General features: G+C 36.5%; 1 protein-coding gene across 1 annotated transcript; it reads left to right on the forward strand.

The window, feature by feature from the left end:
• Positions 1-3693: 3693 nt before the first annotated feature.
• PTEN (phosphatase and tensin homolog) lies at positions 3694-97313 on the forward strand (the record flags this gene model as incomplete). Its single annotated transcript, XM_082672952.1, has 10 exons — positions 3694-3988; positions 4091-4864; positions 30601-30685; positions 55404-55448; positions 61888-61931; positions 63760-63998; positions 79783-79924; positions 84817-84983; positions 87706-87930; positions 90524-97313. 10 exons carry the CDS (start codon positions 3694-3696, stop codon positions 90707-90709), a joined length of 2202 nt encoding a protein of 733 aa, XP_082529078.1. The 3' UTR covers positions 90710-97313.
• Between the last annotated feature and the right edge of the window lie 46866 nt (positions 97314-144179).

A 144179-nucleotide genomic window follows, 5' to 3' on the forward strand; every position in this document is an offset into this window, starting at 1 on the left:
TATGGTTAGTCTCCCTGAAGCTTTATATAATTCTCCCTTTGTTACCAGCTTCTGTTTCTCCCCAGGGCAGTCTGAATCCAGACAGGTAAATAACTGAAGTGTTTAGAAACCAATGTATTGTAATATCTGTACAGCCAAGCAGATATTTGCAACTGAACTTGAAAAAAACATTTTAAAAAACTTTATGTACATTAGATAGTGTCAGCTATTTAAAGGTTTCAGCTCTACCACCTGCATATGGAGACTTCTTGGGTAGGAGGACAAAGTGAAGAAAAACAGAAATTAAAAAAGGATTTCCTTCAGGAACCCACTTAACACTGGGAAGGGGAGGAAATTTTTTACTCAGCAACTTCTAATAACCACCTGGTATTGCTGTCAGGCTGGTCAAATATCTGCCAACATTGGTGGTCCTTTCACTCACCATGGAGATAAGTAGAGGGACCTGATGTTTAGAGTAGCAGCAAAACTCATTTTCCAGTTTCTTCTTTCAGCAGATGGAAGTGCTTGTGGGCCAGTCTCATATTCCAGCATGTTAGTACTGGTGATGCACACCCTCTCTGCTCCAGAATAACTCTGCCACAGGAATTGAAAAGGATTCTCTCTCCTCAGGCCTAACACCAAAACACCAACAGGGCAGGAATGAATCCACTTTCCTCCTAGGAAGTGGATTTCAGAACGTCTCAGATACTGTGAGACTAATCTTCACATGGAATGGGGCAGTGCTAATAACAGGAACTCTGGGGACAAGATCAGCAACTGGAAAAACAAACGTGGGACATTTTACCCCTCCCTAATCACTTGCCTTCATTTAACTTTATCTTCATTTTCCCTTTCCTCACCAAGCAGTAGTTGATAATCAATTGAGCGTAGCTCTCAGGTTCTTGCCATGCAATCTAGTGGAACACCTAGAAATCAGGGACTTATCCTTGGTTATTTATAAAATAAAGAAATCTCTAGGGCTTCCCTGGTGGCGCAGTGGCTGAGAATCCGCCTGCCAGTGCAGGGGACATGGGTTCAAGCCCTGGTCTGGGAAGATCTCACATGCCACGGAGCAACTAAGCCCGTGTGCCACAACTCCTGAGCCTGCGCTCTGGAGCCTGCGAGCCACAACTACTGAAGCCCGTGCCACAATGAGAAGCCCGTGCACTGCAACGAAGAGTAGCCCCTGCTCGCAGCAACTAGAGAAAGCCCATGACCCAACACAGCCAAAAATAAATAAATAAATACATTTATTTAAAAAAAAAAATCTCTAGCTTATCTAGGCTGTGTGGTCAGGACTTTCATCTTTGGAAACCAAAGGGAGGCCTTTCTCCTACTCTTTCTAGGTTGCTCTCCATTTCTTTTTCCACTTGTGGCCCCTCCTTCCCCCAAGCTGACCAGGACCATGCACAAAACCAGGCTCCAATAAATATCAAGACTGAAGATTCAGCAGGTGGCTAACTCCTGCAGGGCTATCTTAAAAGGATGTTGCATACAAATTCAAAGTTTTATGAAGCCTCAGAGATCTCTAAGAACAGTGTAAATATCCCTGGTTTAATTAGTAAGTAGTCCTGGAGTTAGGTAATGGTCTGTGGCTTCTACGGTACCTCTCTTGAGGTTTCTAGTCTTCAGGGGCTGCCTACAACTATGATGTGTTCTTTCTCATACACTGAATAAATCCTCTTTTAGACCTTCCTAGGCATCAATTCACAATAACTGCAACACACATGCAAATTGATCCCATTCTCTCAGATCTAAGAAACGACCAGCGCCTCAGTCTAGGTATCAACTTAAATACTTTTGGACTCAAATTCTCCTTGAGTTCTACTTCCCAGGGGAAAGAAAGAATTCCTACAATGGTACTGATGCCCACTCTCTACAAGCAGACGGTGGACCACTCACTTTGCAGCCGATCGATGCCAGGGTAAATGTGCTCTAATTTTCAGCATTTCCGAACCAGATCTTTCGCGGTTTAGGTCAAACAATCCGAGCTCTAAGCAGACTTCACAAGTTTGTTCTGGGCTGAAGGCCATGGACTAGGTTCTCCGACCAGATAAGTCACTAGGCTGAGTCTACAGTAGGTGGGGCGCGCTCACCAGCTCAGTAGTGACTGAAAGTTTGTCGCAACATCGTTGAATTCAATCACCGGGCTGCTGCAGTAGATACCCTTTGCCCCGCGAGTACAGCACCAGAAAGGTTCGCCCTAGGGGGCAGGGCACTAGCAAGGAAGATGCGCCAGACCCCCGGGGCCCAGCCCCTTCTCCCACGGTTTGGAAGGCGCAGTGGTAGCGGATCCAGAGCTCGGAGTTTCAGGTCTCCGTCCTCTAGCTTGCTCTGTGGGTAGCAGGAAAAGGGTGCGACCAGCTTGGGAACTCTTGCTCCGAGATCCGCAAGAATCAGCGGCGGCAGCCAAGGTGAGAGGAGGCGGGGGCACGTGCTTGGATGTGGGTGCTTGTGTAACCAGCTCCTCAGGCGCCAGCACCGACAGCGCTCCGGCGGGAGGATCGTCTGAGCCTATTCTTCCGCCGAAACCGGGTAGGCTCTGGGGTCCAGCTACCCGTACATGGCGGGAGCACCCTGGGCAAAGGAAGCGAAGCACTTGCCTCTAGAGCTATCAAATGGGAGTGGGAATTTGGAAAGTTCCCCAACTAGGAACACACGTGACCTCCTCCTGAAAGTAGTTCCGACTGTGGCCCGTGTATCCCTCCACCTCCTTTTGAACCCTCCTAGGTCTCCTCGGCTCCGCCCACTCGCTGGGGCTGCAGTTTCCTACCGTCCCGTAATTCATACTCCCGCCCTGCAACCCCGGTCTCTAGCGTGCACTGACCCGCTAGGGGAGCGCGGAACCTGGCCCCGGGGCGATCCACCCAGCCGGGTTTTCACTGCGGCCCAAAAGGGGCGGGGCGAGGAGCCGCTAAGGGTCGAGCTTGAGTTCGGAGCGGTGAACCCAACTGGAACCCCGAGGGGAGAGATGCTCGGCTCTCCGGGGGAAATGCAGGGGCCTGCAGCGTGCATCCCATCCTCGGGGATCCGCTTTCAGTTCACCTGGACAGTTGCCCTTTGGGATCTAGAAATTCAGGGGCGATGTGCTCACACTCAGCGCGCTCCGCTGGGAGCTTTCATTTTTAGGGCAAATGAACCGAGTGCCGGGGAAGCGGGAGGTGGGGCGGTGAAAGGGAGCCGGATGAGGTGATACACACTGGAGACACAATAGGGGGTTATTCTTTGTACTAAGACTGACACCTTGAGGACACGGGTGGGGATGGGGGGAGAGGTGGGATTTCTCAGCAAGGGCTGCTGCAGTCACATCCCTGCGAACGATCGTGATCCGACATCCGTGCATAAGGAGAAGGAGGCTGCAGGCCGTGCCGGGGAAATCTGGAGGTGGAGGCAGGGGGAGGGGTGTCCTCGCTGCAGGGATCGTCCCTGCGTTTTCCTGTACCCTGACCATAGCAGTCACCTGGTCTTTTCCACCTGTGCACAGGTAACCTCAGACTCAAGTCAGTGACACTGCTCAACGAACCGGCCACAGCCTTCACCTTCGCTCCCCCTCTCCCCCTCGCAACAGCCTACTCTGCCTGTGGCTGGGTTTTTCGGCCGTGGCTCAGCTCGTTCCCCCCACCCTGGGCTGCTGCAGAAGCACCCGCAGCAAGTGCAGCTACAGGCGGGCGCCTCGAAACAAGCCCGAGCGAGCTCTAGGCAGTCATACTGGGCATGCTCAGTGCGCCTGCCCGTTGGGGACTCGGCGCTCGCACCCGGAGCTGCTGCTTCTGCCCCCTCCCTACAGCCCCGGCTCTGCCCTTCCCTCCCCCGGCGCGGTCCGTCCGCCTCCCGCCTCCCCTCGGGCTCCGAGGCGCCTGGGCTCCCGGCGCGGCGGCGCAGGGGGCGGGCAGGCCGGCGGGCGGTGATGTGGCGGGACTCTTTGTGCACTGCGGCAGGATACACGTTCGGGCGCTGGGACGCGGCTGCGCTCAGTTCTCTCCTCTCGGAAGCTGCAGCCATGATGGAAGTTTGAGAGTTGAGCCGCTGTGAGGCGAGGCCGGGCTCAGGCGAAGGAGATGAGAGACGGCGGCGGCCGCGGCCCAGAGCCCCTCTCAGCGCCTGTGAGCAGCCGCGGGGGCAGCGCCCTCGGGGAGCCGGCCGGCCGGCGGCGGCGGCAGCGGCGGCGTTTCTCGCCTCCTCTTCGTCTTCTTTTCTAACCGTGCAGCCTCTTCCTCGGCTTCTCCTGAAAGGGAAGGTGGAAGCTGTGGACTCGGGCGGGAGCCGGCTGAGGCGCGGCGGCTGCACCTCCCGCTCCTGGAGCGGGGGGGAGAAGCGGCGGCGGCGGCGGCGGCTGCAGCTCCGGGGAGGGTGTCGGAGTCGCCTGTCACCATTTCCAGGGCTGGGAACGCCGGAGAGTTGGTCTCTCCCCTTCTACTGCCTCCAACACGGCGGCGGCGGCGGCGGCACATCCAGGGACCCGGGCCGGTTTTAAACCTCCCCTCCGCCGCCGCCGCACCCCTCCTGGCCCGGGCTCCGGAGGCCGCCGGAGGAGGCAGCCGTTGCGAGGATTATTCTTCTCCCCATTCCGCTGCCGCCGCTGCCAGACCTCTGGCTGCTGAGGAGAAGCAGGCCCAGTCGCTGCAACCATCCAGCAGCCGCCGCAGCAGCCATTACCCGGCTGCTGTCCAGAACCAAGCGGCAGCAGAGCGAGGGGCATCAGCCACCGCCAAGTCCAGAGCCATTTCCATCCTGCAGAAGAAGCCCCGCCACCAGCAGCTTCTGCCATCTCTCTCCTCCTTTTTCTTCAGCCACAGGCTCCCAGACATGACAGCCATCATCAAAGAGATCGTTAGCAGAAACAAAAGGAGATATCAAGAGGATGGATTCGACTTAGACTTGACCTGTATCCATTTCTGTGGCTGCCGCTCCTCTTTGCCTTTCTGTCACTCTCTCTTATAACGTGGGAGTAGACGGATGCGAAAAATGTCCATAGTTTGGGTGACTATGACATTTAACCCTGGTCGGATTTCTAGATCATGTATATTATGTGCCTCTTTTGAATGCATTCAACCTAGGGTGTGTTCGGCTATTCGGAACTCTTGCCTGGTTGCAAGTGTCAAGGCACTGATGGGTTTCTTAGTCTGTCTGTGGGGACTCTCCCTAAGGGCTATTGTCCGTTAATAAAGAATACAGTACACTGCTAGTGGATTAGTGAGCTCGGTAATCCGGTCTGCTAAATGAACAGAAAAGTAAATGCTTTGAGGTTGAGCATATTTCGATTAAATCTTGGCTTTAGGCCCTAGATCAAGGGTATAGATCAGATTAAAATGAAAATTAGTGTTGCGCGTACGCATATTGCATCAGAATCTTGCAGTGATTGCTTTTAGTTTCCTGAGTTGCATTGATAGATTCTTTTAAAATGTGAGTTGTGAACCGAACTGATTTGCATAACTTTAGAGAGAGAATCATTTTAGCATATATGGTGCTCATTTGAAGGCAAAAGTAGGTTTGTATGTTGAAACTAAGTTAATTACAACTTTGAATCGCATTTAGAAGTTTTGTAGCTTGAAATCAATAGTACCGTGATACATCTCAAAGGCGCTCTTACTAGATCTTTGTTAAATTTGCTTTTTTTGTCTCGTGTTGGGCTGATGTGGGATAGGGCATGAAATTTGCAGTTCAGTAGCACTGTATATTCAGTGCTCTTGTGACACATAATAGAATGGAGATTGAGTGGTTTTTGATCCCAGATGATAATGTTGTGTAGGTTCAAGGGTATTGTGTGTAGCAAATGGTGATTGCAGAGATTAAACTTCAGTTTCACTTGAAATTTAAGTATTATTGTGATATCAGAATTGACACTCACCTTATTTAGGTTTCAGGTCCTGTGACACCTTTGGGTATCCATTAACTTTACTCTGGCTTGTGTAGAATATCAGTATAAGTATAATTTACCAGCTAATAACCAGAAATGCTGGCAAGAGTGGATCACTCCAGCTTCGGATTGTAGGTGTGTTCGCTTTTTTCATATGGTGTATTAAATTTACTGAGTCAGCTTGTTGGATAAGACAGAAACCCAAGAGTTTCAGTGGTATATAATTGGTTGTCTAAAAGTTAGGCCTTTATATTTCAAAAGATAGTGGTTATCGAAAGGCATGAGTCTTTGCAGTTTCAGGTATAATAAACCGGTTTTAATCAAGGATGGCGATAGAGCCCTCCTTTTTTGCAGAATGGAAAGTATCGTAGGAATTGAGACTCACTGGTAGGCCAGTGTAAGGCATGAAGAACAGGATTAAGTTATTGGTCTGAGGAGACTGAAGCATTTTATTAAGGCCTCTATTAAGATAAAAAATTTGGTGCTGTGAATTGTAGCAGTGGACAATACTTACTTAAAACTACATAATTGCATAAGTGTTAATAGCCTTAATAAAAATGGTTTCTTAGCAAGTATCAGTAAACATTTTACCTAAAGGTAGAGTGACACTAAAGTGTCTATACGTCCAGGTAAAAACCGTGGGGAAGATTTTTTTGAAGAAAATGTTACATATCTGAAGAGGTTTTATTCCTTTGGATTATGTATCCACACATAAATGTGCACAGCTAATTTTGCCCCAGTTTTTGATATGAAATGAAGATAAAAGTTACTGAAGAAGTAGCTTTACAACACACACAACGTAAGTTTTCTGTTAGGTTAAAAAATGATACTTTAAAAGAATATTTGGAAAGTTTGGAGTTGCATTAATTGAAAAACTTTACTAAAGCTGAACTTGACCCGCTTGCCCAGAAGATAATTAATTATGAAAAAACTCTTCTGATTTGTAACCTATTTCAAAAATAGTCTACTATTGGTGTGACTTGACAGTCATCTAGATGTATAGAAATAAATTAATTAAATGTTTAAATTTTTAAAATAAACCCCCATTCAAAAAATTTTCTAGAATGCTGTTTGTTGGGCAGATTGCTTTTAGTATTCAGAATATGTTTATGCTATTTTTGCTTTACACATTTGATTTAAAATTATCAGAGTTATAAGACTAACATTCTACCGGGTTCTTATATATGAGCAGTGAGGTGATTAGCCATTTCTCCTTTGATTTCAGAGTGTGTGTGCCTCTATGTATGAAATTTATGTGACTTACAACTTTCTCTAAAACTGTCCTTTTAGTTATGGTATGCATAGAAAGCATTATCGTATATTGCATCAAATGACTAATAACACTTAATTTCTAGAGTTGTGGTTTTATTGAGCCAAATGTTGATGTGAAAAAAAAATCACTTAGGGAAGTCAGTAAAGGGTTTACTTTTTTGGTAGTTGCACTTCCAATAATTTTGAAATACCAAAGCACTTTAGTTTGCTTGGTTTCACTTTAGTGTTTTGTATTTACTGTGGTGGGGGGAAAATTAAAATGGTCATTGAAGGCTTTGTCTCTAGCAGGTTGTAGTATCTCTCTAGCAGGTTGTATGTAGTATCTATTTCAACAGCTAACCTGTTCAAAGTTAAATTCTTTTATGAAAGTAGTGATTGGAGTATTTTTATAAAGATCAATAATGAAGTGATTTCCTCAGAGGAAAATTGAGGACCATACTTAATTTTTTTTGCAGAATTGAATTATTCTAAAAATAGTTTGTTGGTGGGGTTTTATCCTTAATGTTAGTCTGGAAAGTAGTATTAAACATGAGACTATAAAAAATTCATTGTCTTTAGATTTCATGGAAACTTTAGGCTTCTGTTGTATTTTAATGGATAAGTTTGATAAGTTTGCATCTTCATAGGGAATACTTTTTAATTCGTAGAGAGTACAGGGGCTATTGAAGTTAGCTGTATTATCTTTTAAGATTAGTGATTACTGAAATGACTGTATTGTGAGGTTTTTTTTGAAAAAAGATTCTACTCACAATTTTAATTTACATTGTTTTGTATCTGTTAAGTTGTATTTCTTTCCTGTGCAGCATAATTGGGCCACCTAATTGCTATACAGTAATTTATAAACTTCATTTTCATAAAGCGTATTAAAGAATAAAGCGCATCTGAGAGGAATTTACAGTTTATGTAACTCTTAATATAAGTAAAAAGGAATTTTATTGCTGTTCATTGTAAAAGTTTGCACAGTAGTACAGTCATCAGTGCAGATTTAACATTGCTTATGATACACTAAATAAATACTAAGTAAATATAAAATATGGTGAGGTATAATCACCTTAACTTTAAATAGTTTTAGAAAGATAGTAAAGAAAGGTGCATATGTGTGTATTACCTTTCAGAATTTTATTTTAACAACATTCAAGGTAGCTGGTGATACTTTAATGCTTGTGTGGAACCGTATAGTATCTGCTTTTTCCCATTAACCACACACAAAAAAATATAAACCTCTTAATGTTATAAAATTTCTTACTTTTGGAAGTCTTTAGTACTGATTTTCAAATGTCCTCATTTTGAGATTTGCCCCATTTGCTATTCGTTCATTTGATGATAGCTTAATACTTTTTAATAATTTCTAAGCAACTTAAGAAGTAGTCACTTCAGTGACTTTTTAATGTAGGAGTATTTATTATGGGAAGATCACTTCACAAAGTTTCTACATTAAATCACTCTCAGTAAACATTCTATTTTTAAATTTTTGCCTTTGCATTTTTAGTAAGACAGCAGTGTAGGGAATGTTTTTATGTTAGTATTGTATGTGAAATTTGAGTTTGTGAAAAGAAATTTAGAAGTTTGTGTGCATATGACAGTTTTTCACTTACTTGAAATGTTAGGCCTTGGCTGTACTATAAGAATTTAGCTTCCAGAAAAATACGTTATTAATGATGGTGTAAGAAATTTATTTGGTGTGTTTTTTTTTCCTGTAGCCACCATTATTTCTGAAGTTTTATTTCTATTTCATAGAACCGTCACTCTTTATTTTCTCCTGTCTCTTTTTTTGTTAGATAAACTTAAGTAAAATCAGTATTCTTTTGTGGTATGAATTCATTAAGAAAAGGTGTTAGGATTTGTTCTAAGGATAGTGACTTAAGACATTTGTATCAGCTTGTGAGATTGGGGTCACAAATGGTTTCAGTAAATATTCAGTTTTATGATACTAAATATTCTGTTTTACAGTTGCTTTCTATGTGGTAGCTTTGAGGTTAACACAGTTGCTATCAGAAACACCAGTAATGTTAGACCGAACAACCCTAAGTTGTCAAGGATTTGCTGAGCAAACTGATGTCCTTAATTCCTTTATTTAGGCCATATTAGTGCCACATATATTCTTTGCTAGGTGGTCAAAAGTGTTTTGGTCTGTGATTCTCTAAGTATTGAATATGTATATGCATTTACTAATGTAAAGTACTTTCATTTGTCAGGAAAGGTGAAATTAGTATATTGGATTTGACTATTCACATATCCCCAAATTTTTGGAATTTTTTCATGGGTTACAGAAAAGCTATTGGCAGTTTGGTTCTTTTAAAATAATTTGCACTGGAATTAAAAAAGGCTGTTAGAAAAATATTAGTATAAGAAGAATAAACATAATTTAGGGGTAAATTAATTTTATATGGAAAGTCTTAATTTAGTTCAGTATAGTTAAGGCAAATTCACTTCATTTGCAACAGTTTGCATTAAGAGATGAGTGGACATCTTCAGGGTATTAGGTATACACTTGTTGGTAGTGTTGAGAATATTGAGAGATTTGGATACTGTGGTGCACCTTCCAGCAAAAGAATATTCTTAACCTGTATATAGTGTGGAAAAAAAGACTGTTTATGTATTATATTTTAAGTGATTATACACTTAATTCTTACCAGTAGTCATCACTTCAGGTATGGACAGTGAATCTAACTTATAAGTGTTTGAATACTCTGTGTATATATGTAAATAAAGACAGAGTGAGGAAACTATAGTAATATTTCTAAAAACTGAACTTTTTTCTCTTTAGAGATCATTTGTGGATGTGGTTTTATAATTTTTAAATAAGGTTAAATCTATTTTAAATTACATTAAAATATTGAGTATTAGTTTTATCTACACACTGTTTGTACATTGTTTCATTTTAGATTTTAGGGTGGCAGTGTAGGCTCTGGAACCAACACTGCCTGTGTTGGAATCCTGACTGCCGCTTAGTAGCTGGATGACTGTGTAGGTTACTTTTCTCAATCTGTTATATCTGTAAAATGAGGATGATGGTACCAACCCACATAAAGTTTATTTTGAAGAATAAATGAGATAATGTAAATAATTCACTTAGCATAGCACCTACCACATTGTAAATACTTAAATGGTAACAGCTTGTCTTAAAAATCATAATTTCAGATTACCCGTGTATGAGAAATTATTTGTCTTTTCATTTATGGGAGGAGCAGTGATTTTAACTGAATTTTTCCTCAGTTTTGGATATGTTAGCATGTTAATTGGTTCAGGCTATGACTATTTTTTAAAATAGGGGTATTCTTTTAGGAGTTGTGAGTGTAACATGTCTGTGATTTTGCTGTTTCATTGCAAATAATTTGAAGCTCTGCTCCCTCATACTATGGAGCAAAGAAGAGATAATCATTGCTAATCGAAGATTATTTGCTTTAAAATACTAAGGTATGATGTAAACTTCCTCTGTTATGGCTTAATGAAGTAGAAGTTTTAAAATAAAAATTTGCTATAATATTAAATTTTCTTTAGTGTTAAAGATAGGTCAGCTAAAATATCATATAGTTTTATTCACAGAGTAATCTCCATCTCAAAACTTTTAATATATGATACAACAGTTATATAAACTGTCTTATCAATAAAGGTATCTTAGCATTTCTTTCTAAGTTCAGATTTTTGGAGGAGTCATGCAACTTTGAATGCCAAGTTAACATTTATTACAGTAACATTTACACTTAATATAATTTGGCAGTGCATTAATATAGGAATTTTATTTAGGTTAAACCTTTGTATTATTGTTTCCCATTTTTGCTTTTGATCAAGATTCTCATTGTAGGCCCTAGAAATGGGAAGAAGAGCTAAAGGATTTCTTTCTTCATTTATTCTTACCAGGTATGGGGAAGGATGGGATAAGCTTGAGACCTGCCTATTAAAGGCCATTACTTGTACATAGGGATCAATCTGTTTTTTCCTTTCCCTGTGCTGGTCTCCAAGCTGTGTGTCGCAGTACCCTCAGTAGTGAAGCACTTGATTTCCAGTGAGTTTTTTTTTACCTATTTGTTTTGCATTGCAGAATGAATTGTGCTGTCTAACTTTATATGCAGTTATCTGATTATATGACTTTTACGTGTTTTGTTATGTGTTGGATAAACTAGCTGTATTTTTGGTCCAAGTCTAGGTTGTAGAATTGAACTGTTCATTTTGACAACTTTTAGGAACATTTAGTTATCTAAAATTCCCTCTCTTTCTCTCTAATGCTTCATGCTCCTGTATTTTGTTTTATATTACTACCTAAAACTTAGTTGATTTAGTGTTATTAAAGCACTTCTGAATAGTTTTCAATTTTATTTATTTTGATCTTTGTAGGTTCTCAGGCTAAATATAATAAGGTTCTATTTTCTTTAGTAGTAATTGCAGGGATTGCACTCTGCTAATTTTATATGTTTAATATTTTTGATCTTTTAAGGAGGCTGTAATTATTTAAGGTATTATGAAATGGGTTGTGATCTGATTCTTTAAATCATATGTATTCCTAAAGTGATTTATAAATATAATAGCATACTTATTCAGAGTTGCAAACAACTCCTTGTTTTAAAATGTGTGCAATTGTTTTTTCCATTTAAAATTCTTTTGCTCTCATGAATTTAGTGAGACTCTTCTTTTTGAGTGTTCTAGTTACTCGGAACTTACTGGAGATTAAATAAATAGAATTTAAATCTTTTCTCTACCTTTAAAATGAAGTTTGGGTACCTGTTTGGATATGAAACAGTGTTATTACTTTTTTGGGGGGTGGGGGATGGACAGTGCTGGATATTCTGTTTGCCCATCAAGATCCATTTTCCGCCTTTCTCCACCCTTCTTTGAGGCCTGGTAGACTGACATCCTTAGATGGCTCATTCAGGCTCCCTTATCCTCTGGCTTCCATTTGGATTCAGTCCCCAGGAAGCTCTAGCAGAATATTGGAGGGAAGAGGGCGAGTTGGCAGGGGTTGCTGTTGGGCACTAAGACTATAGCTCCTTTATGATGGCTCCTCTTCTATGGCTCTTTATTCCGATAATGGCTGCCTTCCATTGTCCCTTTAGGCCTAGGGGTGAAAATGGTTTACAAGGCTTACCACCATTGCTAAATTCTGTGATGCTTCAGTATTCCTTATTGGTTACCTTGCCTTTAAGCGGTCCTTGCATTAAACTCTCTTCAAATCAAAAAAAAAAAAAGAAAAATGAACTTTGGGGAATGTTACCAAGCTTGATATTTAGGTGTAATGTATTTATCAATTACTTTACTCTGAGTCCATCAGAGTGAAAGTGGAATGCCTGGACTTTTTTTTCTTTCATAATGTGAAAAAAGTACTTTGCCAGGCTTAACTTAGCCTTGTAAAATTTATTTAACATTTTAACTTACTCGTTTATGAAGTATGAAAGATGAAAAAGGGAGGACTTAAGTCAGAAGTGTTTTTTTCAATTAATAGAATTAGCTAGTATATACCCTAACAGTGTCTTATATTTGTTCAGTATTTTTTCATTAACAAAGCCTTTTCTTAATCATTAGCTCATTTGATTTTGCAAAGAAAAAAGGAGCAACCTAAGAGATGGTACAGGGCTTCCCTGGTGGTGCAGTGGTTGAGAGTCCGCCTGCTGATGCAGGGCACAAAGGTTCGTGGCCTGGTCCGGGAAGATCCCACATGCCGCGGAGCGGCTAGGCCCGTGAGCCATGGCCGCTGAGCCTGCGCGTCAGGAGCCTGTGCTCCGCAACGGGAGAGGCCACAACAGTGAGAGGCCCGCATACCGCAAAAAAAAAAAAAAAGATGGTACAAGCATTACTTTCCTCATTTTTTGTAGTATAGGAATCGTAGCTCCAAAAAAAAAAAAAAAAAAAAAAGAAATCAGTAACTTGTTAAAGGCTACCTGAAGATTGGGTCCAAAGAAGGATGCAGGGTTTTTAGGTACCTCGTGCAGTATTTTTCCCATCATGTTACATCGGTGGTTCTCAGACTTTAGATGGCATTCGAATAACTTGTAGGGCTTAAGTCATAGATTACTAGCCCCACCTCCAGAGTTTCTGACTCATTAGGTCTGGGTTGGGGCCTGAGAATTTGTTGGTTTTTTTAAATTAATTAATTAATTTCTGGCTGCGTTGGGTCTTCGTTGCTGTGCGTGGGTTTTCTCTAGTTGCGGCGAGCGGAGGCTACTCTTTCGTTGCGGGGCGCAGGCTTCTCATTGCGGTGGCTTCTCTTTGCGGAGCACGGGCTCTAGGTGCACGGGCTTCCGTAGTTGTGGCACGCAGCCTCAGTAGTTGTGGCTCGTGGGCTCTAGAGTGCAGCTCAGTAGTTGTGGCGCACAGGCTTAGTTGCTCTGCGGCATGTGGGATCTTCCTGGACCAGGGCTCGAACCCGTGTCCCCTGCATTGGCAGGCAGGCTCTTAACCACTGTGCCACCAGGGAAGCCCCAGAATTTGTATTTCTAACAAGTTCCCAGGTGGCGCTGATGATGGTAGTCTGGGAATCACAGTTTGTGAATCACTGTGTTATATTATCTCCTGTCAAGCAAATCCTTAATGTGTTATCTCTTTTAGTTTAATAGAGTTTACACATACATTATATCATTTGATTTGTAAACCCTAAGTAGCTCAGCATGGCAAATGTTACCCTGATTTTTGTGGACGAGGCAGTGAGTTTAGAAAAGCAGCATAGTGGAATGGAAGGAGCATAGATTTGGGAGTCAGCTAGACCTAAAGTGTAGCTTAAATCCTTGCTCCGCTACTTATCAGTTATGTAATAAAAGATAAACTCCTTAACCTTAGTGAACCTTAGTTTTCACATCTCTAACATGGTAAAAACCCTTAACTTGTAGGGTGCTTTTTAGGTGTGTTAGAAGAATATATTTTCAGAATATTGTTTGCCAACTGGGAGTGATCTCCTTCCACCTTGTCTGGGTATTTGGCAAAGTCTGGAGACATTTTTGGTGGTCACAGCCCCGGGGGTGGGGGGGTGGTCAAAGCACGGAAGCTGTTGGCATTTGTCTCAGAGTAGAGGCCGGGAATGCTGCTAAACATCCTACAGTGCACAGAACAGCCTCATCCACAACAAATAATTGCCTAGCCCAAACTGCCAACGCTGCCGAGGTTGAGAAACTCTGGTTTAGAGGTGTAAGTGTCTGGTATATAATAAGTATAATATTTGATAAGTCAGTACCTTTGTCCTTAGGTTGTGGTATTTAAGGTGAAATTGCTAATAAATGATAGAGCTAGGCTTTTAATATCTATTTTTTCTGACTGCTGCTAGGCCAGTATTCTTTATAATAACTTTTTCCACAAAACATATCCCTGGTAACAAAAAAGGGTTTATTTGGAGAAGGCTCATGTGTGACTGACTGATTGTGAAGGTGTTGCTTTGAACTTCTGTCAGAAAAGGCTGAAGATGTTTTCAATAAACGTGTGAGTATATTGCAGTACATGAGGTATTCAGAAGGGTGTTACATAGAACTCTAACGGGATGGATATGCTTTATTAAAGCATTTTTCTTTTCATTTTTATATTGCCATTAGTTTTAAAAGTAATTCTTAGCTTGCTTCTTTTAGTTATGTAATTAAGAGGTACTTTGCTCACAGGATACTTGTTTTGTGCTGTTTAATTCATTCTTTAATCTTCTGCTTTTTTTTTTTCTAAAGCTGTTTTTGTTACAGTCAGATGTGGTGAAGTTAAATCTGCTTATGTAAAATGGCAAATTTCTGACAAGTTATAAGAATTTCTCATATCTTTCCAGATGAAGTAGGGCCAACTCTAAGGTTCTCTGATGCATGTGTTACATTCTTTTCTAGACCCTAAATTTGCTATGTCAGCCTGTTGAATTAAAGTGCTGTATTTATCTACATTAAAAACTTGCGTTAGTGTGTGAAAGTTTTAGAAAAAAATTGGGATGGAGTTTTAGACTAGTCCAGAGATGAGAAGATGCCAAGGGGGTAGCTTAGTGGATTCTGAATTTTGTGTTGTTTTTAGGGCAGACAAACATAATTACGAAAGTGTTCTAGGAATTGATTGTTTGCTATGATTTTTTTCTGTTCACTTGATATTACAATTTACTTTGCCTCTCAGCTTTGCACAGGCAGATTAAAATGTCAAGGCCTATTTTAAAAATCCTTATGAAATTTAAGTTTTGACTGTTATGATTCTTTGTGAAATTACAGGAGATAGAGATACTAATATTTTAAAACCAGGACTGCTAATCATGTGATAGCTTCACATTTATTAAGAAAAACAAGTAGCATTTATTATTGTAATTTAATTGAATAAATATGGTATTTATTTCAGTATATGAATAAAACATTCCATTTGCTTTACTGTACTTAAGAATATTTTTTTTATAAAAACTAAAAATTTTAAAAAATTACTCATTGTCCTACTTCTCTGAAACTTCATATTTCCATGTTAGCTTCTAGTTTTTGTTCATATGCATTTATTTTAAAATATAATTCATCATAGTGAACTTAGAGGTGTGTGTGTGTTTTAACAATTTCCAAAGCACCTCATAATTACCTTAATTATTTTAAATGGCAAAGTCATCAGAAATATTTGTTTCTCTGTAGTTATACATTAAACATCTATCCAATATTTGGCCAATTTTTTTTCCTGCCCTTTTCAGATTTTCTTTAGTGTGGATTTAAGCTGACCTAAATATTAGAAAAGGTTTTCCTGATTTTGATTCACAAAATCATAGTCTCTTACACAAAAAAATAGCTGAAGTTTGAAGTCTAGAAGCTTTTTTTTTTTCCTTATTTACTTACAGGATAGTTATCGCATATTTAAAATTAAAAGCATATTTTAATTATGTAAAAGTGAGGCAAAATAAAATGTATGTAAACACTTTTGATCTGTCAAATTTTCTTTTGCTATTTTCTATTCCTATTACTAATAGCAATAGTAATCCTATTGTGTTGAAATTAAAGTAGATATAGAAGTAATTTGAATAAACTGTCACATCACTTTATACTAAAGTTGTTATAACCCTGTTGCTGTCCTCTCTTTAATCAGAAAGGGTATGACTTATGATGTTACTGTTCCGTAGAGCATATTTTGAATGATACAGTTTATATTTGCTTAGTTGCCTTGGTGATAGTAATTGGTAATAGTGATTGATGCAGGTTTGATGTGCATTTGCATTTATAATCAATATTAATTTTTGTGGTAAAAAATTGCATTTGTTTGTATCAAATTTTAATTTTAAGTATCAGTTACTAAAACATGGAAATAATTTTAACCTTATTAGCCAAATAATTCTCAATGAATTTATTCATGTAGTTAGAAAAAAAAATATTGTGGAAGAAACAAACTTTTCTCTTTTTTAAACACAGTTACTTGTTAGAGTAACATTTTTCCAAATGAGATAAAATTGTTTCAATTCTTTTTTTTTTTTTTTTTGCGGTACGCGGGCGGAGCACAGGCTCCGGACGCGCAGGCTCAGCGGCCATGGCTCCCGGGCCCAGCCGCTCCGCGGCATGTGGGATCTTCCCGGACCGGGGCACGAACCCTGTCCCCTGCATCGGCAGGCGGACTCTCAACCACTACGCCACCAGGGAAGCCCTGTTTCAATTCTTAAACATAAGGAAATTTTAATCTAGGTGTGGGGTACCTTCTTGGGTGTTGATGAAAACATAATGAAGGCAAAAATGTTTTGTTTGTAAGTAAATATATGTATTTTTTTAAAACTCAAGAAGCAATCTAATATATGAATAGTTTTCATGGACTAGTGGTAGGAAATCTAAATAAATAACTTAGTATACGGAAAGTATACAATTTTTCATATCTAGGTTCTGTCTAGTGTGAGCAAGTTTATATCTAATACTGTAAAATACACTGAGGTACTGGTTATTAAGGCTAGTTGGATTCTTCTTGATAATGAAAAGGTCACACAGATTGTGATTTTTGTATAGTGTCCAAAAAGTAAGGTTTGCCATCTGTTACACAAATATAGGAAAAAGTTAAGACAATCTAGTGATATAAGTGGTTTTGACACTTCTCTTTTTGGAATCATCTATTAATTACAATTTTTAAAAACTAATAGCAAATTTTAAGCTTTTGCAAAAATAAAACTTAATGGTTATGCCAGTGTTGATACTTTTCTACTAAAATACAAAGATAGCAATTGGGAACTAAAGATTATGTAATGAAAGCCTGGCTTTTAGTCATTTACTTTTAGAAGATTGTTTGGATATTTAAGTGGAAACATCGTGTTTTAACTTGAGGTATTAAGTTATACAATATTTTGATACTGTAGTTATACAAGATTTTTAAACTGTAGTTTCCCTAAGAGTTGATATATAGGAATTCATTATTACAGAACTTAATCAAGGATCTGATTGAATAAGTATTCCTTAAAGATTTGCTTAAATATTTTTCAAGTTCTCTTCTTTCTTCTACCATAACTCACTTCTTGTCTGTATGCTAGTAAATGAGTTTCCCCTAAAATTTTGCTATTGCATTTTGAACCACTGCAGTAGTTGTTTCTATAACTTAATTTCTTTTCACCCCCAAGAATTTAATCTTGCCGAGTTGCATAGAAGTCTTTAAAATTGCATATTGGGCTTAATAAGATCTGATTAATTTTAATCTACTTTGTTTTATTTATTATGTTGATATTGTTTTTTATTGAGAAGTTTGTTACCATGCCAAGTGATTAATATGATCAGGTATAATATTTCAGTTTAGATACCATTTTGAATTTATGTTCTCAAATTCAACTTTGTGTCCAGGGTTTCTATTTTCCGTGTAAGAAACATCTTGCCAATTTCAAATTAATGTCTGATGAAAGTAGATTGTTTTACTAACATCAGTTTATAGATTTTGTTCATTCCTGAATTGTAGGCCATGAACAGAATGTTGCCTTTGTGTACCTTTTTGGATAGATAGTGTGTACATAAATTATATCTCTTACATGAAGTGTGGTGCATGTGTAGGTGAGATTTTTTTATCCAAATACTAAAAGTGTAAAAGTCTTCACCTGTTCTGTTTACTTAATAGTATTTAAATGGTGTGAGGTGTTAAGAGCTCCTTTCCCCTCTTTTCATTTCTGTCCCTCCTGTCTAACTTGGTATTTTTGTTTTTCTGTATGTTAAACGTTATGGTTTTTGTTTTCTTTTTGCGGTATGCGGGCCTCTCACTGTTGTGGCCTCTCCCGTTGCGGAGCACAGGCTCCGGACGCGCAGGCTCAGCGGCTATGGCTCACGGGCCTAGCCGCTCCGCGGCATGTGGGATCTTCCCGGACCAGGGCACGAACCCGTGTGCCCTGCATCGACAGGCGGACTCTCAACCACTGCGCCACGAGGGAAGCCCCAAACGTTATGTTTTTAAAAGTTTATTTACTGGTTGAAAAAGTTAGTAGCCCTTAAGTTAGTTTTTTCTTTAATGTTTCAGTCTAATTAGTTTCCAAGATTTTTACTGTGTTCTCCTTTGAATATGAAGATTCCACAACTAACCGTGATCAGTAATTGTGTTTTCTCCCCCATTTGCAATATTGGATTCATACTAATAATGGTATCCCTTGAGGAACATGCTGTCTAAAATTAAGTGTTATCAGTTCAAAGCAAGCAATGTACCTTATTCTCATAGCTGTTAGTATATTCTAAAATTGCATATTATTAAATCTTAAGATGAATTTTGACTAGTATTTTAGTATATGTAATTTCAGATCTTTTGGATAATATACTTATTCAAGCAGTTATAAATTGATACAATAATTAAAATACCATCAGTGGGAATATGAATCATTATACAGTAGTATTAGAACAAGGCACTTATCATAAAATCAGTAATATGATTCTTACCAATAGAGTAATGAATGCCAGTATGTGTGCCTTCATATTTTAAAATCTATATGAATTTCTAGTTTATATTGTTTTTATCCAGATTAAAATACTGCACTTAGGCAAAACTTTTTGCTAATTGAGGAAAAAAGTCATTTCCAGATGATTTTCTGACTTAAGATATGGAATAAAGAGATTTGATTTTATAATATTAAAAGTCAAATATAAAATGAAACAGCACACACTTGTTTGGAGCTTTTCTCCTTTAAAATGTTTCAAATTAACAGGACTTTCTTTGAAAAGTAAATTTGATTGTTAGAAGTAAATTTAAAAATCTTGCAGTTTTGGCTAAATTAATAGGAAAAAGAAAATCCACTTGTTGGAGACACATTTGTATTAGAACTGTGTTTTCTTAGTACCTTGTGTGTGTGTGGTAGTTTTTGAATGTTAGGAAATTTGTTCATGATTGTATCTAAAAGATCAATTCAGTTACAAATCTTGGAATCTTTTTGTTCCTTCCAGAATGCAGTTTGCTAATATTGAGTGAATTGGCACTAAACGTTACTGGCCTTTGTTGTCAAACTACTGACAAATCCCTTGGCATCTTGTACCTTAACTCTTTGAGTGTCTTTTTTCTGTAAAAGTTAATGGCCTTTTATCTTTTTGCATAGCTATAGAGTAGCCAAAACTAATGTTTTAGGTAGTCACTTCTATTAAAATAAATGATAAAAGAATGGCTTTTATAATAGAATGATATTACAGAAGTAATTTATAAATCTAACATTGAATATGAATATTAGAGCATAAAAGACACCCTCTTATGTACTTCAGAGTAATGATGGATTGATATAATTTTAACTTTTACAGTCTTTAATATGCTTTATTAAGATTTTATGGTAGAAAACTAGTTAGAATTTACATTTGGCTTGGTTCAGGTATATAATGTGGATAAGTATGTCTAATGCATGTTGTTGAACTGATAATCTTTTTGAAAGTTGTTATGTGTTACAGCCATAATTTGTTTGATTTGTCATTGGTAGTCAATCTTAGATGTTTTTTAGTGGGAGCAACACTTTAGGGAGGGGTGTGTGTGTGTGTATTTTAACAGCAGCAGAGTTCTGAAACAGGAAATCAGTCTTATCGTATTCATCCAGAGACCTAGGAAGAAGGTAATTGTTTGGTATACTCGTTAAAACCAGTTAGTTGGGCAACTTAAATTTTTAGAGGTTCACAGATGTAGGCTTGAACAGTTGTGGATATATTATTTCATAATTAACAAACTACTCTGGAGAAGAATTGATTCAGTTAGTTGAGGGGACTAATAATCCCTCAGCTAATACACTAGAAAATTGTACTTTGGATTTTAGACTATTGCTTGCATTATCAGTGACTTGATATTTTTCCATGGCTCTAATTTGATTAAATTTAAATAAATTTCAGTGCCTTGATTATTCCTTTAAAAAGATTTTTTTTAACCTCAGTGTAATCAATATATCTAGCTTGAAATGTTTTCAAAATGATTCTTAAATTTGAACAATTTAATAGAAAAAAGTTACTTCTATTTCAGATATTTGTCACTGGAAATTATCTTTCCCTGTTTGTTAATGTACATATGAACATAATTAGATCCTTGTAATCAGTGTTTTCATACTGTTCTGTGTTCTCTTTTATCACAGATTTTTATCTGTCGATGGATACTTATTTTAATAGCTATATAGGTAATATTTCATCAGGCTAAATATCGTGGTTTGCTAAACAGCACTATTGTAAATAATCTTTGTATAGTTTTTTTTCCTTGGTTTGTTTTTTTAGATTATATTGTTAGAGTGGGATTGTTGGAATAAAAGATACAGCAGTTTCATGGCTCTATAGGTTGCAGATTTCTTGTTTTTTTTTTTTAAGATGCTCATTCCTTTATTTATTTAGTTTATTTATGTTTTTGGCTGCATTGGGTCTTCATTGCTGCGCGCGGGCTTTCTCTAGTTGCAGCGAGTGGGGGCTACTCTTCGTTGTGGTGCGCGGGCTTCTCATTGAGGTGGCTTCTTGTTGCTGAACATGGGCTCTAGGCATGCGGGCTTCAGTAGTTGTGGCACGCGGGCTCTAGATCGCAGGCTCAGTAGTTGTGGCGCATGGGTTTAGTTGCTCTGCAGCATGTGGGATCTTCCCGGATCAGGGCTGGAACCCTTGTCCCCAGCATTGGCAGGTGGATTCTTAACCACTGCGCCACCAGGGAAGTCACATGATTGCAGATTTCTTGCCAAACGAACCAGTTTATAGTATTGTTTCTAAGTGGAAGAATTACTAGCAATTCTTGATATTACCTTAGAAGAATGTAATTTTTCATTCAGAAAGTGAGATATAAACTTGTGTAAACTTTTCAGTCAAGAAGAGTTGGTATAATATAAAAACATCAAAGAAAGTTGTGAGGTTCAAATTGCTTGGAGAAGTAGAAAACTTCAGTGGAGTTCCTAAGTGATTTGGCAGTCAGTTTTCCTTTCTGGTTTGGCACTGCTAGCAGATAATTAAAAAGTGTTAAAAGGAACCTAAAATTTATGCTAATGTGAATTTAAGTTAATATAATTTGTTTATGAAAACTGTCTTGAGTTGCCTTGTAATGAGACATTTAAACTAAAAAATAACAGGACATTTCTAACTTATGCAACCTCAAATAATAACAACCCCTTATTTACAATTGTAGACCCCTTTGCAGTTTTACAGATTTAAAGATATTTCCAATATCGCATTTGATCTTTGAAACAACCGGTGAAGAAGTTACAGCAAGTGTTATTATCATTGTTTTACAGAAAAACAAAAATATTTGAGGCTCAGAGATTAACTTAATCTGAACTCTAGGCTTTTAAGTTGCAAAGCTAAGAATGGAATTCTGGTTTTCTATATTAAATGACAGTATGCATTAAGTACTTAGTACAGGGCCTGTCATCTAGTAAATATTTTAGAGTTCCTGTGTCCTGTGTTGTTCCTGGACATTTCTTCTTTATTCTTAAAATTCCCATCTTTTTGAGCATTCTTTCTCTTCATATTTCTGTAGTTCATGCTTTTGTATCTACATACCCTTTTCATTTTAGAAAATAAAATTTTAGGCTGCATTAATTTGGTCTGTACAGGGATGATTATATGATGTATATTAGGGCAGATGATCTTAAATACTGAACAATTAACACTTTATCAACTGGGAAATTCAAGAAACTCCTATTTCTGCTTTCCTCCCAATAGAATCATCAGAAACCAGATCCAAACATTTAACACACTTATTAGGGAAAAATAAAATCTAGTTAAGAAATATAAAATCTTTTATTAAATGAGAAAGTCATAGAAGTCTATGAGCATGGGTGGTATTTAAAACATAATGTGATTATAAAAGTTGATAATGTGGATTAACTGTGACATACTTGGAAAGTATTTGTTAAATTTAAACCTGTTAAAATTTGTTGAAAGAAATGTAAAGCTGATGTAGTTAATGAATGAGTGGCTGAATTTCTTTTCCTCTCACCTGAGCCTTAAGTGTCTGTGAGTTGAAAGCACTGACAGAAATCAGGAGAAAAGCTCCAGAAATTCCTCGAAAATGAAATTAAATGGTGATGTCCTGGTATTTGCTAACATGCTTTGATTCTTGTTGTCTTTTGTTAGTCTGACTTTATTCCTTTACTCCCGCTGCCAGTTTAGCTCAGTGTTCCTCTTGTGAGCCAGGCAACTTGAGATTTGCTTTTGAAACTTTTTGATCACTACCTCTCTAAAATCTGTATGTCACTTTTTATTTGACCTGTCGTGTTCCACGTATGCTATAGCTTCACATTGTACAACTTTCAGTTAACTAGAATTCTAAAAATAGCTTTTATGTGGTCTGTGGAAATAATTTTCCTTAAAATAATTATGGCAGGAAAAATAAGTATTTATTGGTTTGTATACGAGCACTGCACTTCAGTTTATAAGTTAAGGGATAAGTATATCTATATACTATACAGAGTACTACAGAGAAACTTTTCAGAACTGCTTTACTGTTAGTAATTATATTTATTTATTTTTAATTAATTAATTTTTGGCTGTGTTGGGTCTTCGCTGCTGTGTGTGGGCTTTCTCTAGTTGTGGTGAGCGGGCTTCTCATTGCAGTGGTTTCTCTTGTTGCAGAGCACGGGCTCTAGGTGTGCGGGCTTCAGTAGTTGTGGCGCATGGGCTTCAGTAGTTGTGGCTCGCGGGCTCTAGAGCGCAGGCTCAGTAGTTGTGGCGCACGGGCTTAGTTGCTGTGCAGCATGTGGAATCTTCCCGGACCAGGGCTCGAACCCGTGCCCCTTGCATTGGCAGGCAGATTCTTAACCACTGCACCATCAGGGAAGCCCCCGGTAATTATCATATTTAAAATAAGATTCAATCTGTGTCAGGAACACATTGTTATAAAATAAAGCTTAGGGAGCTATTTTTTCCCTCCCTTGTCATTTTAATAAAATGTGCAATGGAATGGTAAGTAGTAAAACAAAGTATCTTAGGGAGCTATTTTTGGTTGTTATCCTCTATTTGAAAATTCAAGGTAAATTTATAGTTTAAACCCCATTAATTTAGGCTCAAATAAATTTCTGAGATAAGGTAGACTCATGAGATCTCAAGTCACATGTTTTTTGAAAGATGTTTTGTTAATTAGAGGTAACTTCGAACATATTTTTAGTGTTTTAAGTTATGCTTGGATGCTTAGAACAGCCAATAAAAAATTATTTAACTCATAGTAGCCACATTATTTTATAATAGGTCATTTATATTATGGGTTGAATCAACTTCTGTGCACAGATTTTAGAACTTAACTATTATTTATTCATTATTTTCTTTGGGACAGTGTTCTGTGGTGTGAAGGGATTGTTGTAGCACTTGAATCAAACATGGTATACTGTATATAATTATCAGAACTCATAAACCAGTCACTTAAGATCTGTGTATTTATGTAAATTATACCTCAATTAAAGGAAAACAAAACACATTTTAACATGTTTACTTGAAGGAGGAGGAGTGGGGAAAGACTGTCCAGTGCATATCAGATCTCCTGTAGCTATGGTGGCATCCGACCTAGGCAAGATAGTACCATGTATGCATTTCTTACTCTCTCCTTGTTGCATGTGCAGGAGCCACTGGGAAAGAAGGCTTTTTTTTCCTTTTGGAGTTATATTTTGCGTATGTTCTTAAGTTAAGTAAAAAGGCAAATTGATATAGTAAAGATTTTAAAGAGTTAAAGATTCTGTTGGGTTTTGATGTTCTTTAGAAGGGTTAGGTTATTCAACAAGTCATTGTCATTGAAAACCAACCAAATAGCGGTGGGCTCTTAAGATCTATGGTTATACCATTTGTTCAGTTCATAGACATCACTGTGTTCTAGGCATTGTTCATATATTAAATCATTTAATCTTTATAACAACCCTATATGATAGGTACTTTTATTAGCCCACTTTTATTATTCAAAATAATATCCAGTAAGTGCAAGTTAAGTCTGTTCTGTATTAGAAGTCATATATATATATATATTTTTCCCCCCACCTCAGTTATTCCTATTTGGTTTAAATTGTCTAAAAAAGTATGTCATAAAAATTTTAATGGGAAGCAAAAAAGTCATATGTTAGAAAGGTTTTATTTATTGACATAATTCTTGGCATGAGAAATGTTTGCCTCAAAATTGAGCATTCGTAAGTTGCTGACATCAGTTTTGGAAATACCAGTAGATTTTTGTATTGTCTTTTAGAAGTTTTTTAGTTTTAACGTGTGATTAGTAAATTACTTTCATTTGAATATGCTCCCTTTGAAAATTTTATATTTTTACTATTGATTTGGAAGTATAGAAAATCTTAATCTTTTGAGGCAGAATGGTACAAAAAGTTTGGGCTTTAGAGTTACGTACATAATGGGTTTGAATTGTAACTAACTACTTGCTGGCTTTGGGACCAATCTTTTTGACCCTCAATTTCATCATCTGTGAAGTGGTAATGTTACTTCATAGGATTGTTAGGATTAAATGAGAATGTATTTGGCGTACTGTCTGGGACATGTTCTCTGTTTTTCTAATTTATGATGGATGCCAAAGTGTTGGGTAAAATCTCAAACTGTATGAATAGGGAAGTTGGGAGTCTGAGGAAAAATGAAACCTTAAGAAGGCTAAATTCCTAGATTCTATTTAAAGGAAGGATTGGATTATTGCTCTGCAAGAAACTCCCATGTTGATCCTGGCCTTTGACTCCTTATCTGTCTGATTGAATTGAACTTCCTGTCACAGCATCCTTAAAACCAGACCTAATCTTCTGTCAGTCCTGCCACCTTCTCCATAAAGCTTTGTGTGTGAGCTATACTGGACTGCTCACTTTTTCTGAATATTTTATGTATTTCCATGTATCTGCTCTACCCTCTGTTTGAAATGTTGTAATTGTTCTTGTTTCTTCCTTTGTTTACTGCTGTATGACCTATTTCTTAAGGATTATCTAACATACTACTACCTACTTTGTGAAGCTGTATCTCTGCCTCTACAGAATTAATCCCTCTTTCTCTGGCTCTTAAAATATCTTGATCTTATGTATATATAATGGGGCCTTTGGCATAGTTGTATGTCTGTGCGTCTTTCTTCCCTGATAGAATAGGAACTCCTAGAGTGCTGTAATCTTTGCTTACTTAGTCTTATGTTCTCAGTGCCCCTTGCACAATGTTCAGTGTGTTTTTGAATGTTCAAAATGTGTTTGGACATTAGTATTAGTTGCTGACATCAGTTTTGGAAATCTGTAAATTCAGTCGGCCCCCTCCTAATTAAGTAAATAAAGGAGGGGGCTGACTGAATTTACTTTAACGAGTATATAACATCCCCAGTTATGTGTAGTTACTGATAAGTATTTTTCTTAAGTAAGTTAACCAAGCCCTTTCCAGCCTTATTTACTTTATTAGTTAGTATTCATAGTACACGGATAAATTTGAGTTTAGTCCTTGTTAAAATGACTGCATTTCAAGGGGCTTTATATTTCTATGCTTTGCTTTCTTTCTTTCTTTTTAAATTTATTGAATGAAGTACAGTGTTTCAGGAGTACAGCAAAGTGATTCGGTTTTATATATATATGATTATAAGAATATATATATTCCTTTCCATTATAGGTTATTCAAGATATTGAATATGATTCCCTGTGCTGTGCAGTAGGTCCTTGTTGTTTATCTATTTTATATATAGTAGTGTGTATCTGTTAATCCCAAATTCCTAATTTATCCCTCCCCCCACTTCTATGCTTTTCTATAAGGCTAGAATCTTACTAGCATTCTCACAGAGATTAATGGTTAGGTAAGTTTGTTAGTAGTAATAAAAATTTTTTTACATAAAAAATTTTCTGTTGCATTGCTCAGAAAAACTTGGCATTATTTCAATTTATATTTTTTACTAAAATGTATTTATAATTTTTTAGGTAGGAATTCCAGATTTGTGGCAGCTGCCACTGCTTTGGGTTCCCTGCTGCTGCCTCATTTTCTTCTGACTGTTATTTCCCATTTTCTTATGTTTCTACTCTATAAGACAGAGTTAAAAAGTAAAGATGATTCATTTTCAGGAATTGTACTGCTGTAGGCTTAATTTGAGCCTCTGTTCTGGTTTTTTTTTTTGCGGTACGTGGGCCTCTCACTGTTGTGGCCTCTCCTGTTGCGGAGAACAGGCTCCGGACACGCAGGCTCAGCGGCCGTGGCTCACGGGCCCAGCCGCTCCGCGGCATGTGGGATCTTCCCAGACCGGGGCACGAACCCGTGTCCCCTGCATTGGCAGGCGGACTCTCAACCACTGCGCCACCAGGGGAGCCCTGTTTTGGTTTTTTTGTGTGTGTGTGTGAGTGGATACAATATGCTAAAACATTTTGTTAATTGAATAAGGCTACATTTTTAAGTGGGGCTACTTTCTTATGTGAGAATAATAGATGACAGCTAATATTCGTGATGTTAAAAATGTTAATCCTAACGGTTTTCTCTTGGAGTCTTTATAGTAGAAGAACCCTTTGAGGTTGAGGGTGAATTTATGTATTCTTAAAGTGACAAAAATTGTTCCTGGCCCATAGTAAAAGCTATTTAAGTCTTAGATACTTTTATTATTATACTTTTTTTTTAAAAGAAATTCAGCATTTTAAAAAACTACATACAAAGCTGATTGTAAGTCATATAGGGAAAGACAATATTTTGTCAAGACACTTAGTAAATAGATTTGGAGATAATTATAAAACAAACATAATTTTTAAAACCCGTTATAGAGGGCTTCCCTGGTGGCGCAGTGGTTGAGAGTCCACCTGCCGATGCAGGGGACACGGGTTCATGCCCCGGTCCAGGAAGATCCCACATGCCGCGGAGCGGCTGGGCCCGTGAGCCATGGCCGCTGAGCCTGCGCGTCTGGAGCCTGTGCTCCGCAATGGGAGAAGCCACAACAGTGAGAGGCCCGCATACCGCAAAAAGCAAAAAACAAAAAACCCGTTATAGAAATAGTACAGGTGCATCATACCAAAAATACAGAACAAGCAAAAATGAGAAAAAATATATATTCCTATCATCTAGAGATTATTACTTTTAGTACTTTAATTTGTAATCTTTTTGTCTACATAATTTAATTAAGTATACAGGTATACTGTATATGTTTTCTTTTATCAAAATGGTGTCACACTGTACCTTCGCTCTTGAAACCTTTTTTTCAGTCAATAACGTCTACTCTTCCATTTCTGTAAATTTTCATCTCAACCAATCCTCGGATCATATTAAAATTTCTTAAAATGTCCTTAATGGCTGGTTTGTCTAAAACAGTAACCAGAACAGGATTGTACCAGTGAACTTGACTGTTAGAACACTTATGTCTTTCTAAATCAAGGATAACTACCCATCCCTCCCCTCCTCACCTTTTAAAATGATATTTGACTTTTTAAAAAGATAATTTGAAAGAGACTGCATCATGTCTGGCAGACCTTTTGAATTTGTCCAGTTTATGATCATAATGTCATTTAGCTTGTTCTATCTCATATAGTGTCTGTAAGTTAGAATTTATATCTCTAAGTGCTTGGTGGATTTGCAGCTTGAAGACGATTTGGCTATCATAGATGATGCTGTGTTCTTCATATTGCAGCACATCAAAAGTTATGTGATCTCTACTTAACTTTCTTGGTAATGCTGAGATTGACCACTGAAATTGGGTGATGACAGTCTTTTCTGCCCATTATTCAATTATATTTGTCTTCTTACATTAGAAGATATTTTGTGCAGTGTTACTTCGGCTCTGTACGAAAGTTCAGGTCCTCATTATCTAATACCTGTTGGTTTAGCACCATTTGTTGATCCTTGCCTAAATCAATAATTTTATTAGGGCTTGCAAAGTTTGATTTTCCTAATTCTGTCTTTTTATGTTTATTAACTAGTATTTTCTGTTGCGTTTGCTTTATGAAATGGAGTTATTTGCTTTCCCTGAAATAGAGTTCCTACAGGAAAAGTAGGATAAATCCTTAATCTCCCCCTTCACCAATTTCAAAGTAAAGAACTATTCCAATAGCCACTTTTATCAAAAGTTATAAATGAAAATAATTTTTTATTTAGTTGCTCTAACTTTTTCTGTTTTGAGTATCTTTATAGACTCACAGATTTTCATTTTATTCAGGATTCTTTAATTTACTACCATTTAAAATTTTTCTTTGATACTCAGTTTGTCACACATTGAGCCATTGTGATATCCTTCATGCTAGCTCCTATGTCTGTTTGATATAGACCACTAATCTCTGTATGCCTTCCTGCTTTTTGGCACAGAAAGATATCCCAGGCTCACCTTGTACCTTCCCTGCCCCAGATCTGACATCTACCAGTTTTCCAAGGAGTTGGTACCCTTTAGTGTATTATGATATTAGGGATGAAATCGGGTTCTAGAAGTGTTTACTACTGCTAAGGTGACATACTTCTAAGTCATTTCTTTGAAAAGACCTAAACAATATAGAGTTCTACAAACATGAGTTCACATTAATATATTCAGTTATTACTTGAGTTCTTGATTTTATAATGGTATCTCTTTTCTCTTACAGTAATAATCATGAATCTTCAAGTCGTTAACATAACTTCATTGTTTTTTCCTATAATATAAGGAAAAAAATTGAAGGTATCAATACTGATATTATTAGAAATAAACTATCGGAAGAAGTTTAAAATTTCTTTTTAGTTCTCTTCCTACTTAGAATACTTCCTGCCCAGAAGTACAGTAAAATTAGTGTCCAAATAACCCTTGAAATAAATCCTTTCTCCTGGTTACCAATTTGATATTTAACAGATTTGTTTCAATGTGTGCTTCCCTCTTTCCCCTCCCCTTCTCTATGAAGCAACCATTTTTGTTAGTTTCTCAGTTATCAGTGTGTGTGTGTGTGTGTGTGTGTGTGTGTGTGTGTGGGAGGGTTCAAATTCAAACAAAAATATGTATAAATATTTCTTTTATAAAATATCTCTTTTATACAAAAGGTAACATACTATATACTCTGTTTTGCACATTTTTTCTTAAAATATTCTGTAGATCTGTCCAAGCAGTACTAGTAATCATAAAGGTAGAACATATAGTAATATAATCTTTTCTTAAATTATAATGATATATCAAAGTGAAAGCTTTTAGTAATTTAATAGTTATTTTTAGATTGAAAATAATACTGAAATAAGCTCAATAGTGTGAATGCAGCAGAAATAAAGAAAAAAAATCTCTAAAAGGGCACTGGATATGGTGAATTTTAAATTGTATTTGGAAGATGAATGGGTCCAAGTAGGTGGGCATAGAGCTTTAGAGATGGTCTTGAGTGGCTTAAGGCAGATTAGCTTGGCTGGTTTCTGTGTCAGAAAATCATGAGATTAGAGAGGGTTGATAGAGCTCAAGAATGAGAGCTAGTATGATGGACAAAATGCATAGAAATGTAAATTATTGGTGCTTTTTTATGGTTAATCTGATACAAATCTTTGAGGGTAGAAGTTTGTTTTATGCAACTGTAATATATAACATAAGTTAATAGAATGGGCATGCTAAATATTGGTTACCTTGTTTGGAAATGAGAATAAGTTTCTACCTCAGTTCAGCATTATCAAGTCATAAATACCAAGGGCTAGAAGAGATCATAATGGTCTTCTCAACCTAACTATTGTGTAGAATAGGAAAGGTTGAGTTGTCCAATTTATACAACTGTTTAGAGGCATAGCCAGTTCTTAAATCTGACTTTGTAACTCTTAATTGTATCTACTTTTCTCTATACTGTAGTACCTTTTACAACCATGAGAAATGAGAAGTTGTACGCTGTTTTTTGTTTTGTTTTTATTTTGAGTTTTGTCCTGATACTTTAGGACTGTAAATATGGAAGTTACCTTTTACCTTAGGTGCATTCTCAATATACTGAGTAGAAGGATTTAAAAATTGTTTTGTCGTATAATTGCTTTGAGGATCTTTTGGGGGATCAATGTATTTACCTGTATTTCTTAATTACACATGATGGCTTATAAGTAAATACATTTGACAATCTTTTATAAGCGTAGCTTGTAGTGGGGAAAGCTGCTTTTTATAATCAGCTAATGTTTTAAAACATGTATATGTAGTTTGCATTGTTGTGTATTTCAATCAGCTAATGTTTTAAAATGTGTACATGTAGTTTGCATTGTTGTGTATTTCAGTCAGCTAATGTTTTAAAATGTGTACATGTAATTTGCATTGTTGCATATTTCCTTAACTTAAGTACTCAGATATTTATCCAAACATTATTGCCATGGGGTTTCCTGCAGAAAGACTTGAAGGCGTATACAGGAACAATATTGATGATGTAGTAAGGTAAGAACTCTTTAATTTTCTGTTTCAAATATTGATGTATATTCGTGTTGTATTTTCATTTAGAAAAGATTTCTAAACCACAGAAAAAGATGTACATTGTGATGTAAACTTTATTTTTATTATGTTGGTGACCTATAACTGCTTTTTTCTTGCTTCACGTACCTACTCAGCCTCAATGGGATAAAACTCATTTGATAAGAACTGACCTTTTACATAATCAGGTGTATGTGATATGATTTCATGGACTCCATAAAATGCCCCTCACCAGTTTAATGTCTGGATTCCATTACACTATGATTTTTGTCTTTTATTTCACAATTGGGTATTATCCTTAAAATCCTGAGTGGATTTATTCACTTAAATTTATTTATGCTAAGGTGTAGGTACCTGGTACCATGTAATTTTACATAGAGCAGTTTATAATGGGGCATAAGTGTGCCAAGGACCTGAAGAAGTATTTGGTACAGGGGATCTAGAAAGGAGTTGCTGGGCATACCAAAGCCTAAGTGTTTGCTTTACAATTTTGCATAATTTTCTAAGTGTAATTATCATTCAGTTCTGAACAGTAGTTCTCAAGGCTCATTTAAGTAATTTTAAATACACTTATGACCTAAGAGTACGTAATATATTTTATGAGAGAAGGAATTTTTGTCTGCTGTGTAAATAGTCAATATGTTTTCTAATTTCAGAGCAAAAAATATGTGTATAAATAAATTAACTGTAAAATGTCAGTAGGAACTTTAATTGGCTTTTAAAAGTTAAAATTTTGGATCATTCCCTGTACTCTCAGAAGTATCTTTTTTGGAGACTTTCAATTTAAATATTTGGTGGTTATGAGAATTAAATGTTATAATGCGCAGGAAAACACTTTGTAAAGCTTTTTGCAGATGTAGAATCCTTTTTAAATAGTTGTCTTAGTATATAAGACTATCTGTACTCTTACATGAGCTAGGCATTGTTGTTTTACTAAGTGGTTAATTTTTAGCAATTTGCTTTGAGCCAGAGTATATTTACATTTTTGCAGTATGAGTTGTATCCAATTGGATTTTTGTAATGTTGTGTTCAGAATTAAATTTCAGTATCTACAAAAAACTCCCAGAGTTCTTTGTAGTTTCTGTTACGGTTATAGATGGTACATGAGGCTGTCAGAGGAACTATTTAAGAACTTGAAAATAGGAAATGAATTTGCCTTCTCATAGTTGGGCAGGACACGATGGAAGAATGTGTAATATCGCAGATCCATGGGAGCAACAGCTTGATATGGCTTAGTCAGTGATAATACCCATCTACAGAAAATAAAGTGAATGATAGAAAAAAGAATAAGAGAGGTAAAGTTTGACTCAAGAGATGGAGAATCTGGGAAATGAGCAGTGCAGTCATGAAACATGTGTTTGCTGCTGTGGTGCAGGAGTGTTTATCAGGCCTCTTTATGGCCTAGACGAAACATCTCTGAAGTCTGTCTACTTCACATTACTATAATTCTGTATTCAACCAAGTCAGGTTAATACTTATACGGAAAAGGAGTATGAGTACTCTGAGCAGAGGATGCGTTTTCTGATCACTGTAAGGATATCCTTGTGATAAATTATCGTAATTTTTACATTGTCCTCTTCTGAATGTGAATTAGTCTCTTTTGACTGAATTTACTGAGGCTGACTGATCATGTTTCAGATTACTGATAAAGTCCAGTTTCTGGTTCTATACGTATGACTATCAGATCTTAGGTTGTAATAACGTCATCAAGCAACTACTGTGCTGGGAAGTATTTTGATCTGTCATCTTCTGACTTCATAACCTCTGCTTTTATGCCTCTGAATTAAGATTCAAACCTTTAGCTTGTAATCAGGAACAAAGGTTGAAATTTGTTCTATCTTCTTTAAAGTTTATTTTATCTAGCTTTTGACTTTTTCAAATGTCACTCTTGAAAAGAGTTTTATGTGTATGGATTGTTATTTAGCCAGTGGTTACTTTAGCCAACTGATCTTGTCACCCCAGTGATAATGGTAATAGCACATAAAAATGAAAAATTATCAACTGAACATAATAGCTATGCTGTGCTTGTTTTTTTTAAAATTTATTTTATTATTGTATTTTATTTATTTATTGTTTCTGGCTGCGTTCGGTCTCCGTTGCTGTGCGTGGGACTTTCTCTAGTTGCGGCGAGCGGGGGCTTCTCATTGCGGCGGCTTCTCTTGTTGTGGAGCACGGGCTCTAGGTGTGCATGCTTCAGTAGTTGTGGCATGCAGGCTCAGTAGTTGTGGCGCACGGGCTTAGTTGCTCTGCGGCATGTGGGATCTTCCTGGACCAGGGCTTGAACCCGTGTCCCCTGCATTGGCAGGTGGATTCTTAACCACTGAGCCACCAGGGAAGCCCATTGTGCTTGTTTTGTTTTTGTTTTGGATTGGTGGATAAATGGCCAGTAAGGCTTTGTTGGCCTCAGTTACCCACCCTCCCTTAGTTTATGAGAAAGGATGAACAGTGACCAGGAAGGAAGATGTAGTTTTTCCTATGAAGTAAAATGAAAATAAATAATTCCTAAGTAGATTGCATGTTAGGATTAACCTCTCCATGGAAATGACTGTCTCTAGTACCTAAATAATTGATTTCCTTGAATGGCTTACACTATATTGGAGACACTAGTACTAATCAGTAATGATTCCTTTTTGGTTCAAAGATGATAACATCTCAGTGAAAAATGTATTTTCTTATATCTTTTCTGTTAACAAAAAGAAAACATGGGGATTTAGACATTGGGATGTCTAAAGAATACTTAAAATTACCTTTTCTTCTCTAATTCCATATTTTCCCTATGATTTTCCCCCCAAGCAGGAAATATTGTACAGAATTCAGACTTGGTTGTTGCTGTACGTCATTGCTTTGAGTAAAATAAAATCAAATTACAAATATCTTCATGCTTAAATTATTTAACCGTTTAGGGATATGGTTTATTATAGCAACGTGAGATTTTATACTTGAGGTACTCAGAGTAATACTTCTGTGACAGATATTTAACTTCTCCTTTCGAAGTTACCTTCTGGGATCAGGAATTTAATGTAAAAAATAAAAAGAGGTGAAAAAGAGAACCAAGTTGAAATTTTTTACTATCTTAACTGCAAATGTTTTCTTTAATAAGCGATCAGAATTGACAGGACAGGACAGGGTCATTTCATAGAAGGGAAGTTGAAGAACTAGCTCTTCCCAGATTTTTTTTTCTTCTTAATACTGCCTTCTCTCCCCGTTTTTTCTTGCCACTAAACTCTTGCTGTGACCAGCTGGTAATATGAAACAATGTTTTATTCAGGTGATTGATTATTCTTTGATATGTATATTAATCTTGTGTGTGTGTGTGTGTGTGTGTGTGTATTAATCTTATCCCTCAGGCTAATATTGAAGTTATCTAATTTACATGTTATCTGGTATAAATCTAGGCAATTTTTTTTTTTTTTTTTTTTTGGTATGCGGGCCTCTCACTGTTGCGGCCTCTCCTGTTGCGGAGCACAGACTCCGGACGCACAGGCTCAGCGGCCATGGCTCATGGGCCCAGCCGCTCTGCGCATGTGGGATCTTCCCGGACTGGGGCACGAACCCGTGTCCCCTGCATCAGCAGGCAGACTCTCAACCACTGCGCCACCAGGGAAGCCCAATCTAGGCAATTTTTAACAAATTGATGCTTCATATGTTTAACAGACGTAGCTTGAGAACTGTTCTGTACCTAATAAATCAGGAAAGTTTAGGTTTAATAGAGGTGAACTGGCTTTCCTACTGCAGAAGCTTTAATGTGCTATTACTCATTGTAAATCTCCAAAGAATGAAATTTTAATATGTTGCTTTCCTTTTTTTTTTCTTTTCTTTCCATTTCTCTTCCTCTCCCTCCTTTCCCCCTTCTCTCTCTCTTTTCTTTTGTAGTATAGTAAATAGCATCTCTCTAGTGCTAATAGTGTTCCATGGAGCACAATTTGGGAAATGTTGAAAATGAAAAAAGATGTATATAACAATATTTTCCTCTAGTTTGTCAGTAGGAAATAATTTACTTCCTCCTCTTTTATTGGAAAGATTTTAGATGTGGGAAGATTTCTGTATTTATTATGAGGAAATGCTTAGAGCTCAGTCTCCTGATATTTAGTGATTTTTGAAAAAAGCCTTTATTCATTGTCTTGTATACTATCAGCTTTTTTACCCATATATAAGCAGCTGTATTATAGATTCAAAAGTCCATCTTCCCCTTTCCTGTTTTATACATTTTCTTCCCGAAGAAAAATTTCAGATATTCTTTCTTGGGCTTCTCTGGTGGCGCAGTGGTTGAGAGTCCGCTTGCTGATGCAGGGGACACGGGTTTGTGCCCCGGTCCGGGAAGATCCCACATGCCGCGGAGCGGCTGGGCGCGTGAGCCATGGCCGCTGAGCCTGCGCGTCCGGAGCCTGTGCTCCACAACGGGAGAGGCCACAACAGTGAGAGGCCCGCGTACCACCAAACAAACAAACAAAAAAACTTTTCTTAATCACATGCTGATCTCTCAATCAACCTTAATTTTATGTTGATTTTCAATAAAAAAGGTGTTTGTCATCTCAACATTACCATTATTGGTTATTCAGTGAAAAAGAGTTGAAAAGAGATTATTTAGAGGAAAGCTTCAAAATAATTTAGAGGAAAGGATATCAGTTCCCTCTCCCTTTCCAACAGCTTTCGACTAATTCCCTCATATTGCCTCTCTGTTTCCTGCTTCCTTTTTTTTATTGAGATGTAAATCCCATAACATAAAATTAACCACTTTAAAGTACACAATTCACTTACATTTAGTACCCTCACAATGTTTTGTAACCACCACCTCTGTCAAGTTCCAAAACATTTTTTATCACCCCAGAAGAAAACCCTGTCCCCATTTGCTGCCTCCCATTTCTTTTGTTATTTTTTTATTTTTTTATTTTTTTTGCCGTTCGCGGGGCTCTCACTGTTGTGGCTCCTCCCGCTGCGGAGCACAGGCTCCTGACGCGCAGGCTCAGTGGCCATGACTCACGGCTCACGGCTCACGGCTCACGGGCCCAGCCACTCCGCAGCATGTGGGATCTTCCCGGACCAGGGCACGAACCTGTGTCCCCTGCATCGGCAGGCGGACTCAACCACTGCGCCACCAGGGAAGCCCTGTTAGTCTTATTCTTTACAAATAGTGAAGCCATGAAGGATTTGACAATGATTAAATTATCTGCACCAATTCAATTTTTGATATTTTAATAATAGGTAACATTTACATTTATTATATACATGTGTTACTGTTGTATAAGCAGTTTACATGCGTCATCTTATTAAATTGCTACAGTAAACCGATCACCATTTCATAGATGGTTTAAAAGAAGCTAACTTCCCCAAGTGCCACAGCTGGTAAGAACTGAGGCTGAGGATTGAGTCCAGGTCTGTCAGATTCCAAAGCTGATTTCCTTAATAACCATAAAATCCTGTATATCAGAGGACAAAAACTGGAAACTCTTGGGCTCATCTAGCTTGTTGATGTCCTTTGTTTGGCCTAACACAGTGTTGGTCCCCACACAGTGTGGGAACTCATCAAAGAAAATCGTTTCTGGTATTATACCAGATATTTCTTTAGGATTTGAGTCTCCAGATTGAAAAGACCTATATAGTGCCAAGCACAATAAATGAGAACAGGCCAATACCAGGCAAATTATTTTGAAATTAAAAATACCAAGAATAATGAGAATTTCTCAAAAGCTTTCAGGATCATTTAGAAAGGATTAGGAATATCAGTGGCATCTAACTTCTCAGCAGTAGAATTAAAGATAGAAGATGGAGGAACAGCACTTCAGATGTTCTGCAGTCAGCCTAGAATTCTGTGTCTAGCCAAACCATCAATCAAGTGCAAGAGTAGGAAAAAAAAGACACTCAAGGACTAAAAACAATTTGTCCTTGTAACATATCTTAGGAGATTACTAGAAGATGTGCCCTAGCAAAACAGGGAAATAATCCATGGAAGAAAAGAAAAGGGCTTCGATAAACAGAGAATACAACTCAGAAACAACAAAGGAAAGTCCCAGGGTGACAACGGTGCCACAAAGCTGAAGAGTAACCAGTAGTGATTAGAGCAGTAGGACAGAGGGCTGCAGGGAAAGAAATTATAGGTGGATATTGAAATATTTAGGAGAAAATATAATAGATTCTTAGGAAATTAGGTGAGTTAGAAACAGGAAGCAATTTAAATTTAATATCTGTTGATTTATTTAACCCAAAATTGTGATGGTGCCATTTGGAGGGGATTAAGAGAAATGAAATATTTGTGTTGGGGGTACTACTGGTTTTGTAAGCCTCCTCTAACATGGCAGAAAATATGTAGGTAATTGATAAATCTACAAAAAGCATTATTATGTATATTATGTAGAAATGCTGAATTAAATACCAGGAAAAGGAATTCCAGTACTTGAGGGTAGTTGCTTTGGGGGGAAAAAATATGGGTTTGAGGATGAAAAGAGATGGAAATGAGTAATTTTTTTTTTATTGTGGTATAATATATATAAGGTAATTTCATTTTAACCATTTTTAAGTGTACAGTTTCAGTAACATTAAGTATATTCACTTTCTTGTGCAACTATCACCGCTATCCATCTCTAAAACTATTTTATCATTCCATACTGAAATGTACTCTTTAAACAGTAACTCCCCATTCCCCCTACTCCCAGCCCCTGGAAACCACTGTTCGATTTTCTGTTTCTATATGTTTGACCATTCTAGGTACCTTAGATAAGTGGAGTCATTTAATATTTATCTTTTTGTGACTTACTTCACTTAGTGTAATTTCTTTAAGGTTCACCCATATTGTGGTATGTGTCATTGTATGTATATACCACAGTCTGTTTATCCATTCATCTGTTGATGGACACTTGGGTTGCTTCCACCTTTTGACTATTGTAGATAATGTTGGTATGAGCATGGGTCTACCAGTATGTGTTCAAGTCTCTGCTTTGAATTTGTTTAGGTATACACCCAGAAGTGGGATTGCTGGGTCAAATGGTCATTCCACGCTTAATTTTTTGAGGAACTATCGTATTGTTTTCTACTGTGGCTGTATCATTTTACATTCCTACCAGCAATGTACAGATGTTCCAATTTCTCCACATCCTCGTTGCCAACACTGCTATTTTCTGGGCTTTCTGGGTTTTTTTTGTTTGGTTGGTTGTTTCTTTTGGATGATAGCCATCCGAATGGGTGTAAAGTGGTATCTCATTGTGGTTTTGATTTGCATTTCCTTAATGATAAATGATGTTGAGCATCTTTTCATGTGCTTATTGACCATTTTTATATCTTATTTGGAGATATATCTATTTAAGTCCTTTGCCTGTTTATGAGTTGGATGGTTTGTTTTTTTGTTGTTGAGTTTTATATATCTGGATATTAATCCTTTATTAGATATGTGATTTGCAAATATTTTCTTCCATCCTATGGGTTGCCTTTTTACTGTGTTGCTTTTGTCCTTTGATACATAAAAGTTTCAAATTTTGATGCAGTTCAGTGTATCTATTTTTTGTTGCCTGTGTCTTTAGTGTTGCATCCAAGAAATCATTGCTAAATCCAATGTCATGAGCTTTTCCCCTGTCTTTCCTTTTAAGAGTTTTATAGTTTTAGGTCTTTGATCAATTTTGAGTTAATTTTTGTATATGATGTAAGATAAAAGTCCAGCTTAATGCTTTGGCAAGTGGATATCCACGTTTCCCAGCACCATTTATTGAAAAGACTCTCCTTTCTCTATTGAATAATTTTGGCACACTAGTCAAAAATCATGTGACAGTATATACAAGGTTTTATTTTTGAGCTCTGTATTCTATTCCATTGGTGTATGTCTGTCTTTATGCCAGTACCATACATTGTAGCTTTGTACAAAGTAAATTTTGAAATCAGGAATTGTGAGTCCTACAACGTTGTTCTTCTATTTCAAGGTTGTTTTGGCGATTTAGGGTCCTGTGAGAATCCATATGAATTTTAGGATGGAATTTTCTATTCATGCAAAAGAAAATAGTTGCTGAGATTTTGATAGGAATTGCATTAATCTATAGATTGCATAGTATGGTATGAAATCTTAACGATACCAAGTCTTCTAATCCAGGAACATGAGATATCTTTCTGTTTATTTAGGTCTTCTTTAATTTTTTTTAACAGTGTTTTGTAGCTTTTTGTGTACAAGTATTTCAACTCCTTGCTTAAGATAATTCCTAGATATTTTATCCTTTTTGATGCTATCGTAAATAGAATTGTTTTCTTAATTTTCCTTTTTGGATTGTTCATTGTTATTGTATAAAAATGCAACTGATTTTTGCATGTTAATTTTGTATGCTGCTACTTTGCTGAATTTGTTTATTCTAACAATTTTTTTGTGGCATCTTAAAAGTTTTCTATATATAAGATCATGTCATCTGCAAACATAATTTTACTTCTTTCTTTCTAATTTGGATGCCTTTTTTTCTTCTTCTTGCCTAATTACTCTGGCTTGAACATTCAGTACTATGTTTGAATGGAAGTGGCGAAAACAGGCCTCCTGCCTTGTTATTTACTTTAGAGGAAAAACTTTGTCTTTTACCATAGCATATCACATTAGCTGTGGAGTGTTGTTGTTTTTTTTTTAATAGACTTTATTTTTTAGAGCCATATTACATTTGCAGCTATATTGAGCAGAAGGTACAGAGATTTCCCATATACCCCCTGCTATTCATGCATAGCTTCCTCATTATCGATGTCCCCAACCAGAGTGGTACATTTGTTAAAATTGATGAACCTACATTGACACATCTTTATCATGTGAAGTCCATAGTTTACATTAGGGCTTGGTATTGTACAGTCCGTGGGTATGGACAAATTTATCATTATAAATATATATCCACTATTATAGTATCATACAGAGTAGCTTTACTGCCCTAAAAGTGGTCTGTGCTTCGGCTATTCATCCCTCTTTCTCCCCAGCCTCTGGCAACCACTGATGTTTTTACAGTCTCCACTGTAAAGCTTCTGTTTGACTTTTCCAGAATGTATTATAGGTAGAATTATCCAGTATGTAGCATACAGAAACTCTCTTCCTATTCAATATGGCAGTATATGAAAACTCCACAGCACGCTGTGTACAACTACTTTGGGAAGACAGTTGGTGGTTTCTTACAAAACCACACCTACTCCATACAGTCAAGCAATGCACCCCTTTGGCTGTTTACCCGAAGAAGTTGAAGACTAGTGTTCACACAGAAAGACTTAGTGTTCATCCTTTTCATGGATGTCATACTTCTTAAATGTCTGGCTCCCAAAAGAAGAAAAGGGAAAAAAAATAGGCTCTGGATCTCTAAATCCCCTGGAAGCCATTTCAATTGTTGGGAATTGCAACAATGGCAGCCTGCTTCTGTGTCTGCACATCCATAATCGTAATCAGAAGCAGCAGTCAAGGATCAAGACACAGATCTCTGATATTTGGAGGACAAGTCCCACAAGCTCCATCAGGAATACATCCATGGCTGCCTGCTGGGAGGGGATGAGGGGTGGATAGCTGCTACCACACCAAGAGTTGAAATTGAAATTAACTGTGATTTACTGTCCAGGCCTTCTCCTGGAAGCTGCAAGCTTTTGAATAGACTCCAGAGTTCCAAAATAGTTACATCAGACAGATTATGCCAGTACAATTTTTGTCTAGGTGGGGAGATGCATTCCTAGTGCTTCCTATTCTGCCATCTTCACTCAAGTAATTTTTTATTACAAACTTTTTATATCTCTTGGAATATATATGTTTATATATTATTTTGACAAAAATAATTTTAAAAATTTTGCACATTGGAAGCTTATTTAGAACTATCTCATAGGAATTCTTTGAGGAAAGGAAAGACTTAAAAAATAAGACAGTGTTTATTCTCACAACTGTCTTTAATGAATTCAGATTTTATATATATATGAAATTATTTGAAATAAGGTATAGAAATGAGAGAGATTTGAATTCAAGATTTTTTAAGTTTTGAGGGTATTACCTCTCTGCTCTTGTCTAAGTTCTTATTCTCAACTTTCCAAGTATCCACAGTTAAATTTTCCCATTTCCCTTTGGAAAGTGGTGTTTTCTTGCTTTTTTCCGCCTTTCCATTGTATCAGACTTATAAGGCAATGAGCCAATTGTGGGCATGAAATCCTTGGGAGGAGAGAGGAGGAAGTGGGAGGGACAGTCATGCTGAATGTTTCCCTAAGTAATATTCAAGTTCTTTGAGAGAACTTACCCTCCCTCCTTTAAAAAAAAAATGCTGTGATGTTTTCTTTTAAATAGATTGTTTATTCTCCTGCCTGTCTCACTGTTGCCCACAGTGCTAGATAAGAAATTACAGTAAAGTTCAAATATTAAAGGGAGCACACAAAAAAGTATGTGTATGATTTCACCAACCCTCATTAAAAAAAAAAGAAAAGAAAACTATAGGAAAATAAAAGAAAGCAGTCAGTGTTCTTGGTTGCACATGACAAAAGGTAACTCTAATTAGCTTAATTAGAAGACAATTTTTTGAAAAATATTAGATAGCTCATAGCTAGAGAACCAGACTTTGAAGATTTTCAGAAGCTAAGAGAAGCAGGGCATAGTCAAGAGGTTATAATAAGAGTATCCTATGCTGAGGACATTGCTGCTTGGATATTTGCTGTCCCCGATACTGCCACCATGACTGGATATTGGTGGCTGTGCTCATAAACTTTAAGTTCCTCTGGGGATCTCTCTGAATAATCTCTGACTGCTCCGCACCTTGCTCTCACTACCGGGATTCAGTGTTCAGAACACAAGGACATAACTGATCTTAGACGTTGTACATGTGATGCGAGCAAGATGGGGAAGGGTGTATTTGCTTCTCATCTCTTGAATTCTCCAAAATGGAATGGTTTTGGATGCTCAGCAGCCTAGAGATGGCAAATATCCCCTACAGATTTCTCCTATTTTACACGTCCCACCCTCAGACCCTCTTCCCAAAGATATCTACAATTAAAAGTTTCACATATTCTTTAAAAAATTGTTTTCATCTTATACTCACTTTTTAAAGAATTACAAATGAGAACATACTGCATATTCTTTTTTCATTTAACATACTTAGGAATTTTCCATATTGGTGTGGAGATATAATTGATTATTTTATTGGTTGTCTTTTATTCCATTTTATGATCATACCATAATAAACAGCCTGCCCAGATACATTTTTTAGGGTATTTCCAGTTATTGCTATTGAAAACAGTGCTCTAATGAAAAGCTTCACACATTTATCTTGGTGTCCTTTTGCAAGTACTTATAATCCTTAAGGTAAATTCTTTGCAGTGGGTCCAGTGGGTCCATGGTTTAAACTAAAAAATGGTATCATTTTATATTCTCACCAACATGTATGAGTCTTGCCCCTCTCACAGTCTTGGTGAACTGAATATTATGAAACTTAAAACTTTTTACTATTTGTTATAATTTGATTTTTGATTGCATTTCTTTTTGAGATTAAACAACTTGGTGATCTTTATTGGTCTTAACAGATTTTTCCTTGGTTTGTTTGTGTATACCACCCTATTATTATTTTTTTTCTTAATGATTTTTATGAACTTTTTGAAAATTAGCAAATTAGTGGTACCGTTTCTTCAGACCATTTTTATAATGCTATGCCACTCTTGCCATTTGAATTTTACAACTACAAGATTCAGATGAAGCAGTGATAAAGAGCTTAGTGGATTATTTCTGTTTGAATTATTTATTGTTAACTGTCTTCTCTACTAATATGTATAATCATGGAATAGCAGAGATTTTTGTTGATAGCTGTTTGTTAAGAAATGTTCTTTAAGAGATAGCCTTGCTTAAATTGCAAATAAAAAATGCTTTTAATCCAGAGAAATATCATGTACCAATCGCTCTTGAGTTATTGAATCAGAGCAATATTCTCTTGGACAGAGAAGATAGAAGTGAAAAGGAGATTTAGGAGTTCCTGCTTTTTTTCTACCTCTAGCATTATACAGCTGTCTAACTCATGGAATTCTACCTTATTTATTGTTCTTTTTTTAGTCTAAACATTGCCCCGCACTCCAAGCCTTTTCTTTTGTCTTTTCCATTTTTATGTTCCTTTATATATGTTACTCTTTTATGTTCATCTATAACTATTTCCCTCCTTTTTTCTGGCGGTATGTATTTATTTGTTTGTTTATTTTTAAAATAACGTTGTGGGTAAATTCTCTGCAGCTATGTTTATTGGTCTTAGATAATTTCTGTTTTTCCTCTTTTGTCTTTTTTAAACTAGAGTCATTTGTAATTGTTTATACAGAATTTTAGTTTTTAAAGCCTCTCTATGGTCTTTCCTTTTAGATATTGAGTTATGAATTCATAGCCTGTTATTTAAATGAAGCTTTTGAAATCCGTTTTACTGATCTGTATCATATCTAACTATGCCAGTATTTCCTTCCTTGTCTGACGTAAATTCTAAAATTATATGAACACTTTCTCCCTGTTTCCTGGCATTTCCACTCAAACTTGTTCCTCATTCTTGGTTAGAAATGTGTCCAAATTGTAGTTCCCTTCTTTACTAGTCTACTGATAAAAGAAAATTAATAAAAAAATATCAAGAATTTGTTAGAAAATTGCATATAGTTGAAAATACCTTTTTCAGTGGATATTTTGACAGTTGTGAAGTCCCCAGTTATTACTGTATCTTTCTTCTGTTTCAATTTTATTCTCTATCCCAAGAATATACCCATTTCTGTTTCCTTTCTAAGAAGCATGTGCATTGTATTCCAGTGGATTTTTTCATAGATACATCTTTTAGACTTATGCTATCCAATATGGTAGCCACTAGCCACATGTAGCTGATTATGATTAAATTTACATTCATTAAAAATAAATTTACTCATTCATTTTCCTTTGCACCAGTCACATTTCAAGTGCTCAGTAGCTACATGTGGCTAGTGTCTACTGTGTTGGACAGCACAGATATAGAACATTTCCATCATTGTGGAAAGTTCTATTGGACTACTATTCTAGACAGTGCCATTTTGCTTTTCATTCAAAAAAGTTCTAATTCCTGAAGATGATGTGCTCCTTCTATTGCTATGTCTGCTATTAATCAAAATAAATTTGAGATTTTTTGAGGTGGGTTGCATTTTATAAATTGATGCTTATAATCATATTACTCTTAAAAACCAATTTTTAAGGTATAATTTATATGCAACATGTACCTTTTTTAAGTGTACACTTCACTGAGTTTTGACATATATATGCCCATGTAAACATCACCACAATCAAGATTTAGAACATTTCTATTACCATAAAAAGTTTCTTAATGCCCCTTTGCAATCAGTCCCCAGCCCTGGTTCCAGGCAATCTCTAAATTTGTCTTCTCTCACTGTAGATAAGTTTTGCCTGTTCTAGAATTTTATATAAATGTAGTCATATAGTATGTACTGTTTTGTGTCTGGCTTCTTTCTTTTAGCATAATAGTTTTGAAATTCATCCCTGTTGTTGCTTTTATTAGTAATTTGGTTCTTTTTATTGCTGAGTGGTATTCCATTTTATGGATATGATATAATTTATTTATCCATTCCCCTGTGATGGATATTCAGGTTGTTTTCAGTTTGGGTCTATTATGAACAAAGCCGCTATGAGTATTCATGGGCAAGACTTTTGTGGACATATATTTTCATTTCTGTTGGCTACCTATGAGTAGAATTGCTGGGTCATATAGTGTAGATCAATGGAGCAAAATAGAGATTCCAGAAAAACTCACATATACATTAATTGACAAAGGCTTATTAACAAATGAAGCTGGAACAACTGTAAGTCAGTATGAAAAGTAAAATGAACCTTTCTCATCATACAGGCACACCTCATTTTGTTATGCTTCACTTTATTGCACTTCACAAATACTGCATTTTTTTTTTTTTTTACAAATTGAAGGTTTATGGCAGCCCTGAGTTGTCAAGTGATGTTTAGCATTTTTTAGCAATAAGGTATTTTTAAGTTAAGGTAGGTACATTGTTTTTTTTAGACATAATGCTGTTATTGCACACTTAATAGACTATAGTATAGTGCAAACATAACTTTTATATATGCACTGGGATACCAGAAATTTCATGTGATTTGCTTTGTTGCTATATCTGCTTTATTGTAGTCGTCTGGAACCAAACTCAAAATATCTCTGAGGTATGCCTGTACACATAAATTAACTTAAAATGGATTATAGATGGAAACATAAAAGAAAATGTAAAACTATAAAACTTCTAGATAAAAACACCAAAGAAGAAAATCTTTGTGACTTTTTGTTTAGTCAAAGATTTCTTAGTACATACAAAATTAACCGTATAAGAAAAAATTGACAAAGTGAACTTCATCAACATTAAATACTTCTGTTTTTTGAAAGACACCATTAGTGAATAAAAAAGCAGCCACAGTCTGGGAGGAATATTTGCAGTGCATATATCTGACAAAGGACTTGAATTCAACACAGTATAAAGATGCTGTTACAAATTCATAAGAGGACAACCCCATAAAGGGCAAAAGATCTGAACAGAAACTTTTTAAAAGAAGATTTATAAATGATCAATAAGCATATGAAAAATTCAAACTCAATCATCAGGAAAATGAAAATTAAAACGCAGTGAGATCCTATTTCATATTTAATGGGGTGGCTAAAACTTAAAGGGCTAATGGGTTGGCAAGGATGTAGATCAACTGGAACTCTTATCCATGTAAAAGCACAAGATGATACAACTTCTTCAGAGAAATGTTTGGTGGTTTCTTATTCATAATATTTTTAATAACCTTCTGAATTTTTTTCAGTGGGTTATAGATTACTTACTACACTGTTTATTTCTTTTCCTTCTAATTTTATACCTCTTTAGATAGAATAGATTTTCTTTAGTTCTGGGGATTACTACCTTTCACCTGAATATAATATAAAGCTCTTATTTTTGCTCTTCTATTTAACTTGAGATAATGTAGGAGAAAGTACTACTGTGCAGGCAAGAGTGAAAAGTACATTTTCCACAAGATACTTTCCTTGTGTCCGATACATGACTGATTTTAATTCTGACAACCTGAAGATGACTAGAAGGAAATAGTCAAGGGCTAGAATAGTTGCAGTTTGCCTGTGTTAATGGGATTAAGGCAGATATAATTTATGTGTTAAAAAGAAAAACAACAATCCAATTTCATGTTTTAGTAGTAGCAGTAGTAATTGTAGGTATATTAGGGTTCTAAGGGCAAATGTTGATTCAACATGGATACAGCAGATGAATTAAAAATGGTTACCAAATAGTGACTCACCTACAGAAAAATGTAGCAAATAAGTAATTATTTTTCTTTTTAGCCTATTTCTGAATTAGTAAGAGCTATCTAGTGTTCTTAGGCTATTTTCTGAATGGGATACCTTGAAAGGGGGTTTGCTGATGGATTTTTCTCAAGCTGCTAGGAGCAATTGTTATTATGATTGTGGTTGTTCCTACTTGGAGTTTTGTTACCAATGTATCCACAGTAGTGCTTGTCACATTGCAGGTGTTCAATAAATATTTGTTGGATGAATTTTTATCAGTTCCCAGCTCTAATAATATAGACCTTAATATCAGTAAGTACTGGCACCAAGCAGAAATATACCAGTTCACCTTTAAAAAACAGAATGACTCTCAGGCCTTACAGTAAGACTTCAGTTTAATGCAGTGGAGTATATTTAGTTTGTCAACATAAAGCCTTTCAGTGAAAAGAAGGATTGGTTAGCTATTGAAACATGGAAAAAGCACTGCCAAGAGAAAGGAAGCCTTAGCCAATGAACTTTAGATATTTTTGGCAAAACCATTCCTTTTGTGGAGATGGAAACATCAGAATATCTTAGTCTATTAAAAATTGCTTCATTTAACTAACTTCTCTTGTTTGATTCCACATTTATTCAGCAACATTCTGATTTCAATTCTCAGGTCTGCTTATGGTGAGATATGGTCATAAAGATATGAATAATTTAGTTCTTATGGCAGTTGGATTTTTCAATAAATTAGTATATTGCCATTATGATCATTGTGATATTTATACATCAGTCATATGATATGGGTTTTAATTTGTCCCTGGGGAGGGGGGGAATAACCCACTCAATATACTAACAGGATCAAGTCTAACCCTGAAAGGTAGAGGGTTAGACTCTGGACCACCAGTAACTTCAAAGTAATAACTGAGTTTCTTATGCCTTCTAAGAGTCAGTATAAAGCTTATCTTGCAATCTAGATTTTTTCTCCTCTACTACAATGAGTTCAGTAGCATGGTGTTAATGTATAGAGCATCTAGATTGAGTTTTGCATTTGATTTATGTAATCTTGTCTTCTTCAGAGTTGAACATTGCATAGTATATTAATTTGTAGAGAGTGACAACTTGTGTAGCAAGTATATGTAAACATTTATATGTACTATATTTCATGAAGAAATATGAAGGTCAGTTTTGAACTTGCTTTGTAATCACTGACTTTTTTTTTTTTTTTTTTGGCTGCGTTGGGTCTTTGTTGCTGCGTGCAGGCTTTCTCTAGTTGCAGCGAGTGGGAGCTGCTCTTCATTGTGGTGTGCGAGCTTCTCATTGCGGTGGCTTATCTTGTTGTGGATCATGGGCTCTAGGTGTGCAGGCTTCAGTAGCTGTGGCTCGCAGGCTCAGTAGTTGTGGCTCGTGGGCTCTAGAGCGCAGGCTCAGTAGTTGTGGTGCACGGTCTTAGTTTCTCCACGGCATGTGGGTTCTTCCTGGACCAGGGATTGAACCCGTGTCCCCTGCACTGGCAGGCGGATTCTTAACAATGAGCCACCAAGGAAATCCCCAATCACCAACTTGCTTAATTGGAGTGTTTAGTCCATTTATATTTAATATAATGATTAATATGTTTTATTTAAGACCAACATCTTTCTATTTGTGTTTAGTTGTTCATTCATTCCTGTTTCACTCTCATTCTCTCCATTCCTCTTTTTCTGTCCTCTTTGGGGTTAATAGAATATTTTCAGGTATTCAATTTAAATTCTTCTATTGACTTTTTATTTGTATGTATAAATATATATATATATTTAGAGTTTGTTCTAGGTATTATAGAACACATTCTTAGCTTATTACAGTTCCCATTAAAATATAAGAGCCCTACAACAGTAAAATTCTGCTTGCCTCAATTTTTTGGTATGATTTTATATCTATGTATGTAATAAACCCCAGAATACAGTGTTATTTTATTTGCTTTAAACAGTCAGTTGTCTTTCAGTGGAATCAAGAGAAGAAAAAGATGTCCTTTTATATTTATTCCTATATTTACTATTTCTGATGCTTTTTGTTTCTTTCTGTAGACTCACTTTTCATCTGGAATTAGTTCCCTTCAGCCTGTGGGCAAGTCTGCTGGCGACAGATCCTCTCAGCTTATGTTGATTGTTTTTGAAGGGCATTTTGCTGGATATAGACTTCTGGGATGGCTTTTTTTTTTTTTGCTTTTCAGCACTTCATTAGATCTGATGAGAAGTCAGCCATTATTCAGACTGGTATTCTCCTATACATAATGTGTCTTTTTCTTTGACTCCTTTTGTTTTTTTCCGTTTGTCTTTGGTTTTCAGTGGTTTTGATCATGATATGCATAGTGTGGTTCTTTTTATATTTGTCTTACTTGAAGTTTATTGAGCTTCTAGTATCTCTAAGTTAATGTTTTACACCATGGGTGGGGAATTTCCGGCTGTAATGTCTTTAAAATTTTTTTCAATTTCTTCTGTTCTTCATGTTAGATAATTACTACTAATCTTTGGTCAAATTCATATCTTTATTTTCCAGCTAATATTTATGCATAACAAACCACCTCTAAACATAAATAGCATAGACCATTTATTTATTTTATACTCACAGATTAAGTGAGTCAGGAATTCAGACAAGGCATGGTGGAGGTGGCTTATTTCTGCTCCACGGTGTCTGGGGCCTTAGTTGGGAAGACTCAGTGACTGGAGATGAGTTGGCACGTTGGGGGCTGAATCATCTGAAGGTGTTTTCACTCACATGTCTGGGAAATGCAGTCCTTATCTGGGTCTTTAGTTGGGCTGTTGGCCAGAACCCCTATACTTGGCCTTTCCATGTAGGCTAGTTTGGGCTTCCTCATAGCATGGCAGCTTGTTAAGAATGAAGTGCATGGGTAAAAGAGCATGGCATTTTTATGACCTAGCCTTAGAAATAGCTTTATGTCACTTCTGCCCATACTGTGTTGGTTGAGGCAGTCACAAAGGTGTGCCCAAGTTCAAGGGGGAGGGACCATAGACCCCATCACTTGATAGGAACAGTGTTAAGGTTATGTTGTATGAAGAGCATGTGGGATGGGAGATGTAGTCATTCTTAGAAAATACAATCTGCCACATCTTTCTTCTGCAGTTCCCAGTCTTCCATTAAGACCATGCAAGTAGATTTTTTTCTTTTCAGATACTGTACTTTTGAGACCCAGAATTTCTGTCTTTTATAGTCTCTGTGTCTTTGCTGAGATTTGTCTTTTCATTTGCTATAATCATTTTCCTTTACATTCCCATATATATTTATAATAGCTGCTTCAAAGTCCGTGTCTGCTAATTCTAACATCTGGTTTGTCTTGGTGTTGGTTTCCACTGACTGCTTTTTTTTCCTTGGTCATAGGTCATGTTTTCCTGCTTTGCATGTCTAATAAGTTTTAATTGTATGATGAATGTTGTGGGTGATATATTGTAGGGAGTCTGAATGTTAATTTAAGGGTGCTGAGTTTCATTTTGGCAGGCATTTAAATTAATGGTTAATCTTCTTGTATTATCAGGTTTGGTTTGCTTTGTTAAGGCAGGCCTATTTTAGTTTTGTCTTTTGTTCAGGGCATGATCCTTACTCCTAACGTGTGGCCTTTCTGGGTTCTCAGCTGAATACGTGAGTTCCTCAGTGAGGTCTCTCCACTCTGGCTGGACCAGAACTCCTTCTCCTAGAGCTGTGCTATCTCTGGTGTCATCTCCATTATGCTTCCAGATTCTGCACATATGCAGCCCAACCCATGGCCAAGGCCCTGAGGTGAATTTCCATACACACTTCGAAGTCCCTCTGTCTGTTCATCCTCCTTTTTCTGCTACCCTCTTCCACAAACTCTAGCTGCTTTACCACCCAACTCCAATCTCTGCCTGTATACCTCAGTGAAACCTTTGTTCCATTTGTGCTGCTTCCTTCTGCTGTGTCAGAAAAGAGTCTCCAACCTGAAAACAAGGCAGCCATGGGGTAACCTCATGTTTCTTTTTCCCTAGGGATCATAAGCCTATGCTACCTTTTGTTTAGTGCCTCATACATTTTGCCCAGTTTTACAGTTATTTACAAGAGGAAAACTCCTGTACCAGATACTCTTTAACGGTCAAAAGTATATACATGCTCCTGTAAGAAAAATTTTAAGAGATGGCCCCTTTATATTGAACGCCAGTATAAAAAAAGATTTTTAGAACAAAGTTATTTAAGGCCTATTCATAATAGAACTTTAATCTGGTTACAATAACTTTGCTACTGTATAATAATTTATAATGTTCAAATTTTGCTTTTTACTGAATTTTACCCATATATTTGTATTGATGTTCTCTAGAAATGGCAAATAAAGTGAAAATTTTTATTTTATTCTCTCTCCCTCACTAATGGCAGATATTCTTTCCCAGTCTCCAACCTGTTTTAATAGCCTTAACATTGCCCCTCAACAAGCCACTACTAGTTTGACACCTATTTACCATCTCTAATGTATTTCCGTTTTACTAGGTCAATCAGTATTATTTTGTGGGATATTTAATTTAATGAAAGGTTACCCTAATAGATACTTTTCTTTTCTAGAAGTGAAGTGATTTTATTTTTAAATGTGTGTTATAAGGCATCAAATGAGGCTGTTTATTTAGGAAGCCTTTAGTACTTCCTGAATGGAATGTAGAAAAAATAAAGGATTGGGAAGCAGAAATTCTTAGCAGTTGTGCCCATAATAAATAATACTTGAAAGTTAAAAGAGGATAAAAGTTGGCTTTGAACATACAATTTAGACACCTAGCTAAAGTAACATATGAAGTGTCCTGATGAAATTGAAGAATAGGCTTTCCATGGCTGGAGCCTCTAGGAGGGATTTAAAGAGATAACACGTTACCAGCATTTTAATGAATTGTTTCTGTTTTGTTGACATCATTTCTCACTGATGTTAGATTTGTGATTTTGGCATACAGTGTGTGCCAATAATTTCTTTTTTTTAACATCCTCAGGACAGACTCAGTATGAATGAAAATACAATTAAGAAAAACCTCATGAGTCTTTATAAATAGGAATTGCATGAATCATTAAAACTAATTATTTCTCAAGGAGGACTGTTATCACATTGAAAAAAGCTTTGATCCTTGTTTTTTCTACTTTAAAAATAGTATATGAAAATATTAATTTTATGTAAACTCTAAAAAATACTGTTTAAAAGAACCTAGACTTTTAATGAAGCTCACTTTTTGGAGGTAAAACATAGTGTGATATAATTTCATCAGTTCTTACTTTTTTGGGAAAATACATTAGGACAGAAAACTTTTTTCTTTTGAAAGTAGTATGTGCTTATGTTTTAACAACAAAATTGTAGAAGTAAATTGTTGAAAGTAAATCATGAAAGCCTCCATCTTTCCCTGAAAACCCAGGATAGCCACTGTGATCATTTTGGTATGTGTTCTGTCAGTCCTTTAGACTCCAGTTGAAGTGTACGAAGGGCTGCCACATGTGAATAGTATTCCTTGGAGATGGGCAATGGGATGTGTACATACCTATTAATATAGTATTGGTTTATGTATTTAGATTCAAAACATAGTTACCAGACTCAGAATGAACTAAAAATGAACTGTTAATTCTCCAAAATACCTTTTTCCCCCCCTCTGCTCACATTTACATTGTAGGCTTTCCGTGAGAAAATTGTATTTTGTAGATCATTTTTTACTTATTCATTTTCTCTCAGAAGAAACCTATGGTGGAAAATATGGCAGGTAGCAATGAGTTGTTGTTTATTAAATTTTATGATCACTGTCCTTCAAATCATTTGTCTATGTTTTGGTTATTCTAATTACCCATAATATTTACCTAAATTTCCAACCAAATTAAAATAGAAACTGAGAAAAGTCTAAAAGTATGTATAAAGCTTCTAGAACAAAACATAGAGAATATCTTTATGAATTCTTTATGTGTAGGGAAAGATTTCTCAGAGAGGATGCAAAGTTCTAAACAAAAGAAAAATTTGATATATTGGATTTTATCAAAATTTAAATTTGTTTATTTTCAAAGCACAATATTAAGGAAATGAAAAGGCAAGTCATACACAAGGAGCAAATAACTGACAAAGGACTTATACCCAGAATATATAAAAGACTCCTATAAATCAGTAATAAAAAAGACAAATAATCCATTTGGGGGAAGAAATGAGCCAGTGACTTAAACAGACATTTCAAAGAAGAAAGTGTAAAAATGGCTAATAAACAAATGAAGGACTAGAATTTTAAAAAGCTGACAACACCAAATATTGATGAGACTGTGGAGCAACTGGAACTCTTAAAATGTTGGTAGGACTGTAGAATGGTATAGCTGCTTTTGAAAACTGTTCAGTAGTTTCTTATAGAGTTAAATATGCACGCACCCTATCTCCTCTGTGACCCAGGAGTTCTACTCCTAGCTGTTATTTACTCAAGGAAATGAAAGCATATGTCCCCCAAAAGACTTGCACGAGAATGTTTATGCACTTTATTCATAATAACCCCAAACTGTAAACATCCCAGATATCCATCAAAGGAGAATGGATAAACAAATGGTGTTATGTTCATGCAGTGGAATAATAGAATAAAAAGAATGAACTATCCATACATGTAACAACATGGGTAAATTCGAAAAACATTAAGTGAAGGAAATCAGTTTAAAAAGAATGCATATTACATGATTACAATTACATGAAATTAAAGAACAAGGCCAAACTAATATATGGTAATAGTAGTAGCTACCTGAGAGCTTGGTGGGGCTTGACTGAAAACGGGCATGAGGGAATTTTCTGGGGTGGTAGAAGTGTTCTATATTTTGATTAGAGTGGTTGTTACAAAACTTATAGAATTGTACACCTAAGATCTGTCTATTTCACTGTATGTAAATTTTTACCTCAATTTAAAGAAAAGTCCAAAAGTAAAAATTGAGAAAAAGGTACAGGAATATAGAAGATAAAGAGGGTAGAACAGACAGGAGTGAAAGGGTCTGTAACAAACCACTTTTTCCTGTAATATATTTATAGCTCAGTAGAAGTCTGTAGCAGAATCAGTGCGTCCTCGGTTGGTTGAAGTAGTGGGTTAAAGCAAAGAATTATAAAAAGTTACACATACCTTAAATATTTACTTTAAAAAAGTTGTACACATGAAATACTAAAATCAAATAGTTCTATAGGGTTTATTAACAACCACTGCCACAAAAAAAAAAAGGTAGTTATTTTCCTTTGTTTCCAAACTATGCCCTGTGGCAAGAGTTCTTAATCTTAGGCCATGCACCTTTTTGACAGTCTGGTGAAGCTTATGAACCCTTTCTTAAAATGATTTTAAATCCATAAAATAAAATTCATAGGATTATAAATGTGCCTATTATATTAGTTTTGGTTATAATTGTTATAAAATATTTTAAAACATCTATATAATAATAGTTATTAACACATTTAAATCAAATCTGTTGGCAGGTCTAATGACTGTTAATTTTTGCAGTGTTGATTGTAAATAATATTTTGATATCTTCATCAACTGTAGTATGACATATCAGTTAGTGATAAAGTTATAAGTACTGCTTGTATTACTGTGTAACATAATTTTTCACATTCAAGTTTATGGACTCTTTTTTTCTTTCCTCTTAACCCAACCACATATTTTCATTCTCCCATTCTTCCAGTAGTATATTGTAATTTTGGTTATATCAATATTGGGTTTTTATGTCATTATGACTAGATAAATGTCATTCATAGTTAAGCAATACAGTATATTATAACTGGTTTTTCCTACACATTTTGTTTTCCCTGGATTTACAATTCTCCCTCTCTCCATCCCTTCTTCCCTCCTTTTTTCTCTCTCTCTTTCTCTCTCTCTCTCGGTTAGTTTCTACATTCTTAATTCATCCCTAAACTTACTCCTAGTTGTATAAATCTCTATATATGTTTGAGCACATTTTTTATTATATCAATTTCATCTTCTCCAGGAACCTTCCGGTCTGCCCTAATCTGGATTAGTCGTTCTCTAGGCTTGCTGTATGACTGTCTAATCGAGATGTCCCTTCACTATTCATTCTGGGGATTCTCCTTTTTCTTCTCATGCGTTGGATTCTTCAGTTTCTGGAACTTGTCATCTTCTTTCACGGTTTCCCACCCTTGTTTTGGTGGAACACACCTTGTAGTAACTTCCTGAGAGAGAATATGTGGAAAGCAAAATTATTTGAGACTTTGCTTATTTTAAAATGCCTTTATTATATATGTATTCACACTTGTTTTATAGTCTATCTTGGTATGGAATTCTAGGCTGGGAATAATTTTAAGTCAGAAGGTTTTGCCCAGTTGTTTTCTAGCTGCTGGTATTGCCATTAAAAAGGATGATGTTATTCGGATTCCAGATTCATTTTATGAAACATGTTTCCTCTCATGCAGCTAGGATCTTATGTTTATGTCTTCAGCATTCAGAAATTTCAGTGAGATATGTATGCCTTTATTTGGGTCTGTTTTAATATTGCCGAATACTCATTATACCCTTTCAGTTTGGAAATTCATGGCCTTCAGTTTTGGGTATTTTTCTTGAATTATATCTTGGATTTCTTCTCCCATGTTTTCTGTTTTTTTCTCTGGGATGCCTATTCATATGTTGAATCTCCTAGACTTTAGATCTTCTAAAATCTTCTCTTCTGTTTTCCATTTGTTCTTCTATTTATTCTATTTCCTCAGCCTTATACTTTTCTAACCCCTCTATTACCTACCTTACAGGATTAAATAAATTTGTATGCATAAAGTATTTAAAATAGTGCCTGGCATATAGTAAGTGTTGGCTGTAATTGTTGTTGTTTAGTTTCTTAACTAATTGTTGAGGGGAGAGGTCTTTGGTCTTTTGACGTATTATTTTGACGTATTAGCTGTATGACCTTGGGCAAGTCCTGTAATTTCTTTGATACCTACCTCTCAGATGTTTGTGAGCATCAAATGAGAATATGTGTGTGAAAATATTTAATAAACTTTGTACAGAGCTAATAGTTATTACTTGCATCTTTCAAATATCAAAAGTTTTTAGTTTGAAAGAAAATGATGGCTGAATTTCCAGGATTATTTTTAAGATTTCTTGATTGCATGTGACTATTTCTCACAAAACTGTATAAGCTAGGTAAACTTGAGCTAAATGCTAATGCTGCTTTTTAAAGAAGTTATTTCTTAATACTCAATCTCATTATGTTAGGCTGAAGAGAGATTATGAAAATATTCATTTTATGAAGAGCTATGGCTTTACTTCAGATTGTATAAATCTGTGTAATGTAATAATTACTTAAGAAAGACCTGATTACTAGTTTAAATCCATGGATAGAATATTTATTGGAGTTTATTTATTTTTCTTAAATGATATTTGAGATTAGGAAAAATAGAATCTGTCTTTTGGTTTTTCTCAATAGTAGTAATGTAATTTCAAATGTTAGCTCATTTTTGTTAATGGTGGCTTTTTGTTTGTTTGTTTTGTTTTAAGGTTTTTGGATTCAAAGCATAAAAACCATTACAAGATATACAATCTGTAAGTATGTTTTCTTGTTTGTATGCTTGCAAATATCTTCTAAAATAACTATTGAGTGAAAGTTATTTCCTTGTTAGAATGAGGTAAAGATATATTTTAACAGAATTGTATTCCTAAAACAATTAGTTCAAGAAGTCTGATTGAGAGCATTGTTAGGTCATTTAGAAAGTGTAATGATGAGGTAAAACAATGTTGGCACAGATTCATGTTACTTGATCTGCTTTAAATGACTTGGCATCTAGCCCATCTTTGGGCCCATAACCATGTGGTAACTTGAAGTGTAATTCACACACAGCTTCTGCTAAAGCATTAATGCCATCTTCCATGGAGGGATGCTTCTAGAGTAGACATAATTTTATTCTGTGTCTCTAGGTCAATTGATTGAAAAAGCTATTAGCATATTCTCTAACTGTATATAAAATAAATAAGTTAACTAAAATTGTTGAATTGGGTGGTTTCTCTTGTCTGGGGCAGGGATGTAAGGATTGCCTCTTGATTCAGCTAGCTGACCTTATCTTTAACCTTTCATTTTTTCTTTTGACTTTGTGAGTCGAGGTGTAAAATAGAAGAAGAAGGAAAGAAAAGTGTGAAGAAAATATCTTATCATTTTTGCTCTTGACCATTTTTTCCTTCCCAAAATATTGACCATTTTCTAATTCAAAAAACAAATTGTGCATAAAATGTGTTATGTTTCTACCAGGCTTTTATTTTTCCTATGTGATATGTATAAATTATGCAATGGAAAAAATTTTAATCTAAAGTTACGTATGCTAATTTACTGTTATAATTTCTGTAGAGTTTATTTATCAAATGTAAGAACAAGGTTTTTTTCTGCGTTTAGTGGGCTTTCACATATTCACCAAAAAAATGAAAGATTCTCTGTGCCTTATTGGCTTGTGGGATGTTGCTTTTTTATCTTTAATTTAGTGATCTTTGTACTCTGATAAGACTTCAGAAGACCTGAGAGTGAAGTAGACACTAGTATTGTATCTCTTAGTGAGTTGTCACTGATTTCCTCAGATGAACAAAGAAGCAAACATTTATTGAGGGCTTGCTACATGTTAAGACATTCTACAACATTTTGTTAGTGCAGAGGTGAATAAGATGTAGTTCCATTCCTCAGGTAATTATAGTCTAATGTGAAAGGTAGACAAAGTATTATAGAAGAGGTAACTCTTGTATAGAAGAGAACTGTGTAGACAACAGTCAAAATAGTGCATGGCACCCCGTAGGGAAGGTTTCATAAAGAATGGCATGTTTGAGCTGGGGTGAAAAGAATCATAGAGGTTGACCTGAGGCTTAGGAGGAGGGGAAATGGCAGTGCAGGCAGAGAGAATGGCGTGTAAGAAGCTTGTTGGCAATAATATTGTCTAGAATATGGCAGATAATCCATTATGGTCAGATTCTGGTGTGTGTGTGTGTGTATGGTGTAGTGGTAATAAGTAAGATGAAAGAAAGTAAAAGGTGCTGTAGAAACTTAAGTTTAGGTGGGTTCCAACTTAACAAATGATCTGTGCGAGTATCTTTCTCTTTTCTGGATTAACCTCTCCTACAAAAACTCTTGTTACAGGTGCCAGAGTGTTTCTGTGGAGGAAAATAAAAACCACAGAGTTTTGTAGTTTTTGAACAACTGGATTCAGAAGTTAAGTTTCAAACAAAAAACCAAACAGGGCATGAACTGTCAAAAGCTGGAGTCCACTAAATGAGTCACCTCAGGCTTAGACTCTTAGTACTGGGCATGTAGAGAGTCCCAGACTCTCTACTAAAGATAGAAAGATACTAAAGACAGATTCTGCCTTATTTCAAAACTTTATTTGAGTTTAACATTATATCCAAAGAAAGGAAAGGAAATTCTTTTCATTCCTGTATGCAATGGCTTCCTGCTTCTAGAATTTAGGACTCAGGTTTGTACTGTCAGTATTGTGGGTCACTTGTGTTATTATGGTTAAAGTTGGCATTGGTATCTAGCCTGGAGAGTTGATTGCCTATTTGTTTTTGTATATCCAAACATCGGACCCCCAAGTTAATGAACTGTCTCATTATTAGTTGAGAGTAGCTTTCGGTGCACATATTTTAACTCCCTTATTCCCCCATCCATTTAATGGAATCATAGACTGGAAAGTACCTGAAAGAGATCATTTAGTCCAACCTTCTCATTTTACTGATGGGGAATCTGAGGCCTAGAGAAGTTAAGTGAGTTGAACAGGGTCACACAGGTACATATGGTAGCAGACCATCCACTGTTGATGCCAGTATTCCCTTTCTGTTTTTTTGTTTGTTTGTTTTAATCACCCCAAATTTTACTTTCTTCAGAAGTTTCTAGAACTACCAAGTTGTAGCATGTTTTGATTTCTGATGTCACTTTTCAGTCTTCTTTACTTTTCTACCTCTGTTTATATTTCTGAGTCTTATAAGTAGCAGATGTTTCTATTTTGTTTCTTTTATTTTTAGGATATTAATTAGATGTGATGTATGTCTTTGCAAACATATGTAAATGGAAAGATCTTAAAATATTTGCACTTGACATACCTGTATTTAATAGTATATTAAACTTTTTATGGCAACTATGACATATGTGAGTGAAGAAGAGTTCTTAATGTGGACTTTCTAATAATTGACTGTAACTTTATATCTCTATTATCAGGCATTCAGTAAGTTATTTTAAGAAAGGACAAAATTAGCCTCATATCATTAACCAAATTCAGGTATACTTGGTGAATTACTTAGTACATTAATCAGTTCGTTTTATGCAAGTGTGTGTACTTCATTTTTGTATTTTCCTCTGTAATCTGTCTTCTGGTGGGGGTAAGGGGAGGAGGGGGGAGATAGGGTATAAAGATATACTATAGTTCTTGCCTTTGAGGAAGTTAAATGTTCACTGGATACTAATTTTTAAAAGGTTGACTATATTTCATGGTATATTCTATTTGACATACAGCTATGCATCAATTTGTGGTAAACCTTCAGCTGTTGTTAATTTTTATGTATTAAGTTTTATTTTGTAAGATAGGGATAGCTCCATTGAAGAGAGTAAAGAAACCTACATGCCTAGCTGATTCTATGACGAGTCTCATTTCTCTGGAAGCATTTCCTATTAATCTTATCCCTTTCTTCACTTTCTGTCTACTGCTTCATAAAAGCTCTCTTTCAGTGCATCTTTATTTCTCTTGTCTTATATAAGCCAATATGAGGTGATGATTTAAAAAAAGATATCTTTTGAGTTCTAGTTATAAGGAAGTATAAATACACTTGTCTTAGTCAGATCCCATTTACCATTCATGTATCTTTAATTTTGGTTTGTTGAAAGACTTGTCTTATCACTAATATACCATAAATTTACAAGGGACTCTGTGTGTGTGTGTATGTGTGTGCAGTTATCAGAGAAAGTTTGTGTTTTTAAATTTTTAAAATTTATTTATTTTTGGCTGCGTTGGGTCTTCGTTGCTGTGCGTGGGCTTTCTCTAGTTGCGGCGAGCGGGGCCTACTCTTCGTTGCGGTGCACAGGCCTCTCATTGCCGTGGCCTCTCCTGCTGCAGAGCACAGGCTCCAGGCATGAGGGCTTCAGCGGTTGTGGTGCACAGGCTCAGTAGTTGTGGCTCGTGGCCTCCAGAGCACAGGCTCAGCAGTTGTGGCGCCTGGGCTTAGCTGCTCCGCAGCATGTGGGATCTTCCTGGACCAGGGATCAAACCTGTGTCCCCTGCATTAGCAGACGGGTTCTTAACCACTGCATCACCAGGGAAGCCCCATCAGAGAAGGTTTTAATTAAGAGAGTCTTTTTCCTGTTGCGGAGCCTAGGCTCTGGACGCGCAGGCTCAGCAGCCATGGCTCACGGGCCCCACCGCTCCACGGCATGTGGGATCTTCCTGGACCGGGGCATGAACCCGTGTCCCCGGCATCGGCAGGCAGACTCTCAACCACTGTGCCACCAGGGAAGCCCCATCAGAGAAGGTTTTAATTAAGAGAGTCTTCTTTCTTACCCGACCAACCACTCCCCAGATCACTTTTATCACTACCAGGCGCAGTATATGTTTTCACATACTCCCTATCCATACCTGTAGATACTTTCACAATTTTTTCATGTTTTCATTATCACTGTTTGTTGGTTCTTTTATGCCAAATAATGCTCTTGTTGGAATGCTGACTTTGACTAAAATTTGTTATTGTTTTTTAAACTTCTATATTTTTTATTATGCATGGAGTATGGAACAATACTGAAAAAAGTTTGACTTTTGTAATCAGAGGTGCTGGGCTCTTCCATTTACATATCGTGGTTTGGGGCCAGTTTTGTAATGCTCTTCTAAATTTTAGCTTTCTCATACATAAAATGGAGACAGTATTAACTGTTAAATGATTGTGAGGATGAATTTAACAACATGGAAACTTTGTAAGGTATGCACATCTAATAGACATTTAGTAGCTCATTATTTTCACTTTCCCTCCATTTTTTTCCTCTTAATAATATTTGAGAGTCAGTGTATGAAGGCAGTTATCAGCAGTGTTTATCAAGCCAAACATTTTGAGCTGCTAAAAATGTACAGGAATTTTAGATAACTGAAGCTGTATGAAACTCAAAATGTTTATTTTTTGTTGTGCTCTTATGAGACCAGTTTCTTAGAATTGTTTCCTGGTATATACCTCTCCCCTCACCTCGTAAGCCCTATTTTACATGATTCCTTATAAAATATTCCATTAAGGATTCTTCTCTATTGACCATACTCCTCTTTAACCTGTACCAAAGAAAGTGTAAAACATTACTATTTTCTTGGTCAGTTCTCTTCTTTCTGCCTGTCATTTTTTTTTAATAAAAGCGAATATGAAATTATTTAGCAAGGATACGTATATGTGCATATGTCATTGTTAAATAAACTTTCTTTCTAGCAAAACTCAATATACTAAATTATAGTATGCTAAAATGGAAAAGCTTTGTTTTCAGCAATATTATGAGAAGCTGATTTGTTTCAGGTCTGACCAGTTAGAAATTAGTGGGTTGCAGTTTGCTTATAATTAGTTCAACCTTCATGCGGATTTTTTTTTATTTTTGCCGCACCACCTGGCTTGTTGGACCTTAGTTCCCTGACCAGGGATTGAACCCAGGTCCTCGGCAGTGAGAGCACCAGGGAATTCCCAACCTTCATGTGGATTTGAGTTTAAAACTTGTTTAAAATAAATGAACTCTACAGATATTTCAGGATTTCTAAATGTAAAGCACAGGTCCATAACCTCTTATGTGAAATTCTTTGGGCTAGTTGTGTTTCAGCATTCAGAATTTTTCAGTTTTTAGAAAGGTAACATGGAAGCATATATTTTGTATTGCATAACACCCCAGTGGGATTTGGAACAGTACCTAGGATAAAATGTTTCACTCTTTGCTGTAAGTGTATTCCTATTAATTAAGGGGTACACATTCTCATAAACTCAGATCAAGTTCTGCTGCAATTGAGTTTGCCATACAGTTAAGAGAAAGTTTCAGATGCTTCAAAATTTGGGGATTTTGGAATGGTAGATTCAGAGGCTATGGACCTTTATTTGTTTTAAAATGCTAAGTTTTTATTTTAAATAATTTTTAAAATATCTGGTTTGGTTAGTAGTTGAATGTACCAGAATGCTGCTGATCACAAGCTAATGTATGGAATCCCTTTCTGAGCCTATTAATGTTTATAAACATGGCCTATTAATCATGAGTCAGCCAGTGCATGATAACAAACGTGACTACTATTAAAAAGACAAATTTTAGCATGCTGTAAGTAATGCTAAGTCAACATTACTTTTTTCTATTCTATATTGATTTTACTTACTAGTCTTTCATTACTCTCAGACTTTAATTAAAACTTATAACCTGAGAGATTATTGAAAAAGATGACCTTTGGCTTCTCTAAAGAGAGAAAGATCTGGTTAAAAGATGTAGTAAGTGTTGTGTCTGAGTAGATTAGCATCATTCAGTTATTCTTTACTTTTCCTTTGCCCTTATAATTTTACTGTTTTTAACATACATCTTTTGTAATAATAGTTTGAGAAAACTGTATATGCTCAATTATAAGGCAGAGATAAAATTGAAGCTAGTTAGTTGTTTACACATATCTTGTGAAATCAAAAATAAAGACCATTAGCATATATAATTTTCACAAAAGGAATGTGAAGGTATAGATGCAAGTGAATTTGCAGTGTTGTATATTAGTGGCATTATAAGTTTTGTAAGCAAACGTATAAGCTCTGATTGTATATACTTAACATTTTCAGCCTTGATTTCCTTAATTGTAAAATGTGGATAATAACAGTACCTACTTCACAGGAGTCTTAAGATTAAAAGCAATAGTTAATGTAAGACATTTAACATAATGCTTGGTACATTATAAAGGTTCAGAAAATGTTTGCTACTAATATACTTTTTTTTCTCAAGTGCAAAAGATAATTTTATATCACATTTAAACTTTTCTTTTAGATGTGCTGAAAGACATTATGATACCGCCAAATTTAACTGCAGAGGTAGGCATAAATACACTGTATTATGTTTGATAACTTGAAGCCAACAGTCTAAATCTTACTGTCATACCAATAATGAATAATCTCAATTATTAAGTGATATATTTATCTTAAAGATGGTCTTAGAAAATTTGAAAAATAAATTTAATTTTTGCTATTGTGTTTTTGGAAACAAGTATCATATAAACCTGCCAGTAGTACTAGGAAGACTAAATTGTAGAATAGACCGAGAATTAGGAGAAATTCCTAGACTAACAGTAGAATAAAGAGAGGGTTATTCCTACAGTTTGATGCATTTGGTGTAACAGTAAGAGATTACAGGGAGAAAGAAGAACAACTTAACTCCTATCGAGGAACATGACCTGCGTGGTGGAAAAGGGTATAATGAAATATGGATAAGAGGAGCCTGATAGATGAGAGCAGGAGTTGATTTAAATGTGTTCTTCTCCAGGTGTAGTAAATTCTATCTCAGAGCCCACAGAAACTTTCATTTGTATTTGTGGAACGCTTTGAACCATGAGAGACCTGAAGAGTTGAGAAGCTTGGCAAGATGCTGCCGTGATAGTCAAAAAGAGAAAGTGGGTGCCTTGACAGATTGATATATTTGCCATTGATCCCTCCTAAATGTTTAGAATGGACTTTCAAACAGTTGGTTTGAGAATTCAGAAGTGCTAATGGCTGTGAGAGCCAGGATAAATTTACTAAGAATGTTTCATTTTTAGTGGATTTAGGCTACTGCTTACTGGTCAAAGAGTGTTTTACTCGAGGTTTATCTAGCTTTAACAGGTTTTTCTGGATGTTTTTGTATGCCACTGGGGAAATGAAGATGGAATGATGGTACAGCTGGGCAGATGACTAAGTAAAAGCTGTCCTGATGATTCCCTGTAATGGTAGTCATTGTCTACTTGAAGAGCTGTCCTGTCACACCAAAGGCTTAATTGAGTGTATCTTGTACCCCACTATGAATGACTTGGTTGAAGATATAAAGGACATACTTTTCACATATTTAGATAACACAGAAGATAAGTACATTGAATGTTAGTCAGCATTTTTAAGAATCTTAATAGAGGAACCAATAAGATAAAATTTAGTAGTGATATATTTAAAGTCCTATTTCTAGAAAAAATTTTTTAAAAACCTCAACTCTAACTATAGGGAACAGAGAAGTTTTGAGTTCTTATAACTCATGTGAAAAGACCTGAAACTTCGCTTGATAAACTTTACTACAATTGTATACATTTTATAGCTTGGGTTTTTTTTTTTCTCAATTTCTTTTGTAAATGTCTTTAAAGTCATGTGTATACAACACTAACATTTGCAAGACCATCTTTAAAATAACATGTTTGACGTTTTTATTATATGAAGTGTAAAATGCAGTCTTTTCCATTGTTGATTTGTTAGTGATCTGTACTCTCTTTGGAATATATATGTTTTGTGATTATGCAATATTATAAGTGTTACAATTCCTTTTGTTAGAAAATGTATTGAGAGCCCTGATAAGAGGCTCCTGTGACATTTAATTTTGAGTTTACCTCTACCTCTGATATGTTGTGACCTCTGATACTTCTTTGCTACTCTATTGCAAAGTTTCCTCCTTCATAAAGTGAGGAAAATAATACCTGGTTTCCCTGTCTAATGAATAAATTTGAGTTGAGAGACTATTTTCTATTCAAAAATTAGAAAATTATGAGACAAATTATTTTTCTCTGGAGTTCAGTTTTTCTTTAAGAACTCTGTTAAGTTTATATGCAACATTTCTAAAATTAACCTACTTTTAATAAGCAATTCAGGAGAGATTTTTTTCTTATTTGAGGTTATCTTTTTACCACAGTTGCACAGTATCCTTTCGAAGACCATAATCCACCACAGCTAGAACTTATCAAACCCTTTTGTGAAGATCTTGACCAATGGCTAAGTGAAGATGACAATCATGTAGCAGCAATTCACTGTAAAGCTGGAAAGGGACGAACTGGTGTAATGATTTGCGCGTATTTGTTACATCGGGGCAAATTTTTAAAGGCACAAGAGGCCCTAGATTTCTATGGGGAAGTAAGGACCAGAGACAAAAAGGTAAGTTATATTTGATGTTTTTTTCTTTATTCTTCCTAGATCTGAGAATTTATTGGAAAATAAATTTTTAAAAAGATAGTTGTTAACCCTTATTTTCTTTCCTCTAAACATTTAAATTAGTATACTACCTTAACTTTCACATGAGCAAATGACAGATTCATTCAATTTTTCTGTTCATTCTAGCATTTTCATGTCGTGCTAGCAAATCTTACCCATTAACTGGATTGCATATTTGGTATCATGAAATCTTTACAAAGCATTTAAAAAAGCAGCACATTGATCAAAAGTAAGCTTGATACTCCTGAAGCTTGCTTGAAAATAAAATGTCTTTGGATAATAATTTGGATGCCATTACCTAGTAAAGTGTGATCTTTACTTTTAAAATACATAGAGATTATTCTTTGATTTGAATACTCATAAATGTGGTTATAATTAAGATTAGTCAAAGGTTCTTCTCTTATTCAGAAGACTAAAGACTATGCTGAAAATCATTGACAAATTTAATTTGTGTAGTACATTTGAAAGCAAAAAATGAACTCTTGGGAGAACTTTTTACAGTGATTTTCAAGGGATTTATTTCTTTGGATACTAAGTATGGCAAAACATGTTTACATTTCTTACAAATGGACTTTGTACATTTCTGTCTCCAAGAAAGAAAAAAAACCAAACTACTTCAGATAGATGGAAAAACTCATTTAGAGACCTCTATTGAGGAAGACATCCTAATTTTATATGGAAAATTTATTCTAGTTTTAATAATTTTCACAATGAGGAAGGTTCTCTTACAGTTTAAGCTAATTTCTTTTTAATTTAACTTCAAAACAGAAACATAAGTGATCATAGCCATCATTTTCAGCTGGATAATGGCATTGATTCCTGGTTCCTTTACTCCTTCCTCATTTCTTGTTTTACTTGTCGTTGTTACATTTTTGAATTATGTCTAAGGATGCCAAAGCACTGTTTATTGGTGACAGTTTACAAAATTGAATCTTATTGTTAATGCATGATTTTGGTGAGTGTTGATTATAATAACTTGCCATACATTTCTGTATACTGTGTGCACCCTGGGATGATAGCACTAGAATGAATTCCAGAGCAGAGGACTGAGATGTTTTCTTTGGTTCATCCTTTCTTCATTTAGAGGGAAACAATTGCTTCTACTGATTAAAAGTATAGAAGGTAAATTTTTCTGTACTTAAGTGAATAAACATAGGGCAGCACAGGGAAAAGAGACTGAATGAGAAGAAAACCTAGAGAGATGGCTCAAATTAAAATAGTCACAGGAGCAGTGGTAGAAATTTAAAACAGGGTTGATGAGCAGCAGACATTTTGGTAATCAAAAAGAAATCAGGTAAAAAGAATTTAAAATAAAAACATAAAAGTTGTATAATGTTCAGCCAGAACTAGCTTTAAGTTAGGGGCTCTTAAACTGTTTCTGTTATACACCTTTTAAAAATATGATGAAAACTCTATTCTCCCACAAAAAATGTGCATCATGTACATGAGCATAAAATTTTGCTTATAGTATTTAATTGCACTGAAAATTATTTTTTTTAACAAAGAATGTAAAAAATACTTTAAGAATAATGTCTCATTTTCTTTTTTTATGCCAGGCAGTGGCCACTACTTGAGACTGCTGAATAAATCCAAGTGGTACAAATTAACCAAAATTAAGCTTTAGTTCTGCTCAGTAGTAAATTTTCCTGAAAGGGCTACTATTATTTAGCTTTTAAAGAACACATTGAAACTATGCCATTGTCTTTGACTTGGCAACTTTTATGTCATTTTTGATATCTAATTAGTTTTGACTTTGTTTCCCCATCTCATGAAAGAATGAAAGAGCAAATGGGCTCTGTAGATTTTTTTATTTTTTGCCAGATGAAAGTAGACTTGTGTCAAGAAATAAGAATTCTTATAAGACTCTTCAGATTAATTCATGTTGCATCATTTTCTTTGCCTTCTAGTTATTGAGATCATTTTTTGGCAAGATTCTGGCATAATGCTGTGTTTGAAGGAAAAAATTATGACTCCACATTTTAGTTTTAATATTGAAGAGTTAAACTGTGTTAATGAGTTTGTATTTTATGCAGGTAAAATTCTAGCTATAGAATTTGTCTTCCTAAAGCAAGTGAACTTATGTGTAGCAAAGAATTGCATAGTTGCTCCCACTTCTTGACAAAACCTCTTAAGTCCTTGATTGAAAGTCTTGGCTTTCCTGAATTTGGCAACTTTCACAACAGTAGATTTTTTCATGACAAATCCTCTTGTACAGTCTGTGATTCAAGACTTGGCTCTCATGAAGTCATAGAATACTTTTACAACAATAGCTAAGCTTTCTCTCGGGATTCATGGTAGAGTCTTACACACCAGTGCATACTGGTGAACAAAGCATGGAGTCACAGTGACGTGTAGAACTTCTCTCTTTACCAAAGCAGCAAAACCAGATGTTTTGCCAGGCATTAAGGTGTACTCTGTCTACAGAATACTGAGATTTCTTCAGGGGACTTTTTTTGGGCAGAGAAACTTCACCGTTTTGAAAATGTTACTGTCTGCTGAAGTTTCCAAAAAGGACTCCAAAATAGGAATTATTGTTTGTGTCACCATGCATGTATTTGATGAAAACTAGTAGCTGGCTAAACTGAGATTTCATATGCTGAAGAGAAGTGGTATCTCCAGTCCTTTCATGACCTGCTTCATAGTTTTAGAAAAAAATGTCTGTTTTTTTGGAATGGATAAAACTGTTTGATAGAGATACTACAACAGTCTTACTTTTCTGTTGCAAACTATAAGTATGTTTGACCATTTCTAAGATATTTGCCTTCACCATGTTCACTGTGACTTTTTTGTTTGTTTGGCATTACAGTATCCTTGTAGGTTACTTTAATCAAGAATTTTGAGTTGGGGGGGCAAATAAGGTATTTGTAATGGTCCAGCCTTTGTAACTAAGCTGTGCTCTCACGTGTTCTTACACACACCTCCCACTCCCGTCATACTTCCCTCCCTCTTACTCTCTTATACCCACCCACCCCCGCATATGTGAATATATACTCTGTCTGACGTGGGTGCTTCTTCAGGATAGTTGGCTGAATGCCTCTGATAGTGAGAACTAGCCATATAGGAAGCACTTGGGATATTCTGTCCCATCGTGTTCAAGGAAAAAGTAAAACCTAAGGATACTTCAACTTTATTGTATTTTATTTTCTCTGTTTTCTGTTTAAGTTAGATTCAAGAGATGTCTACATAATGAAAAATGAGGCCATATTTTAATTTTCAATGGCAAGATATTGTAGTCATCACAATCTGGTAATACAATTGTCCGTTCTGTTTCTCTGTGGAGGAGAGGAGAGGAGATTTGATGAAATGGCAAGCCCCATGGGATATTGTTGTGAAACAGAGGCCAGAGTGAAAAGATAGCAAGAGAAGTATTTATGAAAATAAAATGCAAAGCCTGTAGTGTCATGTGGTAGAATAATAGTAGCTACATCATCAGCAGAACTGTTCCAGGCACAGCATATTCTCTGTCCTCTCATAGGTTAGAATCTCACCCAAGTGAAAGGTGATGGGTTAATAGAAAATGGAGTTCTGTATGTACTACTAAGGATGTACTCAGTAAAATTATGTTTAGCTGTTACATGACATTAAAACTCAGAGTTATGTAATTTGGCCAAAATTGATCACTTTAGCATCTTGAAGTCAAAGTAAATCATTAAGATCTGCTGTGCTTATTTTATTAGCTCATGATTAATTAATATACCTAGACTATTTTTTGGATGAATTATTCACAGGCTCTAAAGGAGTATCCTACTGTGCTCCTGCCTTTATCCTTGTGTATATTTTAAAAGGCAAAAAGACATTTATGGGCAGATGCTGTTGACAAAGCTGTATTTTACTAAATGGTGTTGTTTCCATTATAGGTTGAAACAGCATTAGAAAGTGAGACAGAGTAGATAAAAGTCATAAGATTATGAGGTTTTTTTTTTTTTTTTTTTTGCAGGAGTATTTCTTATTTTATAGATGATAAAACTGAGGCCCAGAAAAATGAAGTGCTTTGAACAGGATTATCCAAACAATTAATGACGGTGTTCAGAGTAAAATTTGAATCCCCTGACACACTGGTGAACTTCTTTCTACAATATCAAGTCCATAAATCCTGGAATTGTAAAAGAGTTTTGAAGCTCTTCAGAATTAATCTCTGCACAGAGTCAAGCTCTCCTGAAAGGTCACATAATGATGATGAAATTGGCCTCTTTTGACAAGGCTCCTCAGTTTATATTTAAAAATAGATTCTGGAGCAGTAAAGACCCCTGATTAAGTAGAATAAGGATAGCTTGAGTTTGTTGGTGTTAAAAATATAATGCTGCAGGCTTCCTTCAAATCTTTGGAATTTGTCTTATGAATTTTCAAATAAATCACATGTTTACCTAATGGTAAGAGTACTAGTGAAATAATATATATAATAATATATTTTTAGGGCTTCCCTGGTGGCGTAGTGGTTGGGAGTCCGCCTGCCGATGCAGGGGACATGGGTTCGTGCCCCGGTCCGGGAAGATCCCACATGCCGCAGAGCGGCTGGGCCCGTGAGCCATGGCCGCTGAGCCTGCGCGTCCGGAGCCTGTGCTCTGCAGCGGGAGAGGCCACAACAGTGAGAGGCCCGCGTACCGCAAAAAAAAAAAAAAAAATATATATATATATATATATATATATATATATATATATATATATATATATTTTCTTTTTAACCTTTAATGAATATAACTTATCATAAGAAAACTTAGCTGAGCGTGGTAGAGCTGTTGTTATACAGCTGTGGAATTCTTCCGCAGAAATAAGTTATAATAAATATAATTGACTATCCAAAGTAGTTTTATTCTTGAAATATCTGTTAGAGAGATTTATTATCTTACCAGTATTATAGGTTGTGTCTGTAGATTTGCATTTTTGTAATTGTGAACCACTATTATAGGAGATATGTACATTTTATCAGTTTGTGTAGGATTAATTTTATTAGAAATGTCTTTAATGTTCTTTTGCTGTAGCCTTAATTTTAACTAAGGAGAAACACTAAGAAGCTGAAGAAAATTGTGTTCTGGTGACATTTTTATAGGAGCAGAATGTTTCTCCTCCTCCTCCCCCACCCTCTTTCTCTTCCTCCTTCTCTTCTCTGCCCCCCCTCCCCCCGCCCCCACTGCCACCTTCCCCTCCTCCCTCTTGTTTTGAAGAAAGAGGAGCCAGTTGTCATGTTTTTGGTGAAGATTTATAGACTTTGAAGAGACTCTCCTCAAATTAACCTGGTAGAGTCTTGACATTTTTCTCAGCAGACTTGGTACAAATTAGATGGCAGAGTGGTGGGTGCCAACTGACCATAAGATGTGCAGCTGTGTTAGTAAAATACCCAAATAATACTTCAGGATTTGAATGTTGCAGAGAAGTACAACTGATGCCTCTTATTTAAAAAAAAAAGTTTTCTGAGAGTGGTGTAACTACTTGAGGGAAGACTTTCTTACTCAATAATTTACAAGAAGGCAATTACGTTATACTTCTCTAGGAATCGTTTCTTTGCATATTTGATCTTTTGCTTTAAGAGCACGTGGCAAATTACTCTAAAATGAACTGTTGATGGTTCCCACCCCAATAAAGCTCCTAGGGTTGCTTCCTATCTAATCTATGCCTTACACTGTCTGTATTTGTACTTATGCTTCAGAATTAAAGCAGATAACTCACAATATTTATTACAGACTATGAATAAAGAATTAAAACATCCTACCAGTAGGGGTAAGTGTATATTTTGGAAAGATTCCCAAAATTTCTGAATTTAGAGAGAGAAACTTCTTACCCAGAATCTCTCCTCTCTCTCTCGTCTCTTGTCTCTCTTGTCTCTCTCGTCTTCCTGCTTCTAGAATGGTAGCAGGTAAAGTAAGCATTAATACTTACTTTCTTTGATTAAACTCTCAGGAAAAAATTTTGAGGCTTTGATTTTCTTTTTGGGGGGGGGTTTGTTTTCGAAGCAGTTATTAAAGTTCTTATGTATTGTGATCTCTCTATGTGAGTTCATTAGCTTACCTTTAATGCAGACTTCTATCTTCTAGAAATAATAAATATTAACTTTATTCTAAGTGATCCCAAGAAGAGGAAATTTTCTAGTGTCTCTGAGGAATGAATTTATGTTCTAATATATAATCAGATTATTTTTTTCTAGTCTGTTTACTAAATTTCCCCATATGGTAACCTAATGAAATTTTCTCATTTTCTTTTCATTTAAAACAAAGTAAGGAAAAACAAACGAAGTAGATGTAACAGGAAAAGAAATGTATTTATGACTTCTTTCTGGTTTTCCTGACAAACTCATGACAATTTATTGGTTGTTTTTTGTTGTTGTTATTGGGTGGCAGGGGAAGAGCAGTGTTTGAGAGTACACACTTGAATTAGTACATATGCACTCTCTGCTATGCCACGCCAGGATAGCTGGACACTTGAGAACAGCTCTGCAAATATTTATTTGTTACAAAACTTTGTCTTATGTGAAGCCTTCAATTCTGAAGCATTTAAAACTTAAAAGAAATTAGGATACTAAGAATGTTGTTGTCTAAAATTGTATCTAAGGAGATAAGGACACACTTATGAATGGGTACATTTTTACTGTAGGGCTTAAAACCGTTTAAGGCTTCATTTTTATTTTTTAATTTATTCCTTGATTAATTATTGAGATATAATTGACATAAAACAGTGTGTAAGTTTAAGATGTGCAACATATTTATTTGATACATTTATATCGCAGTATGATTACCATTGTAGCCTTACCCTCTGTTGTGCCACAGAAGTATCATTTCTTCTAGTGGTGGGAACACATAAGATCTTGTCTTTTGGCAAGTTTTTAATGTTTATAATGTAGTTTTGTTGTCTGTAATCCCTGTACTTTATATTAGATCTCCAGAAGTTATTTATCTACTAGCTGTAAGTATGTACCCTTAAACATCATCTCTCCCATCCTCTCACCCACCCCCAGCGTTTGGTAACCATCATTCTGCTGTTTTCCAGTTCAGTTTTTGGTTTTGTTTTGTTTTTTTAGATTCCATATATAAGGGATATTGTACAGTATTTGTCTGTCTCTGTCTGACATATGTCACTTAGCATGACGTCCTCAAGGTCCATTGGTAGTGTCGAAAATGGCAGAATTTCCTTTTTTCTCAAGGCTGAGTAGTATTCCATTGTATGTATATATACATTTTTATCCATTCATCTCTCGATGGACACTTACGTTGTTTCCGTATCTTGGCTATTGTGAACTACAATAAACATGGAAGTGCATACAAACAAACAAACAAACAAAGTAAGCTATAATTATCCTCTTTTTTGGCTTAAAAAAACCTCCAAATATAACATTCTTATTTTTTCTAACACATTAATTCTCCTGGGCTAAACTGTTTCACTAATACATGGTATTTAAGCCTTATCCAATCTGTATATTCATAAAATTTTAAGAGTTTTATACCTTGAAGGACCTTAGCAATTATTTCAGACCCATTTTAGTATAAATGATAAAACAGATCTGCAAAGATCATTTTGTCCTAGGTCATTTAATCTCTCTGTGTAACAACTCAAAACCATATCTCCTAACCTCAAATCCAGTATCCTTTCTACGGTTCTTTGTTCTTCTGTCCAAATTATTTTTCTTTATTATTTTGATCCCCAAAGTAGAAATAGAAACTTAAAAAGGAAAAAAAAAAGTGACTGTGTTATAATGTATTATAACTCTTTCAGTTTCAAGTCACAGAAACCCAACTCAAAATAGCTGAAACATAAGGAGACATTTATTGGCTTATATAACCCTAAAACTCTGGCCTGAATCTCGATGCTTAACAGATGTCAGAAATCTCTCTCTCTACTCTCTTTTTTTGTCTTTATATACTTTATTTTTAGGCAGACTCTGCAAGTAATGGCAAGGTAGTAGCTCCAGGTTTACATGCTGTGTACTTTAGCAACTGCGATGGCAAGAGAGCTACAATTTGAGCAAAAATTTCTAGTTTAGGTTCTGGTTTACCTGGATTAGGGCATGTACCCATCCCTGAACCAAACATTCTGACCAGAGGCTTGGGCCATATATCTGAAGCTGAAGAATAGGGCCCCCCGTCCCCCTCCCCCAAACCACAGGGAGAGAGATGGCATCCCAAAGGGGAAAGGATAATAAAAATATCAGTTTTCTGCTTCATATTACTCTCAAGAATTCTATGGTTCATGTACCACTGTTTAATACACTACTTATAATTTGTTTCATAGAACTGAAGCACTGTAACACTCTAAGCTTTGGAGATTTTTTGTAGGTGGGAAAAATAAGAGCTCAGAGAGGTTGTGAATCTTTCAGGTTATAGTTGGTATGCGTGCTGTTAGTAAAACCCAGGACGTAGGAGTAAAAAAAATTAGAATCAGACTCATATTTAGGTTCAAATCTTGTTTTTGAACAAGGTGATTATGTGCACCAGGAGTGTTTTCTTATCCTTAAAATAGAGGAGATCTATCTTGTAAAGTGGTGGTAGTTTTAGGGATATATGTAAAATGTCTGGCATGCCGCTTAATATCCAATAACTACTGTTATATGTTGTCATTGTAGGAACTGGCATTCCTAAAAGCCACATTTCTTCCTTTGTTGAATTACTTTCCTGTAATAATCTTGCTGTGATCACTCTGAAACATGGATTTCCAAGCTTCAAGCAAACACTATCATTGTAAAACATCTACATTATTTCTGAGTTTAGAAGTGCCAGTGAAAAGTTTACTGAGGTAGAAAGTTACTTTTTAAACTGAGGAATCTAGATTGTGAATTCATCTTAAAGAAGATGATTTGAAAGTATTGATGTGGAGCAAAATGTGTAAAACTGGATCAGGAATGTCATTTTATTTTAACACAGGGTGCACTCCACAATGAAGACTTAGCAGTTATGGACTTTTTAGTGCTAAACATAACATCATAATATATTAAGCAAAAATTGGAAGAAATTAAGAAAAATTGATAGCAGTGCTAGTAGGAATCTTTTTTAATGTACTTTAAGATCAGGAAGGTACAAAATAAGAAGATATATAGATGGCTTGAATAATATAATACAAGTCCATAAAATGTATTTCTTTTTTTTGTCATTCACAAAACAGTTATCAATATTAGTAATTCATTAGGCCAACCATAAAATCTCACCTCCAAGTAGAAATATATAAACCTCATCCCTTGGTTACAATTCAATAGAATGAGAGATTTTGTTAAAAAGTTTAATCAAACTAAATCAACCATTTGGAAATTTAAAGCCACTTACTTAAATAACTTTTGGACAATGAAGAAATAGAAATTTATATTAGATATTATTAAGATAATAACAAATAGATGGATTAATAAAGATGAAAATATAAATTTATGAATTATCAAACAGTAAGCCATTTGAACTAATAAATCCAAACACTGTATAAAAATGCCAATAGGGCTTCCCTGGTGGTGCAGTGGTTGAGAGTCCGCCTGCCAATGCAGGGGACACGGGTTCGTGCCCTGGTCCGGGAAGATCTCACATGCCGCTGAGCGGCTGGGCCCGTGAGCCATGGCCACTGGGCCTGCGCGTCCGGAGCCTGTGCTCCGCAACGGGAGAGGCCACAACAGTGAGAGGCCCGCGTACCACACACACACACACACAAAAATACCAATAAAATCAATACATCTCTTTTTAAGCCAATCAAAGGAAAAAGAAAAGAGAAGGAAAACAAAAAATCAGTTGTTGGAAGTTTGAGAAAAGAGATAAAACTACAGTGTGGAAGTGACATTAAAAATTATATTCAGGTATATGCTAATTAATTTGAAAATTTCAATGGAAAATGGACAATAAATGCTTCAAGATGAAATCCAAAATCTGAATAGACCATCCAAGAGTGAAAATGAATAGGAGCCCTCAAGAAGTACCTGATGTGAATTGCATTTCAGATGGCTGCTATCAGACCTTGAAGCATCAAATAATTATGTTATTTAAATTGGTCCAGGTGTTAGAAAGTATGTAAAACTCCCCATATGACTGCTTGCATAGCCCTTCTACCTCAATATGATAAAGATAACATTTTTAAAACCAGAAAGTATAATATGGGAGAAATTAAATGGTTTGGCAAAAAGTTAAGAGTACGTGGAAGGGAGTTGTGAGGGATAAGAGTGGAAAAAGAGGTTAGGCTATATTTTCAGGTTGTTAAAGAATTATAGTGTTTGATAAATTTGTTGTCATTTGGGTAGACACTGGAAAGCCAGTTAACATTTTGAATTATTTGGTAATGTGATTAATCTTATATTTTTGTAAAATTAATCCAAAAGCAGCATAAAAAATGAATTGGGGAATAGATAAATGAAAGGCTGATAATCAGTTGGCTATTGCAAAATTGCAGGAGGCGACTGAATAGAAAGGCCACAGAAAACCAGAACTGGTATTCTGAGAAGCATTTCAAAGTCAAAATCTGGGTTTTGACTGAATCTCTTTGCTCTGTACTTGAAACTAACAGAACATTGTAAATCAACTATAGTCCAATATAAAATAAAAATTTTTTTAAAAAAGAGAAAAAAATCTGGATTTCGACATCTGAATAGACGTGAAGGAATCGTGAGTATGAGTATTCTAAACAAGCTTAACCTCTGGTTTGCCTTCCATTTTGCATGGAGAGTGTGTGTGTGTGTCTGCGTGCACAGACACACGTGCATATGTGTGTGTGTGTGTGTGTGTGTGTGTGTGTGTGTGTGTATATATATATATATATATATATATATGCCGGGTAGTTGATATGCTGACTGATATACCAATCTCTGCCTCGACTCTGCTGCCTGGACCATTGCCATAGTGCTGGGGTTCCCGCACTTCTCTTTACTATAACCCTGTGTATATCACTGCTGTCTCTCAGATTGTTTCCTTCACTCAACGATGGTGATGGTATTAGAATAGATTTTCGGCTCAGATGCTGGAGAAGACAGTGAGTTGAGTATAATGACAAATAACAGAGGTTGGTCCGTGCAAGAATGTGAAAGCTTCAGTTCTGGGATATGTTGTGTTTTAAGTGCTTCTGAGATTTCCAGCTAGAAATGTCCAAGTGTAGGAAATTCTGGACTGGGAGTTGGGAACAAAGTCATATTGAGAGACACAGGTTTTGGAGTTAATGTGTAAGACATAATTAAACCAGTGGAGTAGATAGGATTGATATAAAGAGGGAATAGCTGAGATCAATTTTTTGAGATATACCTGCATTTAGGGACAAGAAGAGAAGAGATAACTGGTAAGGATAGGAGAAAACCTTTATTATTTTTAAAAATATTTTATTTATTTTATTTTATTATTTTATTTTATTTTATTTATTTATTTTATTGTTTTTGGCCACACCGCACCACATGTGGGATCTTAGCTCCCTGACCAGGGATTGAACTCTCGCCCCCTGCATTGGAAGTGGGGAGTCTTAACCACTGGATCTCCAGGGAAGTCCCAGGAGAAAACCTTTAGAGAGTGTATCCTATGGAAGGAACAGGGAGTTTTCAAAATGGCAGCTAAAAAATGAGCCACGATGATAATAAGAAAACAGTAGCAAATGACCATTAATGACCATTAAGAACTAATGACCATTAAGAAATCAGCCTCATAATAACAGATTTCCAAGAGTTAAGGAGTAGAGGCTTCTCAAGAGTTTATATATAGAGAGAAGATGATAGTTTGAAAGAGATACAAGATTTTGGGGAGAGTGTGGGTCTTTGGTCTTAGAATTGTTTGCTTGTTTTGGATAAAGGATAAGCATTACCTGAGCTTTTTCATTAGGAGGAGACAGGTGGAGAGAATAAAGGCAAAAGCCAGAGAGGAGAAAATTAATAGAACACTTGCAAAAATGGAACCAATGTGAACATGAAGAGACACTGTTAGAAAATATCAGGACTAAAAAGATTTCTTTTTTTTAAGATGTTGGGGGTAGGAGTTTATTAATTAATTTATTTTATTTTTGCTGTATTGGGTCTTCGTTTCTGTGCGAGGGCTTTCTCTAGTTGTGGCAAGCGGGGGCCACTCTTCATCGCGGTGCGCGGGCCTCTCACTATGGCGGCCTCTCTTGTTGCGGAGCACAGGCTCCAGACACGCAGGCTCAGTAGTTGTGGCTCACGGGCCTAGTCGCTCCACGGCATGTGGGATCTTCCCAGACCAGGGCTCGAACCCGTGTCCCCTGCATTAGCAGGCAGACTCTCAACCACTACGCCACCAGGGAAGCCCCTAAAAAGATTTTAAGACGAGAGAAAATAATTTTGAGGGTGCTCACATCGGGTGACCTCAGGGTTCCCAGTAAAATGGGAACTTAGTTCTTTGAGGATGATATTTGGGACAGGACAGAAAGAGAGGTTTTAAAATGCTGAAATCATTATAGTCAAGTGTTAATAAGTGCATAACAGAAGAAAGAGTTATTGAATGATACAGATTTGGAATAGGTGAGACTGAGTAAGACAGTGGAAAAGTGGATTGGAAGGAATAGTGGGAGGAACACCAAATATCCTCCTGGTCTGTGAATATAAGGGAATTGAAGAAGCAATGGCTGCCTTTTGAGAAGATGGCCAGGAACATGATGCTAAGTCAATCTGAAGAATGCTAAGTTTAGCTAAAATTAGAATGTTTTGAAAGTTTTACTTCAGGAAAAAAGTTAAGAATATAAGTATTTTTCTTCACGGTTAGAGTAGGAAAAGGAGAATAATTAGTGGTAGAGAATAGAACTATATTTGGGGGATATAGTTATAGATCAGTTTAGATTAAAAATTCTTGATTCAAGAATAGAATTGATTTTTATTAGTCTTAATTTAACTGAAATAATGGAAAATTTGAAAATGTAGTAATTTTTAATCTTCAAGAGCTTTAAAGTTCAGCCCTCTTTTCAGATATGTAGAATTTTTGAAAATCAGTAAAAAGTTCATTTCTCAGATTTTTAAAAAGATATATATTTAAATTTAATCTTAATATTCAAGATGCTGTATGTAAAACATGCACATGAATCATTGTTTTCAGTGTATGCATTCAGGAAATATATTTGAAGTGTTACAAATCACATTGTCAACTTAGTGTGGAAGTTTTACTCATTTTATTTCGAATCCTAGATTATAGTGTATTCTGTACAATACATTGTATTGTTAATTAAATTTTAGTAAGTGTGCATGATGGCTGTAAGAGATGAGAACAGAGTGAGGACAACACATTAAGGGCTATGGTCCATACACATTTGGGCCTTCCAAATTTTTTTTTTTTTTTAAGGAAAACAAAACAAGAGTTTATTCATTACCAGATATCAAGATCTAATATAAAACTGTAAAACTGGCTTGGTGGTGCTGAATTCTTTCAGCTTTTGCTTGTCTGTAAAGCTTTTGATTTCTCCCCAACTTTTTAATTTCTGTTAATTTGGACACATTGAATTTGAGGTGCCGGTAAGCTAACAGGTAGGTAAGGATTGCAAAGTTAAGGTACAGAAGACTAATTATGCATAATTTGATAGTAAAATAATAAATTTACAATTATGTTTTTCACCATTTTTCTTTGAATTGTGTCAATAATTTTGATTCATCTTGTATTTACACATTAATTATTAATCTGCTGGTGAGAACTTACAGATTCATAACACTGTTTCTCTACACATTTGCCTTTCTGTTAAGGATTAACTGGGTGTATAAACACTTGCATTATAGATACGCTACCAGTCACTTGCTACTTGAGTAAAATTAAAGTTTTGACAACCTTTTAATTATTTCATGCAAACTTACACCAAGAATGGAGATAAAGAGAAAAAATATCATCTATCATTCCACTAAACCCCAATAAATAACTTGACAGCTTGGTCATCTAGTAGACTTCCATTGATTTAATTTTTAAAATCTTATTTAATTTTAATTTTTAGACTAGATTATAAATACACATGGTTCAAAAAAGATTCCCTCCCACCCACCCATCTTCTGTCTGCTGTTTCCCCCAACCTGCTTTGCAGTTCTGTATTTTATCTTGATACATATGAATAAGTTTTTTGCTGAAATGGCATTAAATAATGTATAAAAAATAATTTTAAGTTTAAACACTTTTTAAACTTTAATGATAATTTTTAGCATTAGTGTTTGTAGCAGCTATTCAAAGCAACACTGTTTTATTGCCATTTCTTTAAAAAAATATGTAGAACTAAAAATCCAGCAATTCCAAAATTATACCTTAAATGTAGGTAGAATTTCTCAAACTGGTGATTCAGATTTCTGTAACATTCTGTTGTTTTAGCATGCTTTTGTCTAACTGCGTTTAGTGTTTAATCCTCATGAGAATCCTGTGAAGATGGTATTGTCTTCATTTTCCTGCAGAAACAAAGTTTGTGTTTTGACTGTCAACATTCAAATCCAAGTCTTCTGATTATATGATTTTTGTACTATAGCCAAAATCTTAGCTCATTAGTCCTGATTAGAAATGGCTTTTTTTCTTTTTTTTGCGGTACGTGGGCCTCTCACTGCTGTGGCCTCTCCCGTTGCGGAGCACAGGCTCCAGAAGTGCAGGCCCAGCGACCATGGCTCACAGGCCCAGCCACTCCACAGCATGTGAGATCCTCCCGGACCGGGGCACGAACCCGTGTCCCCTGCATCGGCAGGCGGACTCTCAACCACTGCGCCACCAGGAAAGCCCATGAAATGGCTTTTATCCATTATTTGGCATTTTATGTACTTTTAAAATTGTAATAAAATCATGCTGACCTTTAAAAAAGAACCAAGAATACTGAAACAAATACCTATATACCTGCCATTCAACATGCTTTTCTTTAAATTCACGTAAATGTACTTTCTACTTTTCATTGGGGAAAGAAAAGTTTTTATGTCCAGAGTTTTTAACACACTGGCATATTTATATGCCAATATAACATCCAAAAGAGAAATATTGCAAATTCTAAGTTAAATGCTTAAATTATTCTGAAGTCATATCATGTAATAGGAAAAGAAACCTTAGATAAGTTCCCTAATACCTCACTTATTCAGCATCATTAGTGAGTGCATTGCTGCACACAGTAGATTTTTTTTTTTTGAGATAAGTCAGGGTCCCCATTTAAACACCACATGAATTGTATATATTTTTAGCACTGTAATACTTAACTTTTCTAAAACATTATGTATTTCCCTGGTTACATGCAAAGAGGTGTATGTAGCTCAGGGACATCTCTAAGTACCTTTGTTGTCAAACTATTGCATACATTTATGTCAACTGCATACTCTTGTTTTTGTTGGGTTCTAAAGCCAGCATCACTTTTTGCTGCTGCTATTTCTGCCTCCTAAAGGCAATATGCCTTTATCTGACTTGCTGATTCTGATATGCTTTTGCCTGGAAAATAGGTATCCAAGTTTTTGAGGAATTCTGTGTTGAATAAGAATCTATACATGCTTGTGGGGAACCCTACGTGTAAAGAGCACAGCTGTAGAGCAGAGGCCTTTGACAGTTATTTTGGATATGCAGTGGCCTTTGCTTATTGGGTACATGGGTCAGAGATTGTTGTGACCATTGAATAGATGGGGGTGTTATGATAATTGTATTTTAAGGGAGAAAAGTTATTCTGATGTTTCCTTTATATTGATGTTGCTTTGATTTACTCTATTACTGAGCTGGATTTAAGTATTAAATCATTTAAGGTCAAATTTCTAATGTATATATGTTCTTCAATGGATACAACCCAGTTACCATAACGATTTAGTGAAATAACTATAATGGAACTTTTCTTTTGAATTTGGCTTTTCTTTTTTTTTTCTGTCCACCAGGGAGTAACTATTCCCAGTCAGAGGCGCTATGTATATTATTATAGCTACCTGTTAAAGAATCATCTGGATTATAGACCAGTGGCATTGTTGTTTCACAAGATGATGTTTGAAACTATTCCAATGTTCAGTGGCGGAACTTGCAGTAAGTGCTCTAAATTCTCATCCTTTGATGTACTGGAACACTTTTCTTAACATAGCTAGAAGTTTATATGGAAGTCTAAAAAGAAATTTACCACACTTAAAATTTATGCAGGTTTGTATATTTCTTAAGTATCCAAACTAATTAATTAGCTCAGTTGTTCAGCACATTGGGCTGTGGAAGCTAAGAGACCATTGGGTTTTAATGTCTTTGAAGCCAAATTATATTTATGAAAGAAATATTCTGTGCTGCAGCTACCAAATGCAGCCTATATTCTGACTAGATGACTAAAATAACCTGTCCCGTCAGCATGAGAGTAGCATTGGGGTTCATCCCTTTACCGGTGTTAGGGCAAGGACCAATTCCTTGATATCTTAGTAAGACTAGATATTAATAGTAATGGTGATAGGGACAAGAAAAAGAAAAAGAAAACGATGATAAGAGATGGCAACAAGCTGAAGTATATTGAATGAATAGGGTAGATTCAGTGTGTGTGGAGTATTAGAGAAAACCTGGATTTAGATCGGAGTTCCAGTGCTAGATTTGTCCTTAATGTGCTATATAACCGAGGGCACATCATCTACCTCTCTTTGTCTTTGCTCATCAACAATATGAAGATATTTTGAAATCTGAAACTTCCTAGAAAAGTACTAAATAAGGATCATGTCATTGATGTCTGTCTCTAATTTATTTCTCTCTTACCCTAACGTCTGTAAGCCTACCTCAGTCACCCTGGTCCCGTTCTGCTTCTCTGCCATTCGCCAGAGTTCTTAGCTAAACTGATAGGAACCTTAATACTTTGACCCAAAGCAGGTAGTCAAGGGAGAACACATGGAAGGAAGTATTGTTCAGCCCTGTAAAAGACCAGACTCTTGCTGCTTTTTTCTGTTACAGAGTTTTTTATATTAGTTTCTACCTTGGAAGTGATCAGTCATGTTTTCATGTTTAAGAACTGTGTTTTATTTATTCAGAATACAATTTTGTAGTTTCTAGATAAGATACCACTGTATTACTTTTTCTAATACCTCTAATAATATTTCAGTGATATTCTGCAATTTGTTGATGGTTTCAGTTTTTAGCTTAAAGTTTGCTTCTTGACAGTATTTATGTAATTAAAATTTTTCTGACCTTAATTTATACCTAGGGAATTAATTTCTTGATGTTGTTTATCTTTGTCAGATAGGTGTGATCACCTTCATTAGATCTTTTCTGTATTCTTAGGGCAAATAACTTTATCAGAGACCACAGATCTATTAACACAGCATATGAAAGGCTTCTAAGAGACCTCACTGATGCTTTTGTCATCTCAGTACAATTTTTAAAACTCCAGAGTACAAGGTACTAGGCTATCAGAGATGATTGGCACAGGAACTTTAGATGTATAGTGGAGAAGGGAAAAGGAAGAAAATAAAAAAGCTCACGCTCTTCCTATAGTATTAGATATCACTGTAAGAGCCAAATGGTAAGGTATAAAATATTAGAGAAATAATAAGGGAGAGAGAACATTCAATTCAATAATCTTATCTACTATAATTTTTTTTCACATTGGTCTCTCTAGCAAACATCTGTCAGTTCTGCTCTACATTTAAATGGGGTGTGTGTGTGTGTGTGTGTGTGTGTTGGATCTCTCAGTGTATTACATTTAAACTTCTCAACTTACTACTGCAATCTTTTTAATCTTTACCAATTTGCTGGTTCTCTGTTTATGCACTATGATTTAATACTATGTAGTAAAGCTGTAGTATAAGTAATATATAACTAATGGGAGGTTGTATGTATAAATCATAAATGGTATATTTAGAAAAATCAAGTTTGCGGGGATTGTCAAATAGTTTCATGAAGGAAGTCCAGCTCTTTATTGAACATTTGAGAAAGCATACAGTTTAGATTGGCCTTAAAACCAAAGAAAGTATTACAGGCAATAGGAAATAGCTTGAATTGAAGCACAGCAGAAGGAAATGAGCTGGGCAAGAAATATAGAGATGGAGAATAGAATAGGAACGGAATGTGTGGCTGACTGTTGGAGGACTCCAAATGGGCATATCATACTTGATTTGATAAATACTATGGTGTCAGTGGTCATACTAGAGGCTTAATAAGCTGTATTTAGGTATAGTTTTGTAGAAGGTAGTGATTGCAAGAGGGAGAAAAATGGTGGAAAGGAAAGCAGTTATGTGACTTGCTTTAAGCCAGATGTGCTTTGCTTGGGCAATCAAATGAGATGTGATTAGTTTTTCTTTTGCCATTTATATCTAAATATTTTGTCGGAGCTTTTATTCTGGTCAGGTGAATAATTCACAGAAAAGGGAAGACAGAAAAGGGAATAACTGAGACTTGGAGACATGAATGTTGATATTTTGGTTTTAAACATGTTGTAAATCAGGTAAAGGTGAGCTATTTACATGAAGATATTTAGTGGGTACTTGAAAGTATGGATTTGAACTTAGGTGAGAGATATACCTGATATTTTGAGAAGCATTAGGAAAGAGACATAGCAGTTAAACCTTTCATGTAAATTTGGCGTGGGGCTAGAAGATGGGAAGGTTCAGAGGAAAACAGGGTGAGGGCTGAGACAAATAGGATTTGTAACAGTGTGGGTTCAGGAGGAGGAAGAGGAATCAGTGAAGAAAACAGACCATGTGAAAATAAAGTATCTTCTGCAAAGTTGTCAGGGGTTAACAGCCATTTTCTTATTTGAGTATTGTCTTAATATTTCTAAATAAAGGAAAGGTTACTATCTTCTGTGTAGCTGAAAGGGTTGAAAAAGTTAATAAAAGATGACCAGTGTGATTTTTCTCTCATACTATATCAATATGCATATATCCAAGAAAATTTAATTGTAATTTTTGTCTGCTACATATCAGCCTCTTCATTTCTTCTTTTTAGAACACAGTTGATCATATCAGAGATATATATCTCAGAGTTGTGTCTTAGAAGTCAAAAGAACCATACTAATGTTGGACAACTGTTAAGTTTGGTCTTATCTATCTAAAATGTGAAATTCATACTGTAAAGAAAATTATTTTCTTTAGTGATTTGAAGAAATATTTTCTTACTTTTATTAAAATGTTTTAGCTTAGTGTTGCTTAGATATTTCCTCAAAAAATTAATTTCTAATTAGATTATCAATTGTATATATAATTCTAAAGTTCTTGAAGGTACACATTTTAGATGTAGTTTAATTGAAATCTGGCTTACACAGTTAATTTGCTTTTTAAAGTCCTAAGATCAGGATTATCAGATTCTGAATTAGTGGAGTTTGAATTAATAAGATTGCAAGGCATTTCCCTCCTGGTTGATTTTTATCACAGCTTTGAAATCATACCTTGTTTATTTGCTTCTTCAAACTAGGCTTCCCAGTGAAATTTTCAGTATCAAATAAAGTCTTGTAAAATAGCTCCTTGTACTTTGAATCTTTAGTCAAGGAAGTGAAAATTATTGACAGGTTGTTAGTGTAATGTTTCCCTTTTTTAGAGTTCCTTTTTCTCATGATAAATGTCTCACGAATCCATATTGGAATAATCCCTCATGCTTTTATGAAGCCTACTATTTATTATGTGATTGATGATACCTCTTTAGGTATTATATAGATGAGCCAGCAGGTGTTTATTACACTGGAAAATTTTAGCCTGAATAAGCTTTTTGCCTTGTCCTCAGTTGTTGGTCACATTGATAAAGAATGTGATACTTCTTTTTTTTGTCTTTAAGGATGATGCCTTTGGTGCTGAGAAATTTATGTCTATATATATGTATTTCTCATGCACTTTATGCAAGCTTATGTTTTTATTTCTTGATTATCTTGGTATGTTTTGAAACTTCAAGACCCACTTCTTACCTCCTCAGGTTAATTACTTTTTTTTCTAATGAACTCTTGTTTTTGAACTTGGTGTACTACAAATAAATTATCCTTTGTCAAATTATTTAGGTAACTTAAAGTTTTTAAAGTCCTAGGATCTTAATGTTCATGACTTTAAATTCTGTCATTAATGTCATTAGGTATAAATGTATTTATGTGTAGATTTTTAAAAATAAAAAACATAATCCTTGCCTGTTCACACTTACCTGCCTTTTAGTTGCGTTGCTAATATAAGCATGATACATCTTGAGAGGTCATATTTTACCAGTTATTTTAAAACACACATGGGTCAAAGCCAAAGTACTTGTTAATGAAAATGGAGTGTGTTTTGGAGAAAGGGGGGTTGTGCTGTAATTTGTACTTGATGTCTGTTGCATTTCTTTGCAGACATTTCAAATCTCTTTCCTCCTGTTTCTTGTGGTGGTGACTTTATATACCTTTAAAAATAAAATATGAGTTATAAGTAAAATTAATTATGGTTTAAATTTTTATAAATATTGAAACTTGTGCTTATGGAATATATTATAACTTTGTTATAGATTATATTCTCTTCTTGTGAATGTGTAATGATTGGTATTTTGTGGTTTTTATTCTGTGGTAGAGACTTTAAAATACTGCAGCAAATACTTGTTTTAAAAGTTACTTTTTATGCAGTTCATTTATTGTAATGTTGAAATTTTGATATTACTGTACAGTGCTAGAAGTCCAGTCTTGGTACTTACTATTTATGAAATAGAATTGACTTTAATACCAGTAATAGAACCTTATGTTGAAGGCTCAAATTAGGGAAAACCTTGTATTGATTTTACTTTGCCCTAGTTTATTTCTGCTGATTTGTTTTATTTATGTATTTATTTATTTATTTAGCTATCCATTTATTATTTTCTATCCACTGATTTGTTTTAGATCAGGGGTTAAAGATGCAGAATTACTACTTTGTGTATATTGCTGATCTTAAATCATCAAAATAGCTTTTGACAGTTTGACAGTTAAAGGTATTTCCTGTGAAGTGATACTAGTTATGTATTTGACCACGCAGATCCTCAGTTTGTGGTCTGCCAGCTAAAGGTGAAGATATATTCCTCCAATTCAGGACCCACACGACGGGAAGACAAGTTCATGTACTTTGAGTTCCCTCAGCCGTTGCCTGTGTGTGGTGACATCAAAGTAGAGTTCTTCCACAAACAGAACAAGATGCTAAAAAAGGTTTGCACTTTACTTTTATTGGGAAAAATATCCAGAATAGCCATACCTTGAATAGTAACCTCAGATCTTTTGCTTAAAGCATTTAGTTAGGCAGAAGTCATTTCTGTAAGGAGAGACTAAAAGATGTATTTTATGACTGACATCTAATGAATCATGAATTATTTTCTATTAGATCTGCACATGCTTTTCTTACTATGGCATCGGTGAGCCATTATTAATGGTAAATAGTCCTATTAGAAGGAAACGGCCATGTGGCATTATAATTTGAGATGAATTTTCCTTAACTTAGGTTATGCATATAAATTTTACAAAAGTATTAAAGATTGCGTACATATCCCATTCAATCAGTTACAGTCCTTTTAGAAGGGATGATTAATTACTGAGAAGTTAACATGGGACCATGAGTTTGAAAAAAAAATTTGGTCTGTATGTATAAATAAAATCTGTTTTGTGGTCTTGTGTAATGACACAAACCACTTTTCCCCCATTTTGGTTAATGTTTCTTGAGACTGGGTCATTTTATATTTAGCTTCCTCAAATTTACTGAGTATTTTGATTTTTAGTTAGAGAAATAAATATGAAGAGGAAGTAATAAAGAATGAAAAAAGTGTGGTATTATTTAAATATGCAGGTTTAGAAAGTTAGTGAGGTTTGCATCTCACTGAGCTATATTTAGAGAATGCAGGGGCTCATTTTAAAACAAACTGTGTTGGTTTAAAATATTAAGTGTGAACATTTAAGGTGAACCTAAGGTGCAAAATTTTTAGGTAGTAATGAACAAAAACATTAGCTGTGTATATTGTTACTGCCTCCTTAAACATACCAGATAGTGTATTGCTAATCTTTAGACAGTCTCTGTAATAGGATTGATTTCATTTTCCTGAATTTTAGCTTTTTTTTTTTTTTGAGAGAAAATAAGAGGAAGCTTCATTTACTACAAAAGTTTTAACCTCTATTTTGACTTGTCAAAAGAAGTATAATTTCCTTTATCCAGAATCCAGGTAGCTGGAAAATCACAAAATGTAAAACTGATTTTTTTTCACCAGAAACCCATTTTCTACATGTTCTGTATAAATAAAAGTTAAGTATATCTCAGTAACTTTGAAAATATATTTTTCAATAATCCAAGAAGTGTTAACAAATGTTTTAAAATTAAGGTAAGTAAGTTTTTTCCTTCTATTCACTGTAAGACTGGTACACACAAGATTTTATGTTTTGCTTTTAAAAATAGGCACCTGTATCACTTTCCCTCTATGTTTAGGAGTGTACTAATTCGTATTCTTCTAGTTCTTATCACCTGTACATTATATTAACACATGTAAAATTGAAGATTAAGTTAAATATTTATAATAATTTGTGTATCTTGAATTACTTTACATTTATTTCCATTTTATGTGGTTTTCCTTGCCTGTTACAAATGTTTGTTCTGATTTAAACAAGAACAGTTTTACTATAATCAGTACATTAGCAGAATCTACATTTTTTGAAATTTAAATTCTACTAGCTTATTTTCTTCTGACTCTAAGTAAAATATGTGTCTGGTTATTACTAACTCAGTAACTTTGCTAAAATGATTGAAATTAACAATATTTTCAAAGGCTACCACATATAAAATTGCTATGCTAGGTACTGTTAAAAGATACAAAGACATTTAAGACATAAGTTACTTAAGGGTCTTACCATCTTCCTGGGAAAATAAACTTGAAGATAAATTAAAATAAAAGATTTAAATGGCAGTTTAAGGCACCAGATAAGGTGTCATGGGGTTGTACATCATTAATTGTCAAATAATGCATACAGGCCAGTTCCACTAATTAAGAGAACATTTTCTATGTTGGTCAAGAAAGGTTTGAGGGGCTTCCCTGGTGGCGCAGTGGTTGAGAGTCTGTCTGCCAATGCAGGGGACATGGGTTCGTGCCCCAGTCCGGGAAGATCCCACATGCCGCGGAGCGGCTGGGCCCGTGAGTCATGGCCGCTGAGTCTGCACCTCCGGAGCCTGTGCTCCGCAACGGGAGAGGCCACAACAGTCAGAGGCCTGCATACCACAAAAAAAAAAAAAAAGAAAGAAAGAAAGGTTTGAAGTAATGGTCAAGAAAGGTTTGAAGTAATGTTGGTGGTTTTTGATTTACAAGACCTCATTATTAGTTAATAAGTGATTTTTTAAAAAATAGGCATTTTATAACAACAAAAAGTTGAAGTTCTTACCCCCCCCATATTGTATTATGAAAAATTTCAGACATACATTGTCATGCAAGAAACTGGAGCCACTTAATATTTGTATTGCTGTAGAAGTAAAAATGTATCTGCCTTGCTTCCTTGGGAAGTTGTAGTGACATTTTAAGAACTTTTGATAAAGTAAATTTTGTAATAGCTTGTTGAAACAAAATTAAATCCATTTCTGGGTTTTTTAATATATACATATAAACTCAACACTTTTAAAAGCTAGTGTTAGACTAGAAAAGGAAATATTTTACTTAAAGTATTAAAGTAAGTTTATTTTAGAGCTTGTGGAATTATATTTTTGGTCTAGATTTGAATTAAAGGAAAAATCCTATGTGAATTAGATGCAACAGATTGCCCAGTATTAGTCTTTGTGTTTACCTTTATTCAGAATATTATTGACACATGGCATAATTTGTTCACTTCTTAGGGCAAATGTTGAATATAAGTAACATTGTCTTTTTTTAAAAAAATTTATGTCTGTTTTCTTTTTTTTTCTTAGGACAAAATGTTTCACTTTTGGGTAAATACATTCTTCATACCAGGACCAGAGGAAACCTCAGAAAAAGTAGAAAATGGAAGTCTATGTGATCAAGAAATTGATAGTATTTGCAGTATAGAGCGTGCAGATAATGACAAGGAATATCTAGTACTCACTTTAACAAAAAATGATCTCGACAAAGCAAATAAAGACAAGGCCAACCGATACTTTTCTCCAAATTTTAAGGTCAGTTAAAAACATTTTGAGGAGTTGGTGAGTGGTTCTGTGTGTGTGTTTGTTTTATTCTAGGTGTGTAGCTGGTGAAAGACTTGCTTGGCTAATTTTTAAATTACGTATATTCATAAGCATTGTTTATTTGGCAGTAAGTCAATGAAATCCAATGCACAGAGAGTCAAAAGGCTACAGTTTCCTTACCCTATTCTTTGTTAGTTGGTGAAATCTGGGGCATAGGTTAGGGAGGGGATTTAAGTAAGTTGGATATGAAGTAGGAATAGGTGAAAAAAGAAGTGGAAAGGAGCTCAGCCCTTTGGGAATGACTCCTATGGAATGTTCTCACTGCTTTTACTCTTGTCCCCTCCAGTTTATTCTCAACTCCTTAGAGTGATCTTAAAAATGACTTGATTGCGTCACTCCTGTTTATACTTTTTAAAGACCTTGTGCTTTTTTGATGTGACCTGCAGGAACCTGCATAATTTAGCACAGGACTACCTTCTGCATCTACTCTAGCCACATTCTCTCCCTGCGATTCACTCTCAGACCTGGTCTCTTTTCATTTCTTCAAAATGCTATACTCTTCTGCCTCAGGTCTTCACAATTCTTTTCCTTCTCCCCGAACCTCTCCACCCTTGGCCTTTCCCTGCCCTTCACGTGGCTGTCCCTCACATTCTAACCTTAGCTTCAATCTCATGTGCTCTGTAAGGCCTCTGATCATCCTCCCCTCTCCTTCTCTTTGTAAAACTCTACTTCCTCTTATTATGGAATTATTTGGTTCATTTTACTTTTATCTAAATGTGATATGTATGTGTATATTTCTATTTATGTTTGTAGAGGAGAATTCTCCAGGTTAAAAAGCTGACTTGTAAACATTCCCAAATGGTGGTTTGCCATTTTTTTCTTCCCCTTTCCTGTTGCCTATTCTACTTCATTTTTCTCTCTTCCTTTCACCATACCCTCCTCCTTTCTCGTTTTAAATTCTCTCTTCATTCCATTTTTATACCATGTAGCAAACCTAATCATAGCTTATAAGAATATTGCTGCTAGTAATAATAAAAATAAAGGGGGGGCTACCTGTTTTAAGTGAAAATATATCTAATAATAAGTGCCTTTAGATCTTATATTTAAAGTGTTCAGTAGTGTCTTCTAGAATTCGTAGGTTTCCATTTACTTTCTTTTCTCTGTCTGTATTTTACTCAATTATTAGCTTTTAAAATGTGACTTCCTCTAACTGTATTATTTTCTGTTTTAATATTGCAAGAGGTTTTATATTTGTAATTACAAATAAAAACTATTTCAGTTATAAGTAAACATATGAGTGAGCTATACAAATATCTGGGAAAAGAGGGAAAAGCTGGTGCAGAAGCCCTGAGACAGGAGTGAGCTTGGTTTATTTGAGGAGTAATAGATAAGAAATTGTTTTGACTAACGCACATCAGTCCAAGTGTGAAGACGTTGAATGTTTTCTGCACGGGAAAGATGTAATCTGAATTTTGTCTTTAAAAGTTTACTCTCTCTCCCCTCCTTTAAAATATAGACTCAAGAGGGGCAAGAATGAAAGCTGGGAGGCTAGTTGAAGGTAGAACTAAAAGAATTTACTGATGGATTGGATAGTGGATGTAAGAGAAGGAGAAAAATTGATAATGATTCTTGGATCATGGGGGAGGGGCTGTAGATATAGTAGAATGATGAAAGGATTTGAAGTCAGATCTAATTTAAATCCCACATCCACTACCTACTAGATATGCGGCCTTTAGCAAGTTCCCTAACCTTTCTGAGCTATAGCTTTCTCTCTTTTAAAATAGATACCTACCATTTAGAGTTGTTTTGGTTTGGTTTTTTTGCGGTACGCGGGCCTCTCACTGCTGTGGCCTCTCCCGTTGCGGAGCACAGGCTCCGGACGCGCAGGCTCAGCGGCCATGGCTCACGGGCCCAGCGGCTCCACGACATGTGGGATCTTCCCGGACCGGGGCACGAACCCATGTCCCCTGCATTGGTAGGCGGACTCTCAACCACTGCGCCACCAGGGAAGCCCTAGAGTTGTTTTGACAGTTATTTCAGCTCTGCCTATAAGGCTGTTGGTTCACTGTTAAGAGCACTGTAGGATATTAACTTTCTTATTACTCCCTTTCGGTGAAGTTTTTAGGGCGAATGGAATCCTAAACATCATTGTTAATTAGTATTTTACATAGTGTAGTATCTGTATTTTTTAGTATTGTTTGTATCAGAAAATACATTGAATTTCAGATAAGTAGTTAAGTGAAACATTCTTTTGGAACTCAACTCTTTGTGAGTTGAATTTTGTGATTGAAAATAGATTATGTGGACTATTGAACTCAATACATTTCTTTTGCAGAATTATTTAGTTAATGCTTGTAACATGCCTATTAAAAAATATAGTATATTAACATCCCAGTTTCTTTTCAGTATATACCAAGAAAGAAAGTGTAGGAAATCTTAAGAAGAGGGTCATTTAAAAGGCCCTTTAAAGATCATATGTGTCATAGTACTTAAAAATGAATCTGTCAAAAATATGTATATTTAAGTAATTTAAGATTAGTCAGATTTATGGATTTTCCATTTATACTTTCTCTTCTTTCTCTAGGTGAAGCTGTACTTCACAAAAACAGTAGAGGAGCCATCAAATCCAGAGGCTAGCAGTTCAACTTCTGTAACACCAGATGTTAGTGACAATGAACCTGATCATTATAGATATTCTGACACCACTGACTCTGATCCAGAGAATGAACCTTTTGATGAAGATCAGCATACACAAATTACAAAAGTCTGATTTTTTTTTTTATCAAGAGGGATAAAACACCATGAAAACAAACTTGAATAAACTGAAAATGGACCTTTTTTTTTAATGGCAATAGGACATTGTGTCAGATTACCAGTTATAGGAACAATTCTCTTTTCCTGACCAATCTTGTTTTACCCTATACATCCACAGGGTTTTGACACTTGTTGTCCAGTTGAAAAAAGGTTGTGTAGCTGTGTCATGTATATACCTTTTTGTGTCAAAAGGACATTTAAAATTCAATTAGGATAAATAAAGATGGCACTTTCCCATTTTATTCCAGTTTTATAAAAAGTGGAGACAGACTGATGTGTATACGTAGGAATTTCTCATTTTGTGTTCTGTCACCAACTGAAGTGGCTAAAGAGCTTTGTGATATACAGGTTCACATCCTACCCCTTTGCACTTGTGGCAACAGATAAGTTTGCAGTTGGCTAAGAGGAGTTTCTAAAGGGTTTTGCTACATTCTAATGCATGTATTCGGGTTAGGGGAATGGAGGGAATGCTCAGAAAGGAATATGTTTTACGCTGGACTCTGGACCATATACCATCTCCAGCTATTTACACGCACCTTTCTTTAGCATGCTACAGTTGTTAATCTGGACATTTGAGGAATTGGCCGCTGTCACTGCTTGTTATTTGTGCATTTTATTTTTTTTTAAGCATATTGGTGCTAGAAAAGGCAGCTAGAGGGAGTGAATCTGTATAGGGGTACAGGAATGAACCTTCCACAACATCTTAAGAATCCACAAATGAAGGGATATAAAAATAATGTGGTCATAGATAAGAAACACAGCAACAATGACTTAACCATATAAATGTGGAGGCTATCGACAAAGAATGGGCTTGAAACATTATAAAAATTGACAATGATTTATTAAATATGTTTTCTCAATTGTAATGACTGCTCCATCTCCTGTGTAATCAAGGCCAGTGCTAAAAGTCAGATGCTATTATTACCTACATCAGTCAACAACTTACATTTATTTTATTAGTTTTCAATCGTATACCTGCTGTGGATGCTTCATGTGCTGCCTAAAAGCTTCTTTTTTCTCATTAAATATAAAATGTTTTGTAATGCTGCACAGGAAATTTCAATTTGAGATTCTACAGTAAGCGGTTTTTTTTCCTTTAAAGATTTATGATGCACTTATTCAATCCAATAGATGTCAGCCGTTCCACCCTTTTGACCTTACACATTCATTACAATGAGTTTTGCAGTTTTGCACATTTTTTAAATGTCATTAACTGTTAGGGAATTTTACTTGAATACTGAATACATATAATGTTTATATTTAAAAGGACGTTATTTGTGTTAAAAAGGAAATTAGAGTTGCAGTAAATTTTCAACACTGCACAAATAATGTCATTTACTTTTTCAGTAGAAATTGTCCCACATAATGCTTTTATCAATTTGCTATTGAAAGAATAGATTTTTTTAAATGTGCAGTGTTGAATCATTTCTTCATAGTGCTAGAGTTAGGACAAGGGCTTCAATTTCACTTCTTAAATATCATATATTTGATATGCCCAGACTGCATACGATTTTAAGCAGAGTACAACTACTATTGTAAAGTTAATGTGAAGATATGATTAAAAAGAATTTTTTCCCCCAGAAATTTGGTATCTTTCAAATGATACCTTGACCTTGAAACATTTGACCATCCAGCCAATTTATTTCTTAATGGTGTAAAATCTCATTTTCAATAACTTATTGGTGCTGAAATTGTTCACTAGCTGTGGTCTGACCTAGTTAATTTACAAATACAAATTGCATAGGACCTACTAGAGCAGCATTTATAGAGTTTGATGGTAAATAGATTAGGCAGAACTTCATCTAAAATATTCTTAGTAAATAATCTTGACATGTTTTCCATACCTCATCAGTTTCATTCAACAAATAAAATTTTAAAATTTTTAACAAAGCTGTTAGGATTTACACATTTATATTTAAACATTGATATATAGAGAATTGATTGACTGCTCATAAGTTAAATTGGTAAAGTTAGAGACACCTATTCCTAAGATCTCATCATTGAAATTTATATGTCACCTTGTCTTTCATAAAAGCTGAAAACTGTTGACTAAAATGAAAATCAACTATTCATGTTTTGAAGATGGTTATTAATACTGTTATTTGTTACAGTTTTGGGCACAGTATATTAAAGCGTAACTTGTATGGTTCCAATATGTAACATGGAGGGCCAGGTCATAAATAATGACATTATAATGGGCTTTGCACTGTTATTATTTTTCCTTTGGAATGTGAAGGTCTGAATGAGGGTTTTGATTTTGAATGTTTCAGTGTTTTTGAGAAGCCTTGCTTACATTTTATGGTGTAGTCATTGGAAATGGAAAAATGGCATTATATATATTATATATATATAAATATATATTATACATACTACTCTCCTTTATTTCAGTTACCACGCCCATAGAATTTGACAAGAATTGCTATGACTGAAAGGTTTTTGAGTCCTAATTAAAACTTTATTTATGACAGTATTCATGATTAGCCTGAAATGCATTCTGTAGGTAATCTCTTTGAGTTTCTGGAATGTTTTCTTAGACTTTTTGGATGTGCAGCCGCTTACATGTCTGAAGTTACTTGAAGGCATCACTTTTAAGAAAGCTTACAATTGGGCCCTGTACCATCCCAAGTCCTCTGTAGCTCCTCTTGAACATTTTTTGCCATAATTATTAAAGGGTAGTTGAATAAATAGCATCACCATTCTTTGCTGTGGCACAGGTTATAAACTTAAGTGGAGTTTACTGGCAGCATCAAATGTTTCAGCTTTAAAAAATAAAAGTAGGGTACAAGTTACTGTTTAGTTCTAGAAAATTTGTGCAATATGTTCATAACGATGGCTGTGGTTGCCACAAAGTGCCTCGTTTACCTTTAAATACTGTTAATGTGTTATGCATGCAGATGGAAGGGGTGGAACTGTGCACTAAAGTGGGGGCTTTAACTGCAGTGTTTGGCAGAGTTGCCTTCTACCCTGCCAGTTCAAAAGTTCAATCTGTTTTCATATAGAATATATATACTAAAAAATTTCAGTCTGTTAAAACAGCCTTACTCTGATTCAGCCTCTTCAGATACTCTTGTGCTGTGCAGCAGTGGCTCTGTGTGTAAATGCTATGCACTGAGGATACACAAAAAATTACGATGTGTACAGGATAATGCCTCATACCAATCAGATGTCCATTTGTTATTGTGTTTGTTAACAACCCTTTATCTCTTAGTGTTATAAACTCCACTTAAAACTGATTAAAGTCTCATTCTTGTCATTGTGTGGGTGTTTTATTAAATGAGAATATTCAATATTTATCATTTAAATTGATTAGATTTATTGCCATTTTAAATGATGGGCAGCCAAATGTGATTATTAAGATTTTGTAAGGTTTGTTGGGTTTTTTTTTCCCTGCTGTCCTTCAAAGCCTACAGTTATATAAAAACATGGGCTCTTGTCAGTTTGGGAGTAGAGTATCAGTCTACTCATGTTTGAGAGAGGCATTTAGCTTTTTTAGTGTCTTAGTCAACACTTAATATCCTGTTTCAAGCACATTAAATAATATGCTAATCCTAAAAAGTTCACAAGTCTTGAAAAATTGTGCATATATATTTTTTTTACTAAGATGTCTGAAGATAATTCCCCAGAATGGATTTGATATCTCAGATTTCAATTTTGTGGCTTTTCCATTCTTTATGATTCTGTAGTATGCCATCAACATATGGGGAGCTTCATCTACTCATTGTGACTTGTGCCATTTAAAAATTGATATTCCAGAATAGTCTAAAGGACTTTGTGTACTTGAACTTAATCTTGTAATTTCTAATATTCTTAAAAGCTAAGTAAGGCACTAAGTAAGACTAAGTAAGGCACATCCTTTCAACAAAGCATAGTAAGGTAATAAGTGAAAGTGTAGCTTGTACAAGTGTTTTGAAAATAAAGCAGATCATTTATGTAACAATAGAATTTAATGTTATTTCAGGTTTACATTTTCTCCATGTGACTTTTTTTAAAGTAAATGTGAATATATAATGTAAAGAGGTATGAAAAGTATGTGTGTGTACACACATTTTTTCTTTTTAGGTATCGTAAGTATGGTTGAAAACTATACTGGAGTCTAAAATTATTCTGATTTATAAGATGATCTTGGTGATGTCTGAAAAATAGGAATTTACTGACAATTTTGTTTTTATTGCGTGTTCTCACAACTCTTAATTTGGGCTAGCTTGGTTAAGTGAATGCCATCACCATTTCCATTGAGAATATAAAAATCACCAGTGTTTAACATGCAGGCTTCCAAAGGCTTACAAAAAATCAAGACCCTTAAATCTAGTCAATTTGCTGCTAATGTGAAACTTTCTTGTTCTTTTATTCTTGCCAGATAATTAGCCGCAGATCTAAAACTTAGTCTTAAATGGCTTAAGTGTAAGTTTTGATTAGCAGTGCTGTTACTAGTGCAGAGAGAAATGTTTGTGAATGGAAAAAATAATATAAATATTCAGTCTAAACTGGTAAAAGTACCTAAAAAACTAGCAAAAAAGATAATAGAGGAAAACATTTTAAAACTTTTAAAGATGACTTGTTAGAGACCGATTTTCCTATAGAATTATGTATCTATAGGAAGCCTAATGATTATCAGTTGTTTTTAATTTTAGAGCAAATCTATTCCTTTATGACCATGATCTTGGTATTTTTCCATTTTTTAAGAGATCTTCCTTCTTCAAGTATTGGGTTGGCCCAAAAGTTTGTTCGGGTATTTAACATCTTACCCAAAAACCCGAACGAACTTTTTGGCCGACACAATATATCAGACTGTATGTAGCCATTCTGACAAATTCACATGTGTTGGTAGCTTTAAAAGTTTGTTATGTAAAGTCAGTAAAGGACAATAGTTTCATTGGTGGTAATACCCTTTGGTTCTTAGTTAGCTTTTTTGAGAATAGTTTCCCATAACAAAATCTTCAGTGATAATCTCACCACCTGGAAACAGCTATTATTAATGCTTTAGTGACTATACAATCATTTTTTTCTGTATATTCATGTATATATTTTCTTCAAAAAATGAAATTTGTACTGGGCATACTCTCCAGGCCTTTAAGCTTAGTATTTCCATCACGGATTTGTAGAATGTTAAATTACATCAGAGAATGGACAGTGACTGGATTCTTTCTAACACTACAGATGCAGATTATGTGCAGTTATTGAGAGCCCTTTCCAATTCAGTGGGTCAGTCATGGACGTTTAAATATTGTTAGCATCAGAATAATACATGTCTAAGTAAATAAAACGGTTACATTTATTTAGCATAGACAAGCTTAACATTGTAGATATTTCTCTTCAAAAACCATTTCAAACATTTGTATTTTGGAATTAGGTGTTAAACAGAATGTGTGAAACACTGTATTAGTAGTGAATTTCATCATCACCTTTCTATTTCTCTTTATAGGTTGGAAAAGAAGGGTGAGCTTTTCACTTTTTATAATTCCCAAACAGTTGCTCAATTTAGAGTGAATTAGTTTAACACCTGGAAAACAGAAAAAAAAGCCACTGCTGGTTTATCACTTAGTTGTTTTTACATCTGTGTGCTCATGAGACTTCCATCACATCCAAAACTATTTCATGAATGGTTCACCTTTAGCTCTGGAACTTAACCATGATTAGTATAATGGTGGGCTTAGAACATAGATCTCTTTTTTTAAACAGTTATTTGAGAATTTGGTGGAAAAAAGTTTAGCTGGAGGGCAGTACATAACTTACAAACCAATGTATTGATATTTTATGAACATTTTTACATATATGAGTGAAGTCAACTGCCATCTTTGAGCATTACCACATTTTAAAATAAAGCTGCATATTTTTAAATGAAGTGTTTAACAAGGATTTATATTTTTCATTTTTTTAATTAAAAGTAATTTATATCTCCTTTGTTGCATGTGGATTCTCATCTGTTCTTAAAATGGTTAGAGATTTTGTTTGTGCTGGAATGGAGCAAGGCCTATAGTCATGGCTCTAGTGTTTCAGTTTGTCAAATCTGTTTACTGTAGTGAGATTATCTTAAAATGTTTAGATGTGGCTTTCTGTAGCTTATCATTTATTGGCTTTTATTTATGTACACTTTTAGGATTTTCTGCCTACTTTATACAGTTGTCTAAATGATATCCCACGTTTACAAATGCTCATTCAGTTTCTATTTTCTTTTTCCATTATAATGCCTTAATGGGCAGTTTTAAGTGTGTGTGCATGTGTGTGAGTGTAGGGAGGTCTGGGTGGGTGGTGAGAGTGCTAGGTTCCGATTTTAGAGATTAAATAGTTTGATTCAGGCAAACAGTTCTCACTGGAATTTTACAGTTCATCGTAATGAAAATAATGTTAACCCTGGATGACCTTTGACATACAGTAATGAATCTTGGATGTTAATGAATTTGTTGGTAGCATCTTGATGCATGCATTATTGAGTTATTTTCTAAGTTGTGCATTTATCCAAAGTTGGTATATTGGAAATGTTTATATCAAATTCCATTTGGCTACTGATGGACGTAAAAACAAATGCTTTATTATGGAGAGTATTTTTTCTTTAAAAAATTAAAAAGGTTAATTATTTTTAATATTTGGTTTTAAACTTTTTATTTGACAAGTATTTATCAAGTCCTCACTATATATAACAGATGTTTGGAATACATTAGAGATCAAAACGACACCCTCTCTTGCCCTTGAGGAGTTTCCACTCTAGTAGAGGAAATAGACCTTATTTAAAAAGTTATAATATGTGATACTGTAATGATTACCAAACATTCCATATGCTCCTCTAAATTTTCACCCCTTTGAAGTTAGATGGAGCCATTGTAACTAGTTTATTCCAACAAAATAGTACTGAAAGTGATGTGACACTTCCAAGGAGAGGCATTGTAAATAAAATCCCTTGTACAATCCTTAGGCTTCTCTCTACTACAGTGACCGAGTACATGACATGTTCCAGATGGTGCAACTCTGTCATCTTGGGTCTTGAGTGACTATATGAGCAAAACTTCCTCAGATTCTCTCCCTACATTGAATGTGTTAGATATTAGCATGAGCAAGAAGTAAACATATTGACGTAAACTGAGATTTTGGGACAACTTGTTACCATAGCATAATTAATTACATTCTGACTTATGCTTTGGAAGGATCAGGGAAGGCTCTCTTGAGCAAGGAAGGAGTTAAGAATAAAGCAAAACAGAAAGTGACATCTTTAAACAACATGATGCAATAAGGAAACTAAACTGCAAGTCACTCAATAGTTATTGAGCACTTGATATAGGTCAGGCACTGTTATAGATGCTTGGGATACAAATGGGGGAACAGTGGATTCCTGTCTTCATGGATCTCACATTCTAGCAAGGAATAATAGATAATGAACAATCAACATACCATATGTAAGTTAATAAATGCTATGGGGGGAAAACGTAGAACAGGGTAAGGAAGACCAGGTACGCAGAGGTAGAGAGATTGCAGTGTTGAACAGGGTAAGTCCAGAATAGGCCTCACTGGGAAGGTGAGACTTGAACAGACCCCCTGAAACAGTAGTTAGAACTTTTCATCCTTTTAATCAGCAAGGTGCACTCATTATCCTCTATAAAATTTTATTCTCACCTTTTACAACTCTATATTAATTCTTGAGTTTTTAAGATCATTATTGGTGTATCTAGATAGAATTTTTAAGAATACCACTCAAAATAGTCACAATGTTCTAAGTTACTTAATTTTCTAAATTGGTTTGGCCAAATCTATATAAACAATCTGTTTCTCTTCATTTTCAGAGTTGAGTTCATTTTTAAATTTCTTACAATCTTACTAAATGTGTGTGATTGTACTTTGGCAATATTTGGTATCACTTCAGTAGAAGTTAAAGTTCTGTTATGGCCTTAAACACTACTGTAAAGCTGAAAGGAAATGTCACTCACGATTTATTGATGGGAAACAAGTTGTAAATTTTGAGTTACCTCAAGAAACAAAAGGTGAAATTTATGGCCTAGTTCTTTATATTCTTAACTCGAGCAAAAACCTGTGGAAATGTATAAATATCTAAATAGTAAAAGAAATATTTGTTCACAAAGAGGGACACCCCCCCACTCTTCTCCTACCCCATTTCAAGATCCCAGAAGTTTAACTTTGTGATCAAGGGAAAATAGTATAATTAAATTAAGTTGATACAGTAGAAATTTGCAACTACTTATCAGGAATATTTATTATTAACTTGTATTTGCTATTGATCAGTTTCTTCTTCCTATCAGGGCAGGTATGTATAATTGGACATAAAATTTTGAAAGAAAATGTTAACTTTAGCTTTTTAGGAAATAGAATTATAAGTGGTTTAAAAGACATTTCCTTGACAGTTTTGCATTTTGTTTTTATTCTGAGTCCAAGGCTTTTTTTTTTTTTTTTTAAACACATTTTACTTTGCTTTGGAAAGAATTTAAAGTAGCTGACTGGGTTTCCCTAACGTGAGAAGAATTGCCAAGTCAGTTTAGGAAAAAATATTACTTGTATCCATTGGTCTTGGCCTAAGGGTTAAACTTCGCTTACTGGGAATATCTCCTGAACCTACCTCACTGGAATTTGAAAATCCATACATTCCAATATTATTGTGAATTGCTTCTTTAAGCATTGATAAATAAGCCGTCAACCTAATTTTCAGGGAAATAAGCCACATTTTCACCGCAGTGTTTACTCTTCTTGCAACAGCTGAGACTTGGGAAAAATTGAGTTAGTTATGTTTTTCTATTTGATATATTTACAGGTAAATATGACCTGTAGGTATTGTGAAACTCACCAAAAATATAATCTGTAAAAAATTTTTTAAGTATGACAATATTACCTATGCTTGTTTATATCTATGTTTATGCTTCCCTTTTCCGTTATAATCATGCTTTTGAAATTAGACATTTCCTAGTTTTCTAATCCTTACTATAAGGAAGAGAAATGTATTTAAATTTCATGGATATGAAAATTAGCAAACTTCTCAGTTTTATTCAGTATTTCCATGAAGACATCTTTGGCAGGAAAACATCTTACATGGCTATCCTCAACAAGGGAACCACAAGCGTTCCTTAAGTAATTAAATAGCTAATATTTTGTTTACCGTGTACAGCCATCACAATTCATATGAATAATGCATGGGCTTGTTATGACTATTAGTATTGTATATTAAATGAACATTTGAAAGAGAAAATGAGTTTTAGTCTTTGGTAAAATAGTAGGTGTGAGGTAAAATGTCCCTTTTGCCAGACTCGGCAGACATCGTTTAATGTGTTTAGCTGTCCTTGGAGAAGACTTAAGCCTTTCTTTCTATAAAAAAAATCTAATAAGGTTAAAACAAAAATATCGCTAAAGTTAAACACAGTTCTACCTCAGAAAATCTGAAGACACGTGCTTAAAATTCATGGGAATTCTGTGATGTCAGGTACCTAGAGACTAAAATAAAATAGCACAGAGAGAGAGAGGAAGGTGAAGTAAGAAAAGAAGGGAAGGCAGGAAGAAAAGCATGGGAGAGCTCAAACTAACTCTTAGTACTGGAGGGCTGGTAGAGGGATAGGAAAATAATATTCGTTTGAGTCTGAAGTATGTGCCAGACACTGTGGTAGATATTTCACATGCTTTACCCACCCTTCAAGGTAGGTAGTTGTATCTCATTTTCTGCACAAAAACTGAAGGTCAGAGTACGTTAATTTCCCAAGTCTGACAACTAGTAAGTAGAACTGGATATGAACAGGGCAGCCTGCTACCTGTTAAACAGAATCAAATTTACAAAGTGAACAAAACCCAAAGCTTAAACAACTAATGCGTAATGAAGTCATACAGATATTCTTTATTACTGACAGAAGAAAAGCAAACCTCAGTACCAGCTGTAAGTCATGCAAAATGAATTGCAAAGAGAAATCCTTAATTGTTTGAGCCATAAAAGAGAAAAAGAAAACTCTATATCTTGCAAACTTCTTGACAGATAAGATGGTAAGATGTTGGCACGCATTTTCATATCAAGACTCAGAATGAGAGCTCTTTTATTTACTAGTTTATTATTAAATCAATTCAATAAACTTTTACTTTATTTTTGCTTGACCTAGAATACCCGGACTGTTCAAAGTAACTGGTTCTCAGTTAAGCAGGCCAACCAGCCACCCGACAAGTATGTGTTGCATGCTTTCCGTGTCCGGTTGGAATTACGGTAGTGTAGAAGTCAGGAAAGTTCATAGAGTTTACATTTTAGAGTGGGGAAACATTTTACATAGAGGGAAGAGCAAGTAGCATGGCTTGCTGTAGGTGCAAACTTGGCCATTTAGGAGCCTGTTAAGAAGAGAAAGGCTGGTGTAGAGTAAGTGACCAGGGAGAGTGGTGGAAGATAAACATTTGGAGAAGTAGGCAGGGAAACTTCTGGTTCCAGCTGAGGTGGGCCAAAACCACTCAAGTCTGTCTGTCTTGCTAACGACAACTAAAAACCTCTGGAGCAAATGTGAAAGTCAAGTACCTAAGAACTCTGAAAAGTAAACAAAGGCAGGTAGATTGTGAAGGAGTGTCAAAACTTGGAAAAGCAACCTGTATGAGGATGTTTCCCATTTTTTTCTCTTTTCTCTTACAGCTTTTGCCTTAAGGGTGGGCCCCACTTGTGGAGCTGCACAGCACTGGAGACATGACTAGCTAAAATACAGAGAAATCCAGCTTTCTGGCCAGAGGAACCAGAAAAAGAGTCTCCTTTGAGCCAGAGAGCATGGGGTTGGGGAAAGTGGGAAAATCTTGAAGAGATGCTGAGAGAAATCCTGACAGTTGGAAAATCTTCTAATTCTGTGTATGACATTCCACACATCCTGGGCTCACTCCTGAGCTGGCATGCACAGGATGGACCCAAGGCACCATAGCAAAGTCTTTGAAAATGAAACTGAGATCGGAACCACCACTCTCAACAGGTGAGACAGAATATGCAATCTGAGCCTAATTGGGTTGATTGCCTGTTTAAACAAACAAACAAACAAAAACAAATAAAATGTTTTCCCCCAAGTTCCAACAAGATCCAGAGTTGGTATAACCTAATATCCAAAATTATATAACTAGGAAGAACTAAGAATATTTTTTCTAAAGAAAAAAATATCAAGAGATGCCAGCCTCCAGATTACCCAGATGTTGGAATTATCAGATGTAAATGCAGCTATTATAATTACGCTTCATGAGGTAAACACACTTGAACTGAATGGAAAGATAAAAGTTCTCAGCAGAGAAACAAATTATAAAAAGGATCACATGGAAATTTTACAGCAAAAAGTACACCATCTGATATTAAAATAAAAACCACTAGATGGGCAGCAGAAAAATGGAAATGATAGGAGTCAGCAAACTTGAAGATAAATTAATGTCAGATTTTAATGATGACTTTAAAGTCTTAAAGGTAGATGAGTGCTTGAAAAGCAAAATATATCTGATTGTAATTAGCTACACGTGCCTTACTAAGATATTAATCCAAGTACATTCATGGGGCACCCTCAGATATATATGAAGAAGTTCCTGCTATTTGTCAATAACACTGAGTGAAGAATTAGTATTATCATAGGTCCAACCATAATTATGTCAATTTTATAGTGTTTTATATAGGCTTAATATGTAAAAACATGTTTCAAATGCTCTGTGACTTACAATGTCCAAAGTGGCATTGACAAAGAAAAGTTTTCTGATTGGGTCTATTACATTGTATACCTGCAGTAAAAGCAATTTTGAAACATGGGAGAGTCATCACCAGATAACTGCTAAGCTCATCCTCAGAATCAGTGCTTGGTAATCGCTTTGCTCATCTGCTCATGTTAACTCATTGATTCATCCTTTGCAATTGGGCCTTTTCCCAAATATGGATGTTATTACAGAGATGTCCTAAGAAAATCGACCTATCATGTAGGCATAATACATGCTCTTTGATTTTACAACAGAAAAATATTTGATGTTTAATGCTGCTACCACTCGGAAATCTTAACAAATTTATAGGTTGGTTTGGAGAAAAACTGATAGTATTGCTGTTCATTTGGAAAAAACTACTTCTGATGAAGGAAGAGAATTTCAAGGCTTTAGAATACCTCCCATTGGTATAGTAGCACCACATTACTCTCAGACATTAGTATAAATTTTTGTGATTGCAATGATTATTCTAGATAACAAGTTTTGCCATTTAGTTCTCATAAGGTAGGAGGTATGATTATATCCATCTGGTACACGAGGAATTGAGGTACAGAAAGGTTCAAAAACTTGTTGAACATAGCAAAACTAGTGAGTAGTAGGGCCAGGAATTAAATCCAAGTCAATCTGATTGCCAATCCTAGGCCATTAACTACTGTGTTATACATGTTACTTCCTATAACAACTTAATGAAACCTTTAATTTCTTTAAGAGGGCATAGTCTTCAAATTGGAATGGGTAGAACAGTGGTGTAAGGAAACTTTTCAAGCTTTTTGGTCTCAGAATTCTTTCACACTCTTAAAATTTATTGAGGATGTCAATGAGCTTTTGTTTGTGTGGATTATACTTATTAATATTTACCATATTAGAAACTAAAACTGAGTACTAGCTTTGGCAGCATGTATATTAAAACTGGAACGATACAAAGAAGATTAGCATGGCCCCTGAAAATTTGTGAAGCATTCCAGGATCTGGAACTCACATAGTGTTGTAGGTCAATATACTTCAATTTAAAAAAGATATTTTACAGCTAAAAACATAAATAAAACTGAAGCATTATTACCTGACATATTTATTAATTTAAAAAATGACAATAATAAACTCATTACATGTTAACATATATAACATTTTTAATCAAGATGACTGTGCTTTCCAAAACAAAAATTTAGTGATAAGCATGCATTTTAAAAAACAGTTTTTCACATCTTTTTGTTACGTGCCTTAATAGAAAAGAGTTGGATTTTCATACATGCTTCTGTATTGAATCCATTATAATATGGTTTTTGGTTGTAGTATGTGAAGAAAATACGGACTCACATAGATATGTAGTTAGGAAAGGGAGAAGTATGTTAACAGCCTTTTCAGATAATTGTAGATATTTTTATTTGGTGCTACCAGCCCATCAAGTTGTAATTTCTTTAAGGTTAGTTGCAGTGTGGAATTGGAAACCTTCAGTGAACTTTTTATATTCAGTTTAATGCAAACACATTGATTTATCCTGTTCTTTGAATGGATCTTTTACCCATGCATGATTTTGTAACATCATGCATGGGTTATTTGGAAAATATTGGTTCACTGAGTTGTGTAGATCTTCCAAATGTTGACACATTTCATTACACAATGTGAGAAAAAAATCACGTTTGCTATTATCACTCTGGGCTCATCAGAAAAGTCTTTAAATATTGGGGAGCTGTCAAGTTCATGGTGGCAGATGTAAGTTTTAAAAAATATTAATTTTTACTCAAAAGCTTGAATTTTATTACTGACAACAAATGCTGTTAGTTGTTTTCCTGAAAGGGTCTCAATATTCTACAGGGGCTGCAGGCCACACTTTGAGGATCACTGATGTAAGAGCTTTGATTGGGAGGAGGCAAGTAAGAGAACATTTACCTAAAAGGTCCCAAAAATTTAATTTTCAGAGTGATGAAGAAACTTGGAAATGAGGTCTCAGAATCACTGGCAGTACTCTTATGATAAATTAGGGGAAATCGGAGAGAGTTCAGACACACAGAAATGAGAAAAGATTGCCTTAACTCTCCAGAGGGATATATTCTGGGCAATGAATGCCAGTGTGTTTAACACTGATTCCCAGAAAAATGACTATACCATATTCTGTAGCCGGTAATTGAAGAACATTAGAAAATAATTCAGTGATTACCAGATGTCATGAGGACAAGGTAGGTCATCTTAAATTTCATTTTTCCTTTATGATCATCTGACCCAATGCTTTACAAGGTATACATGTGAAAATGTTTGAATAACTACATAAAGACAGTTGAATAATAATTTGTATAGGTACTGCTTGTACAATGCACAAATCTCATTTGATTAAAAACCATTTACAGAGCACCCGCCATATGCAAAATACTCTGTTAGGTAAGGGGCTGGTCTGAGAGGCACATATGGAGGACAACTAAGAGTTTTCCTTGGGAACAGAAGCCCAAGGGTATTTTCAAATGTTGTAAAATATTTGAAGTCTGCCTTGTGAGAGAAAGCAGTGTGGTGTTTTGGAAAGAGCATAGCCCTGGGAGTTAGAACATCTGAGTGCTCATCCTGGCTTTCCCACCACTCAGTGGATGACTTTGGGCAAGTTACTTCAATTCTAGATCTATATTCTGTATCTGTAATACTAAAGAGGCAAAGGCCTCCGAAAGGGATGAGTTGTGCTCATGGAGTGTAACCAGAATTTATGAATGGAATATTCGAAGGCCAAGTTTGCCTCCCAATAAGTAACTTCCAGCTCTGTGCTGTTCAGTACCATAGCCTAGCCACATGTGTCTGTTGAGAACTTGAAATGTGACTAGTCTGAATTGAGATTTGCTGGAAGTATAAATTACACACCAGATTTTGAAGATTTAGTGTGAGAAACAGAATGTAAAATATCCCCTCAATACAGTAAGTCCCCTACATACGAACCTTCAAGTTGTGAACTTTCAAAGATGCAAACGTGTGTTTGCATGTCCAATCGCGTATGTTAGTTCACTTGTCTGGCGTACATTGTCGTGTGCGTGCATCCTCTACAAGCAGTTGTGCTTTTGTGTATTTTACTGTATAGTACTGCAGAGAGTACAGTAGAACGGTATCTTTATTTCAAGCCCAGGATGTCTGGAAGCAAGCAGAAAAGCAGCGGTGATGTAGCTGGTACTACTGTACTTTTCAAAATTAAAAATGTACTGTAAAATTAAAAATGTTTTCTTTATTTTTTGTGTTTGCTTTTTATGTATTATTTGTGTGAAAAGTATTATAAACCTATTACAGTACAGTACTATATAGCCGATTGTGTTAGTTGGGTACCTAGGCTAACTTTGTTGGACTTACGAACAAATTGGACTTAATGAACGTTCTCTCAGAACGGAACTTGTTTGTATTAGGGGACTTACTGTAATTTTTATATTGATTACATGTTAAAATAACTTTCAGATATGTTGGGCTAAATTAATATATTATTAAATTAATTTCACCTGTTTCTCTGTACTTTTTGAAATATATGGCTACTGGAGAACTTAAAATTACACATATGGCTTGCATTATATTTCTTTTGGACAGTGCCGTTCTAGCTAACAGAGTTTCTAACAAAAGAATAATAACTTGAAGAACTTAATCTTACTTTTAACTTTACCTTTTGAGGTACGTAAGGAGAGGCTGGGTCACATTCCACTCAAATGCAGAAGTAAACCAAGAGAGAGGAAGACGTGGGATCTGGAAAAGGGGAGGGAGAGCAGCAAAGAGAAGTCCTAAAAATAAGAGCTGTGTAGCACGCCTAGAGAAACAGCAGCACAGAAGCAGAAACATGGAGTCTTCAAGGAGAAAGATCTCCAGGGGAAAAAAATGGAAAAGATGTGTTTGAGTGTGTTCAAAAAGTTACTGACAGGTAAATGACAGAGATGTTGGGGCATCGGGTGCAAAAAGTGTTAGAGGTACATTTAAAATCAAACAAATGAAAAGATGGAGCAGGGACTTCCCTGGAGGTTCAGTGGTTGAGACTCTGCACTTCCAATGCAAGGGGTGAGGGTTCGATCCCTGGTCAGGGAACTAAGATCCCACATGCTGTGCGGTGCGGCCAAGAAAATATATTTTTTTAAATGGGTTAATTGGGGGCTTCCCTGGTGGCGCAGTGGTTGAGAGTCCACCTGCCGATGCAGGGGACATGGGTTCGTGCCCCGGTCCGGGAAGATCCCGCATGCCGCAGAGCGGCTAGGCCCGTGAGCCATGGCCGCTGAGCCTGCGCGTCCGGAGCCTGTGCTCCGCAACGGGAGAGGCCACAGCAGTGAGAGGCCCGCGTACCGAAAAAAAAAAGGGGGGGGGGGTTAATTATTGATTCTAGGAAAAACGAAGGGTTGAACAAAATAGGATGTGTGGTTACAAAGTTTCCTCAGAAGCATTACTATACATTATTAAAATGTAAACACTGTTTAATGATTTTACCAAAAATTGCTAAGCTGTTGGTTTGGGTGGGGTGATGGCGTGGGGAGAATGATGCTATGGAGGAAGCTAAGTCCCTGTCCACCATAATGGGAAGGCAATTGTTAATACCTAACACCTAACATTGATGAATCAAGAGATAGAAGCATAATGTTTAGTTAAATATAAGGAGGCAAACACCAAGGAAAACAAGAATAGTTGAGAATGGATTTGAGACATTTCCTCTGGAGGGTCAGGGCACAGAGAGAGGTAGAGATAGGAATCTGTCCCTTTTCATTATAAACCTTTTAGCATTATTTGAAGTTTAAAATTAGGTACATGTGTTATTTTCATACAAAATAATTAAAAATTCAGCATGAGATTTTGATGCTAATGTTTTCCAGGGTTCTGAACTTCTCCCTCTTCCTTTTCTCTACACCAACAGCTTGCTTGGGTGGTTTCTTCTATTTCATGCTATTAACTGTCCTTAGTAATGTATAACTCATATCTGACTTCCCTCAAAAGGCACTGCTTCCCCTGTGGCCCTCTCACGTAGAAGCTGATTTTACCTTTACATTTCAGATGGATCAAGATTTGGTAGGGATGGGGTGGTAGGATAGGCATGGTCCTGGCTTGTCATCGTTACCTCTCTTGTCCTAAAAAACAAAAACAAAAAAACACATCCCCTCTGAAGTTTATGGCATTAGACTTTACAATTCAATACTCTTCCAAGTTGCAATTTCCTGGTCACCTGCTTTTCTTCACTGATGACTTTAGTACCTTGCTTCCTGTTTTCCTACCTACCCCTAAGGTTAGAGAGGGACATTTCTTAGTGTAAAAGGGGTCAACTCATCAAGAAGCCATAACTGCTTTAAATATGTGTATGTCTAATAACAGAGCTTCAGCTATATGAAACAAAAGCTAATACAACTGAAAGGAGAAATAGACAAATCTACAATTATAGCTGAAGACTGCATTTATAAATATGAAGTAAACCATAATTAAGCAAAATAATTTAATTTTAATTTATTTTGAATGATTATTCCATTCACAAGGTTTAAAAAGTATATACTGTGTAGAGTATATATAGTATAAAGTATACAGTGAAAAGTCTCACCACCTTGTTATACATTCCTTAGCCAGTTCTTTTTGGAGGCAAACACTGTAGCCAATTTTTATGTATTGCCTAAAGATATTTTATGCATATATAAAGACACTTATATATCCTCTATTTTCATTTTTTTATACAAACGGTAGCATGCTGTACACATTTCATATACTCCATTTTGTTTTAATATTTAATAATATTTTGATTTCATTATTGGTACATAAAACTCTACCATAGGCAATTTAGGGCTTGGCACTTTCTCCTTAGTTCTGTGGGGGTTTTTTGTATACAGTTATGCATGCTGTGGCTTGAAATTTTTCAACAGGTCTCAAGCCCCCAGGGAAATTGCAAGAGAATTTTTTTTATTGAGATATAATTCACATACCATAAAATTCACACTTCTAAGTGTACACAACAGTAGTTTTGGTATATTCAGAAAGTTGTCCAAACATCACCACTTTTTATTTCCAAAACATTTTCATCACCTGTATGAATCAGCAGTCACTCCCCATTTCCCTTCCCCACATCTCCTGGCAACCACTATACTACTTTATGTCCCTATAGATTTGTCTAGTTTGGACATTTCATATAAATGAAATCATACAATATATGGCCTCTTATAGCTGGCTTCTTTCAAGTTTCATCCATGGTGTACTTCACTCCTTTCTGTGGTTGAATAATATTCCATTGTGTGGATATACCACCTTTTGTTTGCATTAGAAGTTTAAACATCCTTGTTAACAACATATAATTGAATCAATACAGGACCAAGTGATGTGATGTAGTATATATTGAAACATAAGTCCTTTTTAGGTTGTGAATTTGAAAAGGTCTATTTTTAATACATTTTACAAGAATATTTAGATATGAGTTAAACACGTTTAGGAGAATCGAGAAACCTTGCCATTTGCGACAGATTTCTGGGAAAGATGGTAGCTTACATATAAAATTTTGAAGCTTTTCTCAGAATTAGAAATGGCTAAGAGATATTAAAGAAACAAAACTAAAGTACCTCGAACTAATTTGTTTTGAAACCAGGGAATGGCGCCAACCACATTCCACAAAATTCAAAGAATTTATATCAGATATGGTGCAATGGGACCAGACTGAAGTGAGAGAGAAGAAGGTCAATCCTGGAAACCCTACTGGCACCCCTTAATTTAAAATGATCAAGGTTATGAGTGAGGGTGGGAGGTGTGGCTATAATAAGAATATGATTCAAGAGCAAGTTGGGAATTGTTCTTTGATCCATCTTCTCAGTAACTTAGGGCTTCACATCTAGGCAGATAAGGACTTTCCAGATCAGGAGTGGTATAAATGCCTACATTCTCATCAAGAGGATGGAACACTGTTCCAAATGAGTGGGTGGACCAAGAGTGGCTACCAAGCCAAACAGTAAACTAGGCATGGAAAATTGCCTTCCTGTGACAAGAGAAAGAAACATGGAAGGCGAACAACAGAGACAAATTCTGCCACCCCAATCTGACCCTGGGGCAGGCTCTGGCCTCGTTCTCTCCAGCCTTCTGTAGACTTCTTTTGGAATGGTAATGAGAACACACATGGTCAGCCTTCCAGTTGGATCTAAGAGGAGGTGTCAGGGGTGCTCAAGATGAGCAACAAGCCTCAAGGAGAATCTGTGCACACTATTTGGGGCAAATATCCGATGTGGTATTTACCTCCATGTGTCTAAATAATATGTCAATACTCAATCTCTTTATTATTTAATTTTAAAGATTATATTGACTTCCTATTTGGTAGATGCCATTTATTACACATATACCCCAATTCTTACCCCTTTTCAATCCTCCTGGTATAGCTATATCACAGTTTTTAGTTAAATCAGTATTAAGTATTTGCATCACTGGACTAAATAAATATTGCTCTCTTTGTCCTGATTGTTTCTTATACAACTTTTGGTTTTTCCTATGGTTAGTAGTTGCCTGGTTTGTTTTCATTTGTCCATTTCCTTATGCCTTGTACCCTTTGCTATTTTTTCTCCTTTCTTTTTTTTGTTTTTATTTTTGTTTTTGTTTTTGCAGTACGCGGGCCTCTCACTGTTGTGGCCTCTCCCGTTGCGGAGCACAGGCCCCGGATGCGCAGGCTCAGCAGCCATGGCTCACGGGCCCAGCCGCTCCGAGGCATGTGGGATCTTCCCGGACCGCGGCACGAACCCGCGTCCCCTGCATCGGCAGGCGGACTCTCAAACACTGCGCCACCAGGGAAGCCCTCTCCTTTCTTTAATGTAATTTTCCACATGGTCAAATCTGGCTGTAAACTATTCATTCCATTTATTTTCCTGGAGGTGTTCCTTTGATTGTCACTGGTTGCCCTCTTGGCCTGCTATACTGAGGTGATACCGGGACTTTCCTTTTCTTTTCTCTTGTGTTACATTCCTTTTCCCCCTTTATCTTCCAATCCTTTCCTGGCTACTGTGTCTTCCTCTTTCTTGGTTTAATTCCTGTTTTAGTGATGCTCATAGTTCTGGAACTTCCCAGGGAAAGGTACAGAGGAAGTAAAATTTTTTTTGAGATTTTGCATGTCTGAAAAAATGTTTTTTTCTGTTTTCATACTTGTTTTAGTTAGGTATTGACTTTTAGGTAGCAACTCATCCTTAGAATTTTGAAGTCCTGTTCAATTTTCTTCTTTAAATTTATTTAGGAAATACTTAAATTGCAAATATTAGGTGCCAGACATTATTCTGAGCACTTTACAAATATTAACTCATCTAGTCCTCATAATAACCCTATGAGGTAAATACCATTATTAATGCCATTTTTCAGATGAGAAACTGAGGCACAGAAATATTAATTAACTGTGCAAGGTTACATCACTAGTAGGGAGCAGAGTCAGGATTCAAACCCAGGCAGCCAGGTTCCCAACTTTTACACTATTGTGCCACCTCTGATGTAAAGTTCAATAGCATTTGGATTTCTGTTTCTTTTGTGGGATGCTTTTTTTTTCTCTCTGGAAGCTTTTAGAATCTTCTTTTTATTTTTGGTGTTCTAACATTTTATAATGTGCCCTAGGGATTTTAAAAAATTCATTTTGTGTAATAGTAGACTCTTTTAATTTATAGTTTCCTGTCTTTTAACTCCTGAAAATTGTGTGTGTGTGTGTGTGTGTGTGTGTGTGTGTGTGTGTGTGTGTGTGTGTGTTTGATAATTTCCCTCCCACTGTTTTCTTTTCTTCCTTTCTGGGACTCCTCTTAGTCATATGTGAACTTCTGGATTGATACTTTAATATTTAAACATCTTTTCTCTCCTTGTTCTACTTTCTGGTGGATTTTCTTGACTTTATCTTCCCAGTCCTTCTATTGATTTTCAAACAAGAATTTAAGTTACATTTTCATTTCCAGAATCTCTTTCTTGTTCTCTGAATTTTTCTTCTGTGTGGCTTCCTGTTGTTGATTTATAGACACAACATATTCTCATCATTCTGAGGGAAGCAATTACATTTTTAAAAATTTCAAGTTTTCATCTGCTCTTTGCATTGTTTTCTTCTTCTTCAAGTTCCTTTTTGTTTGTTTGGATATCTTTGTTCACGTTAATAAAAATGTCTTTCCAGATATTGCTTGGCTGTCCATTCATATCGAGGAGCAAGAGATCCAAAATCCCAAAGCTCTGTTTTCAGTTTTACCCCTCTTTCTAGAACACTGGACAACTCTGCTTCCTGCACCTTTTTTGGGGTTTGACTGAATAAACTGACTTTCTTCTTGTAGGTATCTTTCACCATAGGCATTTAAGTTTCACTTGCTACTGTTCTGATAGGTGGTTACTATTCATCCATATCTGTTCCATTCTTTCCATGTTTATGCTTTGCAGATGTCTCCAGGATTCATTAAAGTTGAATTTGTGTTTCTGTTCTCATTCTCCTTGCTGTTTGGAGGAAGGTTCTGCGAGGAAAGGTGTGCAGAAGTATCTTTACTTTGCAATTTTAAATGGAGGTCAACCACTCTTTCTTCTTGAAACACCTTCCTTTCCTGGCTTCTGTGACTTGACAGTCCTCAGGTTCTGCTCTCACCTCTTTCTTCTGTATGATACATCAAAATTTCCCTCAGGCTGTGGTGCACGGCTACCTGCTCATCTCTCTATATACTTTACCCAATGTGCTCTAATCCATTCATATGATATTAATTACCTCTGTAGCCTAACTTCCAAATTTATATTTCCATCCAAGATCTCTCCTTAGAGTCTCAAGCTTGTCTATTTTTCAAATGCATCACAAATTTAACATGTCCCAAACTCTTGATTTTCAGCCGTAAACCTGTACCTCCACTAGTCTTTGACATCTCAGTAAATAACAGCACTGTCCAGCCAGTTGCTGAAGCCTAAAGCCTTGTAATTTTTTCCTCTTGTTTAACAACCCCCTCCTCACCACATTTAATCCAGCCCATTTAGTCCAAGATTCTAATTCCAAAATGTAGTTTGAATCCTTCCACCATAATCCAGACAACTATAATTTCTCATTTGGATTCCTGACCCAGCCTCCCAACTGGTCCCCTTCTACTTTTGTCTTTCCACCCCATGCTTCAGACAATAGCCACAGTGAATTCAAAATATCCATCAGATCATGCACTCCTTTTCCTTAAAGATCCTAGTAACTTCTCATAGCATTTCCAGGAACATCCAAGCTTGTATAAGACTGGGAATGTCCTGGTTTTCGCAGACCTCTTGAACTTTATCTCCTGCAGAGTGATTAGGGTAGAGAAGAGCAAGAGTGTCTCTGGCCTCAGGGCTTTTGCATGTGCTGTTCCTTTTACCTTCTTCACTCTTACTCACTTTCTTCATATGGATTGCTTATTTCCATCCTCCAAATCCCATCTTAAAGTCACTTCTCAAGAGGTCTTTTGGATCACCCAATCTAAGGTAGGTTCCCCCAGGTTTTCTGTCATAAGACTCCCTTCTTTTTCTTTGATAACTTGCTCCAATTCATATTGGATATTTATTTTCTTACTTACTTAAAGTCTCTCTTTAACGCTAGAGGATGAACTGTAAGCTAGTGCAAGGATTTTTTTTCTTTTCATCATTATCCTTCCAGTGCCAGAACTGTGAAGATCTTCCATTAATATATTTTTCTTTTTTAAAATAAATTTATTTTATTATTTATTTATCTATTTTTGGCTGTGTCAGGTCTTCGTTGCTGCACGTGGGCTTTCTCTAGTTGCAGCGAGCAGGGGCTACTCTTCGTTGCGGTGTGTGGGCTGTCACTGCGGTGGCTTCTCTTGTTGCTGAGCATGGGCTCTAGGCACGTGGGCTTCAGTAGTTGTGGCATGCAGGCTCAGTTGTTGTGGCTCGCAGGCCCTAGAGCGCAGTCTCAGTAGTTGTGGCACATGGGCTTAGTTGCTCTGCGGCATGTGTGACCTTCCCAGACCAGGGATTGAACCCATGTCCCCTGCATTGGCAGGTAGATTCTTAACCACTGCACCACCAGGGAATACATTTTTCAATTAAATGAATGTTTTCAAAAGTAACTAAACAGCAATGAAACAAAACAAAAGTGAAATATATATAAAAATTCTGCCACATAAATTAAAGGATTACCATAGTATTTCAAGACCACAGGATGAGCATACTTTAGGAAGGACAATTAAATTTTTGGGAGTATTTGCTTAGTGTTTTCAGGGTACTTAAAGAAATTGTGAATCCTTTGAATAAGCTGTAAAAGGTGATATGGTGAGACAACAAGATGAGAATAAAAGGGAAATATGAGACTAAAATGTAAGGGAACAAGTAAGAGCATAAGAGAAATTATGATGACGTTAGAAGCAATAAAGAGCAGAATCAATACTGCAGAGAATCAAATCAGTTAAATGAAAGACAAGTGTAAGAAGCTCTTTAAGAACACAGAAGAAAAGGACAAAGTCTATTAGAAGGAATATAATACATATGGGAGATAAATAACATAAATAATAACATACTGGGACAAAAATCCCAGATCTTACTACCCCCAAAGTGGCTAAATGGCAACTGGAAGGGAGGTGATGAGAGGGTGTATATATATATACATATATATATATATATACCAATGTCCATAATTTTTATAGGAGACACCAGTGGATACCATTCATTTGTGAGCAGACACATTTGAGAATATAGAAGAGAAGCATGGATTTAAGTAGTTTTTTTTTAACATAACCATAAGTAGAACTAAAATATTCCAAATTACTATTGAAGGAAAAAATATTAGAGCATCAGCTAAAAGTTAGAAAATGGTAATGAAACATTTAGAAATATATAAGATGACAGAAATAGATCCAAATGTATACAACCTAAAAATAAATATAAATGGGATAAAATCACTAATTAAGGTAAAACGTATTAAGTTGGATCAAAAAACAAAATCAAATAAGATGCTATTTACAAGACATCTAAGATGAGGTAACAAAGGTTAATCAGCATTTATTGATTCAATCATGTGATCAAATTACTGAATGCCTACCGTGCACCAGGAACTGTTATAAATGCTGGATTAAAAATGTAAGAATTGGCAAAAATATGCCATACAAATACAAAAAAAAAAATAAAGCAGGGCTCCCAATTTACATAGAATTTTTTCATATTCTTATAAAAATCAACAAATAGGACAAAGTGGATTATTGTTTTATTGTTGGCACTTATAAACCTTAATAAATACTTAACCGTAGTAAAATTATATGCATTGAACAACATAATGACAAAATATATAATGCTAAATCTATTTGTAATGCATGAAGAAAAGGATCAGACCAATAGTGGAAACATTAGCATATTCCTCTGAATCTTTACCTAACCAAAGAAACAGAAGTATATATGATTATAAAAAACTGAATAACATAAATTAATAATATTTAGTTAAATACATAAAAAGTCTTATTTCTTGCAAAAAAACTCTTATTTTTAATGTCCATGGAACACTAAATGAAAATTTTTTAATGAAAAATGACTCATGTGTATAATATAATTTTCTTTTAAAAATCTGTATATGTATATTTATACAAATATATTTAAAAGGATAAAAAGAAAGCAAGATGAAGACTGCTGTAGTAACAATGTTTTTCTCTGGGTAGTGGGATTTCTAGTTATTAATATTTTCCTTTTATCTATAAGTATTTTCTAGCATTTCTACAATGAAGATGTATTGCTTGTATAATTAAAAAAGTGAAGGGGAGGGGCTTCCCTGGTGGCGCAGTGGTTGAGAGTACGCCTGCCGATGCAGGGAACACAGGTTCGTGCCCCGGTCCAGGAAGATCCCACGTGCCGTGGAGCGGCTGGGCCCGTGAGCCATAGCCGCTGAGCCTGCGCGTCCGGAGCCTGTGGTCCGCAACGGGAGAGGCCACAGCAGTGAGAGGCCCGCGTACTGTAAAAAAAAAAAAAAAAAAAAAAAGTGAAGGGGAGAGCTAGCCAATTTACGGTAAAGTGAAATACATATTATTAGAAAAGAGATGGACCATAATAAGAAAGAGGTGATCAGTAGGAAGGAGGAAGTATGACCAGAGTGGGGGAAAACTTTAGTGTGTTTTGGGAAGTTTTATTAAGCTACAAGAATTGAGAGAAATCTAAGAAAAAGACATTATGACTTCATATATGGAAAAGGAAGCCAAGGCCGTACAATGTTAGAATGAAAGCTCTTATCATAGGAGAACACTTTCCTAAGCAGAATGTACCACAAAGTACAGAACAGAAAGAGAAATAGATCTCAAAGGAATATAGGTATTAAAATTAATGCTAATCCTGGAGGGATTATATTACTATGTTGTTGATTTTGGAAAGTGAAAAAAAATTCAAGCCTCATGAAATGACAAGAGACACTGCGGTGTAGTAAAAAGAACCATGTGGAATTAGGCCTACTTGAACTGGAATTCAAGATCTGCCACTCAACCGTTTGTTACCAGATTTAAAGGTCTCTCACCCTGTTTTCTCATCTATAAAAAGGGGATAATAATGCTTTCTTTGGATAACTGTTATATTGAATTACCTAAAGAAAGGATATATGCATATATGTATACATATGTACATGTGTCTGTATGTATGAATATATGTACATATACACATATACGTGTAGCATCAGGCATAAATGAATCCAGAGTTGGTTAGAAAAGCGTTTGAAAGAAATTGAGCCGCATCTTGAAGGCTTAATTTGGCATTTATGTATTGAGTACTTACTACATACCAGACCCAGGGACACAGAGGGAAGCAATAGAGACATCATCTCTGTCCTCAAGCAGCTTACATTCCAGTCACGACTGAGAGTCTCTAAGCAAAGAAGAATCCCTGAGCTAGAGAATAGTGGAACTTAGATTGCATTTGTATACATCAAATACTGTACAAATAATTATAAAATCCTTGCTGCAAATCCATCTCAATTATTCACTAAAACATTTAAAGCAACAGTTTACCTAGGGTAGCCATTTATATCCAGGAAAAATGTATTCCTTCAACAAATGCTTAATGGAAATCTTTTATAAACCCAATACTCTGATAGACCCTGTAAAGATAACATAGTAAGAGCATGTGTATTTTTTTCTTAAGGACCTTGCAGTGCAGTAGAGAGTTAAGACATATAAAGTAATGTCTATAAATTCAGTATCAGGTATTAGAAAAGGGACTACATTGAGGACAGAAAGATTATGCTGGGCAGGATAGCACCATGGAAATTTCATAGAGGAGTTGCTGGCATTTGGAAATGTTACATGAAAGCTAGAATCTGGATATACTAATCCCTGGGTAGGAGGAAGCATTACAACGCACACTCCTGGGATACAAAAAAGGATGAAAAAAGACCAGAGAGAAAAGATAACAAGTCAGCAGTGAGTATTTTGATTTGATTAGATCAACAATGATCACAGCATAATTTAGAGAGTTTCAAAGATTACTGTTTGGGATGACAATGCAGGCATATAGAATTGAATAGGTGATTATGGGAGGTTGGTAAAAATGAAATTCTCAAGTATTTATTTCTGCCTGCCTGCCTGTGACGAGTGTTTCTCAAAATCAGTGAGACATTTGTACTCACAGGCTGAGTAAGATGTTCATGAGAATGTCAGAGAGCTTGTTTGTCAACCTTGATTGACAACTGATGTTTAAAAGACAATAATGTAACTTTCATGATTTAATGGGAATATGTTGCTATTTAATGCCAGAGGAGGAAGAACCAATATATGCAAAAGCCTGTAGAAATGAGAAATATGGACAAAATAATCCCCTTTTTGTTTCAGAAAAATGTAAAGTAGTGCCACAGGGATCGTTGGCAAATATTATCATCTTTGACAGCTGCTACTCAATACAAATTCCAGGAAACCAGAGGCTTCTGGGTAATGTGAACCACAAGGAAAGAATGCCACACTTTGTGGCTGAAACTTTTTAATGGAATACTGGTTGATCTTAGTGAAGAAGGCCGGGGGTCAGGGTCAGTTCTTGTTCCCGTAGAGGGCCCTACATAGGGCCCTTCCTTCTTGACCTGTGTGATTGAAACGTCTAGGGATATGGTTCCTTCTTTTTCTCTAATATATTGAGTTATAGGTGTATAACTATTGCTTAACTTAAGACATAGCTTAATAGGGCTCTACTCATTTTCTTCCCCACTTTGGTCACGCTGCGTCACTTGTGGGATCTTAGTTCCCCAACCAGGGATTGAACCCGGGCCCTGGACAGTGAAAGCACGGAATCCTAACCACTGGACCGCCAGGGAATTCCCTCTGCTCATTCTTTAAATGAACATGTATTAAACAGTGGTTGCATACATGGTTCCTGCTTGGAGGACCTTGATTTAGAGGTGGTATATATGAGTCAGAGCCACTCAGTAAAACAGACTCACTCTACGTTTTAAATTAGAGGGAATTGATTACATGATCAGGGAAAAACTGGGATGGCAAAGGGGATGGTGAAGGAATAGTAAGAGTAGGAAACTGCTACTGCCCTAGGGCAGAGGCACAGGGGTGGGGGGGATGGGAGGGATGGGTGTGGAGGGGTGTAGTGGGGTGTGGTCGGGGAGAGCAGTGTTGCCAGAGCCCAGAAGGACTGTGTGGAGGGGGCTAGAACCATGGCAAGAACCATGGTGGGGCCTGACTGGTGGGGAGCAGCTAGAGACATTTCCAGGAACATCACAGAAAGCTAAGGAGGAGGGGAGAGGAATATTCTGGTTCCCCCCAGCTTCTAGCTTCCTAATGTTTCACACGTGTCTTCCACTGGCCAAAGCAATCCAGAGCTAGAGGAAAGGGAACCTGGAGAAAGCAATTCTCTGCAGCATAGAGTGGAGCAGGGGACAAGTGAGGTCACTGTTGCACTGGGAGAGAGATGCATAAACAATGGTTACAATGAGATCAGTGCTGACGTAGCTCTCGAAAGCAAATCCTACGGGAACAGGTTGTACGAACCTCTGTGTGGTGGGGAGGGCTTCAAAAAATGATATTATTTGAGCCACTTCATGATGAATAGTTTATGGTAGGAAAAGACCGGGTTGGGTGGGGGGGCGTGGAAGGGGAGGAAGGGCACTTTGAAAGAGAGGTGAAAAGACTTGGACGGGTAAAAACGTATGTTAGAGTCGAGGACTGATGACAGCTCTGTGGAGTTAGAGCATCAGTGCACTGGGAATTGATGCATCAGTGCAGGGGTTGAGGCTGGAAAGAGTCTGAGATCTGACCAGGACCTCCTTGTGCTTAGGACCAAGAGTTAGCATCAGCTAGGACTGGCGAGAGTGTCATTGAAAGTTCCTGCCCAGATCTGCACCAGCGTGAAAAAGTGGTGTAGAGTGAGAGAGGGACGAGAGGAAGTTCCTTTAGGAGGAGGAGAGCTTGGGGAGAAGGGTTGAACTTGCCAGGGTGGAGCACACAGAGAGGAAGGGAACTTGGTGATATTAAGGATGTAGGCTATATAGGATTTGGTGATTTAAATGTAAATGATGAGGAGAGATCAGGCAATCCCCCTTGGATTATATACGCGTACATACATATATACAGACATACGCACATGGCTTGGGTAATTGTGATGGCGGTGCCATTTACCCAAAAGGAGGAGGAAACTTTGTATTTACCTTTCTGATGTTTTCTCTATGTGTTGCTTTTTATTTTTGGCTATACTTCTACAAGCTGGTGGAATTTGAAATGGAGAAAGTTAAAACTGCCTAAATGGTTGCTGCCCCATCACTAATAGGAAGAGAGTGAGTAGCACACGCACTGCTTTCCCCATTAGCTAACTCACTACCTAGAGGAGAGGCAGGTTGTGCAAGCACACAGTAGAGGTCACTGCAAGGAACTAAAGAGCTAAAGCGGGAGCGAGCCTCTCATTCTGCCTGGCGCAGAAGTGGAGGTAGGGTACTGGTGAAGGCTTCCAAGAGGAGATGACTCTTGAATTGAGGCGTGAGGGAGGAGTGGGAGATTTGTGGGTGGTAAAAGGAGAAGAAACGTATACATATCATATGTGAGAACATGGCTAATTTGGGCAATGGTAAATGGTCCAATCTAGTTGAATACAAGTGCGAGAAGGAATGAGTGATGTGAGATGAGGCTGGAAGATAATCAGAAGCAGAACAGTAGGGGCCTTGATGCAATGATAAGTTACAATTTTTACCCTATAATGGATGGAGAGCCATTGGAGAATTTTGAGGAGAATCTTCACAGCTTCTTAATAGCTTCTTGCTCACTCACTGCCTCACTCCCCCACTCAACAAGTATTATCTAAGTTGCATGTTGGAGTGCCCTGGTAGCAATGTGAAGGATGAAAAAATAAAAGATATCTGGCAAAGAAGAAGAGCTGTTTTTCCAAAATGTGCTTCTTCTGCCTAGCTACACAGCCGGACCACATCTCTCAGTCTCTTTTGCAGTTAGTGTGGCTGTGTGTCCTTATTCTGTGAAATGTGTGCAAAAAGTTAATTGTGCTACCTCTTGGTCAGGCCGTTAAAACCTCACATATACTGGGTTTTATGCTTTTCTTCTTACTGGTGGACTCAGTTGAGACCTTGGAAACCAAGTCATGAAGACACTGCTGCTGCCATCATTACAGGCCTCCTTACTATCTTGAAACACACTCTCGGACTGTCCTGTGAGCCAGAAATAAACATTTGTGACGTTGAGTCATTGTGTATTTGGATCTATTACCATAACTTAGTCTATGCTAATAATACAGAGTGAGATAAAATCTTGGTGTGAGAAAATGAAAGTTTCAACTAAGAACAGGGGATAGAGAAGGGGGAATGGGGTGATAATAAGCAGCTATTTAGGACATGGAGCAAGCAGGACCTGGAAAGTGGTTGGCTAAGTGGTTGAGAGTGGAGACAAGGTCCAGCATGATTCCTAGGTTTGTGACAATGGTGACATTCATGAAGATGGAACATACCATAAGAGGAGCAGGTTTGAGGGAAAGAGATGTTTGGTTTTGAAAAAAAAAAGAGATTTTGATTTGTCCTAAGTGTTAGGTATATGAAACTGGCTTAGTGCAGAAGTCTGGAATTTAGATAAATATTTGGGAGACTGAGGTGATAAAGGTGTGAAATCATTCATTTAAATGTAAAAGTACAGTGTAGAGAGAGGATAGATAATAGACTTCTATGAAACAGAAATATTTTGTTTTTTAATATTGACCTTAAGTTATTATAAAACTTCAAACATGTATAAAATTGAGAGAATGGTGTACAGTCAACACTCCAAATCCTGAGGCTGTGCATCTGCAGATTCAACCAACCATGGATGGAAAATATTAAAAAAAAATTCCAGAAAATTCCAAAAAGCAAAACTTGAACTTGCCATGTGCCAGTAACTATTTACATAGCATTAAGATTGTATTTACAACTATTTGCATAGCATTTTCACTGTTATTATAAATAATCTAGAAATGATTTAAAGTATATGGGAGGATGTGCATAGGTTCTATGTAAATATTACACCATGGATTTTGGTATCTGCAGGGGGTGCTAGAACCAGTCCTCCACAGATACTGAAGAGTGACTGTAATGAACTCCTTGTGCACCCATCACCACACTTCAATAATTTCACTTTTACTAGTGATCTCTTGTACATAACAAATTACCCCCAAACTTAGCAACTTAACACAATAAACACTTACTATTGCACATTATTTCAGTGGGTCCTATGTCCAGGAGCGGCTTCGCTGTGTGGATGTGGCTCAGATGGGAACTGTGGTCATCTGAAGGCTTGACTGGGGTTTGAATATCTACTTCCAAGTTGGTTCGCTCACATGCCTGGCAAGTTAGTGCCGGTTGTTGGCAGCAGACCCTGGATTCCCTTCATGTGGATCTCTTCACAGAGTTGCCCAAGTGTCCTCCTAACATGTTAGCTGACTTCTCCCAAAGTGAGTGATCTTAGAGATAGCAAGGCAGAAGCTATATTTGTGAGCTCTTCTTCAGACACCTTCATTTCCACAACATCTTATGATAACACAGGTCAACCCTATTCCATGTAGGAGATTACACAAGAGCATGAATACCACAAGGTGGGGTTCATTGGGGTTATATTGGAGGCTGGGTATCATAGCACTTACAGCCAATCTCGTTTCTTCCATGCTCTAATCCCATTCCCCCTGCCTGGATTATTTTGAAATAAATCCTCAACATTTTATCATTTTCTTAAAAAATATTTCCATAGATATCTCTAAAAAAATAAAGCCTCTTACTATTTTCACACCTAAAAAAATTAACGATACCTTCTTAATAAAGTCCAATATCTAGTCAGCATTCAAATTTACTTGATTTTTTTGTATATTTATGTCAATATACATATATATTTATTTATTTTATAATTTATTTATTTGAGTCATGAGCCTACTAAGGTCTGTATATTGCAATTGGTTGATATAACAATTAGGTCTCAATTTGTGGGTCGGTTCACCCTTCTGTTTTAAATTTTTTTATTAAGGATTACATTTACTAGTTGAGGAAAATAGGTTATTTGTACTGTACCACAGTCTGCTTTTTGATGACTGCAGTGTTATTTACATGTCTCTTTCCTCCCTGTATTTCTCATAGAGACATCATCAATGTTGAAGGAGTCATCAGAAGAAGAGGGCTTATTAATAGACAGTTTTGCTGACTGACCTAGTGTTAAGATCAGTATTTGGCCAAAACTAATACACTATCACAGAATGGAATTCTGGCATATAAAAATGAATTTGAATTCTTATTTTTAAATGTAATTATTATTACTATTTTTTAATTTAAACACTGAGTAGTCAAATTTGAAAACTTTGATATCACAACATAGAAACCATCATTCCTTAGTGCTGTCTCTGCCTGGACTTCTCCTGTGGTCAAACATCTGTACATTCCCAACAGTGAACTGTTGTTCTCTTTCAGTTGAAGTCAGTGGAGAAGCAATATATTTTGGGGTACCCCATTTTTCTCTAACACTTTTTTTCCTTTATATCCTTTCTTTTGTTTGCACAAAAGATAACTTCTTGTTGTGTCCAGATTTTAGAGACCTTCCTGCTTGTGAGACTTGGAGGTGGCAAAGGTGATATTTTTCTTTTTATTTATCCTCTCAAGGCATGAAAGGATTTCCAAATAGGACTTCTTCTTGAAAGACTCATGGCCTAATGCAATTAAATGTTAAATATAGTCCTTGAAAGTGATTTTATTAATTTTCATAAATGTTACAAACCAAGAAATTCCACAAGGACTAAAAGAGTTAAGCTAGTAGCCTTGGTGAGAACAGTTCTAGAGGAATTATTTGGTTGGTGGCTGATAGTGAATGGGAGGTGAAGAAGTAGAGACTATTGTATAGGATTCCTTTAGAAACTCATTTGTCCAAAGGAGAAAGAGCAGTAGCTGGAGGATGTGTTGAGTGGAGGAACGGATATTTCTTTTAAGATAGGGAAGGCTTGTGCACATTGGGCTGAGGGTACAAATGAACGTCAACATCTGGAAGAATAAGGACAGTTAGTAGATGTCAATGGTCAGGGGCGAAGCAAGATAGAGATGGAAAGTTCTCTGAACATGCCACAGTTGACGGGAAGGAGAACTCCTTTGACTATACCGGAATGGCCTTTGCAATATGCTCTCCTTCTCACTAATGGAAACAGTGACACACACAGCACTTCCTTTCAAGAGCCGTGGTAGGAGATGCCCTCCAACTTCTGGGTCCTCATTAGTGTGTCCAACCTGCTTAAGCACAGGGCTTCCTTCCAAACCACAGAAAAGACAACTAGAAGTGGTGGGGCCACTTCTCAAACCTAAAGCCACCCAGAAGAAGCTGAGGCCATAGAAATGAGGCAATGGCAGGATCCCTCCTACCTCGGTCTGGTTTTCAGAAAATCAAGAGTTTCCCATAGGAACTCAAAGTGACAGGCTCAGGGCGGTAGGATAAGGTCAAACAGATTATTCACTGTTCAAGTGTGCCTGGGCTAGGGAGCCAATGGAGACTGAAACCCTCTGTTCATCAAGGCTCATGCCCAGGGCCAGGGAATGTACTACAACCCTAAGAAGGACACCTTTTTTTTTTTTTTTTTCCTAATACATAGTACTCCATATGAGTAACAGCAGCCCTGAGAAAACTCAAAAAGTACTTCTATTGAATCTGTATCAATGGCTCAGATGAAGGATTCCTAATCATTTAGATGCTTAATTCTACACTCTGATATATTTGGAACATACCTGGAACACAATTCTATTTCCTGACTCCAGTAAGAACTTCTTAAGTGAGTATTTTTTAAAGCAATATCTCTGATAACCAAGAAATAATCCACAGATGAGTCACACAAGAGGCAATGTGAATATTAAAGAAACACATGGGAAAAATCTACCATCTCATTAGAAAACAAAGAAAGTACAATAGAGCAGCCTTGAGGCAACATTTTAAACACACAAAAATGCAATGATTATGCCCAAAGACGGTGATGAAACTTACATTCACAGGACAGCTGGCATCATTTGAGGACAAACCCATTTGGAAAGCAGCATGGCAACATGTATAAAGATGTTCCTATTCTTTTCTTCCCCACGCAGTTATCCCATGCCTGAACATTTATCCCATGGAATTAATCAGGAAAAAAAATGCTATATGCATGAAATTGTTCATTGCAACATCTACAGTGTCAGATAAATCATAGAAGATAAAAAAAATAACCATGTATTGATCTAGCAGTAAATGAATATATGTTTCTGCTACAGGAACATTCTATATAGGATAACTCTATGATAATGGGATGTTACCAGAAATCATATGTGCAAAATATGTGCCACCATTTTCTTTTTTTTATTTTTTTTTCGGTACGCGGGCCTCTCACTGCTGTGGCCTCTCCCGTTGCGGAGCACAGGCTCCGGACGCGCAGGCTCAGCGGCCATGGCTCACGGGCCCAGCCGCTCCGCGGCATGTGGGATCTTTCCGGACCGGGGCACGAACCCGCGTCCCCTGCATCGGCAGGTGGACTCTCAACCAGTGCACCACCAGGGGAGCCCTGAGTCACCATTTTATAATCAGATACCTTATCCAAATTATACAGTGGTTGCTTTTGTATTCACTAGTGATCTTATGCAAAATTTTTACAAGGAAGATAATCTGGGCATCGTTTAGTGCTTAATATAGAGTAATGGTTCTGAAACTTATGTGTACATCAGAATCACTGGAAGGACCCCACCCCCAGAGATTTTGATTTAGGAGGTTTGGAGTGGAACCTGAGAATCTGTGTTTCTAATAAGTTTCTAGGAGATGCTACTGCTGCTGAGGTCCCAGGACCTCACTTTGAGAACCACTGGTTTAGGGTCACTAGCTTTTGCCCAGGGAATCATAATGATAACTAAGAATCTGGAGTAGAAAACAAAAACAAAGATATAAATTCCTAGAGGTCAAAAATTGTGTCTTACTCATCCATATGTCCCCAGTGCCTAACCCCATGTAGTGTCTAGGTAAATACTTGTTAAACTGAGTTGACCCACAGCCAGGAATTTCATTAGATAGTGCAGATCTTCACTTTCCAGTTTCTTTCCATCCACTGGAAGTAGGACTGACAGCTCTACCTGCTCATCGTAGTGTTTATGTTGGGGCCCGCTGGTTGACACAGGCTCTCTGATCTGACCCCTGGAATATTCAACCTGGGTAATGAGTCTGGGCAATGGGGCAGGTGGTGAGTTCTGCTCTTGCTGTTTTCTGTGCCTCTTAGATCTGGACTGTCAGCAATGGAAGCTGAAAAATCAATGCCCTGGCCTTCTATGAACTCCATTTTTAGCTGTGAGGAACAGAAAAGAACAGTGCCTGTGAAGTCAGCAGACTCGAGTCTACTGAACTGATGCACTACGATTTAAAGAATACTTCAATTAATATCTTTATTCAAGCTTCTTTGTGTTTTTACAATTGTGGAAATGCTAGTCATGTTTGCAAATTGCTCTGCAAAAGGATTTTGTCATGGTTTTTAAATTTTACTTCCAATAATAAGGTTTCTTTACAGTTTTGCTGATATTGGATGTTATTAATCTTTTTAATTCTTTCTATCTGAGGGAAAATAATTATGTTTTTATTGTTTTGGGTTTCATTGTTGTGATGCCTAGTGTGGTTGAGCAAATTTCATATGTTTGTATTTCTTCTTATGTGACTGCTTGTTCTAATCTTTTTCTTATTTTCAAGTGAGTTGTTTGTCTTTTCCTTACTTATTTGTAATTGCTTTTCTGAATTTTGAGTAGTAATTCATTTTTGGTTTTATGGTATCTCAGTCTTTTGAATGTCTTTTCACATTTTTATGTGGTCTATTAGTACTATACAAGTTTAAAATTTTTATACAGTCAAATGCCATTGGTTTTGGCTTCTGGGTTTTCTGTCATAATATTATAAAAAGATACTTTCTGTTTTCTAAACTTAAATTTTATTTTAAAATACTGTATTTTTTAATAATCTATCTGGAATTTGTTTTTAGCATGGCAAGAGGTAGCAATCTAATGAATATACATTTTTCACAATATCATGACTATCCTTTTTCCGCTGATCTGAAATGCTGCCTTTATAATATTTTAAATTCCCTCATACACAGCATTTTTGAATTTTTTGCTTCAGTGAGCCACCTCTCTATTCACTAGCTAATACTAACATATCTTACCTTAGCTTTTTAGTATTTGTCAAGTTATCCCTCACTGTTGTTTTAAAAATGCCTTGGCTTCTCTCATTCATTTTCCTTCATGTAAAATTTGGAATCAGTTTGTCAGTTCCAGAAAAGATTTTGTTGGAATTTTAATTAACTTAAAAAAACCCTGTATATTTGCATTTAAATCAATGGTATATCTCCATTTATTTAGGTTTTGTTTATCCTATTCATACTGTTCTTGAATGTTTCTTGTTGGGTTTTTCATTTGTTGCTGTTATGATGGTGTCTTTTTTTCTTTTAACTTTCTAACTGATTATTACAGATTGTGATAAATTTTGTGTGCTGATCTTGTACTAGCCGTATCTACCCTCATATAAGTTCTGGAAATTTTTTAGTTTATTCCCTTGGGTTCTAGGTAGACAATCATATTATCTGCAAATAATGATTATATGTCTTTTCCTTTTCCATATGTATGTTTCTTTTAAAAATTTCCTATCTTGTTTAATTTGTTAATACTGTTAGTAAAATATTTAATAATTGCAGTGATAGCATGTTTTCTGATCTTTTTTGATTTAATGGGAATTATTTCAATGTTTCTTTCTGCATTAATATAGTGCTTTCTATAGGCTCTGCTATATACTTGTCTAAACTTTAAGCTAAATAAATTTCCTTTTATTTCTTTTCTGGGCTTTTTTTTCTTTTTAAATTGGAATATGTATTGAAATTTAACAAATGCTTTTTAAAGTGTATTAAACTGCATGTATTTTTTTCCTTTGATCTGTTATTGTAGTGAATTTCATGAATATATTCTAAATAGAACATAGAATACATTCTACTTGGTCATAACATATTATGCTATTAATATTCTGCTGGATTCAACTTTCAGATACTCTCTTTGTATCAGTTCATAAGTGAAATTTGCCTATCAATTAACCACATATTGGTTGATCCAAGACCACCTCTGCAATTTGTGTTTATTCAATCTTAGTTGAGGTTCATGTGTTCTGTTCTACTGTTTACAGTATTTTATCTTATGTTTTTATTTTCAAAGAATTACTCACGATTTCTCTAGTCACTGATGAGTTGCCCCGATTTTTCAGTATTCATCGGGTTTATCCTTGTTTTATTAAAAAAATTTGTGAGGGGGGGTCAACAGTCATCTGTATTCTTGATCCAATTCCATTATAGTTGCTGCTGTATTTAGGGGGAAAAAATTATGCCTATTTTGTAACTTTCTGCCCTATTAAATTCTCTTTAAGATTGATAGTTGCTTTATTTATTGGTTTTAATTTTTTAGATAAACAATAATATTATATGCAAACAACAATTTTATCTCCTTACCAAAAGATACATCTTATTTTTCTTTTCATTGTTTTATTTCACTAACTAGAAATTCCAGACCATGTTAAATGCTCATGATTAGAGAGGGCATCTTTTTCTTATTTCTAATGTTAATGGGACTCACTCCCTCACCATGTATATAGTATTTGCTGTTGGTTTTGTACAGATATCCTTTTTTTTTAAAAAATTATTTATTTATTTATTTATTTATCTTTGGCTGTGTTGGGTCTTCGTTGCTGCGCACGGGCTTTCTCTAGTTGTGGTGAGCGGGGGCTACTCTTCGTTGCGGTGCGTGGGCTTCTTATTGCGGTGGCTTCTCTTGTTGCAGAGCATGGGCTCTAGGCTTCAGTAGTTGTGGCTCGTGGGCTCAGTAGTTGTGGCTCGTGGGCTCTAGAGCACAGGTCATGTAGTTGTGGTGCACGGGCTTAGTTGTTCCACAGCATGTGGGATCTTCCCTGACCAGGGCTCGAACCCGTGTCCCCTGCATTGGTGGGCAGATTCTTTAACCACTGCGCCTCCAGGGAAGTCCCTATACAGATATTCTTTATTTTGTTTAGGTTATATCTCTTTCTTCCCTCTATTTCTAGGTTAACTAAGCAATTTTTTAAAAATTAGGTATCAATGTTGAATTTTTATCAAATTCCTTTTGACTTATTCAGAAGGTCAATCTTTTCCCCTTTGACTTAATGAAAAAAGTACTTCTAATTGAGGGAGGTCACTGACATTCTTTTTTCCTTGATTTTCTTTTATTGTTCTCCTATTGTCATTGCAGAACAGGATGGACAGCAAGACCCTAACAAGTGAAGGGGTGTCCCCTGCCAGTGAAGATGACAAGACAGATGGATTGAAGGTGCTTTTCATGTTGGTTTTTTTCAGTCATGGCAATAAATTTTCATCACTCTCCAACACTCTAAAGCCCCAAAGAACAAGGGCCTGCAGAGTCAGCTTCCTGGCCAGGGTGCCAGGTACATGCTGTGGCCATTGAACAAGATGAAGCCAACTGAGGAACAAGATAGAACGCATGACCCTGGCTCTTTACAAACTAAATAACCAGGCACAGATGTCACAGGTTTTCTCTTTGCCGTTCAACACACCCAAAGGGGATGCAGGGGCCGAGTTCACTAAGATTCGCTCCAATGTAGCTTCTGTCCCCCTTCCCATTTTATTTTTGAGTAGGGGATTTGATTCTGAAATACTTCATCTTTGACAATTTTTGTTAATGCTAAACTTTTAGAACTAAGTCTCAGGATTTCCCATGTCTATGTGTAAATGCTTTTCTTATGAACACTGTTCGGAAAATGTGCCCAATTATCGCTTGTGCTCACAAGGATTTCCTGAAGCTACATCCCGGACCTTTCTAACTAAATACAAGGTTAGTGAATTATCTGTGGGGGAGATTTTTTTAAGTATTCCACAGAGTCATGGAAGGTGACTCATTTTCCCATGAGTGTGTGATTGTAAAGGCCTTTCTTAGCATTGAACTACAAGGTAAGACAACAGGCCTTAGTGATGAGCCTGTAGGCTAGGTTTCCAAATTGTGAGAGAGTATTCAGGGTGTCTCACACCCCAAAAACATGCTCAATGAAGGGAAATCTAGGAAACTTTAATATGACCCTTAGACTGCAGACCTTTACCAATTGAAGGGGCTCATTCCCTGCTTTAATCACAACTCCATTCTAAGAGGAGAAGCTTCTCACAGGAAGTGGTAAGAGCTATTATGTGCTTAGTCCCCATTACCACTGCCCTATCGCATAAATACATAGCAGGTTAGTGGTATCTGACTTAGGCTAGCCAGTGACCTTGCTCAAAGTGTTTTTGGGTGAATCACATTGCCCTCTCAGTAAGGTAGAATTGGGGCACTGAGAGACTGAGCCAGTTAGGGATGGACATGAAGATCACAGGTCAAGCTGGGGCAAGAGAGGTCTTAAGAAGCCAAGTACAAGTTAAAATGATGAGAGAGAAAAGACTCTGAGCAAACAGAGGACAATGGATGGCAAAAAGAGAAGCAAAGAACAGATGTGCTGAGAAAAGCAGGTAAGTCCCAAGAAATAAAGTGACCTTGGTTCCTTATGGTTCCCAGCTCTGTTTCTCATGAGGTACAGGATGTGCTATGTAGTTTCCTGTTCTTGGGTTTCTATGAGATCTCCATGTATTCTCATAATACTCATCCTTTATATGCATCAGCTATAGGATTATTGCAATCGAAAGACCTGGCCCAAAACCCTGACAATGTGTGAAGTCTACATTTAGGCAGGCAGTAGAACCTTTAAAACTCTATCTTTATCCCTAAACAGTTGCTCCTAATTTGCCCACCTCCTAGGAAACTTGTAGGATTGGAGAGTGAATTTTTTGGTGCAGGCTGAGAATGTCCAGACCTTGAGGATCAAGGTTTACTGCCTGGGCTGAGATCTCTCCACACTCCTGCCCACGAGGCCTGGCGATTTTCTAGGCCCTTAAGGCAGTTTCATCTAATGCTTTCATATCATGCATGACTATTTACAAATGATGCTGGGCAGACTGTGTACCCACCTCCACCACTTATACCCCCAGAACTGTTCATGGTGACAATGCCACTCTATTCTTTGGTAAACAGAGAGCAGAATAAAAGAAGATAAGAATTAATTGTATGGAGAGGGCATATTAGGAAAATAATTCTAATTTCAACTCAGTGGAGAAAGAGAAGGCTTGAATGTGATAGAAGTCAGTGCCAGGAATTTTCTGAATACTCTAGGATTCCTGTGGGGCCTGCAGTCATCCTTCAAGGCCCAATTCGTGGTGCAGCTTTTCTCGAATTGGGATTCGAAGGGTGGATAGGATTTGGACATGCAGATGAATGCTATTTTGTGGAGAAAATAGCATGATTAAAGATGTGGAGAGGGTGAAGTATGTTATGTATACAGAAAACTAAGGACAAGTCAATTAGCCTGGGTGCTAAGTGTACATGAAAGGGGAAGATGCATGTTGTACCAGGAAGGTAAATGGACACTAAATCCTGCAATGTGCCCTAGGCAGGCAAAGTGAGCATTAGAGTTTCATTAACAGGAGAGTCATTCAGCAGCTGCTCTTAGGAATATTAACTTGGAAGCAATGGTTGTGAGGATTGGTGTGAGGAGGAAGTGAAAGTCAGGAGATCTGGTGAAAGATAATAAGAGATAAAGATAATAAGATAAATGATTAAAGATTAAAGATAATAAGAGAATAATGTAGTTTTAATAAAAAGAAAATAAGAAGGGAGAGGATGAGAAAAATATTACAGACCAATGGCTCAGATGGGCCATGAAAAGGAGCAGTCTGAGTTGCTCTTGGAAGTTGCTTGTGTTTGCTGTTGGAAGGACAATGGTGCCTTTTAGGAAAGTGGGAGATTCCAGAGGAGAAGGAGTAGGGGAGATGGGGAAGAGGAGGAAATAATGGGAAGGAAGACCATTCTTAAATCACTTTAAGAAGGTTCAAAGACCCATTTGATGAGTTAACAACAATTTTGAGCACACCCTGTCTTAGGGAAAGACTCAGAAAGATACACTTATGTCATGGCTAAATTAGACTGAATGTTTCATGTCTGCGCTGGGGGGAGTGTGTGGGTCTATGCCTGTAACTTATATGTCACTAAATTCTTCAATGTGTATGTAATTTGTATAAAAATGTCAAAAAAAAGTCATTTTTTTTCTAAGAGAGTTAAGCTATCCTATGGTCTGTAGCCTTGGATTTTTATTTCACTGATAATTTTCAAATCCCTTAAAATGTTGCTGTATATTTATGACTCCAAACTAGAAAAATCTAAGGCCTTCTGTCTTAGCACATTTCATTTCCGATAAGACATTCTTTCCACAATGACATCTGAAGGATCCCTGAAGGTGACCGATGGGACAGTAATGCTGAGTGAATTTAGAGTTTTAATTACTGTTTTATTTAATTGCAAGTGGGTACTGTGGGGGAAAAAAGCACCAACAAAGGAAATAATTGTTCCAAAGAATTACATCTGCACTGCATTCTCTGTCAAAAATTTCTCATTAAAAATGCATTTCTTTAAAAGTAACTCAAAGCAGCTGATGAAATACAAGCGCATGGAAAGTTTCTAATCCCTGTGCAAATTTGGATTCATCAAGGATCATTTGCCAGAGACTTGACTCAATGGCAAAAGAGCTTCTTACCATTTCTCACATCTTTTAACTGGGTTCCATACTTAAGTTCAGATGCCTACAGTTTTATTTCCAAAGCTGAGTATTTTCCACTTAAACACTTCCTTTTCATAATACTCTCAGTGTCTCTGGAGCACTATTACTGTTTGATTTTTCCCTTTAATCATGACTCTGACGGTTGTATTTCTATGTTTTAAGAGAGTGGATAAAGAGAGACTAAGCCATAGACAGTGCTCCTAAAGAGGAGACAGTCCTGAAAGCCATCCTGGGTGCCTGAGCCACCGTCAAAGACTGGGGTCCGAGCAATGGCAGTTATCAAGACTATTCCCAACATCCTGTAGCTTTATGGATACCACAGAGATCAGGCTTGTCTGCCCGGGAGCAAGTCTTACAAAAGAATAAGAACCTAGAAAAATATGGGCATCTCCTTGAAGCTTGCTCTGCTGATGAACAGAAAGCAATAGATGGGCAGCAGGAGAAGGGTGAAGAGAAGGTCAAAAACTCAGATTGGGGCTGATGCTCTCTAGAAGAGGAAAAAGCTCATTTATAAATTTAATGAGCACCTATTATGCATGGGGACATTGCCAAGGGCTGTGGGAATCCCTGTCTCGAGGACGTTTACAGTCTATAGGGGAGGTGGGTACAGGTACCACATTGATTTAATTATCATCTCCTCGGGCAGGTTTTCCTGGGTGATCTCTCTAAATGGAGTCCCTCTTGTTCTTCCCCATCAGAACCTAGTGATTTCCTTTTATTCATGTTCAGAGTACTTTTTCTACATATGTAATTGGACATGTATTCGTTTTGCTATTGCTGTATATCTAGTAGCTGGCACCGTGCCTGCCACATGGCAGGTGCTCAATCAATGTTCCTTGAATGAATGAGTGAATGAACAAATGCCAAGACTGAGTAACTGGAGAAAGTCTCAAAGGCCAGTAGAATGCACTGCACACACACAGCTGGAAATAAATCTTGTTGGACAGGGAGAAGCCACGTTACTTACCAGAACTGACTTCAAAGTGCAGGTGGGGGAGTGTCCCGGTAGCTGTGCCTGGTGGGGTCTGCTACCTGAGGACATCATGGAAACAATAAGGGAATCAAATGAGGATGATGGAATCATGCAATCATTATGTATTCAGGGGTAGAATCTTGATGACCATGGCCACTTCCTCCTCCCTGAGATGCTGCTGAGAACCATGGCCCAGTGTGGCTCAGGGGAGCAGTTTCTGTTCCGGCCTGATCCAGATTCCTCTTCTCCCATCTCCTGCTGCCCTCCTTCTGAGTCTGACACTGGTCCTTGACCTGCAATGCCTGCTCGGAATCTGTCACTTCCTCGTTTCAGGATCTTTATTACTATTTGCAGATTATTCTCAGTCTCTGAAAATGTGATTGCTCAAATTTCACTTTAAATACAGTCTGTATCAGTTGATATTTATAGAAGTTTTACTTCCCTCTACTATAGGCTGCAAGAAAGCCTCCTGCCTGTACGACCCCAACAATAATAACATAGTCACAATTTACTTAGTATTTACTGTGTAGCAGGATTGTACCAACTCCTTTAAGTAACTAATTTAATCTCCGTCATGCAAGAGGACACGGAGGAAGACAGCATGTATTAAATAGAGTGGAACAGCTGCTATGACACGCAAAGCCTGATGTTTTGCTCACGTTACTGTCCATGTAGTGTGGAGGTCAAGGGTGTCTACCCCACACAGCTATTCAGAGATTCAGGATCCTTCCTTACAGAGGTGCCACTATCCTCTAGCGCGTCAGAATCCTCTCGTAGGTCCCCTGAATCTGGTGGCAATGGATAAGAGAAAGGAGAGGGGAATAGAAGGCCTTTGATGTCAGGCCTAGAAATGGTATATTCCTTTTGCTTAAATTCCATTGGCCAGAAATCAATTGCATGGTCCCATCTAAATTCACGGGGGCTGGGCTGTGTGGTCTTGTTATATGCCCAGGAAGAAGAGGAAATGATTTTAGTGAAGTATCTGGCTAATCTCTGCCACACACAGGTTAAGTGACTTATAATACAATAAATAAGAGCAGACCTCAAACCCATGTCAGTTGAACTCCAAGGCCAAGCTGTTAAACACATGTCTATGCTCCCTTTTACTCCCGTTACCCGTCACTTTGTTTGTTTTGTTTTCTTTTGTATACTGCACTCCAGTCATACCATAAAGGGAAGGTTATAATCTGCTCTTTATGAGGAAGATTCACTGCCTGATTAAGGGCCAGGCTGAAAATGGATTTGAAGGTACAGAAAAATGGATGCTGTGACACTTCCTCTGTGAAACCATAAAACCTTCCTCTTCAGGCCAGAAGTTCAGGGGTGCTGTTCCTGCTTAACCAATTCCTGCCAGATAGCAGAAGCCCGCATTACATTAAGGACTTTGGACCTTACCTTGTGGCCAGCCTGCTTGTGTATTCTTAGCTGGGTGCTTTGAAACTGCAAGTGTAATCTCCCAGTGCTGTGATGGGAGGGCCTTGCATCTGTGTAATGGGCAAACCTTGATTTTACAAGCATACTTCATTAATTCTAATATATGCTTTTCATATGTTAACAACTCTGAAATCAGGATCTTTTTTTTTTTTTTTTTTTTTTTTTGCAGTACGCGGGCCTCTCTCTGTTGTGGCCACTCCCGTTGCGGAGCACAGGCTCCGGACGCACAGACTCAGACTCATGGCTCACGGGCCCAGCTGCTCCACGGCATGTGGGATCTTCCCGGACCAGGGCACGAACCTGTGTCCTCTGCTACGGCAGGCGGACTCCCAACCACTGCGCCACCAGGGAAGCCCTGAAATCAGGATCTCATAACTGATGGAATCTTTGAATCGCTGTTGGCCAGGTGACAGTGCTAACCTGTGCATGTTTGAACTTAGTCATAGGTATTTGTATTATTGTCCCTTCAGTTGAATTATATGCACTGTTGGTATTACCCAAGTTGAGTTTAGCTGCTCTTTGAAAATTTTTCAAAAAGATCATCCTAAATTTCAGTATTGAAATGAAAAGTTAGAGTTAATGGAAAGGTTTGGAAACAGAGCAGTGGGGTATAAATATGATATCAGTAAAGAAAATTATATGTTTGAGGAACCACTGTAAAGCAACAACCTCATACAGGGTAATAGAGGTAGATTACTGCAAGCTTATGAAACTGTGATATATTTTGTTACTGAGTTGTATAAAAAGGCATTGCCTGTTAGTACGTGCCAAGCAAGAATGCACCCACATTACACATTTTAGAATGGGTGGCAACATCTTGAAGAAAACCTGGAGCCAATAGTGGGGGCATTTGTAAGAAATGTTCCATCATCAACACAGAGGACAATATTGTGCAGAAAAATATGCATATTGATTCAGAAGAGTTAGACGCTGAACGCAAAGATCATTTCAGGAATTTCTTAACTAATTTATTTTCTTTTTTATATATACACAAGCATGGTGCATAATAAAAGTCTATGTCCCAACAAATCTAGAAGAGCTTTTTCAGCAAGTATAAAATAAAAATTCTAAGTGATGAGAAACCATCCTTTCACAGATTAATTGGCATCTTTCTTTCTTCATGACACAGAAGTTAATGATGCATTTTACAATCGATGGCTTTTTGGTATCAATGAAATAGCTACTTTCTCATTTGAGCTCTTATTCCTTTGGGTATTAGAAATTAAATTTCATTCATTTCAGCAGCCCCCCTGCCCATGATTACACTGCATTTCTTGGGGGTTGACATCTTGCCACCATCTAGATTGGGGGCAGTGCATTTGCTGAGCATGATTTTCTCTCTGCGCTGGCAGCCACCGAGATGAACATTCTGTCTGATCCTGGTCATCAGGCCACACTGATCATTGCTGGGTCCTTTTCGTTCTCATCTCAGGGCCCTTTAAGAGCTAGATGGCTCTTTCTGCTGGCTCAGGAGGGCTTGGCCCACACCTCCCTGGACACAGAAACTCTTTGAGGCCGCTAAGGCCCTGGGCCACTCAGTGGGCTCTCTGGAGCACGAGAGAGCTCCAGAGGTATTCTGAGTATCCTGTCCCTTCGCATCCTGCTAAGTGGTGCGTACTGGGTAGACTTCACTCCTCCCAAGCTTCTCTTAGACCTGCAGGAATCCAACTTCTCTATCACTTCAGAGTGAGGAAACCCAGCAGCTGCTTGGGGCTGTGTATACCTGCCACGTCACCTTTCCTCTTCTGGCACCTTGAAACCTTCCTGGCTCTACCTGGGAAAAGAACACAGATGCCCTCGAGCCTGTGTGGACTTTGTGGCATTTCCTTATGCATTCCTGCACAACTAGGGGAGGTGGCTGGGCTGTGGGACCTACCGTTGGGGACCCACGAGAGTCTCAGCTCTCTTAGCTTCTGTTCCAACTCCCCTTTCATCCTAGTCTGGGCAATGCTTTCTAGCCTTGAGGGCCAGCAAGCCTCTCTCGCTTCATGCCCCAAACTCTTCCAGCTCCGCGGAGGCTTTGGGCTCTAAAACCCAAGGGAAGAACAGATGTGTGATTTTTTTCCTACTTTCTGAGCAAGTGTCTCACAATAACACAGCTGACTGAATAGAAGAAAAGTCTGGGAAAAAACCAAGAAAATCACATGGGCTAACATTTCAAAATATTATCCTAATGCAAGTCCTCACTGTGGTTACCCTTTTACCTTTATTTTAACGTGTTCTCTTAGGTCCATTTCTTACATTGCTGATTTTCTACTCTCCGTCTTAGCCGCCTGGTGCCTGATTTCAATGAGGCCTCAGAGTTTGTTTCTCTAACTGCCTCAGAAGCCAGGGTGGAGGAATAATTACTCTCTTCCCCTCTCCTTCTCTTCTTTCTATTGTTATAAAGTTTATGTTTGTCCCATTATAATCAGTAACATGCAGCGAAGTTAGAGAAAGGAAAAAAATCATGTGTCACCTCTCTATCCTAAGACAGCCACTCATTGGTGACATTTTGTTGTTTCTTCTTCGAGTCGATGTTTACTGCTTACTTCAGTTGTGTGTATTTTTCATGCAGTTTACTTTGCATCTGACATAAACCCGTATATCCTGCTTTGTTCGTTCAACACTATGACTACTTTTCCTTATTATTGTAAAGTCTTCAGAAATATTAAATATAGCAGTTTACTCAACCATTTCCCTAGTATTAAGCATTTAGCAAATTTCCATTGTTATTATAAATAATAATAGCACTGTGATAACATCTTTGTGCATGAAGATTTTCCTACATTTCTGATTATTTTCTTGCGATAGACTCCCAGAATTGAGATCACTAGAAAGACTACCGTTTTAAAAACAAGCTATTTTCCTAGACTCCACGTAGGGTCTCCTCTCTAAATATGGAAAGTCTTTTGCCTGGTTAGCCTATATTACATTGGGCTGTACTTGACATTTCTGATGGGAAAAAAACGCTGATTCCTACTGATGCAAGAACATTGTACATTTTCATGAGAGTAAAACTGATGATACAAAAAAATGTAAAGCCCAAAGCTTTGCCCTGTTCTTTCCCCATTTATCAGTTGTTATAGTAATGCTTATCTGAGGGTAGTATGTACTGTTTGGCTGGAAGTTTTCCACAAGCTTGCTTGCTTGCTTTCTTCCTTCCTTCTTCCCTCCCTTCCTCTCTTTCTTTCTTCCTTCCCTCCCTCCCTCCTCCTTCCTTCCTTCCTTCCTTTCCTCCCTCCCTCCCTCTTTCTTTCTTTTTTACTTTTCTTTCTTTCTTTCCTTCCTTCCTTCTTTCATTCTCTCTTTCTCTCTTTCTTTCTTTCTTTTTTTTCTTTCTTTCCTCCCTTCCTTCCTTCCTTCCTTCTTTCTTTCTCTCTCTCTTTCTTTCTTTCTTTCTTTCTTTCTTTCTCTTCAGTCTCTATGGATCTTGATGGCTTTTTTGGCCTCATTATAACAATTTGGCATTCATCCATAGGAGATGTACTGTGCCTACAAGTACAAAGTCTGACTCAAAAGGTTACCTCTAAAGTTTTACTATTATCTTTTAACCGAAGCTGTTGATAGACAACGTCTGGTATTAGAACTAAAGGATTACATTGAACATAAAAGTGACTCTTAAAAGTTATCTGGAGGATTAACACCCAAAGCGGATTCATTCAAAGCACTCTCCTCTCCAAGGAGCTAATCTAGATGGCTGAGCACTTATTCCAAGGATGTATCATCACTCAAGATTTTTTAAGGCCTCCTCTTTTGAAATTGCCATCAGAGTCTCCGGCACATTCTTCTGAATATCCTCAATGAAAAAAAAAATCTTAATCCTTTGAGGAAGAATTGCATCTTTTAAGCCTTTCATTGGTATTCAGAACCAAATCTGAGTGCATAGTGAGGTGAGTGGGCAGATGGAAAGATTAATAAAAATAAAACACGAATGTACTTATATAAAGCAGTGAGGCTGATTCTTCTGTGTGACTAGTAAATAGCACAATATATGAAGGCATTCTTCAAGAGAAAGGAGATACATTTTAAGCCACAGCAGCATCCTTGGGATATATAGGTCAACCTCCTCGTTGGCCAGGTTGAGGCACTCTATACTCCAAAGTGTGTGCCTAAGGACGTGAATAAGGATGCAGATGTAGAGAATGGACTTGAGGACATAGGGAGGGGGAAGGGTAAGCTGGGACAAAGTGAGAGAGTGGCACGGACATAAATACACTACCAAAGGTAAAATAGGTAGCTAGTGGGAAGCAGCCGCTTAGCACAGGGAGATCAGCTCTGTGCTTTGTGACCACCTAGAGGGGTGGGATAGGGAGGGTGGGAGGGAGACGCAAGAGGGAGGGGATATGGGGATATATGTATACGTATAGCTGATTCACTTTGTTATAAAGCAGAAACTAACACACCATTGTAAAGCAATTATACTCCAATAAAGATGTTATAAAAAGCAACCACAAAGTGTGTGCCTAGGTATTTAATCTAAGCTCATTACTTACTAATGATATCATTTAAATATCTACATATTAAAAAATTTTTTCATATCTTTTTTTATTAGTTATCTATTATCTCTACACTATACATATTAGTGTATACATGTCAATCCCAATCTCCCAATTCATCCCACACCGTCCCCCCACTGCTTCCCCCCTTGGTGTCCATACATTTGTTCTCTACATCTGTCTCTATTTCTGCCTTGCAAACCAGTTAATCTGTGCCATTTTTCTAGATTCCACATATATGTGTTAATATACGATAAAAACTATATATTTTAAAAGATAATCCAAGTCTGAGATGAAGAAAAATAAAATCTGTGCATTGAAATTCATGGGCTTAATTAAGTTCCACACTCCAGGGAGGAGACTGCCTCTTTTAAAACAATGTCATTTTATTCATTTAAAAGGAGTAATACAGACTCATCATAGAGAATTTGGAAAATCCAGGAATTTCATCACTCAGAGATATTCCCTCATAATATTTTGATGTAAAAATATCTTAGATGGGGTTCCCTGGAAACAGACTCAGAGAAAAAAAGCTACATGGATGTTATCGGGCGGGTTCTTTCTGGAGACATCCCTGTAAGAAAGTGAAGACTAACCCTGCAGAGGGGGAAATCTGATGTCAGATGCAGGTGTTACTGAGACTCAGCTGATTACGCGGGGGAGCTGGAGCTGAGAGAGCCTTTCAGAAAGGTTCCAGGTGGAGGCAGGTGGGTGGGCTTTGTATCCCTGCATCAGCAAGTCATTGGCCCCCTGGAGGGGGCTAATTTTGGATGAGTCTATTTCCCAGGGCCAAGAACAATTCCCAGTGAGGGATGCAGCTGTGAGCTATCTGCGGTTATATTTGCTGCAGCTGGGGAGGGCTACGTGCTCCAAAGAAGGGATTTGGGCCAAGACGGCCTTATCCACTACAACGTCCTTTCAAAATTGCTATCACACTGTGAGTACAATTTCACAGCCCACTTTTTCACTTAATGTTATTGGCTGAATTTTTCCCATTTCATTAACTTTTGGGGGGAAAGCATTTTAAATAGCTGCTTATTTTATCACATGGGAATATCATTTATTTACCTGTTCTCTTGTTGTTGAACATTTAATTTTTGATAAATTTTCACTCTAGTAAATAATATTGCGATGAACATCTTTGTCTCCTTGTAATGTACATGGTAATCAAAAGAAGAGCCTATATTTAATTGTGTGCTTATTAGTGACCAGGTTAGGCCAATATTTTTCTTGCCTTCCTTGTGGAGCTTTTATGAGGAATAAATGACAAAATGTGTGTAAAGAATGTTAAATTTAATACCTTATTTAATCCTCCTAATGACTCCATAATGCAGAGACCATTATCATCTCCATTTTGTAGATGAGGAACCCAAGGCACAGAGAGCTTAAGTAGCTCATCTAAAATTCCACAACTGGTGAGCACTCAAATACAGGGACTGTACAAACAGAGATTAAGGAATAAACCATACTATTCTCTCAGGTTGCTTTTCTGGTGATTTTCCTACATTTATATCCTTAGAAGGAGAATCCTGCAGTCAAAGGGTTTGACTTACTTTAAAGCTCATGATAAGAATTGCCAGATTACTTTCCAGAAGCAGCGAGCCCTTCTACCAGCAGAGTAGAGGGTTTTCTTTCACCATAGTCAACAACAAAGAACCCAAATCCTTTATCAGAACCATGATAAGAAAACAACTAATCTATCTCGTCTTCCATGAGGTACTAGGAACATCAATCATTCTTAAGCAGAAGGCTTTCCTTTTGTTTTTTAGTATGCTCAGTTATTTCAAGATCATCTTCTGCACGTTGACTAAAATGTAGCATCTACATTTCAGAGAAGGATTTTTGTTTGTTTGTTTGTGGAATGAATGTGTGAATGAGGGCAGGGAGAGGGCATAGGCCAGCAATCTTGTACTGCATTGGGAGCTGTATAAAGCAGTGAGTGAAAACCTTGCAGAATAAAGTTCTCCAAAAACAGGGAAGGGATTTTTGATAATTGGAAAGTTTTCCAAAAATTCTTTACTAGGGTCTTTCTTAGTCTCAGTTGAATTGCTTGTTTAATAAACGTTGACTGAATACTCCCTACTTGTGAGATGCTACTGTGTGCTTGGAAACATTGACTTTTAATGTTGGAAGGAGCTTTGGGGTCATGAGACTCCATCCCTTATTTCAAGGAGGAGGAGCTCAAAGCCACTGCAGCCTCTTGCAGGCATTTCCCACTTCTGGGGGTGGGGCTGCCGGAGCTGGGGGTTCTGTTATCCTTCATGATCAGAGAAGCCCTTCAGAAATGTCTTAGAAGGCACCTGGAGTTATTTTGCCTTATTTTAACATGGACTTAGACTGTTCTTACCTTCAAATAACTCAATAAATAATTTATTTCTGAATTCTGAAGGATTTCTTCGTAAAAGCAAGAAGCTTTTCACTCAGATTTGACCTTTGGCACCATATTGAACCTCTCTAAGTTTATTTCCTTACCATCCCCTCTTCCACATAGGTTATTGTGAAGCTTAAATGAGCCAAAGTATGTAAAATTCTTAATAAAATACTTCCACAGACTAAGAACTCAATAAATATTGGGTTCAATCCTCTTCCCTCTCTCATGCCCTCTGTTCTTGCTTCTTCCCAGAATGGTGTATAGTCGTGTGACCTTTCTAAGCCCCAATATCCTAATGTACTAAGAAAAAATACAGATTCTACTTTACTATATATTCACTGCATAGGGTTCTAGTGGAGATAAAATGAGGTAGTCCCTGTAGAGTAACTAGCATAGCGCCCAGCACAGAGCAGGTCAGCCATTTGTAGCTGCGATTACTTTAACACCTGTTGGTATATTTTAAGTCAGTTGTTTCATTGGCTGGGCTGGCTAAAGGAATGGATCCTAGCATTTGATCAACTTTCAGACCTGCTGAATTTAGATAAAGGATAGAATCTATATAGAGAGATTGTAACATTTAGATTTTATGAAGGATTAATTTCAGCCCAGTTATCTTCAATGTCTGTGGTTTTCTCATCTCTTTATTTCTTCTTTTCTTTTCTTAACACTCTTTATTTATTTATTTATTTTCTCTTGACAATAACTGAAGTGTGCTCTTCTTCATGATTTAGTCTGAAGATAATTTGGGCCAGTGATGAGCAATCGAAATGATTGTCACCAGTCCATGTGGCCTCTTAGTTGCCGAATTGGATAGTTTGGTCCTTCTGGCCTTGGGCAGCATTTAACACTGCCGGATCCTCCCTTCCCTGGGCCTTAGGGACATGATTCCCTTTGTGCTTCCTGTTTTGCTTCTCCTCAAATCCTTCAGGGCTTCTCTCTCTTCTTTTGCCTAGCACTTATGTTCTGAAGTTTACCCCGAATTTCATGTGCAAACATCTTTTCCTCTTATTTCCCATTCTTTTCCAGAGTGATCTTTTCTCCTCCAATGATGACTTATCTTTATTGTATTGAGTTCAACCAAAATCTGTGCCTCTGACCTAGACTGTTTAGCAGTGTCCAGTGGCTCGTTTCAAACTGTGTTTGTGTGTGTGTGTGCTACTAATTCAAAACTGAATTTATTTCCTTGAAAAACAAATTTAAACAGATGAATGGCAAACCTCCTCTTGGCAAGTCAAGCTCAATGTGTACAGAACATCATAATTTTGCCCCAAACCAGCTCCAACTCCAACTCCAACCCTTAATCATTATGCAACTACCAGTGCAAAACTGATCAGTCCAGGCAGCACAGTAGAGTGAATAAATTAAATATTTTGCCTTTTCTGAGTAAAATCTCTCTCACTTTTCAAATGTCACCTTCTTTATGAAGACTTTGGTTCAACCCATCATCCCCTTTTCTGTACTATCTGTGCATTATTCTAGCATTAATTTTAACCCCTTGCTATGCTTCATTTATGTTTCTTTTCTTCTAGAATAGGGGGCCAATAAACTTTTGGGGTAAAGAACCAGAGAGTGAATATTTTAGCCTTTGTGGGCCATATGGTCTCTGTTATAACTACTCAACTCTGTGGTTATAGTGTGAAATTGGCCATAGACAAAACATCAGCGAATGAGTGTGGCTGTGTTCCAATAAAACTTTATTTACCAAAACAGACAGTGGGCTGGATTTGACCCATGAGCTGTGGTTTGCTGCCAGCAGTTCTAGACTGTAGATTCTTCAAGTGTTACTTTTACCTGCCAGATGCTGTAAGAGGCCTGAGGATCCAAAGTCAAATAGGATTCAGTCCCTGATCTCAAGGAGACTACCTGGAAACCAAGCACACCTGCTGTGATGGAGGTGTTTATTAGTCTCCTGGGGCTGTCATAACAAAGTACCATAAACTGGGCAACTTATTGTCTTACAGTTTTGAAGGCTGGAAGTCCAAAATCAAGGCATCAGCAGGGTTGGCTGCTTCTGAGAGCTGTAAGGGAGAATCTGTTTCATGCCTCTCTCCCAGCTTCTGGTGCTTTGCGGGCAATCTCTGGCATTCCTGGGCTTATAGATGCATCACTTCAGTCCTCCACCTTCATGTGGCATGCCCCCATCCCTGGGCCCGTGTCTCTTCACATAATCTTCCTTCTGTGCAAGTCTGTCTCTGTGTTTAAATTCCCCCCCCCCTTTTTTTTTTTAGATGTTGGAAGTAGGAGTTTATTAATTAATTAATTTATTTTTGCTGTGTTCGGTCTTCATTTCTGTGTGAGGGCTTTCTCTAGTTGTGGCAAGCGGGGGCCACTCTTCATTGCGGTGCGCGGGCCTCTCACTATGGCGGCCTCTCTTGTTGTGGAGCACAGGCTCCAGACGCGCAGGCTCAGTAGTTGTGGCTCACGGGCCTAGTTGCTCCGTGGCATATGGGATCCTCCCATATGCTCGAACCCGTGTCCCCTGCATTAGCAGGCAGATTCTCAACCACTGCACCACCAGGGAAGCTCCATAAATTTCCCCTTTTTATAAGGACACCAGTCTATTGGATTAGGGCCCATTCTAATAATCTCATCTCAACGTGATTACCTCTAAAGACCCTGTTTCCAAACAAGGTCATACATCCTGAGGCATTGCAAGTTAGGACTTCAACATATTGTCTTTGGGGGAACACAGCCCAACCCACGACAAGGTAAGTGTATTTATGGTGCGCCTGAGGTGAGGGAGAGCCATCCTCTCCTTACCATCCCGGACGGTGGGCGAAAAGGAAAAAAAAGGCACACAAACTCCCCACAACACTTGGCCTGGAAGGATGACTAGTATCTTGCTAGACTGAAGAAAAGGGAAAGAGAAATCCAGGCTGAGCCCAGGCACAGGGGGAAGATTGTAAAGCACATATATTGAATAATTATCCTGTGCAGCTACAAGATGGTGAAGTTGGGGGAAGGGGCTCACATTGATGTTAGAAAGATAAGCTGGGGCAAGACTAATGGTGTGCAGGCTTCAAGAGATGTTTGCACAATGTTTGTTGAGTGAATGAACTAATGAAGTTAAAAGGAATGGTGGTGACTCATTGGCAGCCATGAATCCCTTCTCGGTCAATGTCGGGGGGCTCCCTCACTGTTCCAAGCGCTCATTAGCATCTGGGCTGTTATCCTGAAGCTCCTCCTATTGGCAACGTTTGCTTGGGCTCACAGCTCCCTCATAACTTGTGTGCTTCTGTGTCTACTAGCAGAATTCAATGACAATGTAAATGGAGGTCTAACTCATAAGCAAATGTTCTCCCGTGTAAATCCGTCACACTTTTCTTTCACTAATAAAAATGGCCAACAGCTGTTGAATGTTTACTCAGCACCAAGCGCTTTTCTAAGTATCTTATATATTAAGTCATTTAATCTGCTTGTGCCTCCATGAGATGCTATTATCCCCACTTAATATATGAAGTAATTGAGGCTCAGAGTGATGAACTGGCCCC

The sequence above is a fragment of the Grampus griseus genome (assembly GCF_964374135.1).
Source record: "Grampus griseus genome assembly, chromosome: 16".
Taxonomy (NCBI): domain Eukaryota; kingdom Metazoa; phylum Chordata; class Mammalia; order Artiodactyla; family Delphinidae; genus Grampus; species Grampus griseus.